Source organism: Bicyclus anynana, chromosome 4 (assembly GCF_947172395.1).
Source record: "Bicyclus anynana chromosome 4, ilBicAnyn1.1, whole genome shotgun sequence".
In the NCBI taxonomy this organism is placed as follows: Eukaryota; Metazoa; Arthropoda; class Insecta; order Lepidoptera; family Nymphalidae; genus Bicyclus; species Bicyclus anynana.
In genome coordinates, this window is record NC_069086.1 from 10,106,826 (window position 1) to 10,233,208 (window position 126,383).

General features: G+C 34.5%; 2 protein-coding genes and 1 long non-coding RNA gene across 6 annotated transcripts; 1 reads left to right on the plus strand and 2 right to left on the minus strand.

Moving 5' to 3' along the window:
- Window positions 1-455: 455 nt before the first annotated feature.
- Window positions 456-26,225, minus strand: LOC112043311 (serine/threonine-protein kinase mig-15). 3 transcript variants are annotated; one of them, XM_024078650.2, is made up of 22 exons: window positions 25,925-26,225; window positions 25,680-25,745; window positions 24,675-24,882; window positions 23,060-23,236; window positions 21,338-21,569; window positions 20,661-20,789; window positions 19,968-20,198; window positions 19,208-19,281; window positions 18,646-18,730; window positions 17,754-17,862; window positions 16,899-16,919; window positions 15,898-15,994; window positions 15,264-15,393; window positions 14,096-14,210; window positions 11,934-12,806; window positions 9,970-10,092; window positions 5,927-6,134; window positions 4,982-5,202; window positions 3,990-4,180; window positions 3,542-3,668; window positions 2,751-2,885; window positions 456-1,979 (listed from the first exon to the last, which is right to left on the minus strand). In XM_024078650.2, the coding sequence occupies exons 1-22, from the start codon at window positions 25,988-25,990 to the stop codon at window positions 1,731-1,733; spliced, it is 3,867 nt and encodes a 1,288-aa protein (XP_023934418.1). In that variant the 5' UTR covers window positions 25,991-26,225; the 3' UTR covers window positions 456-1,730. The 3 variants fall into 3 exon arrangements, with proteins under 3 accessions (XP_023934418.1, XP_023934416.1, XP_052737306.1); XM_024078648.2 differs by having other exon boundaries at window positions 5,927-6,335; XM_052881346.1 differs by lacking the exon at window positions 11,934-12,806 and having other exon boundaries at window positions 5,927-6,335; window positions 25,925-26,224.
- Window positions 26,226-33,156: 6,931 nt separating this feature from the next.
- On the plus strand, window positions 33,157-119,244 carry LOC112043312 (uncharacterized). Of its 2 annotated transcripts, XM_024078653.2 has the most exons (3): window positions 33,157-33,609; window positions 74,439-74,476; window positions 112,926-119,244. In XM_024078653.2, the coding sequence occupies exon 3, from the start codon at window positions 113,359-113,361 to the stop codon at window positions 115,078-115,080; it is 1,722 nt and encodes a 573-aa protein (XP_023934421.1). In that variant the 5' UTR covers window positions 33,157-33,609; window positions 74,439-74,476; window positions 112,926-113,358; the 3' UTR covers window positions 115,081-119,244. The 2 variants fall into 2 exon arrangements, with proteins under 2 accessions (XP_023934421.1, XP_023934422.1); XM_024078654.2 differs by lacking the exons at window positions 33,157-33,609; window positions 74,439-74,476 and adding an exon at window positions 86,784-86,929.
- Window positions 76,274-77,749, minus strand: LOC128198071 (uncharacterized). Its single transcript, XR_008250812.1, has 2 exons — window positions 77,703-77,749; window positions 76,274-76,950 (listed from the first exon to the last, which is right to left on the minus strand). It is a non-coding gene; the product is annotated as an uncharacterized LOC128198071 (long non-coding RNA).
- Window positions 119,245-126,383: the final 7,139 nt, after the last annotated feature.

The window sequence follows — 126,383 nt, forward strand, 5'->3', positions numbered from 1 at the left end:
GCACGCCCTTCATCGTTTATATATACGATTTAACTCATAGATTTACTAGTTGGTACAAGTATAAGCAACTCCACAGATTTTAAAAATTCTTTCCCCAATATAAAAGCTACAGTTTACAGGTACAATATATGTACTCCGTATTTACTCTTAAATCTATGGGTACAACACCATAATATATAACTATTATGTTTGATATTTTACCCCTGTATTCCCACGGGAAAGGTAGCGCGTCTGCTTCTACAATAAATTGGTATATACTACAATATGGTTCAGAGTAAATGGATTTGGAATATCATATCTTTCATCATCATTGACCACCAGTGTTTGTTCTACCTATTCACGTTGAAGTATAACTTGAACTATTGTACCTACTCACCCTATGATAAATTTAATACTTACTTTATGACTTAAAAGTACAACAGCAAAATCTGAAATGTGGTAACAAAATATATGCATTTAATAGTTTAATTTTTTTTATTGGGCTAAGGAATTTCAAATAAAATGTCATCAAATATATAATTTTCAATATGCACAGTTACATCTTTATACATGTAAATAATATAGTACATAACAAATAAATAATAAATAGTACCAAATTTTTAGGATTTATCCATTAATAAAATTATTGCAGTTTGGTGTGATTATTATCATACACGGTGACTTGACTAAAGTGCCAATTTCTTAACTTTATAGAGTCGTGTTTAATTTACAGTATCTAAATCGAATTGTATTCATTTGTTGATAATAATACAAATATGTCCAACATGGCATCGATTTTTGTGTAAATTAAATTAACAAAAAACGTCATTACGTATCCAATGGGAATCGTGACCAACTAGCTTAACATTACAAACAATATATGGCATAATATGAATCGATCGTCTGATTTTATGAATTACATTTTTTCTCTTACAGAAATTAACACCTGCAACATAAAACCTAAGCGGTATTTTAACTTACGAATAATTGTCAATATCAAAACATTTATCCTATAGGTTATTGCTTAATAATATAAAGGACATGTCCCAATTTTGTATGGAGGCTGGGCCTTTATTTCGAATGTCAATTAAGCAGAACAAATTATTTTTATCATAAAAGAACATAAAATATAGGGCTTACCCAAAATAAAAAAAATTTTGGAACCCGCATTATTTTCATTAATTAAATAAAATGTATTTTTTTCATTAGCTGACAACATTAATTAAGAATTTTAATCATGGAAAAATGCTTGTAACTCACACCCTGACAGATTGTCAGTGATTCGTTTATGGCAATTTTTAAGGAATTTGAGGATTATTTTGTTTAATGCTTCTCTGTCTACGATTTTATGTTTCTTTTTAACTTTTGTCTTATTGACATTTGATAATATTACATGACATTGACAGCTTACACCGGATATGAATTCAATTCCAGGTGTTTTTATTGGCTGTTAGCAAAACAAAAACAAAAAAAATATCTAATTAATGTGGGTTCCAAAAATTCTGTAAATTATTTTCTCAACAGAAATTTGTATCTCCTATCCGTAAAAAATACTATCGATCTGCTCATAAATTATAAATAATAAATTCCCATTTTGGGACATGTCCTTTCTCAGTAGCTCGTATTGAAATTACAGTATTCAGTACAAAACGCCACATTCGTTAAAAGGTAAATGGATCGTAATATTTGTGGATTGTCTTTTGAGCACATATCAACATCTGTCATTATCACAAGTGTTTGTATTCCGTTGGCTACCAGTTGGCCATGCCCGGCTTGTTGAGCGTCATGAAGTAGATCTGGCACGACGAGCCGCCCTTCGCCGACGAGAAGAACACCTTGTCGTTGCGCTCGCACAGGAACTTCAGCCGCTGCGCCTTCTTGTGCATGAACACGCCGTCCAGGTGGCCGCTCTCCACCGAGCGGATCTCGATCGCCTTGTTGCCCCAGCCCATGATCTGCCCCGTGCCGATGTACGCCACCGAGGTGGGCATCTCGCCCCACTGGAACCACATCAACCAATAAATAACATGCTACGGTAGAGGTACGGGTAGGATAGGGAAGTGGTAGGGTAGGGGTAGGATAGGTGTGAGATAGGAGTACGGGTGGGATAGGGGTAGGAAAGGGATAGGGTAGGGGTAGGATGGGGGTAGGGTATAGGTAAGATAGGGGTAGGGTAGGGGTAGGGTAGAGGTAGGGGTAGTAGTAAATTTGACATCGAATTTTACGCGGACGAAGTCGCGGGCGTCCGCTAGTACTTATAATAAATCCGTAGAGAAGCCAATTCTGTAAGCGAAATTCCCATCTCTTAACAAAAGAGACGGGACTGGGACTACAGCGCCATTGGTTGAAGTTTTATCTATTTCTTTTCACGAGAAGTCTTTGGTCGCATGTTAATGTTAGCACTACTGATACTGTTAGCAGTTACACTACAGTACAGTTAGCACTACATACTGACAAACGCATTAATAATATACCTTGAAAACTGTGACCAATTACCATAGGACCTGCCTCGCTAGACGTTACCGTAAATCAAAAGTATATGATCACGATCTTACGCTAACAAATTACATTTATAGAATCGATGTTTCATTCTGTTAAAATTCACACGTGTAGTATGTGTATTACAAATTAATTATAGTATTTAGTGTAAGGACACAAGATATATTTATTAATGGTAAATATTTTTGATGACTGGGATTGCCTCGTCCCCCTCAAAAATCACGCTATTTCTATGGCCTTGTTATAAGATATTTCTACGAGTTTGCACTTACCTGTAGGAGTATATTTTTGCTAACTCTGCCGTAAGTATTGACGTAGACACCTTCGTTGTCGTAGCACAATAATAGCTGCACCCCGTTGGAGTTAGGCAGTGGCACAATGCAGTGAGGAACTATCGCTCCTTGTGTCTGGAAACGAACATCTATATATACAGGGTGTTACCGTAATTAATTGATAAAACGCAAATGGTAGATACACGTAAATATCTAAAACTAATTTAAATAGTATTGAAAAAATCCCTAGGGTGACAAAGTTATATTATTTTTCGGATTTTTCAAAATTTTCTATCCTGAATCAGTTTTTGTTTCTATAATATTTTTAAGATCTCATTTTTCTTAAACATTACGTATTAAATTAGCAATGTATTATGATACTATTTTTGTAATTCAAGAACGTCCGCTACTTTGTCATATATTTAGCACTGCAAATATATTTATAAGGCAGTTTCACCCTCGGATTCCTGTGTTTGATTCGGATTGACGATTCTATTCAGACTATAATATATCTGTGTGCCCAATTCCACTCAATCCTTACATGCCATTGCCATTGAGCTATGAGTGAGAAACATTCCAAAAATAGTCACAAAATTTTCGAATAAAAAATCATTACTCTTCCTTTTGGCTGTGCCATAGTCTGGTAAAAATAGTCACTAATTACGTTGAGAAATTATGTCAACTTTTAAACTTTCAGCTTTTATAAAATAAAGATGGTCTGGCTGATTAGCTTTTACTGTAGAATTCAATAAATGTATGTGCTATTAGATTTTAAAGTAATATAAACTTACATGTTTTGGAATATAAATGTCATATACACTGGCAGTGTCGAGGTCGACGGCATGGAAGCCATCGGCTGATCCATAAATTACTTTCAGTCTTGTACCTTCTTCAATAGTTAAGTCGACTAATAATGGCCTGTAAGAAAAATATTTGCAAAAGTATTTTTGAATTTCAATCCATCAAAACTTATCATAGAATTAAGTTTAGGTAAACAAACGCTATCCTATACAAACACCTAAGAAAGTGCTAAAAGAGCATTCTCCCTGCGCACCTATTTTTCTTTAGATTGCTTCCACCCATTGTGTAATCTTAGAATAAATGTAAAGATAGATTTCAACCGACTTTAAAAAAGGGAAGTCCTTTATCGATCTGTATGTATGTGCTTAAAAAAATATTGATCATCCTTTCTGACTGTTCCCTTTTGGTAATACTGATAACATTCTGAAGGTTACATACCTATGTTGTAAGTCACCGAAACTTTTGAAGGCCATAAATTTGTGATATGGTTTAGGCGCCCACGCGTAAATCTCTATGGAATCCTTGAGAGCGATGACAAGGAACTTGATTCGCTCGTATTTGACTATGCGGAAGTGGACCGCTCCCTGCAACTCTCCCACGTTAATCCAACCATTCCTCCTTTCCACTTGCTGAAAAAACATAATAATCAGTATCTACCTATTTGAATGGCCCACTACAGGGCTAGGCCTCCAACCAATTAGTGGTTGTGACTTGCAACTACACCCCCGATCCTAACGCCAATTGTAGATCTAGACGCCCCGAAAAACGTCCTTTACGATCCTGACAATGACATAACCGACAATGCTTCTAAGGCAACACAAACACAAGCTCCACAACGTCTTCGCCGGCGAAGACGAGGACCTCGAATGTGACGTCACCAGGACGTGGGCTTTAAACTCACGACCTCGGGGGCGCCCGGACTGACAGGCCAAAACACCCTTCCCTCTAAGCTGAGCTCCGTGTCATAGAGGAGACGCCCTCTCGTCGGAAGGAGTGTCATTCCGTCTATCTCTTCTGTGGGCCCCATTAGACGGCTTGTGCGCTCGCCCAATCCCCTCTGTGACACCATTGAGATCCCATTAAGAAGTCTAGAACACAATCAGAAGAAAAAAAAAACAACTTCCCAACTCCTGGCCACCAATTTTTTTTGATGTCTGTGTTAAATATTTTGTATTTTCGTATTGGCCTTGGTTGCAGTAGTAAGATGTAAAATAAGGGCAACGGTTTTTTGTATATTCTCTCGTATACAAAAGACCGTTTTTTGTATACTCAAAAATCTAATTAACAAAACGATTGGTTACTGCTGTGCCGACGCTCATTTATATTACACACATAAACGAGTGTGTGCTTGTCACCATGCTTATGGCTAAGTTAAGCCGTCTTCCGAATATAAAATGTCTATGGTATAGTATAGTATTATAAGTACTAACATCATTGGCACCATCCGTACGCAAGATCTTTGACTTCAACCAACTCAAGTAGTAGACTCGTACACGATTCTTCTTCCCCGATACAGTTACAAGTATGTTTTGTCCTTCTAACACTTCCATCTGCTGGAAGCGGCGTCTAGAGATCAGCTGGTACACCTTCCCTTGGCCGGAGCGGTCCAATAACATGAGTCCATTCTCTGTTCCTATCAACAGGTTGACCCCTGGAAAACAAATACATCATTTGATATCTACAATTTAGTAGACAATCATTTTCATATACTCAAGTAAGAGTAAGGGTTTAAGGGTAGCTATTTTTAGCAGAGTTCATTTACTTCCACCTTGTATGCTCTGCTGCCAAACAGCATTACTGTGTTCCGGTTTACAGGAAGAAAGTTGGGTTTTTTTTTAAACAATTCCCCTCCAACTAGTCGGGAATTCTGAGCTAGGAGTGGGTACGACCAACGGGGTGAAGATTGAACCACCGCTCGTACCGTTGAGCTATTGAGGCTTAACTTTTCATTAACATCTATGGGACAGGGCAACATTTTGTTCGCCTTTCTTGTAGTTGTATTGATCTTCCTGGCGGTGGATTTCCACTTAACACTTTGTGGCACCTATCTGCTGTTATAAAAAAGTCTGGGAGTGAAACTGCCTTGTCGGACCAACTGTACTTTGGTAGATCACGAGGCCCTGGGTTTGGATCCTGGATAGGCTATTAAATATTGAGAGTTTCTCAATAACACCCCAGAATCTATGAGTTGGTGGTGCTATACCTCCGTGCTTCTGTGATCACGCTAAGTCATCGGTCTAGGTCATTAGTCAATCAGTGATTGTTACAGAGTCAAACAATAGCACCCTAAGCCCAGCAAGTTCTAAACTGATCATGAGGGCTCAAAGGGAATCATTATGAGGGAGGGCTAATGTAGACGAAGTGAACCAACTGACCCCACAGCGCCGCGCAGAGTATCTCCGAGTTGAACCTCTTCTTGTACTTGCGTATCTCCGGCGTGTCGGACGACAGGTCGTGTCCGGTGGGCGTCACGTTGACGTTGACGTGGCTCTCGCGCCGCGACGCGTTGCCGGAGCCGCCCGTGCCCGAGCCGCCGGTGCCCGCGCCCGCGCCGAAGCCGAACGTGAGGAACGAGCGCTGCTTCTGTTGCAAGGGGAGGAACTGTTGCGAGCCCACCGACGAGTTGGACGGCGAGTGCTGCAGCGCGTGCCCGTGCGGCGACCCCGCGCCCGCCACGAACGACTTGGAGGGGGTCGACTGGGCGGAGGACGGGGGCGGGTGGTGGTGGTGCAGGGGCGCGGGCGTGCCCCCGCCGATCGCGCCGCCCGCGATCGCTTGCCTATACTGGAACCGAGAACGAATATTATGGATTATGTTACAGCTGACACTTCTCACGTACACATACACGCCTCACTCCTTCGTCCTCAGATATCACGAATCGCGGTCGGAAATTTCACTGTAACTAAATCTAGCTAGGACCAGCCAGTTATCGGTCATTAGGTTTAGACGATAGTGAATAAAAAGAAATACATTTATTTATAATAGTTTATTAAAGCATTCTGGTTGCCGGCAACATATCTATGACTGTATTCTTTTATTCAGTAAATATAGGTTGGACTTGTTTTGCGAGCAAATTATATGCGAGAACTCAATAAGGGTCAATATTCCGACCACAATTACGCACCTATGAGGAGGAGTAGTGAGGATCCCCATATGGGACAGTAAATATGTAGTTTTGTTTCTATTGAACTGATTTATCCGACTACAGACCATGACCACATTTCGCCCCCATATATAGGAAATTAATTTTTCACAGAGGTACAGTATAAATGAGATCGATCTCGATCTATAGCAACTGTTAAAATAATCTATCGAGCTCGTAACACGCTGAAACCCAACTGCAACTAATAATTCTTAACATTTTTTGTTTAACTGGTTGATGTGAAAGGAAACTATTGACTGGGTGCTAAGTGACAGACAGCAGAAAGATCGTGATTACAGAATACGGTAGTAACAAGAGGTAGAGCAAAACTATAAGTAAATATTTTTTTTAAGTACCTTGTGCATTATGCAGGTTCGAACACTTATAATACAAAACTGCCCAACATATTCATGAAATGTTTGTTCTAAATATTGTGTCACTTAAAACTTAAATACTGTCATCTTTTGGAAAGTCTATCAATAATTGTCTACTACAACATCTTGAATATCAATTATCAATATTTAATTTATCGCTTTTGGGTTTCAAAGCATGCACTTGAGCTTTGTTAGTCATAATATATTGAAATCCATCTCCCAATTATTAGTTCTCATCACAAATATGATCGGAAAGTTATTTGCTGCGATGCTATTATCTACAAATTTAATTTGGCAAACCTGTATGGACGGAAAGTGGCAGGCAATGATTCATTTGGTGTATAATATCAATTGATAGTTATCGAATGAAAAAACAAAATGTTGGGTGCTATGATACATTCCATGATCATAGATGTTTGAAAATGTAAATGTTTGCTAATTTTTTGTCTCACAAAAGGTTTCCTAAATATAAAATAAAGAAGAATTTAATTTTGATTGGCACCTTTGTGTTTATTTTAGTTTCAATATTAAAATACATTGTGTTTCACTATTTTATCAACGTCTTTGCAACGCTGCAAATGACAAACCGTAAATGTGCGCACATTTAGAAACCATTGGACCTGAACGGTTACAGTAAAAAGCTGTTACGAATTAATTACGATTTCGTCGACCTCCTTCAACTGTTAGTCCAGTCATCTAAGGGTTTACCTCAGATTGGAACGGAAACAAGCGGAATTTTTGTAAAAACCTTTATTCTGATATCCTAAATGTCTAAAAAGGTTCTTTGTCTTAAGATCTATTAAGCATTTTAAATACAACCACTTTCGTAGGTTTTAAGATATATTCATTCTCATAAATATCTTAATCGCTAACATGAGAACACAGTTTTCTTAGCTTAAATTAATATTACTAATGAAGTGCACTTTTGATTTACGTGGACCTTGAAATATCTATGGACATTCACATAGACCTTATAAGCCATCTGATGAAACCAATAGAACCACAAAATAAAAGTCTATACAAAAATTTTGCTTATTACGTTTCATTCTCAGGTTGGACCCACATATTTTTAGCAAACAGGCTGGACTAGTTAATGTATATGGCTGAGCGGATGAATACACATTGAAGCTATTCAGACAATGCATACATAAGAAGAAGTGATATAACTATTACAACATTCTATATGTCGTATGAAGCATTCTTGTTGCGATACGATTCGTACTTACGTCGTGATAACAGCAGTCTGCAAACCGGTCGCACGGTGGCTCCAGGGCGTTTGCATGATTGACAACCATTATCACATTAATACTATAACTAGAAGCTTGGCACCATATGTTGCGATATTGAGGGCTCCTAACACATACTTCAACATTTATCGGTCTATCCATATACCAGTTGTTCTTAAAACCTAACCTTTTCAATTTTTTATACATACGTTGGTACATATTTAATTAAAGTTTTAACAATGAAGACATATTAATACAAAATAAGTAATAATTAAAAAAAAACAAATAAACTCATCAGTCATATTTTTCTATAAGAACTTAAACAATCTTTAAAATCTATATTGACTGACTAAGCCTGACATCACAAAACTTAGAAATGCAGATTTTGCATAATACGAATCATGTTCATATTATTATTTAAAATTTACGGTGTTTAACTCCTTAATTATTTTTTCATCCTTTGAAAAAGCAATGAATAATAATTACAAATGCAAATAATAAGGAAATATTAAAATCCGAGATGTAATGCAAATTTTTAATTTAGAGCCATTAACGCGGTAAAATGATTTATATTGTGTTTGTTTATGAGAGTAAATGATAGAGTGAATAGTAACAGTAGAATTACTGTGCAGTGTTATGAACTTGAAATTTTTATATTCGTTTGTTTGAAAATATACTGAAAAGTGAAAAAAAAATTCGTGATATTGTGAGAATAGTGGAACTTAACTGTAATATCTAGAAAAAATCTAAATAATTTAAATGAATGTGTTAGGAACCCAGTCGCATTATACATGAAAAGACGCGGAACGTTACACTAGTAAAACATTAAGCACTGGTTTTAGTGGAATGGATAAATAATTACTAAATTGTGATTTTGAAATGCCCGCGATATAATAATATGCCTTAATGATATATGAGATTATTTATAACGGCATTTAATTTTGTAAGGCTCCATCTGTTACATAGAGATGTACCATGCTGGGTCAAAGACATGTAAATGTATTTTCAACCATGTATGGTCAATGACATGTCAATGTAATTTCAACCATGTATGGTCAATGACATAAAAATGTATTCTTAACCATGTACGGACAATGGACATGTCAATGTATTTTTAACCATGCATGGCCAATGAAATGCCCATGTATTTTCAATTTTGTAAGTGATTATTCTGTAGCATTCTACTGATATTCGTATTCTGATAAACCTAAATTATAGGAACTATATATTTCAGGTAAATTTTGAAAACTAAAACACTGTGAATAACGTGTTTTATAAATCTAAAAAAAACTTCTCATTGACATTAAATAAATAGTATATAGTTAATAAGGTTCAAAGTACCATACATTAAACCAAAATATGGATTTATAACAATTTTATTAATAGAGAAATAAAAAGTAATTATGAATGAATTCGAACATGAAGTCATAGTGCTGACTGCGGAGAGGTTACAACTTGGGCTAGTCGCATGCTCGGTCTTTGCCAAAACTCAAGACACTGTAGACATAAAGTAGCCAAGTAAGATCCATGGTACACTACTACGTAATAGACGGAAAACACAAGGCGATAATCTTTATTATTAGGCTACATTTTGATGATTGGCTAGTAAAATATATATTCATGTGTACAAATATAGGCTGGTCGAATATGGATGGCTTGTGGAGTGATGAGTTTACCTCTTCGCTGGTCGACTTGTCGTGTCGCGGCGGAGTGGTAGGCTGGCCGGCCTGGCTGAGGAGATCCGGCAGTACAGAGCTCGTTCGGGAACCGCTACCTTCGTTGTTCCCACTCGATCGACCCTGCGTACATTTCGTTGAAAATCACAAAAAATTATGCACTGAAACACAAAACTGATGTAATGTTAATTTATCTTTAAAATAAAATGGCGTTATTTATTAATTCAATGTTGCAATTGACTGCGAACTCACCCGATAATAATGCAGAATAAAGTTGCCTACGTTACGTGATTTATCTCGGACGGGACGGGACAAGTTTTGGAAATATTGGAAATACACAAACAAAAGACATTCGAAAGTGAATACGTCACAAGGGTTCGGACGGAAAGGCGACGTGGTGTTTACGTAACACTTCGTCGCGACGTCGTAGTAGTGTCCACTAGTAATTTCGTTCCGTATGCAGAAACCCTTAAAGGCGCATCACTTATACGAAATCCGCGACACACGTATGATCGTCCATTGAAAGAAACGTCTAAGTGCGCTCAAACTCTGGTCAAATTAAAAGTTGACGAATTTTGGTTTCGTGCGCCGCGCATTTTGCATACGTGATACGTGCTCTTACAAACTATGATGGTAACTTCAAATTCGATGTTGGGTATGAATGTATGGGTCGAGAGCTGTCTGACATTCTTGGGTATGTATTTGAGGAAAGCAAACTTAGCGTGTACCTCACAGTTAGTAGGAGTAGTCTCGCTTTATTTTGTAAAAATATCCTTAAGATTTTTTTTTAAACATAAAACCATATATGATGATTTGATACAATAGTTTGACACAATATATCAAATTGAACAAACGTTTCAAGTTTAATATATTATTATGAAAAGTTTTATACGATATCTAATTAAAAAAAATACATGTCTAAATATAGATTTCATCAACAATACTCATACTTACCATAACATATCTTGCCGTGACAATAGATAATAATTTTAAAAATATACAGATTTATAAGATCGATAGAAGGAATAATGGAAGAAATTATTTAAATAATAGGTAGCCTGACCAGAAAAATAAAAAAAAAACCCTGGATTGATATCACAAGTTCTTTTTAGCAGCAAAACTTGGCAAGGGTTTTTATTTTCCTGGTAAGGTTATATTATTATTATTTATTATTGTCTAGTGTCACGGCATCGGTCAAATTCGGCTAGTTATTGTTTTAACGTTGCAACAGCATAGCGTGACAAACACAAACACGGCAGCGTAAAACATGCACAAGTAAAACACATTCACATAACAGATGATGAATGTTCTCGGCAGCTTCGGTGACAAGTCGTTAGGCGGTCATTCCTCGTGTTAAATGTATTGTCTGTGGCACAATATGTTCACCTCGGGGGGCACTTTTAATTCTGTGGCAGGAAGTCGGTACTCGCGCAGATGTGAAAGTTATTGTTAGTAAGTGTCCATGTTATGTTGTTCGGTTAGAAGAGACTAGCTACAAGATCTACTAAGAGTTAGTTATCTACATAATGTACCAATGCATTAGTACTACGCTCAATGTACCCTACATTGTCCCATAGTAATAAAAAAATACTACTGTATTATTAAATTCCATAAATATAAAAACATCAGTCACGCCAACATGTAAGACGCGTGAGCAAATATACTGTCATGACAAAACAATCGTAAAACTTTTACTTCAAAACTATATAAAAATGCACGAGGAAACTTTCAGTCATTATTAATTACAAATAAATGCTCAAAGCTCAACCATTCCCACACAGCTCACCCGCTCCACAATACGCCAAAACCACGAACGGGACGTTCAATGTATGCGTACAATACAGCATCGCCAATGTTAGTCATATACAACTATATATGTTAGGTAGTAATAGATTAGAACCCTCATACCAAACGTAAGTAAAAATATATATTAAATCAAACTATCCCGAGCAGTGAGCAATTACCTGTTCCTGTGCGATTACCGCTTCCTGCCCACTCGATATAAGCTCTGTGTGCCGATTAAAGAGAGAACTTCTCCGGAATACGATATCGGACTCGGTCTTTTCCCTGCGCGGGCGCGCGGGCGCGTCGGCGGTGAGGTCGGGCGAGCCCGCCTCGTAGCGGATGCTGCTCGCCGGCGAGTCGCCCGCGCTGTCGCGGCCCGGGCTGCTGTCCTGTCGCAGCAGCACTGCCACGTGCTTCAGAGCCTCGATGGGGTTATTAGCTGCCGACTTCTTCTCCGGGCTTTTCTTTTCCACTTTCTTAAATTCGTTCCTCTGTGCCATCTTTAAGCTATCGTTCATTTTAATGAAATCCGTGAGGATGGGCTCGCCCGATGTTTGCGGCTTGTTGGCTTGTTTGCGCGAGTGATTAAAGATCCCGCTGGACCTCAGCTGCTTCGCGCCCGCATGGTTGTCGTGTTTCGGGAAGTATATTGCGGAATGTCGAGTGCTCGACAGTGGAAACAGGTCGGAGTTCTCTCGCCTGAATCCCCTAAAGAATCTGTTGGAGGACGGCGTATCGGAGTCCTGCTCTTTTTTGTATTTTAAAATGTCTGTCAACTTTTCTTGCGTAGACTTTCCGCTGGGTTTTTGCAGTTGCTTGTGCCGCGCCGGCGGCGTCGCCGTAGCTTTGTACTTGGCCCACGCGTCCTCCATTTCGATTCGAGATTGACGTTGGACTTGGGTACGCTTGTGTTCCGATTCCTTAGATATATCTTGTTTTTCTTCTTTGGCATCAGTATTGTTCAAAGGGAAAAATCTGGCGAAGTCCCAATCCTTCAGTAGAACCGCTTCGTCAACGTCAGATTGTCTTTTATCATTTTGAGTCTCCCTCTGCTGTTATTCAAACATGTTCAGTACAAATAGTACATAATATGGATAAGCAATACCAAAATAATGTCATAATGGTTAAAATGTTCAAAGTGCTCACTAATCTTACTTTGGCGTGAAAATTAATGTATACTTAAATGACCCCCCGTATGTTATTCCATATTATAACTGTCAAAGATTAATTTATGACAATGATCAGAATTCAAATAGACCTAGCAATAAACATAACAGTATACTTTAGCAATTAAATTTACCCTAATAACAATCAGTTACATATAATATTATTAGACATATTACAAAAATAATTGTGGTAAATTACAAAGGTTATTGACAGGTCTATGTGACCGAATTGAAAATGTTTTCACATACAATTGTTTCCTGATTTTTTTCATATTATATTATTACAAAATTATTTATTTATTTTATAGATAAATAAATAATTCCATTTTCGTATTCGATCACAGTAATCTAGTGAGCAAACTGTTAACACAAAACAGGAATAGAATAAAATGTAATATACTAGCAATTATAATATGATGGGATGAAGTCAAGCAAATCATTTTTTTTTTCATTTCTTTAATGAAGTAAAAATATTGCTTTGCTCTATTCATAGCAAACCAAGTGCAGTATCTAAAGCGTATATTTTTGAATAAATAAGTGCTAATTCGTCAATCTACATGAATCTAGAAGGTATTCGAAGGTTTAAGGTCGATTTTTTAATAGAGACACTGCACTGGTAAGGGTTAATACACACTAGGCGTTTCGTACGCGCGATTAGATACTTAATTACGAGACAGTGGCGTGAAGAGTAGAAAGAGAATCGTCACGGCACTTAAAACGTCTGTGCGTAATAAGCAAAACTAATAATTGTGCATTTTTTTCTAATAAAATCTAGATTAAAAAACTATCCAATTAAAACTGAGAATAGGAGCGAAGGAGACGAATGTATGGTACATGTAAATGTTTTGCTTTCGGTGGTACTTTTATATCACGTAATACATAACTACATTTTCGTGATTTGAACAAAAACGTTGATATTAATATAGATGCAATATATTCCAGCATGTAAATGAAATTGGAAGTCGTAGACCTCTTTGTGACATTGCTGGTCCGTCGAAGTACCACCGACAAGCGGACTTGCAGTTTTTTGGACACTTATGTTTTAAAAATCAACCTTGCAAATTTTTGGTTTGTGTGATGATATATGCGATGTTTTCTAAGACAACAAAGTATCCAAACGCAACGCCGATCGGCCAGTGTGTCGTCCAAGGCGTTGTGGTGTGTGCCCCACTCACCCGTTTGACGAGCGTGCGGTCGGCGTGCGGGTCGTCGTCGTCAGGCGTGGGCGGCAGCGGGCGAGTGGGCGCGCACCCGCCGCAGCCGTCCTCCGACACCGCGCTGAGCCCCGGCCTATAGCAGAACTCGGGACTAACAAGCCGAAACCAAACAAAAACGACGAAACAAAAATAACCGGGTGCGGGGAACAGAAAATTAAGCATGCAGCAAATTAAAATGAAAAAGAAAAGAGAAAAAATGATTAGTTGTTTTTTTTTTTATAAAGTAAAAACAATGAATAAGATATACAGCTACACTATTAAAATATTATATTCATAACTGCAGGTTATGGCTTAATAACAAACATAAATAGAAGAATTTGAGAGAGATTGCCATCTTTACGTGTTTCTGTGATCAAGAAGCTCAGTCTAGTGGCCATAGTAAACTACTGACATATGACCCTTATCAAAAATGTTTGTGGGTTCGCTTACTCAGTATTTTTATAAATGAGCCTCGCATGTGGTTACATATTACTGGTAATTAAATATTTCTTTAATACTTCATCACTATCAGCCGATGGACGTCCACTGCTGGACATAGTCCTCTTGAATAGACTTCTAATCAAAACGGTCTCGAGCCACTAGCATCCAGCGGGCTCCCTGCAACCCGCTTGATGTCTTTAATACTTATAATCTACATAACAAACATAAAAACGGAACCGACTTCAAAAACGTATTTCAACCGAATAAATGAATGACATGAAAATCATGAGAATGGAAGGGACCGATCTGGATATACTCTTTCAAACAAAAAAATAATAATTTTCAAAATTACATACGCGTCGAATTGAGAACTTCCTCCTTTTTTTGAAGTTGGTTAGAAAATACTGAGAAATGCATTAATCGCGTGAGTAATCTGTATCATGCAAATAGTAGGGGTTTGAAAAACAAAGAACCGCAATTTCTCAAAAAGTGGATGTTTTTTAGATACAGTGTTTTGTTGTAGTCTGGCAAGTTCGTTGATAACACTCCCACGATATGCGGGCGACGGGGGATAGACTGCGCAGGTGTGATCTCGTGCGTGCGGGGATGTGACGTGCATCACGCCCCCCGGCCCGCGCGGAACATCGGGAGTGTTAGGAAGTTGCCAAGCTACAGTACGGCAGCGCTAGCACGGCTAGTGACTCACAGCGGCTTGGGCGGGTCGCTGGCGAGCAGCGTGCCGTCGTTGCGCACGCGGCCGCCGCTCTCCTCGGCCTCCGAGTCACTGTCAGACTCCTCGAAGGGCGGCTCGGGCGCGCTGCGCTCCACCGGCGGACCTGCAAACACAAACAATTTCTTTTTTGAAGGCTCACCGCTGAGCAAGAGAACAGACAACGCTAAAACCTAACGCTTTTAGCAATAGAAGTAGCAAGGGGGCGTGGCCCGCGTACACCCGGGTGTGCGGAACATCGCAAGCGTGTCTGCGCATGTACTAGCAGTCATGTTTTGTTCTGTGACAAAAGGAATAAATAATATTCAACTCTAAAGTAAGGGTGACATATTTCATTTTTCACTAAATATTAAACAGCCATTTAGGTCACGCCCCTGGGTACTCTGGTTTCAATACAAAGAATTGACACTTTATAAATTTAGTTACTTCTTATATCTGTGGAAATGCTGGAGGTGCATACCCCGGACCGGATTCGAACCTACGCCTTTCCGAATCGGAGGCTATGGCTATCCACTGGACTATGACGGTTCATTAACTATATATAACTTAACTTCGGAAGGGTAATCCTTTAATTACGGGACACCCTGTATACATATAACTACGTAAGCACCTTGTCCGTTGGTAGGAGCCCGCGGCGGTCGGTTCGGCGGCTCGTTCCCAGACACCACGGCAAACTCGTTGAGCTGCGCCGCTAGCTTGTCCAAGTCCTAATGAACCATACAATATAAATAAGTTTTCATTATTCTTGCTCAAAAACACTGTCATATTACCGCTCCACAGCGGGGCTAAACAAGCATTTCAGCCTTGTAAACTCGGTTTCTATTTAGCGGACCTCGCCTTAAGGCTCGTGCCCTAAAAATACCTCGTATATAATGGGTCTTTTTAGCCCCTTGTATAACAATCTACTATTGTTGTACTTTCTATACTAATACAGTTTACTTTTAAATTTCCTGCTCTCAAACTGTTTAGTACTTGGTTTGCTAACATATTAAAGCAATTTAAACATATAAAAAACAAAAAATATTAATTATATATAATGAGTTATAAAATAGATTTCATAGTTTTGTGAACATTAGATTATCATATCGTTTATTACTATAACTTAATTAAAAGTATTGTCGTAAGTCTCAGTGGACGCTAGCTAGCTATAGCTTGAAAATAAGGCTAAGTTCACACAGCAATGTCCTGCACTTCTTGGGGGATTTTGAACGCAAAATTAGCCAGGTGTTACCAATATAGGTTTTTATTTATATTAAATACAAATAACCGCAATTGCCACACAAAGTTGATGTCTACCATGTGCCACTACAAACCGAATACGTTAAAGTTCATTTGTTTGCTTGACAAGTCTGATGAGCATTCAACTATAAATTCACTTAAATTTGTACGTTTTGCAGTATTCACTACGTGTGAACACTACTATGTACAACATATATGACACTATTTATTCGTTAAGACGTATACTGTAAGAAAAAACGTGCAGGACAATGTGTGTGAACTTACCTTTAGTGTGTTTAGTGTCATCGGCTAACTTTTAAGTTGTAGGTAATGATGTTCGTAATCATGTATTGAAAAGAATAACATTAAGAAAACTTATAAAAAGCAACCTACCTCTGGCCTCCGCGGCGGAAGCTGCTCTCATTAATCGATGTGCAAAGAAAAACAGCGTGACATGAAAACAAAAATACAAGCTAATAAAAAAAAATCACATACACGTTGCAGAGACACATGCAAGAGAAACAAACTGAAAATATAAAATATAGTAGATGTAAGTTGATTTATCAATTAATATAACAAATTAATGCACGTTAAAGTGTTAGGATTTCTCACAAATTAATTTATTTAATGATTCATTTGTTTAATGAAAATAGGTAATTAAATCGACTGACTTTCCTTGTCCTTTAAAAACGTAACTTTTCATGAGCTTCTAGTCAAATGTCTATCAATATCAAGTATTTGGTTGCCTGTCCACCAAAGCGAGGCAGCGGATCAAAGTAACGGATTAATGCGGAGCGGAGTTGCGTACTGCGTCTGTCCACTGGAGGGGAGCGATGCTGCGGAGCGGAACGAAGCCAAGTTGCAGACGTGATTCCCCGCTCCGCTTTCCGTTTTTATATGAATTTTTAAACCAGCTCGCTAGCCCCTGTCCACTGCAGAGGAGTGGAGATTATGTGCAATCAATTGGTTAATATTTCTCTGCTGCCTCGTTCTGCTTTCAGATGGCAGCCTTAATATATACCGTTATATTACCAATCACTACCGGAGGGGAGCAGCACAAAAGGGCTATTCAGTTAAGTCGCTTTCAGAAAAGACACCAAAATCAAGGTACTTAATGGGTTTTCCGACAATGATAATATCCAATGATTGAAGTGGCTGGGTTGATTTTATTTTCTTAATAACACTGAGTTAGTGAATAACACAGCAGGTGTGTTATTAGAATGAGATCAAAAACGAGTTGTTGTGTACCATGGGCTTGAATATGTGGTGTGAGCCACGCTGCGGCGGCTGCGGCGTGCCGTTGTTGGAGCCCGAGCTGTTGGACGAGCCCGAGGACTTCGGCGTGGGCGGCAGAGGTCTGTGCCATCATACCAACAGTTCATTACATGTAAAGCTCATTGCTGCCGTACTATGACAAAACACTGTATCTATACTGCAGCCCTACTCGATGTGTACTGTTTACCAACAAATTATAAATTAAGGTAGAACTTATTTATTTAAAATCATATTGTATTGGTTATCTATAAAATTTTATTCAAAACATAGTAAGTAAACGGTACACATTGAGTAGGGCTGTAGTATAAAATTTATTGAGAAATCAGAGTTCTTTCGTTTTTAGTCCCCTTTTATATGCTAGCAGTGTATATTTGTTATGTATTTCTCAGTATTTTTAGTCTTAAAAAATATTCAAATACATACCAGTATATTATGTAACCGTGTGCGAGGAGCTCATTTATCATAACCCTCATACATACTACATAACACTGTATTTGAAGATACAGTGTAATGTCACAGCACGAGAATTGGTTTAAGAGCAAATTCTTTAATTTTTTCAAATAATTATTTAGCTTTTACAGTCAGTTGTTACGCTGAAAGTTAGAAACACGTTATTTCTGTCCTGTATTGGTAACTTTAAGCAAAGCTTCATATTATGCCAGTATTTATTCATGTACTACAATTTTTCGTCATTTCATAATTAACAGTCTAGCAATGGGTCTAAATAAACTATCAGAATCTACCACTTAACATCAAAATGAACAGACATTTTCTCCAAACTTATAGTAGTAGAGCTATTGACACAGTTTCAGTATTCCACAGTTTAGATCTCAATAAGAATAGTATAAAAAATGTGAATATTTACCTATATCTATTTGGCTGTTGCGCTTGCGGATCTGGCACTACAATCAGTCTTTGTGGAATGGACGGCCTGGCCGGTGGGCCGGGCTCTGTTGGAATAGAATTAACAAATTAGTAACATTGATTGATTGTTTATAATAAAAGGATGCACCATCATGTACAAAATTCCACTTAAAAACTGGCCAATTTTGCTTTGACAGTTTTAGAGTTCTTAGTAAAGAAAATTATACCTAAAGGCCTTTAAATATAGTCCAATATTCAATGAAATCCCAAATTCAGGGCAAATTCAACCTTAAGGATTGAGTTTAAGGTTGAATTTGCAAACACGACTACTTGAATTGAGTGCCAAGAAGTTGTGTTTGGCACTCATTAAGTGGGGACTTTTTTTGGTCGCTGATAGTGCATCCACTTTTTAATAGTAGATCGATGTTTAGAAAGTGTCTCATACAACTTCTATATTGTTGTTGAAACTAACAATATTTCTTTTTATGAAAAAAAATTGTGTAGATTACTGGATCAATTCAAATGATATTTTTTTTTATTGGTATAAAAATATATGAAATAACCTGGTATCTCCTCACGTTCTTCCCGTTTGCTGTTTCGCTTAGGCGGCGGTTGCGGCTGCTGTGCTTCAGCCGCCCTGGAAGTTATAAACATTGTGGTTTAGATTGGCCTTATAAGAACTTTAATGTTAATACTGATTTAAGTAAGTAGAATGTTACACCTATTCGCTCGACTTGGACGCTAGAAGTGATAAATTATATATACTTATAATAAATCTGTACAGAGGTAGGAGAGGAGGAATTTTTGTCTGTCTGTATGTTCGTTATAGAAACAAAAACTACTCGACGGATTTAAACGAAACTTAGTACAATTATTCTTCATATTCCTGGGCAGGTATAGTATACTTTTCATCACGCTACGATTAATAGGAGCAGAGCAGTGAAGGGAAATGTTGGAAAAAGGGCTAACGTAAGGGCTGGATTAATGAGGTTTAAGGGCAGACGAAGTCGCGGGTGTCCGCTAGTACGATAATAAATTGATACATCCAATATACTCTATAAAAACATATTGTTTATTTTGGTTTTGAGTCTGTATCAATGTGAATGGAGCCTAAAGGTCTGCTCAAACAGCGGACTTCGCGGGACGGCGACGCGCGGCAATCCATCGTTAGGTACTAGGTACATTATTACAGTTAAAAAAGAATAGTGTGGCGGTACCTCAAGATAACCCGCTTCCACCTTTGAATGCATCATCACTTACCATCAGGTGAAATTATAGTAACTCATACAGAATAAAAAAAACATCAAATGTCGGTCACATTACCTGCCCTCTTGTATCTGCTGGAAGTTCCTGCGCAGCGTGTCGCCGCCCTGGTGCGCGGCGGCGTTGTGCACGATGGAGGACGGCTCGCCGGCGACCGCGTTGTCCTCCTCCTCGCCCTCCGAGCCCGAGTACTTGTAGTCCTCCCGCACAGAGTTGTCCTGCTTTCTCTTCTTACACCTGTCTATGTGATCTTTGAGCTGTATCCGCACTTGTCTCTCCGTTGGCTGATCCCTGGAAGTTATATCAATGTTACTCATACAGTAAAATCTATATCTAAGTATCTCATCAACACCACCCAGACAATTAAAGTTTATGAATTCAGACCAAAACCAGAACAACCTCAAATGTTGACTCTATCATATTCTATACATATTTCATTATATTTAACAATATTAAAATAATAATAAAGTTTAATTGACCCTGTGTGCTGCCGTGATATGACATTTCACTGTATGTTCAGATACAGTGTTTAGTAGTAACACTCACAATAATGATGTCGCTGAACATAGTGACATGTTAAATATTTTTTTCAAGACTTAAAAATACTGCTGAATGCAATAATAGCAAATTGTAGGGGGGAATCAAATCAAAGAATTACAATCTCTCAAAAGTGGATGTTTTTAGATACAGTGTTTTGTCATGGTACAACAGAGTGTTGTAAACTTAAAAAATTTACACAAAGTTTATTCTTACCTAATGAACGGGTGCTTCAGGAGTTGCTCAGTGTACGGACGCTGGTGGTAGTCTTTCACAAGTACAGTCTCAATAAAGCCATGAAACTTTTTGGCCCATTTCTTAGATTTTAAGCGAGGAGGCGGATTTCTGAAGCATAAAACACACTGAAGAATTAAGTTGGGAATTTAAATTATTCGTCTTAACGAAAACTATTATGTATACAAAAGCCAAACTTAATGTGGAATGTTTATAAACAAACAAATATAAAAATGAAGGTAGAGAAAGGTTGTATAAAATAGCTGGCATTAGTTAGCACTTGTCTACAAACATGCCTGATAGAAAGCAATAATGAGGTCTCAGATGAAGCGCGTTTGCCTAGAAGATGCCTATTCACTCTTGCCTAATGACATTTAAAACTATAACTAATTGTTCTAAGTTTATTAATTTTGTCATTTAGGAACAAGGTTATATTGTAATATCCGCGTGAAATTTAGTTTTTCACTAATCCCTCGGGAACCATGGATTTTCCGGGATGAGAAGCAGACTATGTGTTAATCCAGAGAAAAATTTCCATTCAAGATTCCAGCCAAATTGGTTCAGTAGTTGCGGCGTTAAAGAGTAACAAACATCCAAATAAACATCCATACAAATTTTCGCGTTTACAATATTAGTAGGATTTTTAAGGTTAAGTTTACCTTGGAATGAGAAAAAGTGCTCTCATTGGATGCAGGTCGCACAGAGGTGGTTGACTCTCGGCCATCTCGAGTGCAGTGATACCGAGCGACCAGAGGTCAGAGCGATTATCGTACGTGGCCTCGGGGTTCTCATCGCACGCGATCACCTCGGGCGCCATCCAGTACGGAGTGCCGATGAACGTGTTCCTCCTGCCGATCGTGCGGTCAAGCTGCGCCGATACTCCAAAGTCAACTGTGAAAGTACATGTAATTTGTTTTTTTAAATAGATAAAGAGTATGCTAATAATGGAAGGAAAGAAGAGATTGTTGGAGTGTTTACGGAGTGGATGATGAGTTAACTAGTAATAGAATGGAGATTACAGCTTGGCAACTTCGTTCGTAACACTCCCGATAATCAGCGCGGGCCGGGGGGCGTGTAGCGATGAATGAAAAACCCACGGCTGATGCATCTCACTTCCCCGCACGCACGTTTTCACACCCGCGGCGTCTTTTCCCCCCGTTGCCCACATATCATTGCCAGACTATAACATATTTAGCTGGTCCCACTTAAGTGGGACAAGGTAAAGCTGATGATGATGAAAGATTATGATGGTAGAGCAATTTTGTAGAAGTGCTTCTTACTTTTAATTAGCACTTATTACTTTAAATTTTAGAAGATACAGGGACTTTGTAGTGCTGTCAGAAAAATTAAAAACCGCGAGATTTGTATGGAAGTTGCGGATTAATTCTAGTACAACTTGTTTATAGAATCAGTGATAGATTCCTAGTATTAAGTGCTTGCATTAAAACCTACTTGAAATAAATGAATTTGATTTGACTTAATTGAAGTAATACTCAATGACTGATACTGACTCACTGTGCAAAAAATATAACAAACTCAGATAAACTGCAATAAATAATTTTTGCACTGCTTATCTTTGTAGGCAGGCTAATGTTGATATAACTGAATACTTTAATAATAATAAATGTATTTTACAGCCAACAATACTGAATAATGTGATACTTTATGAGCCAAAAAATCTTAGCAAAGTTAAATATTATGGCAGAGAAAAAAAAACCAACCCATTGCATAACACTATCTAATTAGTGCTATTGTCCATGTAATTATGCCAGTAAGTGGAGCATGTATATCAGACTAGAGCACATACCAAAGTAAACTCTAGAAAATATAATAATTGTTATTTAATTGAGAGTAATTGCATTAATGATTATTTTATTTAAATACATTAAGTAAGTTTTACCACATATAATTTTTATTAAAGCTTCATTTAAATGTTGTTGTGTCCCAATTACTTTGTGACACAGTATACCTTTGGAATCATTTAAGACTCTCCAAGTAGTAGTAGGCTAGTAGTAATAGTAGAAAAATGTACTTTTAATAATTAAATAATATCTGAATTAGTCTCTGCCACCCAGGTGTTAATTTTCCCAAGTAGGTAAATTCTACACACCACTCTTCCATAACAATTTATAATTAAGTGAAGTGCAAAAAAAAACCATTTAAATTTGTCATGTTTTTATTGAAAATACAAAAATCACTTGATTATTTTGTATTTTCAAAAAAACATGACATGATCATATCGAAAATGATATTGTTTAATTGCAGCATTACATCACAACTAGAGATCAGCTGTGGATTTGTGAGGTTTAAAAAATACCAAATAAGTTACATAATTAGTTAATGCATAATTTATAAATGTATGGTATTAGTGCAAAACTTACCAAGTTTGACTTCTGCATTGTCAGTAAGAAGTACATTTTGTCCTTTTATGTCACGATGTATAACTTTATTGGAGTGCAAATAGCTTAGACCTCTTAAGATTTCTCTACAAATATAGGAAATCCATTCTTCTTTTAACGATTGGCCCTTGGTTGATTTCACCAAGTCTGTCACAGATCCTAAAACATACAGCTTTTTGAACATTCAAAGCTCAACATCTCTTACTAGAGACACAAACCTAGTTTCTAGTTATAATAATATTGAGAATTGAGATTTATTTTAAACCGCTGTTCCTTTCGGTTCCCACTCACATAGCATATAAGACATCACATAGAATGTTCCCAAAGGTAGTTATAGAGGTCTTTTAGACCAAAACCCATCACTGTGCTAAATCATTCAATTATAGATCTCTGAAGCCGTTCTGAAGATATAACTGAGACCAACAGTGTATGGTGCTCTGTGGGGTGACTGTGAATTCTTACTGAGATTTTCTTATAAGAAAGAAAAGCGTAAAATTTCATACAAGACCTCATAATCTAAAACCACATAGGCTAACCACTGGACCAAAATGGCAGATGCAATTGAAACATTATATCAACATAGTTATTTATGTCAATGAATGTTAAATATAAATATTAAAACAATATGTGATAGGGTTTTTACAGTTCATCAACTAACCTGTTGTAAATAAATAAGTGTACTTAGAATTTGTATGAGTAATGATAGAAATACAACAACATCCTTTGTTTATGTAAACCATAATATTGTGAATGTTTTATTGTAGACATGTTAAGTTTTTTTATCCCAACATCCCCAGCGACTGGCTTAAATGGTTTGTTTCAACAAAAAACAAGGATCAAGGTGTTAAATGACCTTCTATAATATCTTCCTAAGGTGCTGAGAAGACAAAATTATTTAATGTAAATTATTGAAAAACTGATTGTGTTTTATTACAATTTCTGTTTAGCAAAGTTACTTTCTATCAAAAGCATTTTCATACATTAACATGAGAATGAAAATCAAGTCATATTAATACATTAGTATAATACTGAATTTTACTTTTTTTCATTTGATTTACATTCATAGCTAAACAACATAATATGTTCTTGGCGGTGGTAGGCCACCATAATATGACAAAGGTTATTAGTTATTAAAGGATACATTTTGTCGCAAAAATTAAATCGGAGGAGTTGAAAGTTTGTATGGAAATTATTAAAATACTACAAGTAATGTCATTCAAGATTTTTCAAATTTTGTCCTATAAAGTGTAAAAAAGGGTTTTTTTTAAAACAAATTGTTCATGTTACAAGTATATTTTTGTAAAATGATTAGTGGACTATTTATTATGTATAAAACGCGAAAATATAAATAGAAGGGAATGAAATAGGGGTTAAAAGTTTACATTGATTACCAGGCGGGCGAAGTCGTGTGCATCCGCAAGTATACAATAAACTAGGTGTACCATTCTGCAATTTGTGTGTTGTAGGTGTCAAAAAACAGTATGTTGGTGTCTAAGAATCTACAAGTACTCAAAAGGGCCGGATTAAGGAGGTCAAAGGGCAGACAAAGTCGCGGGCAACCGCTAGTAGTTTATATTTATGGATAATGAATACACACCAGCACCACAATATTCCATAACCAACCAAAGTTGATCATCTTTGCCAGGCGGGCTCTTTTTAATAAAAGCACCATAATAAGTTGCTATGTTACGGTGAGTGGAATAGTTCTTTAGGACATTGATCTCTAGCTTTATCTCTTCCTCTTCATCCTGTGTGACGTCCATAACTTTGATGGCAGCAAGTTGGCCTGTTTTAGTGTGACGACCCTATAATTAATGTAAACTTATCAGACAAACCTACTATCACATCATTACATATGTAACTGGTATTCAAATAAGTAAAATAAATAATAAGATTGTTTGTTATTATGTACTGTTACACTAGACATATATAACTTATAACTATAGTAATATATAACTTACGATTGTATGGATACTATAAAAATTAATAAATATTATAAATTATAATATTTCAAGGATAGGGTCGCAGAAATTTACTGGATGCAGGCGGCTCAGGATTGTGATGTTTGGAAGTCCTTACAAAAGGCCTATGTCCTGCAGTGGATTTCCATCAGCTGATAAGATCATGTGATTATAAATTATACCTAGTTTTTATAAGCATTTCCAATCATTTATGAAGTAACATCAATGTATTTGGTTGTTTAATAACATAAGTACATGTACTTAAATTATTAATTAACTGATATACAATAAAATAAATACATTATTGTTACTTTATTCATTTTAAAATCATCAGAGGCTTAAATAAAGCCATTAACATCTATATAGTTAAAATGAATTATTAAGAGTTAAGTGTGTGTACATAATTAAAGAATAATAGGCCACCACTTTATTGGAGGTTGGCAGATGGAAATTAATTCTGTTCATTGACACTAATAGGCCCTCTTAAATTGTAAAGTTCACAGAGTAAATGTAACCATTTTTGTCATTAAGAGTCATTTTATAAATTACGTTCATGTATGAACAAATCAAAGATTACTTGTATGTAGATGGAATACAAGATATGCATGTAATTGTGCTACAAATTATTCCAATGTACATACCTTGTATACCTGTCCATAGGTGCCATTGCCCACTACTTCTATAAGTTCAAATATACCAGCCGGGTCCTGAAATCATGCATGCACAAGAAATGTATAGATAAAAGCTAATTATAATCCCTAGTGAACCTTAACTATGATTCACGCCCTGTGAGATCATTGCTCCCGGGGACTTTTTTCTAATGAACGGCCATTGTTTCTATAGATATTTAGAGGCGCAGTAAATAATGTTAAAGTTCGAAGTTTACCTTTAATGCACTGAGGTCAATGTCGTCCAATGAAGTATTTACAGACGGTGCCAGTTGATGCGCCATTTTGAGTATATTGTCACACACGAAGACAAAGCACGAGCACCTCACATCAATATAAAAAGCAAATAAACGCCCTTGAATTACAACATTGGCTTGATATTTAATACGATTTTATTCTTACACGTACGAATAAGCATGATTTATAAAATACATTGTTTACAATTAAAATTACAGTAAATTACAGATACACAATTTATTAGCCGCACACACCACCCGGCAGGGATGCCAGTTAATGAATAAAAAATCTACCAATACCATTTGTAATCAGGATTTCTACCAGCTACTACTTTCTACTAATACAGATTACATATTCACTTGTATAATTATCTAAGAATTAATCTAATATTAATAGAGGTCGGTATTATATAAAGCCTAGCTAAAAATGAATGCAAGGATCATGATTATGAAATATGGTAAGCTATCTAGTTTTGTTGCGGAAAGATTTGTCGATCGAAAGCAGTGTTGCCAGTTGGATCTTATGAGAAATTACCCGAAATATTAAAAAAAGTAACCTTTTTGTGTAAAAAGTAACCTTTTGACTACTACTACTCTTGCTTTTTGCGTTCCACAGCATGGCTAAACCACCATTTCAGCCTCTGGGGGCTAAAGTAATTTTGTTTTTTTTTTAATATCTGTCTGTTACGAATACTAGCCAAGTACCTACTAAATTACTACAAACCGAAGGAGATTTTACTCGTAAATAGAATCATCTTAAGTAAGGCCCTGATTGTTTGCCTTTTACTTATGGGATAAGAAAAATACAATAAAAGAGCAAGGATTTAAAAAACAATAGACGTTAATTTCTTAAATTCATACTTGATTTTTTTAAGAAATTCAATGTGACTGCAACTTGCTTATTTCGCAACGTCAATTGTAACGTCTTCATTTATAGTGAGATTGACACGGAAACATCGATGAGTTCTTGAGCATTTGTCCGCATTTCTTGATTTAACGACCGTTCTGTTTTAGATATACGAAATTGTAAGTTAATTCTAAAAATTCCGAAATATCACGTAAAAGTAACCTTTTTATTAATGTAACCTAAAAGTTACCAATGCAGTCCAAAAATCACCTAAAAGGTTACAAAAGTAACCTTCTGGCAACACTGATCGAAAGACTCATTGTCTTTTTAGTGTGGAAACACTCGCTAAGCACAGACATCATAAACTGAACAAAGCTGGTGGAAAAGTATATAATACAGATACAGAATAAGTAGATACAACGGCAGTTGGTATATAAAAGATGAATTCACGTCCACTTTGGATGTAGAATTGCGCTACTTTGAGGTTGTGGGTCTATCATAATTAATTTCTAATTTTCGTAGGTTTTTAAAGTAACGCTTTACATTTTTTCGACCAATATCGAGAAATAGTATTACCTATTTACTTTTTTTATTTGGTAGGTATTATAAGATGCATTGGTTAACCTGTTGATTTGATTGATTATTGTGCTGTAATGGCGGCCCCGCACTAGTTGCAGTGCAGTGTTGGTTGATCCCCACCAGGTGGGCTGACGACATCGGGCGAATCGTGGGTATTCGCTGGAAGCGGACAGCTCAGGATCGTGATTTTTGGAAGTCCCTGCAGAAGACCTATGTCCTGCACGTCAATCGGCTGTTATGATGATGATGATTATGATCCAATACCTATTAAAAAAAACCTTAGCGGACCGTATCGTCTTCGGAGAAGAAAGTCAGATAGAAATATTGAAAAATTTTCTACTCAAAATTTGGCATATTTGTCTTTGTCCTGATTACCCACCACAGCAGCGACCACTGCGTCAGTCTTCTGACCTCTGAGTCTGCGGTGCTCCTTTAGCCGCGGAAAGAGATAAAAACACTAGGAGCGAGGTACGATGAAGACGGTGGGTGCTCTATTAATTCAAAAGCCAGCATCTTCGATACATACTACCGCAATTTTGGACTTATGCGCGACGGTGTTATCTTGGTAAAATAACTTTTATTATAGTTTTCCACACTGTTTCTCGCGTATTTCATCACGCAACTTTTTTATTTGGTATGCATATAAAGACCCGTACTGACATTCTTGCGGGCTGCGGCCACAGAACATAAAGCACTTAATGCGGCGAATTCACTAATGTGTACGAACGTTTATGTTACAACAACTACCAACTTTCTTTTTAAACTTCGCTCTGCTACAAAATGTATCAATAAAAGAAATAAGGTAGCGTTACAGAACATTTTTACGAATGATGTGCGAATGATTTATTACTTTATTTGACTGGAAATTATATTCATTAGGTATAATGGCTTTCTGATATTCTATTCATAATAGCATTTACCGGCACGGAAAGTGGAATGACTAAGCTTCTATCTATATAAATAAACGGGTGGACTTCCGTGGCTTCGTAATACCATTTGTAAAATAAATACATCATCATTGACTTGGTTTTGTCTGACATAGATATAAAGGATCCCTCAATCAAGTTTTTACTTTATTCGTATTTTAAACCCCAACGCAAAAAGAGGGGTTTGACGTGTCTGTCTGTCTGTCAGTCTGTCTGTGGCACCATAACTCCCGAACGGATGAAGCGTTTTTAATTTAGTTTTTAAAAACATGCCTAAGAATACTACATGTATAAGAATACTCGCGCAAATTGATTTGCTCGAGTATTCTTAGACATGTTTGATGAAAATCGGTTGAGCCGTTTAAAAATTGTGGAGGGTGGAAGTGGGGAAGAATAACTGAATGTCTGCAAATATATTCTACTGGGGTCTCAAATTAAAGCGCTCTGAAAGAGACTTCAGCTTCGCGACTCGCTATGTCAGTGACTTTGGTTCGTCTGCGGATCTAAAATTATTAAATAAATTAAATTAAATAGAATTTAATACTAAAGATTAATTTCATGTATGAGGTACTAATATTACAAATCCGAAGTATACTGCGACAGTAGTTACATATTTATTTTACGGTTACGGTTGATTTTCTATAACCTTTTTAGTGTTTCCACTCGAACGAAGTCACAGGTGATTGTTAGTAAATAGGTAAAATAAATATATTAAAAAAGGTATAATATTGTATTTACTGATCAAGCAATACCTATAAGTAAGTCTTTAACAAAAAAGTCGATCAGAATGCGGCCAGCAATAACAAAAGAAATTCGGTATGTAGAGCATTCAAAAGAGCACGCAGGCTAAAGTATTCTGAGAAATATGCGTGCAGCCTTATCCAGATCCGCGAGAGAAAGATAAATCTGATGATAAATCATCATCAAATAAAAATAAATATAACCATAAATAGAATATGCTTATAAAGTTGTCTTGTAACCAGCTTTGGACCAATTTTAGAGTTCCGTGGTATACAAGGAATCCTTATAGTTTCGCCATGTCCGTCGGTCCGTCCGTCCGTCTGTCCGCGGGTTAGCGCATAGACTATTATGCAATTAAAATATATACGGTCGAATTGAGAAACCTCCTCCTTTTTTTTGAAGTCGGTTAAAAAAGCTGTATATTAGAATGAGTATGTACATTAAAAATGTGAACTATAGTAGCAAAATAAAATCTTAAAAAATATTTTTTTAGGGTAGGTACCTCTCCTACATATAAAGTGGGGATGCCAAAAATTTCATTCATAATTTCATTTTAACAGATGCTCAATTCGGCGTGTAGCAATGTCATTATGTCAGACCGGACTTAAAGTTTGGGCCATACCTATTTGACCTCATGACCGATGAACATCTTTAGAGGAATGAATACTCATTGACCGACTCTCTAGATGGATAGTTAGGTCAAACAAGTAACTGGAAGTCACAAAATTTCTAGATAGCTGAATGTGAAAGTCATTAGTAGAGTCTTACTTACGAGTATTCATAGTATATACGAGCTAAGAGTTATCTCGATCACATCAAATTTCATACAAAAACCTTTACAAAGATTGGCTGGTGGGAATATTCGGCCGTGGCTAGTTACCATCCTATAGCAGCAAAAACGTACCGTCAAAATACAAAGTACCCTATGTGTTAATCCAGAGTAAAATCTATTACTAATTTCAGACAAATCAGTTCAGTAATTGCGGCGTTAAAGAGTAACAAACATCCATACAAACTTTCGCGGTAGGACTAACTGACGTCCGTGACTTTGTCCGTGCGAATTTGGGTATTATACCGTGGGGACTCCTTTTAGGGCAAGAATTTTGGAAAATTTTGATATGATAATAGAGTCATAACTAACTATCTGCATATCAAATTTTAGCTAAATACATTCAGTGGTTTGAGCTAGGTACTTGTTGATAGATCAGGTTACATTTTATATTTGCAGTTATGTTCTACAATTTAATTTATATTAGCTCGCGACATTGACCGCGTGGAAATCAATGTAAATTTTCAACCCCAATTTCACCTGTTTCATGTCTTCTTTCTTCTTTCTATATCATCACATGTTTTACATATAATAAATAGTCAACTAAATAATCATTTTACAAAAATATAACTTAAAACAATATCTTAAAGAATTTTGAAAAAACTTGAATAACATTATTATTGGCTATCGATTAAATGCAATTCGCATGTTTTCTAAATGATAAAGTCCAATAATCATTTTACATGGACAATTCAAATATTAAAAAATTTTCAACTCCTTTTTAAAATTTTCATCATATCTTCATTGTACAGAATGTGCCCTGTTACAGTTGCAGAGACAGACACGCTACGTTATTTATTTAAAAGCTTCTGGAATATTTGATACAAAGGGTTAGGGGTGATCTATTTACAAAAAAAAAACATTAATATTTTTACTTGAAATATTAATACATAATTATTTATACAATACTAAAATTATACACTCACAAAACAAAAATAATAAATAGGAAATAGAAATTAAGATTCAATTATGTTATTTCTGGTAAAAGTACCCTCCCATGCATGCAAAAAAGAAATACCTACCTACTTATTTTAAAACTGATTAATGTAACTTATTTAATGATAACTTTTAGATGTGTCACTATCTATGTATTAAAGTATTTAGTAATAGGTATTAATTTATTTCAATTATAGGTACTAACTAGTGTCCGACCGAAAGTTCGGTTTCGGTTTCAAGTTTCGGCGGCAGTTTCGGTTTCGGCCAAAATCGGCTGAAACTTTCAACAGATTTCAGAAAAAGTCGTGTACGCTCGCCTAACTTCGTATGTCGCGGCAGCGATTTGGCGTACGCTGGTCCGCCTTTTTCCTTCGTCGTCGTCGTTCGAATAGCTCTGTATGTAGCAACAAAACTTAGTCAGTGCGTTATCGCCCGACACAAACATTCTTTAGAGTTTATGTTTTGATGGGACTGAATTTTATTTATTTTTCTAAGTACAAATACAAAACAAAGTATTAATTAATAAGATTTCAAAATACCTATCCTAACTACTACCTACTACTACTAATCCTTAGTATTTAATGAAACAGAAAGAATTAGTGATTTGATTATTAATTAATTTATTAATTAATTAAAAATTAAATTAATAACTCATAAAAATTTTGCTATAAGAACTTCATTTGAAAAACATATTAAACATATATACAAACTAAACTGGCAAATACCTGACAAACAAACAAATATGTAACCACGTTACGCACCAAACTTCAGTATTTTAAGAAATTTCATACTAGACTACGTGAGTTTCAGTTTCGGTTTCGGCCGAAGCTGAAGCCACGGCTGAATATCGGTTTCGGTTTCCGTTTCGGCCAGAAAACTAGTTTCGTTCGGACTCTACTTATAACCTACTATGCAGCACGTAGGTACGTAATAAAGTTAGTGGCGATACCTAAAAGAGTAGGTAATGGTTAATCTTTGGAACATATAAAATTTTCGTGTAGCAGTGTTTGTTAGCAAACTCCTCGGAAACGGCTTAATCGATTTTAAGAAGGTTTGTGTGTATTTCGGGTAGGACTGAGAATCTAAGTGATAATCATAGGTATGAATAATAATAATAATTGTTAATAATTGGTACACCCCAAAATTTCTTTATCCCTGGAAATCTATACTAATTATTTATAAATAGATAAAGCTAGGGGAAAATCTCTGGATCTTCTATACTGCCACGTTGTTGTGAGGCTGTATTTTATTCCCGTATACTCACGAGAGCGGGAAATAGTAATTTATAAGGCAAAACAAGTCAGCTAGTTAAATGTATAAAATCTTCAAAATAAACGAGATATCAGATATTTAATAAATTGTCACGTAACCTAGAATAAGTATTTTTTTATCCGCATTCTCCGTAATGTACTGACAACTTCTTTGGTGCAGTTGTACAGTTGATACCTACACTATTACAAAGTATAATGGAATATATACTATCAAGAGAGGGTATGTAACTAAAACTAAAGAGTAAAAAAAATGAAGAGTAAGAGAAACATGTATGTTTTTAGAAATTTTCGCCGTCTGATGTTTCGTGTTAACCTCCGAAACTTCTTAGCTGACCCTCATGCGGTTTTCAAAGATAAATTAAACTAGATCTGGAACAATATAATATATACTTTGTTCCATCGTTCATAAATAACATTCGTTAATCTAGCCCTCTTCATTAGGCTATGTCATTTACTGGCACGGAAAATTTATATTACTTCATTTTCTGTAATTTTGCGTAACCTTTCGGTCTTAAAAACTGACCTGTCCCATCCCATACCTAGGTCAGTCTACCCAAACTACCCTGAAATCAATTATGATTTGAATTTTTCTTGATTAATACCTACGTTCACATGGACCAAACTGCAATAGTCCTATTACCTATGACTTGCAAATCTGGGTCTATAGTATAACCTTAGTTGTCAATAAACTGTTAGTGAAAAGACTTAGCAGTTCATCAGAATGTTATATCATGAATCATGACCTTATTGGTATATCTGTGTACGTGATCTAATTTTGGTAGGTGAAGGTTGTTAGACTAAAGGTTACATTAAACAATGCACGAGGAATTTAATGCGCGATACAGAATAATGCTGAAAAGTTATAGTGATATACGCGCAGTTATATCTAAGTCTAGACCGGTTCTGGCCTAGTTGTACTCCGTGCAGCGAGACGTGTGCTGTTGCACAAACATCAAACTTAAATTATTGAGTTGATATTATAGAAGTGAAATAAAGCCTCGATGCTACGTGCGGCCGCTCGGCCGTGCATACCGAATCGTAAGATCAAAGCACGCATAGGTACGAGTAGGTACTTTACCAACTCCGACACCTACACGACTTCGGACGCTGTACCTGTGTTAGTGTAATAGAACACACAAGCGCAGGCGGCAACACTAATAAAAGTATAATAAAAGTTACCAAGACAGAAGTGCGGCGTACGGTACTATTTGTTTGGAGGGAGGTTGGAGGCACTCATACGAGCGAGGGAGAGGCTGTGTTGGCGCGGCGGGCGGCCTGCCAGTTTACCGTTGCAAGGCGCGTCGTGCGGCCGGACGCTCAACCCGCGCGCCGGCATCCGTAGCCCGGCCCTGCATCGCCAGCCCTGGCCCCGTCCGGGACTCCACGTGACGCACTGTGTACTCCGAGGGTGTTCCCGGACTGACCGCCACATATCGTGTTCTCTAAATCAGAGACGAAGTGCTACAACTCGTGCTTATTTCACTGAAGTGCTAATCCCAATTCTGGTTCTTTATTGGATCGCCTTTGTATCTACGAAGGTAAGTTTCACATTTAAACAACAACTTAATATGGTTTTCATTGGAATTTCTACATAAATTTGCGTTTTAAACGCAACTAAAGTTAGTCGTGACTAATCTCTATATTAATGTCACTGCATGATAATTAAGTAGGTATATATAAAAAAACATAAAAATTTATTAATTTCATAAATTTAAAGAATCTAATAAGAAATGACAAATAAACTTGTACAGTTGAAGCCTAAGTTGCTGACGTAGCAAACTAACAATTTTCTTTAAGTAACTTATTGTTTTTTAGCCAAAATTTTCTCTTTAAGGAAATTGATTTCACAGCAAGATACGTTTGCAAAATGGTAAACAAACTATAAATTATAATCTAAAGCGCGTGAGAGTGAATTAAGTAAAGATTTCTATTGAGACTGTATGGAAAATTTTACTGATCTAGTTGTTGAGTTCTACGTACACATTTTCTTTTATTCTGTCAATTTTCACTTTCATATTCTTTAGGAAATTATTTTAGTTTTCAACTACGTTTACATGAAATTTGGATAAACTATTTTTAGTTTTATTGATTGAGCTTTTGTGTTACAAGAGTTTTACATAAATTTATTTGGGTGCATACCTTTTGTGTGTATCAACTAATATTATTCGTACATTAACCATAGATACACTAAAATCATAGATATAATTTTCCAAGTGTGATAAAATCACGTTAGAACAAAAGCAGAACTAGTTTACGCCATGTGGCTCGCTGTTATCTCCACACATTGGAATTTTATGTAGCTATTAAATAAGTTGCAATGCTTGTTTTGCAATCCTCGTTCTTTCCGCGTTTTTGGCAATGATTTTGACATTCTAACGCATGCCTACCTGTATTATTTCTGTTTAATTTAACTTATTAATATTCTAGCAGACGCCCGCGACTTTGTCAGCGTGGAAATCAATGTAAACTTTTAACCCCTATATCACCACTTTTGGTTAAATAATTTATTCAATTTTAAATTCTTGAATCACATTATAATCCGTATTTTTATGAGTTATGAACAAATTTTTAACACTGTCACACTGTAAAAATAAAGGAATTTTTATACAAACTTTCAACTCTCATTTCACCCCATTTTAGGGTCAAAAGTACTCTATGTTTTGCTCCAAGGTCCCATTTACCATTATACCAAAATTCATCTTGATCGGTTCAGCCATTTAGCCGTGAAAAGGTAACAGACAGACAGACTTACTTTCGCATTTATAATATTAGTATAAATGTATGACTAATATTATTTTTATATTTTACTAGCGCACGCCGACTTCTTCGATATAGAACCTTAACTAGGAATTTCTTTTAACATGAGCTATCTGACGGCGATAGTTATATTAAAATAGGTTGAGGAGTTTTGGATATTAGTATTACTTTGACAATATTCTGTATAAATTAATGTCTTAATTTTATTTATTTAAGGACGGTTTACAGAATTATATCTATTTTTAGTCTTGTATCGCTTTGTGCCGGCGGATCGGGGATTCTATTTTCGATGTAATCAAATTTTAAATTTTATAGTTTTTAAGTTTAATTTGCGCTGTGATAGCCCAGTGGATATGACCTCTGCCTCCGATTCCGGAGGGTGTGGGTTCGAATCCGGTCCGGGGCATGCACCTCCAACTTTTCAGTTGTGTGCATTTTAAGAAATTAAATATCACGTGTCTCAATCGGTGAAGGAAAACATCGTGAGGAAACCTGCATACCAGAGAATTATCTTAACTCTCTGCGTGTGTGAAGTCTGCCAATCCGCATTGGGCCAGCGTGGTGGACTACTGGCCTAACCCCTCTCATTCTGAGAGGAGACTCGAGCTCAGCAGTGAGCCGAATATGGGTTGATGCCGTAAGTTTAATTTTAGCTTTATAGTGGAACATTATTCTGACGTCACGGCGCAAGTAATTCAGTATATTAGCACGTCGATGTTAAAAAAAATGAGATATTAAGAGAACGTACTTAATTTAAGTCTCATGTTTTTCTACGCACCTATACTAACTTTCGACTTCTTTTCTGTTTTTTATTGTTTGTACGACTAATGCTTACTCTATTGACCACTGTGCATGTCACTGCTTTTAGAGGTTTATCAAAGTTCCCTAAGTAAGCGTGCTTTTGTCATAGACTGCATCATTAATCATTATTATTACTGTTTGTGATTATCATGAAGTAAAATAATAAACAAGTTGTGAATGAATAAAAAGAGGACAATGGGTTTATTTAGCTAGGAAAACGCTGACCTTTTATTATGCACATAATACATAATAAATTATATTATGTTAATTTTAACATTTTTCGTTTTTTTACACAGATAAAGTTGGCAGTTTACTTAATTAAACTCACATTTTACAATTGTGTCAAATAATTTTACATAGAATAAGTATTTATTATTACTAAGTAACACTTCTATTTTCCACTCAAGTCACTCTCCCCGCCTATCCCAAGTAACGTGTAAAGAATTACACAACAAGAAAAGTAGACGGCTCGAACGCCAGAAGGATACGGAAGCCGACCATACGACGAGCGACTTATATCGGAAGCCGTTCCTAACTGACCTTTACCCCTCTCTAACTTCTTACTTTTTACGGTAACAAGTCGCGCCACCTAGCGTCAGCACAAGCCAACACGAGATCGAGGACGTCGTATCCATCTCAGACTACTATTTCCTACAAATACAATCACAATTTTTTTTGGAATAATTTTTAATTTTCAATAAATAAAATTTAATTTCCTTGAATTTTATCTTTATATCTGAGAATGGAACAATATAGTCATTTACTTCATTATGTAGTTGTAAGGCTGGTGTCTTATAACCTAATGTAGAAAAAAACGAAAAATCCAAAAGACTAGTTGTAACAAAAGTAAGTAGGTACTTACTTAATTATGATACTTGCAACAAAATAATTGAAGGAAATGATTCATGCCTCCTTTAAATCGATAATTATTTTTTACACTAAATGGATTCGGAAAATCGACTTAACAAAGAAACTTTTTTGTAGCCAAGTGATTACGCCTTACTTTATAAAAACTAGATAATCCGCTGCAAATTTCCTACTAAAAAAAGGAAAAATAATGTGATTGAATATACAGCCCTACATAACTATGAAAAAAATATTATGAGAAATAGCTCTACTAAATGTGTGCGCGTTGATGTCTTTTGTTCCCATATTTTGGTCACGAATAGTATGTTATGATATTATGTTTTATTATGTTTGCATAATAATGCATATGCATTTATATTATATTTTACCTAATACGAATTTAACGATTTTCAGTTTAATGGAAATTTATGTAATCCAATATCACGTGTCTCAAACGGTGAAGAAAAAACATTGTAAGGAGATCTGCATACCTGAATTTTCTTAATACTCTACGTGTGTGAAGTCTGCCAAACCGCATTGGGCCAGTGTGGTGGCCTAAGACACATTCCCTCTCATTCTGAGAGGAGGATCGTGCTCAATATGAATTGTTATAGAATATGAGTTGTTATTGAAGAAATGTAACTTTAGATATATTTTTGGTGGTAAATATTGATCGGGCTATTTATATTTTAATTTTAAAGAGTCACATAATTCTCCTGCGAATGTCAACTAACACAACGGTTGACCGATGACGCAGCGTAGTTATAAATTACCCGCACATTAACTACTTTATTACTTCCACGTACAGTGTAATATTGTATCTGTAATAATAATAAAAATGCTTGCGACCGACATGGAACATATTAAAATGCATAAATATGCAACAGTTCGCTACTCGGTTAATAGTTAACTTAAAGTCATGGAATCACTCAAGTACGTACTCCGCCTACAGGTCAGTTATCTCCGGTTTCCGTAGTAAATTGATTTTATTTACTACATCAACAGCAGCTAACGATTTTAGTGCAATAACTATAAAATGGGAAATTTTGAAAAACCCCCGAAGGTTGAAATTATAAATTACACTCTCGATCAAGTCATCAATATTCTCTTTCAGTGCATTTTCATTTGAGACCTCATTCGAGAATGTTTGCAGACATTCGGTTATTCTTCCTCACTTTCAACGCCCAGAAATTTTAAACGGCTCAACCGATTTTCATCAAACATATCTAAGAACACGCGCGCATGAGTCACCTTTCTTACAAAAAAACTAAATTAAAATTGCTTCATCCGTTCGGGAGCTATGATGCCACAGACATAAAAACAGACACGTCAAACTTATGATACCCCTGTTTATGCGTAGGGGGTTAAAACAGCCACTATTTACAGCAAATCACCATCAGCATTGTTAGCAGATAACCATCTAAAGCTGGACCTAGGAAAAATTCTCGTAATAACTTTCAATCACAGTGATCTCAGTGTAAATCTCTGGTTGAACAATTCCCCAGCGTGGCCGCTTTCGGGAAAATCTTTGTGGATATTAATTTAATACAGCAATATTATTAGAAAATTTGGAAAATTAATTGATAATACATACCTCAAAAAGAGAAACTAGGTTTTATAATTTTGTTGTCCGTCTGTTTACCTGTCTAGAAAGACTATACTTGAAGCTGTAAAATAGTAGACTTTTAATTCAACGCATTCAAAAGATTTGCCCGTTTTTGTCCATTTTTAGGGTTACGTCCTGTCAGTCTGTCCCTGTCCGTGTCCGTCTGTCAGTCAATCCGTCCACGGCTTAGCGCAGAGACTTTTACAAAAAAAGCTGTAAATTAGCATGAATATGTTCATTAAAAATGTTTACAAAGTCGTACAATAAAATCTTGAAAAATATATTTTTAGGGTACCTCCTCCCCTACAAGTAAAGAGGGGATGAATTTTTTTACTCGTTTATTTCATAGTGTGGGATATCGTTGGATTGTCTTTGAAAGATATGAGGGGTCTTCTACCAACATTTTTCGATTTAGGGATCCGTTTGTAAAATATAAACTTTTAGGAGCTAATTTTTTTAGAGTCAAGTATCCCCACCGGCCGGCGGGTAGCCTAACCGGCTAGATGGTTTGTAGATGGTTTGTAGATACGTAAAAAAAAACATAAAAGGACATATAATGAAATTACAATGAAATCTTGAACTACTAAGTAGCAATTGCTATTTAAAGAGTAATATTGGACCAACTTCAAAAACGTAATTATAACTCGAAAATTGCATACTAATTCCGATGTTAATTAAAAAGATAAAGTTGTTAGTAAGATAACTTAGTCTTCTAAAAGTAGAAAGCTGAAATTTGGCTAGATATTAATTTCGTCTATAAAGTGGTAAAAAGGAAATTAAAAAAATTTGGGGCTCATTTCTTACATGCAAAGTGAGGATGAATTTTGTATCGTCTATCCCATGGAGTGGGGTTTCGGTATCGGTATTTTTGTTCATTACAAAAATCATTAAAGTGCTATATTAATCTGCGGAACTCTACAAATACAATGTGCATGGCTCGACACTCACTTGGCCGGTTTTTGATATTGGCAGGGAATAATATGATTTTAGAGTACATACTTCCCAGTGAGTCGTAAAAAATAAAAGCGAAGCGAATATTATAATATTCTATAAATTGATAATTACGAGACTGTCTATATAACATACAAATACAGAAACTTTTCTTTAAGGCTACACTGCTGTATAATTAATCAAAATTTTATTTGTGATAAATAAGCTTAAAAGTTTGAATAAAGAGCACCTAGGTACGTACTATATAAACAGAAGACGCGATTGTCCTATAAATGATATCTCTATCCACGATAGGAGACAGAAATTACTTGCAGCTATTCTGAGCTTCTTTTGAAATTACTTTCTAGATATTATCTAAAAATACGCATTGAATGAACCTCTTTTTTCATTAAATTTGAAACGGATTTGGTAGGTAATATTGAGGTAGTTTAGATTGAGATATAGATCAAACTACCAACAATGGATAACCTATTAATAGCCTATTAATCTGTGACGACAGACAAGAAATCTGAGTACCATGAATCTCTAATAAACACTGCTTATAGACTCCAATTAATTTAAAAATACATTTTAACTGCATATTCATTTTTAGGTACATTTAATATAATACTAAACCTAATTACTGACAGATTGATAATGTTATATTTCGTTGTACAAAATCTGTGGAGTACATATATAAAGCCTCTATTTAAATCGACTACTAGAAGTAAATTTAATGTTTTGTAGTGGTAAAATTAAACAAGGTTGATATTGTTATTTAAATAATACGAGATAGCCTCTGCAAGTCAACAGTAGAAGGCTTGCTAGATCATTTCATGAAAACAAAGATCGCGTCTGACCATCTGACCCGTAAGACTATTGTTTCTATTCCTACTTTAAACACAAAGCTAATTTTGAGGTTTTCCTTTATTTGTACTGAATATACAATTTATGTTGAAATACGTACTGTTTATGTTTATAGTAAAATAATAATATAATATTATATATATTGACTACTCTAAAGTAGAACTGTAATAATCAGTCATAAATAGTTATAGACAAAGGAATAGGTGGAGGTTTTTAAATCGTGGTGTTGCAGAAATTCAGAAAAGAAACAAACTCTTTTGGCATTGTATCACATTATAGTCTTTTATGAGCTAGTTCATATTTAGCTTACTCATAATATATTCTAGAGTCAGACTCAGAAACAGTAGTGTCAACGTCATCGGCGTAACCGACTGCTTGAGTAATTATTTTTATTATATTAATTTGTTTCGGCAATATTTGCAATACTAATATCACACTAATAAAAGGCGAAAGTTTGTGTGAAAGTGTGTGTAAGTGTGTATGTTTGTTCCTCCTTTGCGCTGCGGCTAACAAAACGATTTGGCTCAAATTTGGAATGGAAACAGATTTTTCTCTGGATTAACACATACTAACTTTTCATCCCGGAAAAATCCATGTTTCCCGCGGGATTTGTGAAAAACTGAATTCCATTTGGACGAAGTCGCGGGCGTCCGCTAGTTATGTATAAGTGTTTACCTATATATGTTACTTTCTTATTTTAGATTTTAATAATAATAATTATTAATTTTATAATGAGGAATTTACAGTATTTTACTGTACAGTATTTTTTTTTTAATTGCCGAATTACGTTTAAGGTTTAAATTACCTACTAATAAGGGAGTAAGGGTTGCATGAACCAATAAGTTGAAACCAAATGAAAACCACAGAATCAATCGTGAGACACGGCTTGTTATCTAACACGCAGTATTGTGCATTTCAGCATTACCAAGAATTTGCCTATGGCGTAGAAAGATGCCATTAAAGTCGGCGGGCGCGGTGCAGGGCGTAGTTTGCATTGTTCATGCTGTGCAATAATATCTATTACCTTACGAGCATGAGCCGATGCGGCGGTCTAAGGTTGCCAGACAGATTTCTATTACGTTTATACATAATATGTGCCTATATTCTCGTAGTATGGTAATATTTATTTTTACGATAAATGAGATTCGATCTTCGAGACTTGCTATTGCTGTACTTGCTCCTAGAATAGGCTTTTCGTTTACTTTAAGAGAGCGAAATAATTATTTACATACGATTATATCTAATCATTCATTAAGTGGCTAATGGCTTATTACAAAATTAATAGTAAAATATCTTATTTAGAATTATTTCAATTCCAATTTTTTACAACTCTGATTTATCTATGTGTATATGAATTTTGAATTAAATTAAACTAGATCCTGTTTGAATCAGAATCTAGCAGCACATGAAAATACTTAATTTGGAAATTTAAATCAAATCTTATCTAGATATAGACACAAACAATGCGTTTTATTTTACAAACATTATGGTATATACAAATAAAATACACCTGGCTTTTAATAATTAATTTAATTATTTTAAAGTAAAATGTACCCTAACTTATTCATAATATCATGATTGCATATGAACGGTTAAAATATTAACGATTTTTGTATTGTAAGTGGAAATGAGTATGATATAGAAAATACATTTTTTTTTCGATTTACAGCCCTAGTAGGGCCTAAAGTTTACGTAACTTTACACAAAGGCTTCATGCTGTCCCACGGTCCTCACCTCATTGATATTCTTACAGCCCCTTCACACTAGCGTATCATCATCGTAGCCGCTAGTTAAACGCTATGACACTAGCGCAGCGTAAAGTCTGATCACCATGCTAACATAGCGTCGTTTAAAGTCACTAATCAGCCGTGATTCCAATTCCGGTTTTTGTATTTTACATTCATTGACGAGCCTAAATGGCTCGTCAATACAAAATACGTCTCATTCCAATTTTAACTTCATGTTTATAGGATGCTAAAATGTACTTATCCGTCACAATTTTAATTAAAAATACAACGAAGTTGCCATGAAAATACACAACACAGAGCTGTAACTTTACATAGTTGCTATGCAGTTTTTAGGCTGCCTTAGCATCGCGACATCACGATGTTTTCCTTGTACACACGATCAACAAACGTCTATGTTTTGAAACGCCAATGTGAAAGAGTTGTTAAAGTTGCAATAAAATACATTATATCTAGCTTATGATAACTTGATGTAGAATTAAATTGCTACTAGTTTTTCATGTGAACTTCCCGTTTAATCATTTTTTATCTATTAGTAATGTCGATAGCAGACATAATACTAGCTTCTGGATGATAAATAATGTTTATAGCATCATAAAAATATCAAATTTCTATTTCTTATCCTACATTATATAGTCACAAGATATTCTTGAAATATAATATAGTGAAATATTTACCTAAAGTTGAATTATACAGTATAATATAGTATAACGAAATCTAATAAATCATGTGGGACTTCAATGCACCCATTCAGATTACCGCATCCATCGTTACAAATCCAAGAATAAAATCGTTGCCTCGTTGAATCATTGATCTCAGTTTTTCAAATGAACAGAAAATTTTCCAGTGAGTAAAACTTTTTAGCGAAATCTAAAAAGTATAATTGGTAATAGATCAATTGGAGTGAAATGACCGACCGCCTTGACCCTTAGCGCTAAGCGGAAGGCTGGTGCTCGACGGAGCGTGGCGCACTCCTGCGTAGAAAATGTCCGTCCTTGTAGGAACAATGCTTATAACCTCTAGCCCTTGGAGAAAATTGATGCTAAAACTGTTGAATACAAATCCTCAGCTAAAGTAAATAATAGGTCTAATAATAGTGCATACTTTACGTGAAGCAAGAGATAAAAAGGGATGGCGCTACTTTGATTCCGTTCTAATGTTTCAATAATGTTAATTAGATAGTTCTACATTTATGTTCAATTTAATAATCATGTAAGTGTACTCAAGAAATTTAACTAAATAATATTACCTTTTAAACCTTTAAAACCTTTTAAATTGGGTTTTTCTTAGATTTCCAAGTTAAAAATTAGAACATGTACATACTACATACCTACTCGTTCGAGAGTAGAAATATAGTATAATATATTTTGATAGTTTTAAATAGTGACCCGGTCGTCTGATTTATCGACATACTTGTATTAGAACCAAGAACTTCAACCTCTAAATCATATTATAAATATTTCGCGATCCATAAATAACATTAAGAAAAATATGCGTAATCATTTGATTTTGATATACTAAAATAAGAAATTAGGATCAGAGTGTCTGTATACGTGTATTATATCCGTGACAGAGTCTGCACACATTTTTATAATATTTTGTCTGTGTTAAAATTCTTGTTCGTATTCTTCGAATTATAACTGAACTAAAACATGGGCAAACGGATTTTCATGCTGTTTCGATTAAATATTAAATATTATAAGCAAATTCTAGTAATATAGTAAAGAAAATATTTATTTAAAAACGGAATTCCATGCGGACGTAGTCGCGGGTATCTACGTGTTTAAAATAGTGAGCCTATAAATTAAATTTATATGAATTGGTAATTTGGCAGACTAGTTTCAAAACTCAATCTATATTTTAATATTTAACATAAAACTTCGTGGCGAATATTATAACTTAAGCTTTTCGTAAAACTTTATTTTAATAAAGTAATAGAATTCGATTTCATTAACCAGAAATGACTAATTACTAATTAAAATAACTAGTAATGACACTTTGACAGTCGATGGTGAAGCAAATCGTTTTTATGATATCCTGTCTTTAACTTTTTTCATAGGAAACATGATCCACTTCTTACTTCCTCTAAAAATGTTCACTTGCTCAAATTGTTTCCGTCCTCTTTTCTTTCTGCTGGTGAAATTCGTAGGTTTAATATCCGAATGTCTTTATGTGCATTTATTTATTATAGCAATACTACTGCTGATTTCAAGTAGAAATGAGGAATTTGCTGTGAAAACAGATATTAAGATGTTCGTGTTTAACGAGAATGTACTTATCTATACTAATATTATAAAGAGGTAAAGTTTGTAAGTTTGTAAGTTTGTCACATTTTTTAAATGGGGTAATCTTCGGAACTACTGGTCCGATTTTAAAAATTCTTTCACCAGTAGAATGTTACATTATCGGGGAGTGCTATAGGCTATATTTTATATTGATATCATATATATTAGCCGAGTTATCACAGTGTTTGTCATACTGGTCGGACTGAAAATCCTCTTAAACAGACTTATTTGCATGCGCTGCCTTAACTATTGTGTAAAATTGAAATTAATGTATGGAGACTTTATGGATCTTTAAAAGTTCTACAAAAAAGTCCGCGACACCATATATCTATCTTCTATATATTAGCAGATATAGTACCTTTTGTGTTTTAAAAATGATTAATTTTATATACTTAGGTTTACGTCATTATTTATACAACTAAACTTTAATCCTTATTAAAATAAATTATTTTATAATCACAAGGATATTATGGAGATAAGATTTGCCCTTTACAGTATGTTAATTACTTAAATAGTTTCGGAGATAATACAAAATTTCTAAAAGACGCAGAAATTCCGCCATATGACGCTCGGCGCTTTCATTTACGTAGTTCCCGTTCCCGTGTGAATATGGGGATCAAACATAGCCTATGACACTCGCAAATAACGTAGCTTTCTATTGGTAAAACAATTTTCCAAATTGGTCCAGTAGATCCAGAGATTACCTCCTACAACCACACGAACTTTACTTCTTTATATTATTAGCATAGAAGTCTCTATTTCTCTTGGTCATACCACTACTCTCGAAGGACTGGACCGATTTTGCTAAGGGTAGGAGTAAGATAGGGAAGTTACAGGGTAGGGTAGGCTACGGGTAGGGAAGCGTAAGGGTAGTGTAGGGGTAGGGTAGGTTTAGGGTCGAGTTTAGGGTACTGGCAGGGTAGGGGTAGAGGTAGGGTAGTGGTAGGGTAGAGGTACGGGTAGGATAGGGAAGTGGTAGGGTAGGGGTAGGATAGGCGTGAGATAGGGGTACGGGTGGGATAGGGGTAGGAAAGGGATAGGGTGTAGGTAAGGTAGGGGTAGGGTAGGGGTAGGTTTGGGGTAGGGTAGGGGTAGGGTGGGGGTAGGGCTAGGGCAGGGTAGGGGTAGGGTACATGTAGGGGTTGGGTAGGGTAGGGTTGGGGTAGTGGTAGGGTAGGGGTAGGGTAGGGTAGGGGTAGGGTAGGGTAGGGGTAGTAGTAAAGTTGACATCGAAATTTACGCGGACGAAGTCGCGGGCGTCCGCTAGTAATCTTATAATCTTATTATTTTTTTTTTTTTTTTTTTTTTAATACTTATAATCTTATTTTACAGTCCTAAAAATAATATAAGGTCTTATGTCGCATTAAAGTACCTATCTTACTTATTGAAAAGTGAAAGTTTGTAAAGATGTATGGATGCTTAGAGTGTATTAATCAGATCGATTGATCTGATTAATACATTGTCGTAAAGTGGGATATTATTTTTGTAATTTCTAACTATCCAGTTCTACGTATATATACCAACCTATAAATAGTGTACTAATTTCTCCTGTATACGATTACACCTGATACGTGAATAAATCGCAAATATTTTACAAGATAACAACTAAGTCATTAAAATATGAATAATAAATATATCTGGAACATAAAACCTCAAAATTTGTTAAAATGTGGCTTTGCTCGGGGGCGTGACTAATATCCACATTAGTTTATATGTTGAAACGTGCTCAGAGTAACGCGCAGACATTTTTTGGACATGCATACACACACACAGACACCGTCCGGTTGTTTTTGTCGAATATTAGAGGCAAAGAAACCGTCGAATACCGCTAGCACCGCAGTCGGTTATTGCTCTCGGATTCCGCAACAAATTAACATGTATTCGGTACAACTACATTTTATACTTAGTGTCTATAGGATAATTGTTTTTTTACTAGGCATGTACCTACTTATTTGGAAGCGCTTATGAAACGCTTTCTAACACATGTATTCTATTATCTTAATAACATGACCTATATACCTACAAATATCGCCAAACATACGTCACCTTTACTAATTGTATAAGCAACTTTCTGTGCAGTAATATTCTGTGCATTATATATGACTTTTAAGTCTATCTTAGAGTTGAACCCCGTATATTACTTTCATAAATAAAACGATTGGTTTCGTACATAATCAATAGTCATAAACAATAATGAACATCCGGCAATCAAAGGATTTGAAGTGTTTATGAATTTATCGTTATGGTTTCTGATTATGCTAAATTAATTAGTAGAAATTTTCGCTAAATTAAAGCTAGAACATACGGCATTATCATAAAAGTGTTATGACATGCAACTCGTTGGTGTTGGTTAACTTAACTTTTTGTAAACTGATCATGACATCGGGGTTAGGCTAAAAAGTTATTTCGAGTTTCTTTGAATAAATTCTTTGTTAATAAGTCCGGATTTGAGAAGTCGATAACGTCATTCTCAAAAGTAAATAAGATGGTTCGAGCTATATTTAATTAGGCCTAGCGATTGAAAGGAAAATAACTAAGAACATTTTATTTGTTACGCTTTTAGTTCGGATTCACTTGGGAAATGCTTTAGAAATTCATTTGCCAGTTTACAATTTATTACTCTAAGTATTACTCTATATCTTCCTCTTCTGTCTTCATTTTCATGATAATTTAGTAGATCAAGGCATCATCAAAACTAAATAAACTTAATTCAAACACTTTGGATACTGTCATCTAAGTAAATACATAATAATTTTCGTACATAGATGTTAGGTGACAGTAATAATATTTTCTTATGTGGTCACCATATGGTCAAGTAAAAATTACTAAGGCTATGAAAGTTTGGCTTCGGCCGTGGCTAGTTACCACCCAAAGACGTTACCGCCAAGCGATTTAGTGTTCCCGTATGATGTCGTGTAGAAACCGAAAGGGGTGTCATCTTCCTCCTAACAAGTTAGCCCGCTTCCATCTTAGATTGGATAATCACTTACCATCAGATGAGATGATGATTATGAGATTCCGTCAAGGGCTTGTAAAGAATAAAAAAAAGTTTCAGACTAGATAGGGTTCTGTAACAGTAGAACCCACTAGTTAATTAGAGGTAGGAAGATGTAATTGTTTTTGTAGCATTGTATAACGTGCAAATTTGACAACTTTATTAAAAAGCCACTTTCATTATTTACATATTATTATCATTATATCTTTGGATCCAATCAATATTGTATTGTATAAAGATAGAAGTATTATCGTTTCGTTGTTGTAGACATCCTAACTAGACGAGTTAAGAACTGGTTTATAGAAATATTCGATGATAGAGTGTAAGTGAAAGCTATGATCGACGTACATAATTATAAAAAAAACAGTTCCGTTTTATACTTCTATTATTATTAGCAAGTTTCTATTAGTAGTAGTAGTAGTAGAGCTTTTTGTGATAGCTTCACAGGGATGCTTGTTTCACCATCAAAGAGCTTTGCTGTTTCACTCAGCAAACTGTTTTGCTGTTACTATCTTAATGATAGGTATAGTGGCCGGGAAAGTCTTAAAATATTTTCGCCATTAAACAGCTTGCTGCCTTTTTAGAACTGAATGCTAAACTGAATGTAGAGTTGCCAAGAAAGTCTTACCACTGGGCTAATATCACCAATATCACCAATCATCAATTAGCTTGCTGTTTTTCACAGACCTGAACGGTAGATAAAGTTACTGGGGAAGTTCTACCACCGCCCTGCTTATTTCTGCTATCATAGTGCTTGCTGTTTTTTACTGACCTGAATATAATAAAACAACTTGCTTGTATTTCTCAATCCTGAATGGATGGTTTATTAGCCAGGGCACTGCCGCACTGATTTATGCCTTCAACTGCTTGCTGTTTTTTTAGACCCGAATGGTAATAGGTATGGTATGAGGTGTTGTCAATGAAATTGTATGTACATGAGGCTTATCACCTGCCTCATGTTGATAAGCAAAGTGCTACACTTTGTCGGACATGTTCCATGCATGCCCCGTGAAGGAAGGCCCGTGTAGGCGAAGGATTTCCACTTAACATCTAGTGGGCCGACTGTATTATTAGTTTATTGAATATGTATTACAATAATTGGAGTATATAATTACATAGGAACCAGTGTTTCTATAAAAATATACTACCCAGTTTACTAAATTAAAACTGACTGTTATTTTTATTGAAACTGTGAACATTAAATTGGTTATTATTATTAATTACTAAATATAAGCAGCTTGTAAACAAAAAGTTATTAAGGCTATATTTGAAATTATTCTTCTAAACAATGACAATAGTAATAACAGATAACACTGCACTAATACAGGATGTATTTTTAAGGTTTTAGCTTTAGTGTTTTAGAGTTTTATTCGAATTTATATAGATTAGAGAGCCGTGATAGCCCAGTGGATGTGACCTCTGCCTCCGATTCCGGAGGGCGTAGGTTCGAATCCGGTCCGCGGGTTAAGAAATTAAATATCACGTGTCTCAAATGGTGAAGGAAAAACATCGTGAGAAAACCTGTACACGGGATAATTTTTTTAATTTTCTGCGTGTGTGAAGTCTGCCAATCCGCATTGGGCCAGCGTGGTGGACTAATGGCCTAACCCCTCTCATTCTGAAAGGAGACTCGAGCTCAGCAGTGAGCCGAATATGGGTTGATAATGATGATGATGATATAGATTAATGAAAAATACTCTTAGAAATTAAGAAAGTAACGTTCGCAAAACATAAAACCGCAAAAATTCTATGGATACATAATAAATTTAGAGCAAGAAATTTCGAAAAAGAAACATCAACAAATAATTACGTTAGATAACATTAATAATGTGTTCCCGACTGTTTTAGTTTTTTTTTTTAAACTCTTTGAGTTATGTTTTCACCATTCCTTGTAGTTGAGCTGCGCACACTTTAAAAATCATCCTGTACATTGCAACTGCAAATAAATAAATTAAATTGTATTGAATAAAATCGCCTTCAATAAATACGTATCAGTAAATTGAATCAAATAATAATTTTCAACGGACGAAATTAGATTCTAACAATCGGCCGCAGGCGTCCTTCAACAATACTTCGACGCGGAAATTACTCGACAAATACTTACGTAGGTACAGTACAAGAAAAAATGGTGTCACATTGTTCCAGATATTATAATTAGGTTATTTAAATTAATTGCTAATTTCAAACATTAACATGAATTTTGCCAGCTATATAACATATTAAGCCTAATACATATTCAGTATGTTGAGCCTAGAACATGATTTTTATAGGTTGAAATTAATAAATTTAAGTGATTTTTTTGCCTACTAAGTAGCTTATGGTTTCAGTAGTTTGTATTCGGTTTATTCAAATCGATGGCGTCTATTTATTTATGTATTATGATATGATATGTATTTTCATCAAATCTCCTCTCTCTCTAATCTCGTAGTACGTTCGTTACTACCCTTCCAGAATGCAGATTCTGCTGAAGACAGTGTCCTGTCTTAGCTATATATAAGAATAAATACTTAATCTGTTATGGCTGTCTGTGATGTTATACTATATTCCAAAAGTTAATATGTTGCTATTTATGTAGGGTTACGACGCGTATAAATGACCGTTTTGAAAATGTATTGTCTGCTTGACAGTTTGTGCCGCATTGGTTCTTTTGCCATTTTATGAAACGGTTATACGAGCAATCATAGGCAATACGAGTATAACCTTAACCTCGCGAGAAATGACAAATTTAGAACCTTACTGGCACACAATATAGGTGTTAGGAATCAACATTAGTTACCGTATCTAATAGTTCTAGAGCATTGTATCAAACACAATGTTTACTTTACTTGAACAAAAACTCGATTAATTCTTTAATCAGTCTGTCGAGCGTGGGATTAGGATCGGAGATTTAGGTATAAACTTTGTTCACTACCTGCCTACTTTTCCAGCCGCCTGAGTGACCTTCACTTTAATGTAAAGCCGGAACATTTATCATGGAGACTTACTCAGAAAATATTTACTTTGGAAGTACAGATATGGGTATATTTTTATGATAATTACCTTATCTTTATTAATAATCAATTTATTGTAATATCTTCTAAAGCTCTAGGTAGGTTTTTGTTAAGACAGCATATCTTACCTCTTATGGTCATAAAATATAGGCGCATATCTGTATTAAGTATTAATAAAGCATGTGTTGACCTCATACAATAATACAGATTACCACTATGTGGGTAATAAACCAGGCTTAATGTATTGTATCAGAGTAAACGATAAGTGTGAATAGGTGGCTCGGAATACCGACGCACTGAATAATGTGCAGAAAAAGGTTGGCTCGTTGTCGTAGAACCAAAGGACTTATCCTAAGGTGTAGTATAAATGTGAGTCTGTATTGGAATACAGGCTCATATATCCTACACATTAACAAGCGTCACAAGATGATACATAGTTGTAGGACCAACGGACCGATCTCAGGTAGGTACAGGAATAGGGAGCATAAATAGAAAAGAGAGCCAAAGACTATCGTTCGTAGGACTGATAGACTAACGCATTTATTGCGCAAAAATAGTGAATACGCTACAAAAAGTGAGAAAAGGTGGTTTATAGGATCTTAATGCGCAAAAATGACGGTTACTTCATTTATTTTGAAAATCGACAGCCAACTTAATAATTTCATTTACTTTGAGTCATTATAATTTATTGGAGAAAAACCGCTAGTGTTGACATGAGCGAATGAAGCTAACCTTGCCACAAATCAGAGCATCATTTGCAAACAGATTGATCCATAGAAAAGATAAATTCTTATAGGGACGTAATCTTAATAAAGATAACATCTCAAATAGGCATTTACGAGATCGAACTATTTACATCAAGGAGATAGAGTTCCTAATCGAGTATGCATCAGTTTTTCTAAGATTATTGAACGTTTCCTACTAAACATGAATGGCAATCATTATTTGAGATATGTATATTGAAGCGCTGATACATATTCCTTATCATCAGTTCAAAACTAAAAAAATGTAAATACATACTATATGGATGTTTAATATACTTGATAGTACCTCAAGATTTTAGGTATAACTGGGACGAAAAGAGATGCCGTTAGGTGACAATTTGAAATAAACAAAATATCAAGTATTGAGTTGAACTAATCAGTTAAATAATCATAATGTAACCATTTTTTAAAACAATTGATAAAATTATTGAAATCCTATTAGCATGATCATCATCATCATTAACAGCCGATGGACGTCCACTGCTGGACATAGGCCTCTTGCAAGGACTTCCAAACAAAACGGTCTCGAGCCGCGAGCATCCAGCGGCTCCCTGCAACCCGCTTGATGTCCTCGCTCCACCTAGTGACGTTCGACCAACACTGCGCTTTTCTATATGCATAAAGCACTTTAATTATAAGTTTTTGTACCGAAACCTAAAAATTCTGAAATGTGGCGTATCAATTTAATGCTAATAAATAAACGATTTTTAATTATTATTGTAAGTGTTCAGGGTTAAACACCAGGAAATCTCAATAGCATTCTCGTACTCAATATATTTTTTATTGTTTATAGAGGTCTATGTACCTACCTGCTCACGGCAATTAAAAAATATCTATACAATTATTATAATAAAACTTTTCATATTTTTGAATAAACTACTTTTGTGATTTTTTCAAATAATTTAAATATCAATATATTTTTACTATCAGTAGAGGTTGTTGCTGTGTAGTTACTCTAAAACTAAAAAAAAGGTTTTTGTCTTGGAAAAAATAAATTAACAATTAAGTATACAATAATTTCAACTAACCAAAAAGTAACTTATGACAAAGAACAAGTTACAATTAGTATCAATATAATGATCTGAAAATTACTGTTGCAAAATTTAATTTAATTGTCATTCAAGGGTATTATTAAGTGTCGTTAAGCAGTTAAAAACAATAATACATAGCACTACACTCTCTAATCCGGTTTGTGCACTAAGACCTGGGTTTGTTAATATATAAATACTAACCAATTTACTTAATTGCTTGAACAATTAATTTGTAACAGTTTTTGCCTGAGATTTCATCGGCGTGAAATTTCTTTTTTTTATTGCAATTAAACTGTTTAACTGCCTCTTTGATCCAGTGGCTAATATAATATATATGTGATGGTGTTCAACTATATACACATGATTCCTTTCTTTCAATAAGTTCTATGTTGAGTTTATAGGTTCTGGAGAAGCCCTGTGATTCGGAAAGCACATTTATTTTATTTATCATTAATACCTTGAGTAATCGTTATGGAATCAAACATTATTATCACCGAATCCTAGCAACCACTGGATCATCTTTAAAGGCTGCTTATCTATCTATGTTAAAGAGGATTCATATCTATGCCAGCGTATGTATGCTTGAGTTTACTTGATAAGGTACAAAAGATAAGGCAATACTAGTTAACATTGTTTTATATCTTATTAATTTTTTCATCACTCCGACGGCACTTAATACATTTTTTTTGTCATAAGAAATTGATGGTAATAACGAGATAATTAATTTTTAGATTTTATCTAATAAGAATATATTAACATTTTAACAAACACATTTAAAGTTTTCATGTTAATTTAAAATTTAATTGCATATTTTAGTAATGGAGTTCTATTAAATATAATATAATAAAGATGTTATCCGACGTAATGCACTACCAAAATACGGCTGAGATGAATTTGCGGAATGAATAAAACCGCAACAGTGGTATCCAATTAAGTAGATTGCTAATAAAAGTGAAATCGAAGTGAGTGCAGTGGCCGCTAGCGCCCGCGAAGACGCGAGCGCGCGCGGTGACGCGCTGCGATGTCGCTTCCAGGGTGGCCGAAACGCTTCCTTCTTCTTATACTCCTATGGAATTTTATTTTATCATCATCATTATCATCATTATCAACTCATATTCGGCTCACTGCTGAGCTCGAGTCTCCTCTCAGAATGAGAGGGGTTAGGCCAATAGTCCACCACGCTGGCTCAATGCGGATTATTGATTGAAAAATTTAAATTGATTGAAAGTGCATGCCCCGGACCGGATTCGAACCCACGCCCTCCGGAATCGGAGGCAGAGGTCCTATCCACTGGGATATTACGGCTTGCCTATCCACTGGGCTATCACGGCATTTTATTTTATACTACGTACTAACTAGGCCTTGCTTCAGTACCATCAGATGGCCAGCGAAAATGTAAAATGGTGTGTGGTGGAAATTCTAAATGGTGGTGTTAAAAACGGGAAGTTCCCCACCATTTAGAATATGACCAGGTTAGAATATGAGGTTTAAATTCGGTCATATAATTTTTTTATAAAATTTTTGTAGGCTGTGTCACCCGCGCTATTATTACAAATCTTTTGACACCTCATTCATTGAAATCGGTTCAGTAGTTTAGGCGCTACGGTGGAACATATATACATACATACATACATAGACTGACATAGACAAAATCATTACCCTTCCTTTTGGCTTCGCTGTAGACGAGTAAAAAGGTTCATTGCTTGAGTGTTTGCAAATACATACGCTCCCAAAATTCCAATGGTTAAATAAGTAATATGTATTGCATGTAGTCTACTAATGGAGCACAAGTAAAATATAATCTTCTAAAATTAAATTCAAGCATACTATCTGTTGTATGACGTTTGTTTGTTGGCTTAACATTGTTGTTAATTTAAGCACGATATCACGGCCACATATTCATTTAAAAACTTGCTCGAACAAGTCTTGCAACTCTTTACATGACCAATATGGCCAATACCTAGCTTATTATGCTATTAAACTGTTCATCATTCATCAAACGGACTATAATTGTTTCTATGCGATTTTAAGATATAGGAAGATTTTATTAAATTGTATAGGTACATAGAATTCTAGTTTTCGTTTGCATAACCCGAGAACTACAATTATGAATTGAATATTAATACATTTTGATTTCACACTGTGTATTCAAAATGTGCTATAAACTTCTTTATGATCGAAGGATTAACGAAATTGATTATTAAATAGTTTCATTAATTTATTCATATTTTACACCTACACCTTGTGTATTAGAAATTGAATAACAATCAGGCTCGTTATCTCTCTCGGACAACATCTTTTATGATTACGGCAATTTGTGATTCAACTTTGCTTAAATTTTGTTATTATACCGGTTGTTAGTTTTCGATATATTAATGATATCTCCTTATACAATATCTATAAATCGGTCTTCATTACTATGAATATACTTAATTAAATATTTCTTATTGTCCTTGAAACTTTATAACTAAACCTTTTTTAATTAGATAGATTATGTATAAGTTATAAATGATTCTATTCAATGAACACAGAGGTTCTTATTTAGACAGATATTGTAATCAGGTGGTCCGGGGTAGGTATAATAAATAACGTCAACATGGAAACAATTGAAAAAAAATGATTAAGTTATTACGTCTTGGCTCATGACACCATGACAGGTTATATACAGTTTATATAAAGAAATTTTTTTTATTAAATAAAAATTATACAGTAGCAAATTTCATAGTATTTTCTACATCATCAGCTGCCTTCTGCAGGGCCAGGCCTTTTCCTCCGCATAGGCGGGTATTAAGAGCTAAAACCTACCACACTCCAATGTTCTAGCTAGTGCTGGATTTAGGGTGATAATGTTCGACTATGTTAGGATGATTGTCAGGATATCAATGATAAACATAATACGAGTCAGATGGCCTAACGTAACTCCGAGGCACAGTGAATACCCAAAAAATAATCACAATTACGAATAAGAAAGTTAAACTCAATATAATAGCTCATAGTTCGACGCGGGGTGTAAACCCAGGAACTTATAATCCAAAGTGGCATATGCCAATCTTTGTATCAATAAATGCCTCAATAGCTCAACGGTAAGAGCGGTTGGACTCATCACCGAAGGGCGGTGGTTCAATCCTCACCCCGTTGGTCTATTGTCGTACCCACTCCAAGCACAGTCTTTCCCGACTAGTTGGAGGGGAATGGAAAAAAATAAAATAAAATAAATAAATATGTATTCACATTCGAGTCACATTTTTTATCTGTTTAAATGTGTGCATGGCTATACCTATACCTATTAAGTGAGTCAGCCCACTTAGAAAAGCCCACCGTTTAATATGAAGATTCACATACTTGGTTTTAACGTGGTTAGAATATCCTTGTCGTTATTCCTATCCATGTTAGAGTCAATTATGAACATTTTCTAATAAATTCATTCATAGGGAAAATAATTATGTTCAAGTGGCAGACAAAACTAATTTAGACATACTATTCGTATTCTCTTTGTTATGATATCCACGTGTATCATTTTATATGAATTTGCTACACAGAAATCAAGCAGAACAATGACGCTATTCATATTCACTGTGCATCGCATAACTTAGCAAGACGAGACCGTAGATTGCGGCCACATCTCATCGTGATTGGGCCGTACATGTAATAATATGTAACAAACGATCCAGATATCCAAATTTGAGGAAATAGGACAACCTTTTTGGATCGGCGGTATTTGTGATGATTATGTAGGTAGGCATTTCTTTAATGTGAAATGTGCCTTGTTTCTTGAGCGAGATAAGCTTAACAAGATTGGATTTCAATGTACTTGTATTCGTACTTTATTGCTAACAATTTCCACTGCACAAATGAGATAAATTATCAATTACAACAATTTGATTGTGTTGCCTGACCCGCAATAGTGTTCTGTGTATTTTGTGAGTCAGTGCTTGTTTGTTGTTAGGGTCTTTAACTAGTTTTCTTAAGCGCAGTATCACGAGGAGTAAAGGAAAACGTGTAAGAGGTCCGAGCGGTGAGCTCGTTTCGCTCCGGACATGATTTATCTCCGGCTTAGATCCGGTTGGTACGGAGGCAGCACCCACGCCTGCCTTGCTGTATTATCATGCTAAAACGATCGGTCGATACATAACAATTAAACGCTAGCTTTGTTATACATTAGAGTGATCACTGAGCCGTGATAGCCCAGTGGATATGATCTCTGCCTCCGATTCCGGAGCGTAGGTGAAGTCTGCCAATCCGCATTGGGCCAGCGTGGCGGACTGTTGGCCTAACCCCTCTCATTCTGAGAGGAGACTCGTGCTCATCAGTGAGCCGAATATGGGTTGAGAATGATGATGATGAACAGTGATATCAGTTTGGTTTTTGATTTTTGATATAATATAAAAAGGAATATTAAAAATAGATGAAATCACAAGTATATTTCCGCAACGACGTTTCAACAAGAACTGCGAAGATGTGCAATGTCCTTTCGGCTTCTGTGTTCCTAACACGTCTTGTGCACCTTTAAGACAAGAGTGAATAGGCATTTTCTAGGCAAGCGCGCTCCAACCTAGACCTCATGATTGCTTTCCACCAGGCATGATTGTAGTCAAGCGCAAGTCTATTTTGAATTAAAAAAATACCTACTCGTACTAAAAGTAGGAAAAATGTGCAGAAAACAAACACCCCGGAAGTTTGTTATAAGCCTTAGTGTGACCATCAAAAATTAGGAATGTGTGTCTAATCCCATTTTGCTGCGCAATAGAAATCTCTCCGTGCAGTTACCTACTTGCCGGACATACCTACATGCATCACGTGAAGTATTTTTAAATGTCAATAATTTTAGTTCACATCGAGTGTGATGTGCCATTACGAGTTAATGGTTAAAAGTGATTCGTTTTGCCTCGCCATTGAACGTATATTTGATTTGATCTTTCGGAGAATGTTGGTCAAGTGCCTATTTGTTGCGATGCTCACTTCTACAGTTATACGCCATGATTTTATTGGGTCATTTTTAATGTATTCTGAAATCATATTACATATTAGTCAATATTTGTTTAACGCCTATGACTCGAGTGTTTCCTCTACGCTTAATCCATAAAACGGTCATGCAATTTGTTGTTTTTTGAAAATATGTAATCTTAAGATAAATAGTACCATTTTCAATAGCCAATAGGTTTTTTTAAAGTAGTACGCAATAAGAGTACCTTTCAAAAAGGCGAAAGTTCTTTATTCGGTTTTCTCTAGTAAGTCCATTTTAGTTCTATTTTTAGTACAGTATGTAAATATTTAAGTGAATTGTGACTGTTACTGTTATTGGTTTTATTAATATTTTTTATTTTAATCGATTATTAGTTCGATGTCATTTGGAAAATGTTCCAAATATAATTATGTAAAATGATGATTATGATTTTAAAATCGTATTTTATGGTAAAAATTATATGACAAACAAAGGTAATAAGAAGTAAGGCTAATACAGGCAGGCCTTAGATTTTTGATTTTCTAATTTATAAATAAAAGCCTTAACAGCTCAGTAAAAGGCCCGGACTCATCACCTAGAGGTGGCGATTTGATTTTCTTTCAACTAATTAGGAAATTAGGAGAAGAACGTGAATGTCGGTCACATTTTAAAGATATGGCAAATATTATTTTCTTTAAAAAAAGGAAATAATTTTAAGAATTTTCTAATAATCTCATTATTCTTGTAACCAATGGATAACCTTGTGTTAGCGGTAGGCCTGTAGGCACGACAGTAGCCCAACGTGTGGTTAACGATGTTCGGTTCAGTCCACTGAACCGTTCAATGGAGTGCGCAGCTATTGAAGCTTTGCGCTTGACCTGCGAGGTATTCGAGAAAACAGCCGACGTCAATGAAAAGGAAAGTCTGCAAGACACATGACAAATCAACATGATTGCTCATAGATCATGCAAATGGAGCACCGCTTGTGCTATTATCTAGACACATCACGAACGTTTGACGTGGCTCGGCCGCACTCTCGTGACTCAGCGAGGCTGCGGCGTGCCATCAGCGCCGTGTTACGGTGCCTGCATCACACGTAGTACGAGGACCTATATAACTGACAATAAATTGTCTTTGTTCAAATGTTTTATCCTTTTTGGGTTTAATAATACTGAAAGATTCTGTAAAATTAACTTTTTTTTTAAATTCTTTACATCCTTACATCTTTACATCTAGTCTAGTCTAGTAGTTACACATACATTTTTTACATCTAGTCAAGGCCTAGACTACAATCTCACATGATGGTAAGTGATGATGCAATCTAAGATGGAACCGGACTAACTTGTTAGGAGGAGGATGAAAATCCACACCCCTTTCGATTTCTACACGACATCGTACCGGTAGGATGGTAACTAGACACGGTCGAAGCCTTCCGATTTATAAATCCACCACGCATACCACTGCGCCACGGAGGCCGTCAAAATGACTTATGACATTAAATGAGAAAACTCCTAAAAAAAATCATAAGTAGCGTGGCTTTTTTGTGGTAAGGTTTCTCGTAAGGTACCGTCATATTGCCGGGGTACGATAAGCCATAATACTGCTACTATTTTTTTTATATAAAAATATCCAACCCAGTACTCGATCCCAGGACCTTGCGTAACCTTGGTAGAATAAATGGCCGCTATTTAGACTAAAGAGGAAGAAGAACTATGTAATTATTGAATTAAAGTCTTTGCGTGACTTTAACTTCTCTGACTCTGGATAACAATACACTAACTTAAATTCAAGCAATTAAATCGCGCTCTAAAATATATGTACACGTATATTTTTCAAAGTCAAACTAATATATCTGTACATTTCATTTTTTGTACACGGCAATTGAGCGCGGGCTGATTTGTGCGCACTTTCATCGCTGCCCGTCGCTTGTCAAAGCATCATCATTACTGATTGACCGTTTGACCTCAACTCGTATTTTGTTTTCTTTTCGTAATGTGACTTCGATAACGTATAAAATATTATTTACACCTGTTCCGTTGTATTCATTTTGAAAGAGTATTAATTATTTTATAGCATCAAATACATTCAATTCGACTTGTCAAACATATTAATAAACGATGGTGAGTATCAAAATATTTTATTTTGATAATTGAGAAAAATATAATTGACTTTATAATTGATGAACTTGCCAAAGTGTGCAAGGTAATCGGTTCTTCTTAGAAGCGATTGCGTTACTTTGATGCAAGTAGCTGTATATTTACTGTATTTAATAGACCTGTTATTAATTACGCAAGTAAAATATCAGATTTTGTTTTTGCTTATTCTTGTTTAAATCAAAATGTTTATTATAATTATAACGTTAAATTGTTTCAGAGTGTATTCAAGAAAAAAGACAGAGAATTTTAAAAACACTGTTTATTTATTATTGGACATTGGATAAATTGCAATTACACTTATTTTAGCCTGCACTTTAAAACACAAAGATGTACTTAAACAATTTAATACCAGTCTATAAGTAGAATAAAAATAAACCGAGATAAGTACTCCTAACAAGTTAGCAAGATTTCAATAATTTATAGACTGTATACAACTCTCTATATTCGTAAACTTAGCACGTTGTAGTAAAATAATAATATAATATGGCATTAAACGACCGATTATTCAGACTGTATAGCGAAGTACGTTTACGTACGTAATTAATTTTCGAAAAGTGGTTACACAAGTATTTATGGAGATGCGGAACTGGGATTAGATAAATTACGTCTAAGCTATAATTAAGTGAAGATTCTCACTGGAATAAATTAGTTTTTTAACGACGTAAAAAATCAAAGCTTGAACCGTCCGCAACGCTTTAGGCGGTTTACGAAGCTCTGGGTCAGTTGGAGCGACGCGCAAAACTACTTTCATCCACACTGCTCACGACTTGTATTATCGGTGCATCATTCCATTAGCCGTACCCGTAATCATAACCGCAATCTATACAAATTTTACCCTAATGGTATTAAACAACATATCTACACAATATCATAAAAGCTTTATTCCAAATAATGCAGGTAGGCTTCTCTGTTTCCCGTTGAATCTCAATGGAATCCTTAATTAAAGATGTAATGTTAAACAAATTTTCTTTTACTATTTATTTATTTATTTAGATCGACATACTAACGGCTCTAATTATTACTTAAACAAAGACAAAAAAGGTCCAACATATTTTGCTTAATAGCAAAATATTCATTCAGTTGTGGAAGTACTCTGTCTACACATTTAATATCCTGATTTTTTTTTTAAACAAACGTAGATGCCTAAATCAATTTATAACGTACTGCAAAAACTGTATGAAAATTAAGCAATTAAGTTATGTTTGCATTTACAGAAAGAGGTAGAAACTTGATTGCAATATAGACAAACATAGAGATTTATTTAGAAATCTTTTAAATTTTATACATACTTTAATTTTATTGTTTACAAATAGGTAGGAGATTATTGTTTCTTTTTTTATTAACGTGTTGTGCAGTAGGCGTTAAAAATAACATTATTATAATATTATTGTCCCCGGAAATAATACCAATATGATCATAAACACGTTAAAGGTTCCCATAAAGTATATGACGGTATAATTAATGTATTTATTGTTGAGGTAACATTAAGTAATTGTTGATACAATTGGTGCCATAAATGACAAATGTTAAAGTTAAAGTAAGCATTAGAACTTATGAACATAACATTATCATGTTATTTCTGTATTTTATACTCGTATATGTCATATCACTCATATCTGTGGAATGTTTAATAGTAATACTTACTTGGATAATATGTAAAAGTACACACATGAGTTGGTATACCATTTGGACGCTCTAGACTACCTGTTTGGATGTATTTAATTTGGAAAAGCTTATAATGGCTTTTAATACCGCATAAAAATTTGATGAATAGTTACGGAAATTAACGCAAATCGACGTAAACGCAAACATATAGTATTTAAAGTATTTAGATTTATATTTTTTGTTATTTTGCCCGCTTTTTATTTTTAGGTTGGAAGTCGCTACAAGAAGCCTATGTCCTGCAATGGACATTCATCGGCTGATATGATGATGACGATGATATAAAATGATTACAGGCTGGCTAACTGATATCAATGTTCGCCTAAAACTATTATAGCTAAGCTGAAGTTTCACAGTGGTAGAAAGTGGTAGTGGTAATTTCCTTCTGTAGAAAATTAAGAAAGAGAATTTTGCTAAATTCAACTTAAAAACTTTGAAGGAAAGAGGAATATTGTAAATTGTGTGATCTGTAAAGTAAAGAAAGACCAATGCTTTTCACGCGGATATTACGGGTGCCTGCTATTTATAGATTTGTCATTATTAAAATAATATGTGTGTGCTGTGCTATAAATTCAAATTTTATGCTCATATTTGTAAATCGGGATGTAGTTATGGAACCGATGTAAGACATATTAATCGTAGGTACGAACTATTATTATAAGCTCCAATACCATTTAGATTTCTAAATTAGACATAAAATTTCGAGGATATTGCGATTTTAACGACCGCAACACGTCTGTTTACTACAAGAGAGATCTTTGACGAGATTTCACATAGGTTTATAACTAAGGTAAGACATTTATGACTTCAGCAATGTCTACTTGGTATTAATATATTTTGTAATAGACAACAGCTTATGGATTACTGAAGTATCGGGCATCAACTTGTAAAGGTCAACTTTCTACGTTGCATGTTGCATGTTTCCTGGTGATGAACCTATTTATCATTATAAGTTTTTATAATTATTATTATTTTAATAGCATTAATGATCAACAGTAAATACATTTTAAGATGGTATTGGCTAGTTTTTGCAAGCAAATACAACCCTTAAAACAATATAAAGAATTTGACACGATATGAATTAATAATAAAGATACTTTTATGCAAAAATTAGGCTAGTCAAATATTGAGCTTCAATGTATTCTAAGTTCTATAATCTATATAATTTGGCACTCACTTAGATGTAATTTTGTTATTGGCAAATTCGATAACGATTTGTAATATTGAATTTGGTTCCCATTTTCGCATTTAAGTTTTGATAGGAATACATATTTTCCACAAATAATTGCGTATAACTGAACAATCTGCATGTTACTTTACCGAATATAAGAACCGTAAGAATTTTAATTTATTTGTAACAGACAATGTCTAATCATCTTTAGTTGTACATTCGCATAATTAACAGGTAAGAAGAAAAATGGGAAAAAAAGAACTTTTCCAATTAGAATTGAAATGTGTCATTAGTGCATTCGTTAATTAAGTACGAGATGGCAGACAGCGTCTGTCTGTCCGTCGGAAACTAATTACTAGCTGGCATTTGTAGGCTCAGTAATAACTCGACGCGCGGAGGTCGACGGTGCGTTCAGCATTACCTCAAATTACCGCGCTAAAAGAAAAAGTGTACCGATTGAACGGCGCAAGAGTTAGACGTAAATCAAATTGAAGATGCCCGATAAAGTGGATAATAATTAGCGGAAGATGTGAAAGCGTTGGGAGAAAAATTCGTGAGAGTTTGTGTTAGTGTGATTGTGAGTGCCTACATCTGGCGAGGGATATCCGGTTGCGGTTAGCGCAAACCTCCGCTAATAAAAATGTAGGTATTCTATTTTATTTTTGACAGCCGAGGTCGTTGTATGTACATCTGTTTTGTGTTAAGATGCTTATTAGAATAATAATAATATCTGTGTCTCATTTTTTAGTGATGTAAAATTATACGACAAGTAGTATTTATTACTACTATTATAAATTTTATTAGTATCATTTAAGTATTTTAGTATTTTATTAGTAACAAGTTACTAATTAAATACTGAAATAAATAAAAAATAATTGGAATACGCTCGTAATATTACACAAAAACATTATTTTATCAATATTGTTCAAATGCTACTGGCCAATATAGCGATAATGTTGGAAAAGTAAAAAGTTAAGGTAACTGGGAGCTTCCATAGAAAACGCTGCTAGGTGCTAACCCCTTAGAGATATAACAGTTAATCATGCATTGTGGATTATTTTTCCTTTTATTGATCTAAAGTAAAGCCTCAATAGCTCAACGGTAAAGCGGGGGAACTTATCACAGAGGGATGGTGATTCGATCCCCGCTCGCATGACTGTATGTATTGTCGTACCCACTCATATTATAATCTTTCCTAACTAGCGACTAGTTGAAGAGGAATAGAATTTTGCTCATATTTAAAAAAAGACATAGCAAATATACTTTTTAAAAAATAAGATTCTCAATTATCATTTTTTTAAGGAAAATTGACTATCCATTTTATCTCCTACAAAATGGACGCCGCGTTTGCCGCAGACTAAGTCACGAGTGTGTGCTAGTATTTATATAAACAGTATTGTACCTAGTAGCTCTTAGTAGTGTACCTACGGTTATAAACAAAATACCTACCTATGTTTTTATAATCAAGTAGCAATACAGTTACCTTCTCGTAGCTCGGTTTCTACAACGCTTACATTTGCTCTATGATTACATGTATTAATTGCTGCATTGGCCATTTAGCTGGAATGTGGTGTTATAAACTGCCTCGAGATATGAGTTATGATGCCAAAGAGCAAACCAGAGTTAATATTGCTCGCATGTCGCTCGAAATCAGGAAGTATCTCTCAGGTATAATAATATTATTTAGGTATACGCATTATATAAATTGTGCATGTAATTAGCTACATCATGGGTGATCAATTAATGATGCCTCTGGCAATACCGAAAAGATGATTACTTAAGTTTCCGCTAAAATATTAAAAAGCAATTAGTTTTTTTTTAATTATTACTTTCGCACATCGGTTTAATTTTAGTTTATATCTTTTTCTTAATCTACTCGTTAGGTGATTCCTTCATAGATATTAGTTATCTTGAGATATACGTATTTCTACAAAATTCTTTCTAAATAAATATATTTTTTGTTTTAATATTAATTTATTTATATTCTACAGAGATGAGTACAGACAGAATATATTATTATTAAATTAAAAAATAATATACTTGCATAATGTTAATGGCGATATATATGTATACTCCGATTTACTTTAGTTATATAAATAAAAAAAATTAATGTACATAAATTATTTCCGTTTTAGGATATACTAGTACTCTTACAAACCACTAGATATAAATTGGCTAAAATGAATCATGAATAGACAGCGACAAGCGATTGTATGTAGTTATGTCTTAAATGTATTTATGAACGTACTCGGCAAAAAAATCGTATCGCGCAGCCAAATGTGTCTACTGTTTTCATTATGGAAGCAATTATTGATTTAACTATTTTCCACAGAAACTTTGTCGTTGGTATTTAATATTAGAATCGCGAAAATTTTGTACAATCGATACCCTTATATAAAAACTGGAAAACATACCATGCCTTGAATTCTTGTCCGGTAAACCTGGCAAACAAGTTATTTTAAAGCTTAAATTCATTTTAAAATGTATATCAAAATAGTTTTTGCGTATAATAGGAATCTAAATGAATAATTCTATATAATTAAAGTCACAGTAGTACCGAGAAATACTATGTAATGACAGGTACCGGTAGCGATTATGCAACGAGCCGGACCCGGGACAATGTTAAGAATATTTACCGCACGAGCTCCGTGACCAGATCTAGTTCTCATTCCACTTGATGCTAGTCGTGTCGTTGTCGCTATAAATTTTATATCGAAGCAACCTTTGTCATCGCGAAATTTATAGACTGTTTATATCTTTAAATATCTTTTAGCGTAACTCTTGGCTTGTCTTACAACGATCGAAATATTACACTACACTGGCGAGAAGTAGGCATCTTTAATATCTATCTTACTACATTTTATAGCCATTCGTATTATACAATTATTAGGCAACGTTAAAGCGTGCACCTTTTAACAAGATCATCATACATCATTCGCTTCTTGACTCGCAAGTGTACAAAAAATGTGCAACGAAAACAGCACAGTCAAAATCATAAGGTGCCGAGTTTCACTTCTATTGAAATAGCTAGACTAGACTTATACAAAAGGTCGGTACTTTCAGTTTGACAAACACTTCTTTCTGCTTAAAAAACTTTTTAAAGAAGCAACTATGTTTGCGTAGAGCAAATGACGTAAGCACTTGAATATAAGTGCGAATAAGATGACATTCGATTCTTTGACGACTGAATCGATTTGAAACTTGGGCCATTGGAGTGGAACTTAAAATGCTTTATTACTGTTGCGTTGGCCCTTGTTAGTTATGCGATGTCTTATTAAATATTTAAACCACTTGTTAAATGCTGAGTACACTTAGGATAAACTGAACCTTAGTAACATACACCGAACAAAGATAACGAAGTTTTTGTTTTAAATATCCCATTCCATACAGTTATGAGGAACTTGTGGCATAATATGTTATGCGACGTATAGAAATATTATTTGTTAGAGTACCAAGTAGGTTCTCAAGTACTCAATTATCATTGTGTTAATCCTATCATAAAGTCATGATTGTTTTATAGTTTGAAATCTGAAGTAACAAGAACTCGTAAGTATTAACATCTATTGGCTCACTGGTTTCAGAGTTTTATCACATGGCAAACTGCATTGTAATAATAATTAATGACTGTTTATTTTCATATATGTGACTGTTATAGAATGTAGATTGATATTACGGATTAATTATGAGAATGTAGAGCTCGCCTATCGACATTCTACTATCATCGCAGGACTAAGCTCCAAATTGGCTCTCATATAAGGCCTGTATGTACATATTGGCCTAGCCCTACAGTGGGTGATTAAAATAGGCTGTTGGTAATTGAAACTATTATATGATGAGTACATTTTCGTGTTCTTACGAGTGAATGGCAAGTTCTGTAGCATTTCAGTAGTAGTGTAAGTCTTTGTTTTTCTATAATAGATATTGTTTATCAAAGAAAACAGATGTTTTGCATTGTAAATAGAGAATTTACATTGTGTGCTGGCAATCAGCCTTACTTCTACCTACGTGCAAGTGTGAATCATCCCGTAATGACTTAATGAGACATCGCAATTGGCAGTGATGTATCAGCTAGTTACAGCGTTTACTCTCTCTCATATGGGGGTGACAGTATGTAAACAGATTCTATGATGTCTAAGTTTTAGTACATACATGCATAATTTTAATGGTATCGTTATATTATATGTAGGTACGATGCATCGCTTTAGTGTTTACCCAATCATTTTGCGTTGATTTGTATGGACCCCGGACATACTTAAATTATTAAATTCAGATATTAATAATTTTATAAGCATCTATCTAGGTATTTATATCAGTGTTGTATTATTTATGAGAGAGTTCGGGTTCTGAGGTAGTGTGAGTTATTTCTGCAGCAAAAAATAATTTGTGGTATTATTTGAAGATTTATAATCTTTGTAAAATTATAAAAGTAGCATGATTTTTATACCACTTTTAGTTTCTTCTTCATTACGGGCTGGAATTCAACACAGTAAAAACTGTAAAAGTTGCTAATTCAAGCTTAAGTGAAGTTACTATACGAGTTAAGCTATGAAGCGAAACTTTATTTATGTATGAGAAAGTGAAATTAATAAATAAAAAGTGAGTTGAGTGCATCGTTTCACCACATGATGAACATGAAAACTTGATCTAACTGCTTTGAGAATTGCCGCAATCCTTGATGTATGAGTATAATATACGAAAGGTCTTTTCTACTTTTTGTCTATAAAACACCAATGAAATGAAAGAAAATTAAAAGCTGTGTTTATTGTTAATGTCTATGTTTTTTGATTTCATTTAATAATGCTAGGTTTACAAAATGTAACATTAATACATGCAGTCTCAAAAATATTTTTACAAAGCAAAAGCTACGTTTTTATTGTTAGAGGTTATAAAATTATACATTTGTATACGTAATATGATTTAATGATTTACGTGTTTATTATATTTATTTCTCTTCGAAGTCATAAATTAAACTTCTGCTTTAAATCAAACATCAAGTTTAGAATTATATGGTTATTTTATTGAGAGATTAAGAAATTTTCAATCTTTGATGAAATTTTACACTTAACGTTAGATTATAATATGGGATTACATTCTTGTTAATACTAGCTCTTAGGCGAGAGTACTAACGGTCATCAGGGCCATCTTGGCTTACCTTTTATTGCTTGCTATTTACTAATAATATGTTACGTCTCTTGGAAATGCTTAGCGTGGATTTCGCACATATCGTAAACATTTGTAACAGAAGAAGCTGCAAGCTTATTACATACCTACTTACAATTTATGGGCTGTGAAAGATGCATCCTCGTTTTATGCCATTGATTGGATAACAAAAGAGGTTGATGTGAAAATTTAGCTACACGATGTTTATACTAAAAATTTCTTTTTTTTAATTGTATGAAAATGCAACCTACAGTGAAACGAACTTACCTAGAAGATTACCTTGACTGGATGTTAGCGACGTTGTCGACGGTAGGGAAAACGGTAGCTTAAGGTAATTCCATAACTTAAGTAAACTTATAATTCCATAACAGGATCAAAGAACCAAAACGTTATGTAGAAAGACATCAACTACACACGTAAGTGTACGTACGCAGAATAGTTAAAAACAATAAGACCGCCTTTGCACAATCATGTATACTATATTTTCTTGTATTTTTTTGTAATTATTTTATTTGTGTTTGTGTAATATATACGTAGGAATGCAGATTAGGTACTGTGAAGTCTAGATGTAAAAAAAGTGAAGTGAACGAACTGAAATGAAATTGAAAAATTCCTTGTCATACAATATGTAATTATAAAATAATACAGAATAAAACTTAAGGAACTGAAACTATTCGCAGGTAGAGCTAAATCATTATAATACGAGTACGATGTAGTAGGGTCACAAGTCATTATCACTTTCTAATATTCAATTGCACTTTTTATATCCAAATTAGAACAGCTGCTATCGTTTGGATCGGTGAGAAGTCATTTGTAGATGCTGATGCTATCTTTATTCGGACCATCGAGTAGATTTGCATCATTTTCTTTCATTCAATTTGAAATTGTTTGTTACGTAAGTCGTAGCCGGAACTTGAATATGTTTTTTATTCTTTCCAACCCATTATTATTCTAATATGTAGTAACTTAATGATGAATTACAATGCAAAATAATATCAGTTTTTCATTCGAACAGATTTTAATGTGTGAATCATGTTAATAACCTACTTCGCATGTCGTGTCGAGTTTATAAAACAGTCATCTGACAAGACGGAATCTGAATTGTCCCGTCAGTATTTTTGAAGATTACGTACCATAAGCTTGAATGATGGGTGGACATTGGGGTCCCAAAGTGCTGGAATGGCGACCCCGCACGAGTAAGTGCAGTGTTGATGATATAAAGCGAGTCGCATGGATTAGCTGGATACAGGTAGCTCAGTATCATCATGTTTGGAAGTCCCAACAAAAGGCCTATGTCCTGCAGTCGTCAACTGCAGTCAGACGTCCATCGGCTGATATGATGATGATGACGATGTTGAATATCTGAAAACTCGGATACAATACGTCAAAAAATGTGGCGGGGTGCGTTGCTATAGCTACAAGTTACGACGCTTACTACTCGATACTAACTGCTGGAATGTTAGTTAATGTTATTTGTGACTTACCCTGCTACAGAGCTTTTATTATTTTTTATTTCAATTACCTACGAATAATTTAGTATTTTCTGTAACACGTTACTGTATATAGGATATACAAATTTAAAGTATGAGCTATAATATATTGAAATGAATATATATAACAAAAGAACAATGACCCTTGCCTATAACTGAACAATTCAAACAAATTGTTGATCACCTTAATGTAGGTCATGTGAACGGCAAGTAGGTACCTAAGGGATATCATTGATTGTTTTAATCATTTCAATTTACAGCCTACTATAAAAGTGCGAATAAAAAGTAATTCTCAAATATAATTGAGGTGGATACATTTCTGTTGGAAATCATTTTTATGGACCATTACGTTGTATTGCTCTCGTAAGTCGGTAAATCATAAAATTTATTCAGACATTAAACGCTAGAAAGGACTCGCGAGGTGAAAGGCAGCGACGCTTTTTGATTTTGGTTAATTTTGCGCTCACGGCGTGTATTACTCTGAAATATCAGTTTTTCTGTTAATATTCTTAGATTAAGTTAAATAAGTTTTGCAATTTATACTCGTAAAAGTTAAAAAGTCTAGGTGATTTTCGATAATGATATTGTAATTTATCATCGGACATAAATTAACAGAGTGATTTCCATTTAGCCAGGCGGCGGCATCGATGGAATGTCGTGCATGGTGTTATTTACATAGCAAATGCGCGTGCGGATCTCGTGACTCGCAGCGATGATTGCAGAGCCGCTTTTATCGTGCCGATAATGCGATGCCGGAGCTGCGTAATGTTCAGACAATGGCTCATTTTCAGTGAAAACACAGGTAGACATTAGCGAGGAAAAGAAAAAACCTAACGCTCTAACATTAGAGGTGTTTGCATTTTCCGATAGCACAGTGCGTCCCGAGAAATTATCTACGTGCACCGACACTGGCGCATACGATCGGTAATTACCTATAGCTGCAGAGCATTATAGTGTAACATGTCCACAATCGAAAGCACGCAGTCGTGAGGCTGCGCAGTGCGCATGTAGTAGTCTGAGGCTATTGCGGTCGGTTTCTCTTCACACTTGTATCTCAACATCTCGCCGCGGAGGCGTTTCGTGCACCTTTTTTGGAATAACTCGAGCAAATTTCGACGGAAACTTTTATTTCGCTCCGCGCGAGTTGCACTCTCAAATCGGATTTTTATTTTAATGAGCCAGTTTCGCGGCTCCGTCTCGCTCGCACCCGCCGCTGCACTGAATAAATAAATGACTTGTTCTACTTTCTATGAGATCGTTTCTTTGGGCCCGATGAGACTCGCAGCTCGCCTGTGACGCAGGCTTTGTTCGGCTGTCGGCCGCTATCGTGCTTCCCGACCGCGTGCTCTTTGCCAACATTGTTCTTTTGCTCTCTATACTACAACAAATTCGCTTTATGTTTCTATCTAGATATGCTTTAGTCACGATTTCATTGTAAGAAATACCACCTCATAAAGGATCTTACACACCGCATTCACTACTAATAGCACGTTCGTCGGTAGTCGGAGCTGTAAATACAATTGATAATAATAAATTGGTCTATAAATACTCGTAAGTGAGTACTCAGTTAATTTCTAGGAAATGCAAACGTTAATAACGTGTCCGCAGGCATACATACGTAATAAGAAGCATTCGAACAAACTTTATTTATAATCAACCTAGGTAGATATTTTCTAGACCGGTACATTCATTTTATATTAAAACTCTGTAAAATTTAGGAATGTATAAACAATATAGTATGAGAAAAGAAGCGGACGATTTCTTTATCAACCCATATTCGGCTCACTGCTGGGTTCGAGCCTCTTCTCAGAATGAGAGGGGTTAGATAGGCCAATATTCCACCACGCTGGCCCAATACGGATTGCCAGACTTCACCCACGCAGAGAATTAAAAAAATTCTCTGGTATGCAGGTTTCTTCACGATGTTTTCCTTCACCATTTGAGACACGTGTTTACATTGATTTCCAAGCGGACGAAGTCGCGGGCGTTCGCTAGTAGATCATAAGTGCTAATTTTCAAGATAGCTAGATAGCTATAAGTTTCTTCAATATTTCTAAAATTAATTAACACAATCATATACCACATTTGCTTCTTTAATTTCATTATTCTAGAAGAAAAATGTCTAATAAGATACACCTATCTAGCGTGGAACAAAATAAAGCTCGTTCACGATACAATGTTAGTTCAGACCTACCTAATAAATAAGCGAGGTTGTCTATCTAAGCGTTAGCGGTCCCAAGGGTGGTGATTGATGATGATTCTGCGATAAAACATAAGTAACTGGTATTTTAACATGTTAAACTAGTATATAATCGGTGATTTTGCATAGCTACTGCATAACTTATTGGGTGTTGTATGTTTGTGGTAACATACTTTAATGGGGATTCGAAAGTTTGGTGGCTCAGGATTTAACTTAAAATCAAAAACTTTCATTATTTTGTATAGATGATCCTGTGGTCTGAAGTTAAATGAAGTTCATCAAATTTGATTGAAAAATCTAAGATATGTAGATGCTGCTGCTGGTGCAAAATAACTTTCATAATCTAAAATTATTACCCGAAATTCTCGCGATTGTAACCGAGTGCAAGAGCTATTCATAAATATATTTGTTACCGGACATGAAACCGACTTATTATTAGTGCAATGCACTTGTATGCGTCACGAGAGTGACACGAAGGACACGCTTTGTCTGGATCAGGTGGCCCCGCGGCGGCTGCTCGTAGAGCGGCGGGGCGGCGCGGGGCGGGCGGGGCGCGCGGGGCGGGCGGGGACGCGGGACGGCGGGCCTCGAGGCCGCTTCCTGCCGCAGGACTGGTTCTGCGGTTTGCACCACTTCGATTTGCACCAGTTTTCATCAAGTGCGCAAACAGCCTTCTTAACATTTAGATATTTACTTAACTTAACCCACACATCTACAAGTTAAAGCGAGCTTTATTATTATATCTTTAAATTAAACAATAGGGTTTAAAGTCAGTGAGACTTAGATGATATTATCGTTCGAATTTGACTTCCTCGTTGACATAGGCTAACCTAGTGGTTAGTCTATGTGGTTTTGAATCTCGGGTCGGGCTATGCAGTACTGGCATTTTTTCTTCTAAGGAATTTTTAGTAAAAATTCGTAGTGTGTTTGGAAAAGTCGCTGGTGATACAACCCTGTGCCTCAAAGAGCACGTTAAGTTTTCTGTCCCAGCCATTATTATTGACTTCTGATGATGATCGTAAAAATAACGATATCATCTTATGCCCTCCCAGAGCAGCGTTGTGTGTAAATGCTCCATATTAGTCCTTTTACTATGAGGAGGGACGTGAACCATGTTTAAAAGGATAAATAGTCTTAAAATGATAATGATCGCTTGAACTATTGCACTGGCGTAAATACGCAGTAATACTCTTTTAAGCATATTTACCTACATCAATCATCTATTTTACTAAGGCGTAAAATTACGTCATTTGATAAAATAGTATGCTTCACCAGTCACCAATGAATGACTTACAAATTCAGATCAGCATGCTATGCTAGTGTCAACATCCATATGACATCAGTGACTTAGTGTATATCATAAAAATACTTACTAAAATAAAGATACATTTTTAAATGGAATTTTCCTGACCCAGAAAGGTTTCCATTGATTGGATTGAATGATTGGATGTTTGTTACTCTTTAACGCCGCAACTACTGAACCGATTTGGCTCAAATTTGGAATGAAAATACATTTTACTCTAGATTAACATGAAGGTTTACTCTTTGTCCCAAGAAAAAATCTATGGTTTCCCGAGATTTGCTGATCTGAGATTTGATGATTTTGATGGTTTGAATGTTTGTTACTCAAAATCATAGTTCCCGCGGGATTTGTGAAAAACTGAATTCCATGCGGACAAATTCGCGGGCGTCCGCTAGTCTATTAATATAGAACGTAATTTTTTAGAACCAATTAGCAAGATTTCCTCCTGCTTTTCATTTCCCTATGCTAATTGATTAATGTATGCATCAGCTGCAATACTGCATCTACTATTTGTAGCCATTATCCGTGAACTAACGTCGCGTCGTGACGATTACGTCCACGTATGAAAGCGATCATTAAAATTGCTTCTTGCTTCGATATTACTGTAAACTATTTTTAATTGCCGAGAACGTACGAGCAAATTTATATTTTTAAATCATCGGCTTAATTGCTTTGAATGAGACTTTTTATTTTTTATTTTGTATCACCGCGTGTTATTAATGCCGGAGAACATTAAACACAATTTTAAAGGTCAGCAACACTGAACTGCAACAAATATAATGTTAAAATAGAACACCTAACTTTTTTGAAAGGGCAGTTCCTATTAATTATGTATAAGCTATTAGTTTTTATTAGTTATGATTTGTTAGTAATTGTATAAGGAACTTTGTTTAATATTACAAAGTCTCTTTCCTTTTTGAATATAGAGAACTTGATTGTTAAATATATATCTTTTCATTAATATTATATTTTTTATTGAATCCAGAAGTCTTTCTAATTTCTAACATCGTAATTAAACAAAGGAGTTATAAAATAAATATCTAATACTGTTGAGGAAGAAAAATAAATGCATTTATTTTTAGTATCTACCTATCAATGCTTTGCTTATCTTATAATATCATTATGATGATATTAAAATGTGAAAAAAATTCGTAGCATATGTTAACAGTGATAAAATAACAGATGTGTAGATCTACGTATATTGTAGTATTGTTCGCAGTTATAATGATAATATTATTGGTAAAAAACAGCTTCATATCGGAAATTTACCTAGAGAAATCGAGCTAATGTGATTATGTAAAGTGAAACAAAAAGAAAAGTAGCCAGAGTGGTTCGTTACTCGAGTGATTGACACTACCATGGATGATAGGCCACCCATGCTTTCAGTTAAGGTGCATTTTAATGGCGCAAAAAGCTATTTACTAGTGCGTTTCATAATCAATCAGTATGCTCAATCGAAAAATAACCTTTATTATATCTGCAACACGAATTAAGATGTAGGTTTAAGTTACGTTTTTTTATTTCAAATGGTATTTTAAGACGAAAAACTTTTTTTTTCTATTACCGCTTTCTAATACGTTTGTATTGCTTTTATTTAAGTGTGTCTTTTAATATTGAAGGTGAATGATTTCCAATACGAATATGTACTTCTATTTGCCATTATTATTTAATATTCCCAAACGTTTGTTACTTTTGATTACAAAACGAAAAAATAAATACATTTTAAATTGTGATGCCTACAATCATATTATTAATTTAAATAAAATAAATTATAAGGAACATAGAGCAATACGGTATACATATTATATTGCTGTTAAATCTGTGGAAAAAAAGATTTAAAGGCGTTCTCAATCAGCAACAATCAATAGGTATCTTGCAATCACACTATAATATTATAAAAGCGATAGTTTCTGTGTAAGTGTGTATGTTTGTTCACACTACCGTTTGTTTGTACCGTTTGTTGTGTTTGTTTGTTTGTTGCCGCTACTAAGGCGATTTGGCTGAAATATGGAATAAAAATAAATTTTACTTTGGCTACATAAGCTACTTGTCATTCCGGAAAAATGCATGGTTCTCGCGGGATTTGTGAAAAACTGTATTCCACGCAGACGAAGTCGCAGGCGTCCGCTAGTTTAATAAGTTTATTGGTATTAATAATTAATAAATAAATATTTCCACTATAATTGCATTTTTTAATTTTAAAGTCGTCTTTTGACTCTCAATCATGCAGGCAATATTCACCTCTCTGCATTTTGTAAGCATGTTCAGTGCCAAATAATTAGTTTCATGGCACAGCTTTCACTAACACATAATCTTTTAAAAGATTGAATGAGGAACGCATCATTATCACCTTAACCACACCGTCTATTACTTTTGAAACTTTGTTAAATAAGCATTATATGCTACATTGACTATCCAAAACAACTTTTTTGTGTCACCACTTGTTCCTAATACTTTCATTTTAAAGAAATGTTACGAAGTACGTTAATTTAGAATGTACTGAGCACATAACGTGTATTTGTATTTACTCGTAAATTAAAAGATGAATTGCCCGCCTACTAAGTTTATTTCTAAATAGTCATTACAATAAAAAAATACTTCAAATATTTATTTAATATTTTCTGTAACTGTGCAATAAAGAGTAAAAAAAATATTATTTGTTTCAGATACATGAGTCTACAGCCTCCATATAAAATACAATAAGGTAATTTCTATTTTCTCCAGTGCATCTTATTTGGTAAAAGTAATTTCTCGTTGCAATGCTTCAATTGGCTGAAAATCATTTGATAATAACTGTCAGAGTATACTCCGACTAGTTTTCGAACCCATACTGGGCCCTGACTCATAAGCTTTTTCATACACCGCGGCGTGAGCCAAAAAGTTTGGTTGATATTGGTCCCGTGTTGACCCATGGATTGAGGTGGCAAGTTATCGTTATGCTTCATAAAAATATTATGTATTAGTTAATTGATTGTATAATTAGATCAAACAATATTTCTACGTCCAGCTGTGGACGTCCATCGGCCGATAATGATGATGATAATTAGTGTTATTTTCCTAAAAGATTTTTCAAGGCGCACAAGCCAAACGATACGTCTTACGTTATTTCAAGTATCAATACGACCTTAGCAAAAATCTGTGCGGTATAAATATCGTGCAATTAATATTAAATACTTTTAAAATAAATGGGCACAATGGTAGAAACAATGTTTCATTTAGTTCTCTAATATTCAAGCAAGTATGCATTTCGACCGTGATTTAAATCATGAACATTTAGGAGCCAAGGGCATTTGGCGGTTTTTAGTCATCAACATTTTCTGCGAGGTGGAAAGGCTAGATCAAGTTTGTGTTCACTTCTAGTTCGAGCATGTAATAATAGCCTATAATATAATAATCATATCAAATTATTGTCCATTTTCGACAAGGAAGGTCGGTTAAGGTAGAATTTCATTTCCTTAAAATAAGAGCTTATTTGAATTCGCGAATAAGAAAATGTAGTGGAAGTATAAATATTATTTTTGAATAGCGTGCATCTGGCTAGTAGGTGTACTTATGCATACAAATTTTATGTTGTAGTTAGAAGGAAAAGGTTTAACATTTAAATTCCTATGCTTATCTTGGTGACAATGTAAATATGGTTTAATAATTTACGAGTGTAATATAAAAACACTCATCATCATCATCATCATCATCATATCAGCCGATGGACGTCCACTGCAGGACATAGGCCTTTTGTAGGGACTTCCAAACATCTCGATACTGAGCCACCTGCATCCAGCGAATCCCTGCGACTCGCTTGATGTCGTCAGTCCACCTGGTGGGGGGTCGGCCAACACTGCGCTTACTAGTGCGGGGTCGCCATTCCAGCACTTTGGGACCCCAACGTCCATCGGCTCTTCGCACTATGTGCCCCGCCCATTGCCACTTCAGCTTCGCAACCGACCGACGAATGGCGGTATATCCATTCCCAAAGGCTAGATTATGAAATGCCTCAGGCCGGTGTCGGGCAGCAGCGACATCGGCGCGAATAATCTAGCACTGCGCTGACCAACCCGCATGCCCAGCGTGGTCAGTATCGGGCAAAACTTTGTAGATGGACCAACAAACAAAAACACTCAACTAGCAAAATATTGTGTGAAAAAATATAATATAGGTAAAATCTATACCTACAATAGTATGATATCGTAAATCTTGACCATGCAAATAATTGCCTGCGTATCGAATTGATTAACTTTTATATCGGTTATGCGTAAAATGACCATTTTAGTAGAAAAAAATGTTCATCAAAATTATCTTATATCAATAAATTACGAGTTGAATTCAGCAAAGAAACTGGTTCGCCGCACTTCCGTGTCGCACTCAACAACACGACTTAAACCCATTGTACACATGATTTCTTACACACATAAACATGGATCAATCTAGAATATAGATAGACTTAGCGGGCAAAACTGAATAAAATCTCCAAATATAAAATGGGCTTTTTAAATTACTTTTACACATGTAATATTTTTATTTGCTACTTTTTACATTACAATTTTCACATATTTTGAATAGATAACATTAGCTTTCATATTTATCAAATTATGGTCACCACAGGACGAATTGTAACTGACTCGTTGTTCCAGGGTGTAGCTATGTGGTTTCGTATCAATTAAGTGCAAGATATATGGTAAGCTATCAAATATTCAGCTTTTTATCCAAGAGATTCTCAGTAGCAATCCAAGGTTGTGTTGAAGTTGGTAGTACAGCCTTGTGAGTTAGAGAGCATGTTGAGCACCCGGTCTTTATCGTCAAAATCTGATAAGTGATGTTTACAGAGATAAACATTATCACACTTAGCCCGCCAACACGCATTGTAGCAGCGTTGTGGTTTTAAGCTTCATTGCCCTTCTTGCATAAGGAGAGCCGCTTGATCAACAAATAGTCTGACAATGGTAAATGAAAAAAAAGTTGACGGTAAATGCTTTAATTGCCTTCAATGTACACGTGGGTTTAACATAATATTAAACATGTTATTATGGTTTATGTGTCTTTTATCGTCCTTTGCCTCACAAGTCTTGGTATTATATATCTCTCAAGTGAGACACCCACGAGAATAAGTTGTTGATTTTTTATGTACATTTATGGCGCCGACATTCCGTGCTGGCGGGGTTTTCTTCTCCACGTAATGCCACACTGAAAGGAGTTTGTTTGATTTAATCGATTTGTCACCATTTCAATACAGAAAGTGCTTATCCAATAATTATTATTCGTTGAAATCATATATTAAGTGACTAAATACATTTTCCGGTTTCTTAGGATTATTCAGTGTATTTATCATCTTAACTCCCTGAGCTTCATTTTAATGAACTTTTAGGCGTCAAGTAACATTAATAAAACATCCGAATAAGTTAAAATACAATTATTCAAATCAAATTCAGAATTTTAATTTGCACCTAACTAGTTCTCAGATATTTTATTGATCGGATACATTAATCACAAGATAGGCCTCAATGTACGGCAGTCGGCAGATATAATAGCTACAGAAAACTAATTTGTAATCCCCTATAAACATACTTAGCGTGAGATCTCACTATACGTTAATATTGACCTAGATGACTTTATTTTTCAAGCTTTTTTTTGTTCTGGTAACAATAATTGTACGTTACGGAATATTTAATTATCACTTATACTAATAAAAAAACAGCCAATAAAACTTAAGAAGTCGGACGCCCAAGATCGGGCAAAGTGGGCGAGATTATGCCGGAAAGCGGACCCCACATAGTGGGACCACGCTAAAAAGAAGAAGAAAAAGACTAATAACAAAAACAAAAAAAATACATTTGTAAAGTTTTAACACTAATACTTATGAAAAAAAATCAATGAAAAAATCTGTGGATGCAAGTGGATATTTTATTGAAAACTTATAACGAAAATTAAGAACTTACAATGATTTGCACTCAAACCGTCAATACGACCTTTATTAACTTGATTTAATATAATATTAAAACAAAATTATATTTACCATTTAAGAGATTTATCTACAAGGAACTAAATTAATAAAAACAACCAGACAGTGAATAAAAAATGTAAAATTTAACAAATAAAATATGTAACTTAAAGTTGACATATACCAAATCGGCAATTACGCGTATAATTTTTAATTTATTTTTTATGTTTTTATTTTTACATGCAACGGGACAAAACAAAACTTCACGGAACGATTTGTCTTTCACTGACTGTGAATGCATATATTAGAAAAGTCTATTTAAAAAGCAGCGGTGCCCTTTAATAAATAATATGACAGTTTTGGGGCATCCGGCATTACGAGTGTAATTTTGACAGATACTATTACTTATACGAGTACATAACGTAGTATGTCTGTGATGTTTTTTTTTAATATTAACTTGGATTATAAATAGAAAGCGCTTTATCATTACTCCATGAAACATTTTTTTTTTATATTTTTCATAATCCATTTGGCACGTCTTCAACCGCCGTTTAATTTTAAAAGAAACTATATAACGTTTAATAGCCTTCCTACTATCGCCCTCCGGTAGTGGTTAAAAATTTTGTAATCTGACTGAAATTATTACAGAGGGAGTGGAAGGAGAGATTACTACTCAAATAAACAAAGAAGAGTTTAAGTTTTAATAAATTAGTAATGATAGTTTTCTACATAATATACAAATAAGTTTTTATAGAAAATTTATAGGTAGGTGTAGGTTAAAGGCAATAATAGGCATTTTTTAATTAAATTTAAATAACGACAACTTTAATATCTGCATAGTTTTTAAATTTTAAAGTAAATGTGTGAGTGACTTCATATAGAGTAATTAAATTACATTTACCATGGTGGTCGAACAAGCTCAACAAGCATTTTTATAACAGGAACTGATAAAATCCCCGACGGGTGACATTTATTTTTATGGTGAGTAGAATCTTTACAAATAGTCAACTTACGTATCAAAAGTGTTTGTAAACTGAGCCTACTTGAAATAAATGAATTTTTAATTTTTTTTTTGAAAAATTATTTTGTTCATTTTTGATTTTAGTACCTAGTTTTAAGTTTAATTTATGTCATAATATACATGCCATGAAACGTTAAATTTATAATAAGTAAGGTGTTGAATTGCAGCAGAGATAAGCACGATGTGCGCGCGTTGATGTCTTTTGTACTGCGGACTTTGAGATAACATATTTCGCTATTTACAGTTCACACTGTATGTACGGTATAAGAAGAACATTTGCATTTATCAATGACTATTACGACAATATTCCTTAATAGCAAGGCAGCAGGTAGGTAAAATATTGGAATCTTAGCAAACTAAAAAAAAATCAATGAAAAATATCATCATGATAAATAATAAATAAATATTATAAATTTAAATTACTAAACGAATATATCCATTCTTTAAAGTCAAAAAACTTTCAATATGTCTATTAAAGCTATTAAGTTCAGGCGTTCATTACCTTTTTACTATTAACTATGATATTAAAAGTTTGGGCTGGACTTTGTTAGCCACTATGAAAAGTCTTTGTTACCTTACTACTTACAGCTGTACTTACCTAAGCCGAGAGAGCGTTCACTTACATACTTTCAGCATAAATAAAATGAAGAAGATTTGTAACTAAATTCACTTCCTCATATAGGGAATACTCGTATGTTCTACTAAAATGGAAAAACGGCTAAAACTTATGGTACTGTAATAGACGGAATATGCCAGACGAGTTACCAGCTCACCTCGTGATCATTTGAAAAAATGTTAAGTACGTTATTTTCAAACTTTGAGGTCTAAAACATCAGCAAATTAACCGAATGACAAACTGAGTGGCTAACTTCTTATGTTCCTAATGAATTATGACGGTTACAAGTCTGTGTCATTGAATGGACATGCGCCCTTTAACCTTTACTGAGGCATATTGTTAATGCCTGTGTACTTTATGTTTGCAGTTGCCAGTTATTGTTCCTTGTGTAAACTGATTAATACAACAAGTATGACTTTAGCTGTATCATTATATTTACTAAATGTCGCGCAAGCGTTTCGTTTAAAACTATGGACAGAATTTTCATTTAAAATTTAGAAAATTCCTGAATTTCAAAATACCTGGATCAATTCTTTAAAACGATCTAGGATGCCATGATTTTGAATCGAATTCCCTATCGTGCGTTGATACTATCTTTGCCATTGAAAAAAAACTATTTTTAATAATTTGTAAGTCTTTAAAATGTTCATTTACTTTTCTATCTTAAATATATTATAATTTAGAGACAAAAAACAGGCATTAGGTATATTTATTTTTAAAGTTTATTTTGCAAACAATACCTGCAAAGCATTATCATTAGCAATAAAACCTAATGTTTTGTTGTAGTTACATATACATCGGTATAATATCCAAATGTTATGTTATTATTCTTTGTTTCGAAGTTGATAATGATAGTCAAGAATAAGGAGATATGTAATTATTAAAATAGATTTTAAACATTTTTTTCCTAATTCGGAAACTTTGATAATAACACTCCGTAAAGTGGAACGAGGAACTCGTGGAGTGGCAACTAGTACGTTGAACCGCCATTACCTGTGTGAGTGCACGCACACAATTACACAACAAGACAGCAACATACGCCCGTGCTCTGTGTGCGTGTGCAACACAAACCTACTGAAGTAATCTGATTCACGAGTATACGGTTGGGTTAGGCAAGACGTTTGGGATTGAATTTTAAATATCTGTTATCGCTTATCATTTGCAACAGTTAATTGCACATTAATATATTAATTTTGCAACATAGTTTTGAGTTATTAGTGTGCAATCAGTGATTGGCTTTTAATGTCTCCAATTTAAAACAAAACGTAAGACTAACAAACAAACTCACAACATTACTGTAATATTACTATTTATTCAATACGTATTTCCAAAATTGACATAAATTTATAACATATAAATTAATAATAATTAATTTTATTAAATATATTAATGATGGTTACCAACATTTTTAAATGTACATAAAGTTTACCTTAAGCATCGAGATAAAAAGACAGATTAGTAATTGAAGTAGGTACAACATTAATAAGTTACTATATCGTTTTGCCTCATTAATTTTTTTATTCACTTTTATGTAAAATAAATAAAAATAATGTTTTTTTCCGTAAACAGTAAACATGTATTTAACATTAATAAAACTATGTTTTGTTAATGTTAAATACATGTTTTTGTAAGTTTCATACGAAATTAATACAGCTCTTTTTGACAGGCTTTATAGAGAAACATTTGCACCATGCTTATTTTATTGCCGTCTAATAATGTGTTATGTTCTGATAGGTTAACCTATGGTTGCTGGTAAAATTAAAGGTGCTGACAGGGCGTAGGGTAGTGCATTCCTATACGTACCATAACAGTATGGCAAGCTTTAGCTCTGGTATTAGGGATCGTTTTTCTAGTCACACTCCTTATCTAACAATTTTTACTGTAGAATAAATTCAATTCAAGAATTCAAATGCTTCATGTTTCTAGTATAAAATAAGTTGATAATTTTTCTTTTATTTTGTATTCTCCACAATATTTAACAATTGTTTGCACTTCATTTATTACCATTTATATTATTAGGTTTTAAGTCATACAGTTTCAAGTCATAATTCAATCACAATTGTATATAAAAGACGTGACGTGGTTACACAAATTGCATTTTCAATGGCTTTTTTCATTGGTAATGTTCTAGCAGTTACACGTAGATATCTTGTAAGTCACTAATTCATAAAAGCACGTATACCTGATTGCAACACGCCAATCAGCGTACGTCCTTGCCGCTTGCGACACCGATAATGCACCGCTAATACGCATCGCATTAAAGCCTTCAAAATAAAAACAAAACGCGGCGGCTAATTAAATGCTTTTTTTCTGGCGCCCAATTTTTTTCTGACCTCAGTTACAATTTCGCAATTGCGATACGTGTTGTACACGTGAACCGATTGTTAAAGATCTAAGTCGCAAGGTCGCACCAAATGTCATTACAGACTCGATAAGTAATAAGTGAATTAAATAACAATCTACATTATACACTTTTGATATAATTCAGTCGAATACCAACGGGATTGTAAAGTTAATGCAATAAATGCATTGAAGTAGTACTTGTATATTGTACATAATTAATTAAAAACAGTCAAAAGTAACATTTTAAAATATTATTATCACAATCTCCGCGTGCTGGTATCAACAACAATTTTTTTTCGCAAACCGAGAATTATCAAAAGTGCACGAATACGGAAGCTGTAGATGTTTTTTTAAATTTTGTTGTTATTTTAATTGATATATGTATAGGAATATTTAGTAGTTTAAACACTTTTTGTGATATAATTAAGAATTTGTAAATGTTGAAATCAATAGAGTAGGAAATCATTTTTTGTTTTGCGTTGCTTTTACGAGTCGAAACGAATTTTATTTATGTGCTTAACTAAAATAAATTTTATTTATATAAACAAATCATCTATCTATATATATGTGTGTGTGTGTTTGTTATTGTCAAGAGAAGGTTCTTATGACAGAAAAAATAAAATAAATTGAAGGGGTAGGGTAGGGGTAGAGGTAGGGTAGGGGTAGGGTAGGGGTAGGATAGGGGTAGTTGATAGTTTACATCGAGTTTCACGCGGACGAAATCACGGGCGTCCGCTAGTAATATATAAAACAAAGTCAGTTTAATTACGCGATTTACAACTGAACTGAACAGCTGAACTGATTTTGAAGATCTTTAATTTTTTGGATTAGTCTTTTCTCTGAATATCAGAATAACAATTTAAACATCGAAAAAATAAGTAGAGTATAATCCAAACATAATTTTCTCATCCATTTTGTAAGAAATCTCTGTTGAAGATATCTTAAGAATTTTCATTGTATAATAGCAAGTTGTTCCGAATGGGACAACGTCTATTGGAGACGCTAATCAAATATAATGTTATTTAAATAAACATATTATGTATTATAAATACATATAATATAAAATAATAAAAAAACAAATAGATACGAACACGACATTGTATTAAAAAATTTACATGTTCACTAAAAATACCTCCAGATCTCCTTCATTTGTCAGTTGGAAAACTAAGTTACTACAAATAAAACTACAATAAACAGTATTGGAGTGTATAGATAATATTCAATATTATCTGTTATATCACCGATTAAAATAGCATAAATGATAGTAATATGAAAATAATGCAAACATAATATCCAGAATAATTGACGATAAACTATATGCACTAATAAATTATCTCAATTTCTGTCACCCGCAAAGTAATGAAGCAATGAAAATGCAATCGATTCTCGTATTTGGCTTTGCCACGGAAATTATGACAAATTTATGGGTCTGGCTTAAGTTTAAAACATATTTGCTTACTTTCCATTTTGTTATAAACATTTCTTGACAAGTTATCTTTTGAGTTATCTAAGTTGTTTTCGTTAAATACATAATTACAATTATACCTTCGCTTGAGTATTTTATAATAATTACAGATAGCTTCTCTTGTTGCGAAGCAGTATTTATACATACATACATACATATCATCACGCTTCGTTCCCATAGGGGTAAGCAGAGACCACGTCCCTCTACTTGCTACGATCCTTGCATAACCCTACCCTAGCTTCATCCATACTCATCAATCCTTTCATACAAGTAGTATTTGTAACTGCCTCATTGGTCCTGTAGTAAGCTGGTTCTGCTACGGATAATGAGGTCCAGGGTTCGAATCCTGGGTCAAGCCAACAAAAAAAATACATTATTTTGATTTTTCTTACTAGAACTATGAATTACTTTATATTTTACTTTTAACATTGTTTTATTAAAAAAGTTGCTATTCAACCCATTACCGGCGTACGTATTTCTGGCTAGTCTATATTTGCGGCATTTATCTAACAAAATTCCGTAATATCCGTTAGGACTAATTCAATGCACGCACACAAGCTCAGCATATAGCGCGCGTGAGTTGCACACATCTGTTATTCGTTAGGGCTATCAAATTCTTATCTTTAGACGTGCTTTTGTGATGTCATAATCTACTGTTCAAGTATTTTGTACTACCTATCCATCAGAGGATCAGTAGATTTATGTTTGACATAAAACGTATTACACCATAATAAAGTTGTTTATGGTATAGTTTATAACGTAAAGATAGTAGACCATGTAGAGCAGGACGTTATAATATTAAGGAAATTTTGTAGAACATATATTTTTATATTTTATTTATTTTTTAAAAAGCAAGGAGGGTTCAGTATACTTTGTTATCCTAATAATCTTGTTTAAAAATTTTAACACAAGCGTGTTAAATATTAAAATAACCGCAATTTTAAAATAAGATAGATATAGACACATCAATATTTTTTTACGATAAGCTTGTAGATTAAGGATTACATTGATATTTATCTTTATACGCCTTCTTTAGTTATACCATCTTTTATCGGAAGCTACATACTATTTTAATATTCAATTAATTACTTCCTCGTCAGCATTTAACCGTTATTTATTTAATATCAATTGATACTTTATAATTGATTGTGGTTTAATATTTTAATAATATAATGGAAAATCGAATACCTATTTGGGGTCCGATTTACATTCTGATATGCCCATGATATAACCATGGTCAGACATGCAACTAATAAATAGTTAACTCATACATGAAGTATAATGAAGACACACATATTAGCCATAAATAACTTAGGTAATTTTATTTATACTCGTAAATTTATACTACCTGCTTAAACATAGTCATATCTCACACTCAAGCATAATATAAATTCTAAAAAAAAAATCTATTTACAAATTACTACAAAGATTATCGTGCGCGCAGTTGTATTGCGCAAAAACAATACAATATATCGTATTAATATAAAGATTATTCAACCCTACATATAAGACGGACACGAAATACGAGCACACGTGCACAGCAGCATGGCGGGCGGCGGGCGGCAGCGGCGCGGAACGGGTCGAGAACGACCTGCCGCGGCCCGATGAAAGAACTCAGCCAAGGACGCCTGCGTAACGGTCCCGCGCCCGGGCGGCCCGCCGTCCCGCTACGTCAGCACCGGGATACTGGGTTAGGTCGGTTTCACACGTTACGTTCGTTTCATAATCGATACTTTGGAATTTATTTGGATATTCTTAATGAATAGACACAGACGCATTTTCAAAATTTCCTGATTTACACTGAATAAAAAATTTTCGCAAAATCTTGATAAGTCTGTTATCTATATTATTAAAATACGTTTAGTTTATTAAAAAGACTGAAAAACACTTTCACCTTACAAAGTATTGTTTATATTAAAGTTACAATTCATTTTACAATTTTTCACTAATTGTAAATGTTAAGTGGTGTTATTTTTTTATATCATAAGTAGAACCTACCGAATTTGAAAGCTATTATTGTTTTTGCAATAATATTATATAATTATTTATCAATATTACTAGGCCGTTTCATATGAGTACATTCAAAATAAGCGTATAATAAACTCTGCCGAGGAAATCCGTAAGAGACACCCCATGGATTATAAACATAAAATACATGAAAATTAACATAAATATCTAGCTTTCCGCTTATTCACCAAGATACATTAGGTATAAACGTATATATGTTCATAATAGCTACTGCCCTTATGACATACATACACGCATCCATCGCAATGAAATAGTACGGTGGAGACGGCAGATACGCATAACCTGCACTTACGGCTTCATTCATTTAAATGTTTTAGAAGTTTTATCAGCTTTCCTATGAACAGGTATGGGTAAACAGGTTTTGACTCTATGCCATGTGGGATAGGTATGTGTACTTTGCAGCCATATTGATACATTACACATCCATGTTAAGTTCAATTAGAGGAAAACTGTCACATATTTATTATAAATACTTCACTTTACGAAATCATTAAATAGATTAATGTGAAATATGTTACGAGTAAAATTGCGTTGTGGCTATCAATTAAATTAAAAAAAAATATTATAATATACTGTCTGTCATGATGAAAAAATATTATATATAATAAATCTTTATTTTTATAAAAAAATAAATATATACCTTAACATACTCATATTTACTTATGTACAAAAGGACTTTGAAAAAATATTATTTTTAATAAAAAGTGCAAACGCAGCCTAATAGTTTTATGGGGAGTGGGCTTCCTTTTACCAAAACTTGAAATGAAGACGCGCGTAAAGGACACTGACCCCGGGAACGTAATATGTATCTTCAACACAAAAGTTTATTCAAGGAAGTCAAATGTAGGACATTGCTTTAAATATTTTGTAGGTTCGGGTTGATACTAAATTATTGTTGATATTTACTGTCAAGAACAAATCCGAAGATAATATGAAGAATGAAGATAACGGTATAGAAATAAAACGGTTCGTTAAAAAATTATAAGCAAGTAAGAAAGTATAAGTGCAAATTAGATATTATAATAAACTTATACGGATTCTGAAGTTCATAAGTAAAAAATTCTCTAACAAAACACAAAATAAGCAAAATATGAGGTTCTGTTGATTGACATGTACTAAATACAGCGTTATTCTTCAGAAATACAAATTTTAAGTTCCTTCGTCCGGACATCGACCCAAAAACCTTAAACACTGTCCCGCTCGCACGCCTCTATCTCGATAGTTTTGTCTCTCCATCACGAATACCGCTGCTCTGTCTTTATTTTGTTCCATTACGATCAAGAACAATGACTATTCGTTGATAGGAGTGAGCTCCTATATCTATTTCTCTCTCGCCGCTGGGATACGCAGAGCAACGAGCGAGACAGGTATATTATCAATGCGGCCGACAAACGTCGAATGTTTCGAATTCTTATTGGGCCGTCGTGAGTTTAAAGATGGCCACTCGAAGACCGTATTCTTGGTACGATAACCTAATTTTATTCCATTACATCGGTGCTTGTTGTGCTTAAATTTCAATAAGGCAACTCCATTAAGATCGAATGTCAGGAGGTAATGCGAGTAAAAAGACAGCGACCTCGCGGCACGCGGCGCGCGAACACGCCGCCGCCTCCCCCCGCACCCTTGCTGTACACCCTCTCCCCCGCCCCGCTGCTCCGCGGCAGCTAGTTTCTACTGTTTTGCTCGGAAATGTCGAAGGTTTGCCGGACGTCAACTGACACGGAACTACCTTCAACTCACGCGTGTTTCCAGGTATTATTTGTATAATTAATATGGCCGATCAGTTAACTGGAGCACCAATATTAATTGTAAAAGCTATTGTTCATTTGTTGCTAATTGATTTTTTTGTTACCAAATTTTTTTTATTACATATTCATATCCATTTACATAAAAACGTAGGTTAACGAATATGTAATAATACAATTTTTTAGCATAGCGTGGTCGTTTTTTATTATAATATACAGTTGAATAATATTATGCCTAGTGCATGCTACGTGTAGCTGCGTAGAACACATACAAAAGACTTCAACGAGCTACCAATTTATAACATGTATTGTTAAATTTGAATTTCCATTCAGATAATCTGGTAAATGGAATGTGGATGGCAAATATATTTAAAAACCGAGTTATTTAAAAAAACTATTAATGAGTATTAGTTATTACTTATTAGTAGATATTTTAAAAGTCCGGTTATATACAAAAATAAATATGTTATTGTTACTGCAAACTGCTTTAGTTATGTTTAACAATATACCTACTAACTATTCATAATGAAATTAACTATTTAAATATACTTAACTCGGAAGTTATTTTATATCCGTAAGATAAAATCAGTCGATATTTATTATTAACTAGCGGACGCCCGCGACTTCGTCCGCGTGACACTCGATGTAAACTTTCAACTACCACTACCCAACGCTACCCCTACCCTACCCCCTACCCTACCTTACCTTACCTTACCCTACCATACCTTACCCTACCCTACCCCTACCCTACCCTACCCTACCCTACCCTACCCTACCCTACCCCTACCCTACCCCTACCCTACCCCTACCCTACCCCTACCCTACCCCTACCTTTTCCTGAATTTTCTTTGCTATAAACCTCACGGAGCCCGAGATCTTTCCAACGAATGCAAAACCGTGGAAGTCGGTTCGTGCGTTCTAGAGTTATAGCATCAGGAAAGAAAACCCGACTTATTTTTATTATTATTAATTAATATATATAATAACATTTATTTAGAACCTTTTTGAGATAGGCATTACAAAATATAGAAGGATTATAATAAAGGTTACACTGCAAAATATAATAAGAACAAATAAAAAAATTAACACGTTCCAACATTAAAGTAAAATCTATTCTGTATAATTTAGTTCGCATTTACATATTTGAATGATTTATGTCCATTTTTAAATATTTTGTTGGTATAGACCTACATATATTATATGTAGGTATTATAAAGTTATAGATCACAATAGAGTACAGGGACATACCTATAGTTATTACGACAAAAAATAGCAAAAAAAATAACTTTTGTAAAAAATTTAATAAAAGTATCCCTAAACTTACCATGGACAATAAAATAGATAACGAAACTAAATAGCTACCAATAAGAATTCATGTTATACACCAGTTTCATAGGCGATCAGTGGAATGTTCAGGTTTACAATTATCTTTTTATTTTCTTATATCAATAGTTGACGGGACAAACAGTTGCTACCGGATGGTAAATGGAAATACCTTCATTTATAATAAAACAACTTACTTATACTTCGTCGGGGATACAAATAACGCAATCAACAATACGTTAGCCTGTTGCCCTGTTTCCCTCTGTCTCAGGGACATTTTAAACCACATGTGCTTGTAATTTAATAGGCAACCATGCCCATTAAACAGGAACAGCATTTATGCTACTTGACAGATGAAATAAGTATAGCAATAACACTTCTTCCCTGGATAAGTTCTGTCGTATAAAACTCTGCTACTACTAAATATTATGTACAAGTAAATATGTATACGTTTATTTTACAGATTGTTTAAAGACAGAGCACGTTTTGTATCACCAAAAGGATGTGGTTAATAAAATGCCATGACTTACATTAAAAAAAAATCTCGCATCACCAATAACAGGACAGTGCTTGTTCGATTCAATTATGGTTGATTGCGTTATAGGCACACAATATTAAATAAATAATGAGCACATAGTTTGCTACAATGTACGGAGACCTTACCACTAGGGCCAGCATTCGTCCCGAGACCGGACGCACGCGAGTCCAATGACAACGACACAATAGTTTTTGCGCGCAAACTTGACTTTGAACCGCGTCCCTATGTCATTGTTATGCGGATTTACTATAAAATCCTGTTCAACTTTTTGCACAGACTCATATCTATTAATCGGTAGTGACCTTAAAAAGCTTTTTTTGTCATCTAATTTCGTGTAAAAAAGTAAGTGAGATTGATTTTCCAGTTAAGTGGCCAGCTTACGGATTCCCCGCAGATTGCGTGCGCGCACCGAATTCAATTCTCTTTCATTTGCTGCCCGCGGGTTGAATCGGAGTTTATTTTTAAATTAGATATCGTGACAACTTTAATTGAATATTTATAAGTGTATATTTTTTATTAACACGTTTCGTAAGATATAAATATTTATATGGAGTTATGACCTTTGAATCATTCAAGAAATTTTGTGGCCAAGTTCTGCTTAGTTTTTTTCTGTGTTGCTAGTTGTTCATGAATTATAAATAGCATATAAAGTATGTAAAACAGTAAGTGTTTTTTAATTTTATAACACTATTCAATTAGTTACCCTTTCTTCTTCCTTCTTGCTTTCTTTCTTTAATCATATGTACTCGTATAATTTAATCAATCCCATCATTTTCAATGCATATTTTATCATGTGTGAAAATGATGGGATTGATTAAAATAATTTGGGAGGCTTGTCTAAAACTACTTTTTGTAAGCAAGGAATATATTATAATGTTGAATACATACCGTTCAATCTTTGTATTCGTTCCCTTCCCTGTTCCCTGCTGACATTTCATTAAGTAATTAATGAAATGTCAGCAGGGAACGCATTTTACGAGGTTTGCTCAGGCCGATAAAAAATCTTGTCTCGTATTGCAATCTATCATTTGTTGGAAGATTATTTATCGTACTACTTACCATGTCCCCCTGTAAGGTGGATTTACGAGATAAACAAAAAACTAACTTTTCTTATAGTCACTTCACTTGCTACAGACATTGTCGTAATTTGAACATCTAATAAGATTCTGATAAGAATATTACAAGATAAAACTAAAAAAAATATTAGATACAATTAAGCAAATACATTTTTAAGATAAAATATTTAGACGAGATATATAATAGAGATAAGTATTATCTACATATTTATCTATATACATATTTTAAAGAGGAAAGATTTGATTGTTTGAGTATTTGTATGTAATGAATAGGCTCCGAAATTATTAAACCAATTTTAAAAAATCTTTTACTGTTGGGAAGCTACACTATCCCTGAGTGCTATAGGCTGTATGATATTAAAAAAAAAATAGGGATCCTTCCTAAAACTCCAATAATGTAACCCAAGGTGTAAAAATTTTACCTAAAATATTCTTTACATCGCATGCGCTGCACAAATTATTGATGTTAGAATAAAATAATGCACTACAACTTTGCAGAACATATTATTTTCTACGAAAAATGTCGCGACAGCATATGTCTAACTATTAATAGTCATGACACAATAAGTGTTATTTTATTTTAAAATAGTAATGGAGATGCCGTCGGTAATAATGATAAACACATACATCACATCACTTTTACGAAAATGTAATAGGATAGGGGTATGGTAGGGTAGGGATAGGGAAGAAGTGCACATAACTCAAAGCGAGCTTGAACGGGTCCGCTAGTATTGTAATATAAGTAAACAAACTTTCGCATGTAATTGTTTGCTCAACCAGTTTGAAACCTATCACGGGTTCTTTATACAAGCAAGTTCGTCATTTATTTGTTTCATGAAAATGGAAACCACCCAAGTTTCTTAAAATTGAAGGAATTGAATCTGTCAATAATACATTTAAAATGTGTTATGTAAATTTAGATTAGATTAAATTAGTTTGTGACGCTATCACAAACAAACAAACTTACTAAATCTTACGGCTATATCACTCCATCAAATGGAAAGTTCCGTTATCAGTGAGTAACATTGTATATATTGTGTCCCTGCATTAACACGGGAACAGAAACTACGCGAATAAAACTTTGAGACATCCGCTAGTAAATTATAAATGGTGAAATTCTTACATGCCGTTCGACGATGCGACGATTTTATAAGAATTGACGGAAGATTAAAAGGAGGCCACCATTTGTGTTCAGCTAATAGCACTATAGCAATTTACTATAAAAGCACGTGATTATTATGAACTTTCACGTTACCTACAAGACTCGGCGGCAGCGATGAAGGCGTGCGGAGATATTTGGCGCAGACTAACGCTATAACGACTCGAGAGGGTCGAGGGACGAGGCGTTTCGTAAAGCCGATTAGGTACGGGACGAGATTGGTTCTAGACCCGTATCTAATTTACTGAGATACATCATCGTAACGTAACTATCATTCAGTGTGGTATCGATTTTTTTGTTTACATACTTAGGATATTAAAACCACTCCGGCTCAGTTTTCAACTCGTTGCTTTATATTAGTCCTAAGGGTTCAATTCACAAGTCAAGTAAACTTTGGAATTTGGAAACTGTCTCACATCTGGTGTGGGTTGGCTTTTGCTACCGGGAAAAATTACTTGCTTAACTGAAGATAGACTGAGTTAAGAAAAAACAAAAGGTATAAGATTTTTATTTTATATCGTTATCAGCCGATTTTAACTCCTCACGGAACTAGTTATCCCTCCTCCCTTCTCCTCCCACCACGATGCTCTAAAGCCAGTTAGCGGACTATTAAAATGATATAAACTAAATTAACATATATATGTTACTACTTACTATTTCTCATTGTAAACTATTTGTCAACAGTTCGAAAAATTCTATCTTCCACATCTGAAAGTTTCATGTTATATTCATTAATGAAATAGGAAACAATAAAGATAATAATATAATATTTTATGGCAAACTGCCATTTATATATACTTTTATATAATAATTTTGGTTTAAAGTGAAATCTTATGTCGTTGGAATATACTTAGCAGAAAATAATTATCTTCGAGTACCAGGATTCCATAAATCATGAAATATATTGGCTCGGGGTTGTTAATGTTAATTCGAAGCGTTTGTAACCGACGTGTCGTATAGCTCTTCGACCTCGCACGCATCGCATCGACTCGACTTCCAGCGAAAGCATCGTTATTTTACATTGAATTATCATAATATACGCTGTTGCGAGTACACTTAAATGTACATTAGAAATTCATTATTTTTAATCGTCTTCTTAAAGGTGGAAGGTTTTATAATGCGACTTACTGCTTACATACTTTGTATTTTACAAGATGTCTTGGATCGGAACGTTAGATTAAGAAAATACAAAATATTTACACTGCTTATTATGTTACGATGATGAGATGATATTTTATTTGTCGTACAAATTGAATATTATTATCTATTAATTTCACCTAAATATATAGATTTAGGTGAAATTAATTCTTATATTCTAGAAGTGTAGAAGAAGTATTTATTTGAGAATTAGTAAATACAAACTAGACTAATCTAAAGACAATATAAACACAAAAGACGTTTAAACTTCCTTCCCAGTAAATAGATACTGGGTATATTTAATGGGATCGGAGTAAGTAAATGTCATTAGTTTTATATTTAACAAAATTATATAGAACTATAGCTTTCGTTAGTTAATTTGATTTAAATATAATAAAAAGACACGGGTGTGGGATTAAGGGATAGGTACTGAGTTTGTCAGGACAATCACATTATACAGCCAAAGAGAGATCAGGCGTATGATCGACGGCTTTACGTACTCTCTGATATACGGAAGCGTACCAATACCGTCGCAAGTACAGACTACTATTGAGATTTCCTTAAAGTTCTAATAACCTTGTTACCCTAGGTATAAGTTGCATGACCTATAATTGAACATACTGACCATTAGATCAACTAAGTAGTAAGGTTCAATAATTACTTACAACATTTAAATTTATAGAAATCACGTCGCTAATGGTGATGACCGCATAAGGGCTGTCATGGCCTTCAGTGGATAAAAAATAAACAAGTTCGAAAAACCTATCTTGATTGGATAAAGCTACCTACTTTAAAATATCAGCGTCAATCCGATACGCACCAGTTGAAATTAAATGTCAATATTTGGAGCGACCAAAGGAAAGTTTATAAATAAACTGTTTTCACTTTAAGCTTGTTGCAATTACCTTCAAAAAGTTTTAAACCTTCAATTAATACATAAGATTCCGGTTTCTCAATATCGGCGCTCTTGTATTAATTGTAATTTAAAATACTACTACTGGAGTTAATTTTATGAAATCAGTAATTATCAAGCGTAGGTATAATTAAGGATTACCTATTACAGAGTTAATATACTGTGTCTATACCTACTTGGAAATAACTACAATCCGCATACAAAGTCAAAGCCTCACCTTTTAAATGAGACTAAAGTTTTCTTTCTCGGTGACCTGCTTGCTTATTGTTGTATGATTTTTAATCCGTACAGATTATGTGAATTAATTTAAATAAATGCTTCTCTAAATACCTACATGATCAGTAAGAGCTGGAAAATCTGACAATAAACAGCAACTCGTAATTATTATTACGACAATGATGGCTGCTTATTCTAAATAATAAAATGAAATTTTAAATCAGGCCAACATAATTTGCTATCCTCATTATAAAATAAAAGACTCGATTTATTTATATAAATCAGGAAAACATTAAATGCTCAAGTATGGGTGACCAAAATGATATAGTACTTTATATCCTTCGCGATAATGCTTGAGCTTGATACATTATCTGACTTTTACAACACCAACGAACTCTACAAATTGCTTTAAAATGCAACATAAAATCGTATTTATTGTATTCACAGTCCACTTGCAGTTCAAGGGAGATAAACGGATTCCAGAAATTAATTGCAATATTGACAATGAAAATAACGATCATGATGATTCGGGTTACCATCAATAGTAATGACTACACAATATATTGCGGCAAGGTACAAGGAATGAGTAACGATTTATTTTCTTGACAACTCATAAGATGTTAAGTAGTCATATAGCCCAAGATAGATTCCGCTTAAATGTATTATAATCTGTAATATATGTAATTGTAATAAATGTATATTTAGTAATCACATATTTAGTATTCACATAACAAATGTGTAAGACGAAGATCCTTGGATCAGATTTCAGTTTCACGTAAAAAGCATATATAGATTTTAACATTTCTTTCAACAGAAGAAATAAAGCTGTAAATGATTTACTGATATTGTAAATAAAGCCTAATAAATGGCTTTCCCCGAGCAATTTTAATTAACTTAAAACAATTATGTTAATTTGCAATATACCTGTAGTTACAGCAGTTGGATTTTCCTTACCATAAACATTTTTTTTATAACTGACGAGAAATTATCTTTGAAACTTGAAGCCCTAGAGGTAAATAATCGAAAGTGCGCCTGTAGGTTTTCCACAAGGACAAATGAAACGTTTTTTTAAAACTAAAAGTTTATCTTAATCTTTAAGGAAGCTAAACACCAATATTTAGGTACACTTAACATAAGAATAAAGAGTATGGGATATAATAGTAAGCATAGATATATTTAATATGGGTTGACGTAGAGGCGTTTTGACGGCCTCCGTGGCGCAGTGGTATGCGCGGTGGATTTACAAAACGGAGGTCCTGGGCTCGATCCCCGGCTGGGCATATTGAGATTTTCTTAATTTGTCCAGGTCTGGCTGGTGGGAGGCTTCGGCCGTGGCTAGTTACCACCCTACCGGCAAAGACGTACCGCCAAGCGATTTAGCGTTCCGGTACGATGCCGTGTAGAAACCGGATGGGGTATGGATTTCCATCCTCCTCCTAACAAGTTAGCCCGCTTCCATCTTAGACTGCATCATCACTTAGCATCAGATGAGATTGTAGTCAAGGGCTAACTTGTAAAGAATAAAAAAAAAAAAAAAAAATCACGTCTCTATGTCAGCTCATATTAGCCCAGTGGATATGACCTCTGCCTTTGATTCGGAGGGCGTAGGTTCGAATCCAATCTGGGGCATGCATCTCTAACTTTTCAATTATGTGCATTTTTCGAAATTAAATATTACGGGTCTCAAATGGTCAAGGAAAAACATCCAAGAGGATACCTGCATTCCTAAGAATTTTCTTAATTCTCTACGTGTGTGAAGTCGGCCAATCCGCATTGGGCCAGCGTGGTAAACTATTGGCCTAACCCCTGTCATTCTGAGAGGAGACTCGTGCTCAACAGTGAGCCTAAAATGGGTTGCTAATGATGATGAAGTAGACAACATATCACACATTCTGCTTTTGTAGAGTTTACGAATAAGCGCAAGGCATCGTAGCGCTGTCAAATGTATCTGGTTGGTTACACGTAGTCGTTTCCTTCCATCTTCCTTAAGTGTTGCTCTCGTGAACTTGAAAAAGTTATTGATTAATTATAAAATAATTTTTAAAATCGGTTATCCCGAACTAACAACAACGAACATACAACCTCACAAACTTTAGTTCTTTGTTATAATATAGTATAGATTAAAACATCAATGACCAAAAATTGTTTATTAAAAAAAATTAAAGCTACATAGATTACAAAATAATATACTACTTTGTATTTACTTTATTAGGTAATGAAGATAATTAATTCATGATGAAAATTAGGATTTACAATTTGACATTCATTTACAAGTTAATTTTGACGAATGTACCTAAAGTTTGGAAAACTTTAGGTACATTCGTCAAAATTAACTTAACAGTACAATTCTATAGTAGACATTTAAATTTTTACTTGTTTTACAACTTAAGTAATTTATAATTAGTACGCTATTAGTAAGAGAGCTGTATACTCTGAAAAATTGTAAATATAGAGCAACATAGTGCAAAATTCTTTAATTATCAACCTATTTAAGAAAAAAGCTCAACACTCCATAACCCGACTTAGGACTCGAACCCAGGATCTCGTCATTCGAGGTAATAAGCTAACCACTGGACCAACAAGGTATTCAAACCCAGCCTAATACTACATACAGTGTGAACTGCATGTATCGTCACTCGATTTAACGACAAACTCGCTAAAGCGTCGACATCACATGCCTTTGATTGGTTTAGCTTGACTTCCATATAATCATACACTCTATACAGCATTACACCCACTCTTAATAGCGACAACAATCAAGCGAAATTGGTTCTTTTGTTTTAGTTCTTTTCATTGCTAACAAACTTTCAAACTATAAACATAGCAGTAAAAGAAACACACTGTGTTTTGACGAAAAAGTTTTACTCATACATTTTTCTTCCTTCCATTTAACAATAACTGTCTATAACGTCATCCGTTTAATGTCGTTATATCGAGTTTACAATGTATTAAATGCATAAAACTTACAAAAACAAGTAAGTATTACTAAATTGTAACTCGTATAAACACCGAGAACAATATAAATAAAAAGCAACGCGAACACTGTATTTATTGTCTGAAACTTCGCCTTGAGTGAGCGCAATAAACTGACCAGCGAACGAAATAATGACTACACGCGAACGTAACTACTTACGACGCTATTATTTTTAATTTCCCGTAACTAGTGCTATTGTCTATTCTACTTGCAAAGAAGTAGTTTATACACACAACTTAAATAAAGATCCACTTTATAGCTTAAGCTTACCTAAGGAAATGATTTTTGTATGAACTATTGCCTCCGGCTTCACACATAAAATGGAAGAAATCGCTACTTAGCGATAAGGCCGCCTTTTGTATGCTGATCTCTTCTTAATTTGTTTTTTATTTCACTTGTTTTTGTCTTTGTGGTGTGCAAATAAAGTATATTTATTTATCTTATAAAATGAATGAACCGAAATACGGGAATATTGCATTGCTGTATGGATTTGAACAATATTGAATATAATTAAATTATAAATGATTATTTATAGAATTAATTAATTTATTTAATCGTAATAAACATTGTAAATAATGATGATTACAACTGTTCTTTATATGGCCGGCTCTTCACAGAAGAACTTGCCATCCAAACTGGTGGTAGAGTGTTTAGAATTAATCAAACTTGACGTTACAAAAGTGTTTGTAAACCAAGCCTATTTGAAGTAAGTAAATAAGTTTTTGGTTTTAGATTTTTTACAAAAGTAATAAAAAACTTGTGGTTGTGTGTAGTTTTTGATACCAAAAAACCGTTTCTGGGAACTTACGTTTATGTTTAGGTAAATAATAATAGGATTAATAAACATTATTCTTGCGATAATTATAACAAAATATTTAAAACGAACAAAATAATAGTGTTGTGATTATAGAAGATAGTTGTTTTATCGTTTACAGCAACATAAAAACATGTAAAGCTTATTAGATGCATATTTTGCATGCATGAATATTTCATTGTTATATCAAAAATAAAAATAAAACTGTTCACTAAATTAGACAACTTTTTAAACTATCGCTTTTATAAAATCTCGTTGTGCAATTATTAACTTTCTATCCAACCGTGATTGTCTTAAACAAAGCTAGGTTCGTGAAACAAAATCATTTATTTTAAAGCTGCAGAGCGTTTTCTAGCAACTAACTGTGATAATAAATCTCAACTGTTCCACTAGCGTCGAACGGAAAATATTAGGAATATAATACGTTTTAACGCTCACAAATCTTAATTAATAGTGTCCCTAAATGTGTCACATAATTCAAACTATGTAAAGATAGCCACATAATTCAAACATGTAATTTTACATTTAGTGAACAATGGAGCTCCAGTTTCGTTCCCCCATCACGTAAATCGTACGAATTATAACACAAATTTACAAATAGAATGTAAATACAGGGGAATAAAATACAATCAGATCTCGAGATGCCGGTTGAATGCTGTATATCTTTCGGTACCGATCTATGTTAATAGTTTAGGTAGGACATTTACATTGGTGCATCGGTAATGGCCAGTGGCCGCAGCATTTGCTTCAAGGCCTTCGGTGAAAGGATACATGAATCTGGATCATCCCAGCCTCCGATGCTATGAAAATTATTGGATCATAAACGCGTTCGCAATGTTCCAATATTAATAAAGTAATGCATAAACGCGGTAATAACGATATCTTACGACACTGCACAAACAATTTAATTTCTTAGAAAAAATCAGTAACATACTTGTATGTAGTCCTCATGCAAATTCATCGATATATATATGATTTTATTCAAGACTGTTATACAAAACAATAAAGGCTTTAGCTATATTTTTAGCATCCTAGTGATAATGGTTATATGCATAAAAGCACTACTGTTCGCTGTTAATGCCTAACAGATTAAGTTCACATTGTTTTTTATTCACCTATTCTAAGGAGTAATCTGCAGGATTACATCGATCTTTAATTCCTTAGATCATAAATCTGAGTTATTTTTTTCCACTTATCTAGTTACTTCTATGAAGGCCAATGATTGTAACCTATTAATGCTTTATCAAACGTACCATATAATTTAGAAAAAGCAAGTGTTTCATTAAATGTAACCTACTTTCAGAAAATTTGAAACGCGTAAACTTTATACAACGATATCCTATAAAATATTAATTATTTACACGATCTACAAAGGTATAAATATTGATCTAAATGAAAAACCAAATGCAACTAATTGGACACACTTAATTGTACAAGGATTCTATTTTGATCATAATAACTTCATAAATTATTAAAAATAAAATCGATTACTGTAAGATAGATGGTCTTTAGCATATACGTAGGTAGAAATATTTATGACGATAGGTAGGCCTGTGTAAATTATACAGTTTCATAGAAGGAACATTACTTTAATGTATATCATCAACGTTAATAAACTATGCGTTCGAAATCATACGGAGCATCAACTTTTTTCTACTTTCCATAAATGCGCCTATTATCATAGTCATAAACCTTTTACAAATTTCCTTACTGATAATGAAAATGGATCCAAAATTAGTAGTTTAATCTAAATTACTTTACCTATATACTTACACAAGGAGTCGCATCACAGAATACATTGGTTGCATGCAAAAAGCGGTTTGCTATTTTAAATATTAGTACAGAATAAACACACTATTTAGAGAAAAGCAAAATATTGCTGCGGCTTCCATGTTCGATTGAAACATTCTGTGGGTGTCACCAAGCATCCAACACCGTATTTAAGGCATAATTTGCTGATGGGGTATGCAGTTTGTTCCTATAAGGCCGGCTAGCTTCGACACCATCACGGAATATGCAAATGATGCTAAACTGCCGCGTTACGAAATATAACCGACCGATAGACGAGATAATACCTATAAATAAGGACAAACTCTAATGGCGAAATACACTGATGGTGTGAGATCACGACTTGGAAATTATTAGACGATGCATTTTCATCGCAAAAGTAGGTACTCGTACTGTATTAGATTAGTTATTATGATCGTATAAAATAATGGACCGTGTTGCCTTCGTACGGGTATTAACGAAGTTTAGTGAACGTTTATAACAAAAGGCTGAAATTGTCGTTTTCAAAATTATGTAATGCAAATATGTACCCGTATATCTTATTAACTATTGTGCAACAAAAATATTTGAATACAGCTAAATTAACTCTTGCAACTATTAAAAAGTTAATTACGTATATTCGTATCTATGAAGTCGTTTGGAGTGTATAATAATTGTCCTAGACGCGCTCTTAGACTCTAGTGTGCAGACATCCACACGAGATTTACGAGTATTGTAATTATAACTAACAAATACATAATCTTTAAAGAAACTGATATGAACACTATAAACATGCCGGGATTCTTTTAAGCGAATCTGATGAATCTAAATCTGCGATGTCACTATCCAAAATCAATACTTAATTTCTGTGTTCTAAAAATGTAAAGGTATAAAATATTGATAATTATGTATATTGGTATTAAATAAACATCAAAATTAGATCATCTGTTTATCATCGTTGTATTCTCGTATGTCTAGTTTTTAGCAGTGATGGACAGTGTAATACCCGACCACAGTGAAACCAAAAGGAAGGGTAATGATTTTGTGCTGTGTAAGTATGCATCCCCCACACCACAAAGCGCAAGCGCTGGTCGACTCCCCACCAGGTGGACTGACGACATCTAGCAAGTTGCAGGTATTCGCTGGATGCAGGCGGCTCAGTATCGTGAAGTTTGGAAATCCCTGTGTGAAATTTCCTGCAGTGTACGTCCATCACGTCGGCTGACATGATTATGATGATGATGAAGTATGCATATATGTATGTATGCGGTTGTGTTCTACCGTGCCGCTTAAACTACTGAACTGATTTTTATGCAGAGTTTTACAATACTGTTTCCTGCCGCATGTCTAACTTTATTGCTATTTTTAGAAGTGTTAACAGTTCCCCTACACTATTATTATTGACTGGTAGACTTTGTAGGTTATTAGAGTTCCATTACTACCACCTGGTCATTTAATTTTTAGAGTAGGTACTTCTAGGGAGTTACTGTAAAAGTTGTAAATTAAATATTAAATCATGCATATTCAAATTACTGTGAAAAGTAGCATCTTACTACTTTTTCTTTTACGTTACAGAAGGTAATTAATCATAGTCTGCTATAATTATTATCTCCATTAGTTGGTAGATACAGAGCAAGATATCACGTGTACCTATAATCACACGACACGCTTGTTACCCGCCTGTCATTGCTTAATGTATTCATAATTTTTATTAGGTGTCTGAGTATGCTAAACTTACTTCCTGAACTGTATGGTCCAACTACTTTGTCCAGAATTTTTTTATTGCTCTGATTTTTAATCGTCAAGCCAGTTTTTTTTTCTCCTTGCATGTACAACATACTTACTCGTACAATTCTTGAGAAATATATTTAAAACGTTAAATGCGTTTTAAACAATTTAAATCCTTTTATGGTCATATTGCTATAAAAAAACACATATCACGTTATGAAAATCGTTATCATCTCATTAAAACATGAAACGGCTACCGGCTTTCGTATACGTTGTGCGATCTTATTTTCTTACTGATATTTTCAATTAATATTTAATAAGTATTTAGTCTACTACCAGTAGCGATCCGCAATACGCTTTAATTTTTTATTTTAGGCGTATTAAATGGCTTTTTGATTTTCACGGTAATGTTTAACATTTCTACAGTTTTACATGACTAACGTAATGTGAAGTAGAAGTCATAAAAATAGGTTGACGGTTAATCGAGAAATAAAATATTGATCTGAGGGCCTAGTGGCAGTTTGATACTGTTACTATCGCGTTAACGTAAACGCGAATTTCTAAGGAATTGAAACAGCAGTGGTGGCACTACAGCACAACTGTTTAAATTCCATATAAATTCGCGTTTACGTCAACGCGATAGTAACAGTATGAAAATATTGAAAACTCCCACTAGGCACACTGAGAACTCGGGATTTCTCAAACAACACAAGCGCAATTTCGAGGATAACATTACTCACAACTTTGACTTGCATTTTAATATTGTAACAGCAATGATAGACAATTATTATAATGTTATGTATTCTACATCTCAGCTGTCAATACTTCGTAACGATTTGCTTCTGTATTTTTTTTTGCTTAGCGTTGAATCACTTTCATTATATAACTATCAATTAGTTGTTTCTATTATAACAAATAAACTCTCATCAAGCTTGTCACAGCGTCTTCTTTAATACCTATTCTTTATTTGATCGTGTCAAGTCATCAATAATGTGATAATCGGATTTTTTTCTCTTGGCCATTGAATATACGATTTGTCCAATGACTGTAAATTGTAATTGACTGGTAAAGTGAATTTTGAATGGCTATTGAAAAGTTTTAGTTATAATATTTGATATTTTGATTGTTGAATATGCTTATTGTGTTATTGTAATCGATGTTTTTAAGATCTTTGTTCAGATTATATTTTTGTTTTCACGTGTACTTAGGAACAAACTTTTTCGGTTTGGCACTTAGTAGCTACAGTGTATGTTTGGTTATAATTTTAAATAGCCTATAACCAAATCAAGGAATGGCTCATTCCATCAAATGCAAAAGTAAAATCTAATCTGAAAGAGTAGTAAAATTATTATTTATGAATAGTGTGATGATTGATTGAGATGCACTCTTAAGGATTTTTATTTTGTGTATGACATCGAACAGTCATACTCGTAATTTCAAATGTGTATGTATTAAATCATCCCAGTTTCTCCGCTGTCCAAACATTCATCTAAGCAAATACATCCCACGCTTTCGCATCACTTGAAATGTTCAAAACTTGACTTGTATTTTTAAACTGTAAAGAATGCAATTAAATTATTTCAATATTTATTCTGTGTAGCCTGTGACCCAAAATTGTGAACATAGTATCTTCGTTAGTAACTAACTAAAAATTCAGTAGTTACTAACTAAAAATAAACAGGTGTGTCTAGTACCTAAAATAAACTACTAAATTAAAAACTTACCGTAATTATTACCTTCTACGGAAGCCTTAGATGTAAATGACATGAGCTTTTTATTAACTAGCTTTTGTTCACGATTTCGTTCGACCGATCGATAAAAAGTCGATCGGTGAAACCAATCGACTTTTAAGTGGGTAGCAGTTATCGGATATTTTGCACTGAATTAAATTTTATGTCTGGCGCCCACAGCTTAGCATGCGTGATATTTATTTTATTTTGAATAACTTTTTTTTCTTTACGTTCGGTTTCAATGATACAAGCCATAAATACATGATGTTTGTTGCCTTAAGCTATGCTATGTTTAGTCTAACTACAACTGTGAAAATCGCTTGAAAATCCTTTCTGGAGATTTGGCGATTATACACCAGGTTCCTAGTGTTTTCATCATGGATTTAATGACAGCAAACTTTATTTTTTTATATCTTAATAATTTCCTTATATCTTGAATAATATAACAGTAACTGAGATTAAATAAATTAAACCATACTTTTATACAACAACTTACTTTTTTCTTCAAACTGCAAAATAAAAAAAATATTATATTGTATTTTGAACAAAGATAATAAATTTGATGAAAAATATAAGCTATTTCTATAAATAATAATAGAATATCACTTAAGTGGAAGAGTGACGGTTACGATGTTTTTATTAGCAAGAAAGCTTTTAAATTGAGTTTTCAGTTTAGTACATACTCGCGTATATTTTAACACAGTACCAGTATCATAAAACTAAATACATGAACAAAATGATTATCGTAAGTGTCATTATTTATAGGACATTTTGTATGCGTTGCATAACGTTGACAATCTATGATATAATAAACATCTATAAAGCCGCACGTCACCCAGTAAGTGATCTAAAGTAAGCAGAGTAGCGTGTCAACTTCGTGCAAGTCACAAGTGAAACTCTAAAAACTTATGAAAACCTTCATACACATTACCGTATCCGATTTCAAGTCGATATTCGGAGGAGTACGCTGAATAACAGTGATTAAACGCTTTAAACAGTGAAGGTAGGTTCACACGAAACAAGAGCAAACCGGATCCAAATCGGGGGAGCGTTTTCTGTAACTGGAGCAGCCGGCCGGCTCGAATATCGCCCCTTATGTCGATAATAAGATTTTCTTTAACACCGCAATACCGCAGTTTCTCTTTTTTGCGAGTGCACCTGCGATGTAGGACAATCTTGACTTATTTCGACACAGCATCGTGATTGATGCTTATCAGGCAAATCATATTTTAAAGCACTTTGACGCGTTCCTCGTTCGATGTAATTTGTTTCAATGTCTATCGCTGCTTTTGTAGCGTTGGGTTTAAAGAAAGTAACTGCATTTTATTTTATAATAAATAGTAGGTATTTTTTGATCAAGAAGAATTTAGGTCTTACTTACAAATTTTCAAATGGCGGCAATAACATACGTACATTATTTCATCACGTATTACAAGTGTAGGTGGGCGGTAGTAAACACTTAACATCTAGGTGATCCTCCATTGCTATAATTAAAATAATAATGTAATTTTAATATAAAACCGATTATCGTAATCTAGATTTGTGATCGCATAAGTTAAGATTACCATAATCCATGGGATAATTTAAATTTTCTTTAGTCATCTACTTGATGATAATGGTTTGTTATATTTTGTATAGGTTTGTTAAAAGTAGGTAATTATGCAATGTAACTAATCTAAAAATGTCAACCTTCAATTCTTTAGCACTTTAGAATACATTCATAACTAACAAGCCTCCTTAGGGGTGACTGCGTTTCCTTTAAACCACAACTTCTACGGATATTGCAAAATAAAGGTTAAAGATCAGGAAAGAAATAACCTGACAAAGTAGTTATGTAGGTGCATGTAATAATAGCCAGCACATAAATATCAAAAGGATATTTCTACACTCGTAGTAAGCACGGTATTCATTTATGTAGATACATACAGTGTACACTGCGCAGTCATTGAATGCCAGCAGACAAGCCGCTAGCCGCGTGGGAAACTCGAGCAGCTATACTGTTAACGTACTCTACCATATTTTACGTCAGATTCGACGCACTCCAGTTACCGAACGAACGCGTAAGTAATCTACTCTATTAGCCACGATTCGATTGTACATCCTTGCAAATTTATCGCCTAGAGCCTCGGGCTACTCTCACATTTAAATGGATAAATGATACGCAAAGGTTAGTGCCCTAATTAGATACTTACGTACCGAATATTCAAATCTTGCTCTAGTTACACGCAGCATTTCTGTGTATACGGATTGACTGTTGAGCAGTTAGGCCGACTACTGTTCGTTTACCGAGTTCTGAAGTATCACAGAGTTCTTTTTGACTGTGTAAGTATATCACTCGCTAAACAAGAGCGAAATTAAACTTTATAAACAATGTAATCTTTTCTACCACATTTAATGAACAGTGTGTTTTGTTATAGATATTACTGGAAGACAGCCAGAGTATCAAAAATTCTTTTATTTCTTTTGAAAGTCAAAGACGATTTGTAGAGACTATACTACGTAGGCAGCTTCTGTTGAAGTATTGAGAAGAGCCGGAATATCAATTGTTATAAAGTAATTAATATTGTATAAAAGCTGGTAATTTAAAAGATGAAAAAGAAATGGCGTTTGATGATTTGTCAAATAGTTAGTTGTAGCTTAAATTGAACTTTTTAAAAAGAAAAGACGAATTTAGAAGACAGTGATGAAATAATGAAAATTATAAGTAATAAAAACTATTAATCAGTTATACTTATGTTTTATATTCCCAACGTAGCTATGCAAAGATTTACATTCCTACATGATAAATATACTGGACCACATATTGCGAAATTAAAGTAGGTATCGTTTCTTTAACTGATTTCAAAAGATATCGATTTCGATAAGTTGGTCTTACAAAAAAACCTTATAACATAGCAGGTATCTATAAAAATATTAAGAATGAGGACGAGCAAAATTGATTCGACTTAAAAGTCTCATTAGTTCCATCGGGTATCTTATTTGTCGAGTTCTTCACTTTTGTTCATTACATTTTTATTGGAATATCGAGAATCGAAGGCAACTACCCAATTTCACTTTTACTGTTATTGAACTTAAAATTGTTAAGAATTTGACACCGAATCATATGAAACACGGGTACGAGAAAGATCAAAGTTTGGCACGCAAACGATCTTCTTCACTGAAATGTCAGAGGTGAGCCAATCATCCGACTGGCTGACTGCGAATGACGTGATGACGACCCGGTATGCGCTAACGTTATTTTTTGTTCAACGAACACTTTTTTATGGATCAATCAACACGAATTTTCTACTTTAAATATAGAGCGCTAAGAATTTATAACACATAAATTCTTTATAGCTTACGATATTAGTATTTCACGTAGTTTACCGCTAGTAAAATCAATATTTCCCGCATTCGCAATTGGTGCTTAATAACTCAAATAAGCGCAAGTAGACTGCGAGTTACATAAATTACAATGACAACTGAAAATTTAGTTGCCAATCACGAGCGTCGTGCACCTGCGCGTTGTACGTCGTCCCGTTTTCGAAAACGAACAGAGTTCCGAGTCGGTGACATGTCTATGTAAGAGCACCAATTAAAAGCGTAGCATTGTCGTCGAGCTCGTATCGCGGTAGGAAATCGTACGGCGGGAGACCACGACCGCGCGCAGGCGACGCTATCGTTCCCATCGAGATTATACCATTAATTGTAGCTTATTTTTGCAGTAAATAAACACAATACAATTTGTAGACATCATTCGATCGAGGGAAGATAAATTGGAACATTGTACGTCCTATTGAGGTCATTCGGCTCCATGTTAATTAAGATAACGAGATACCCAGCACTCCTAAATTACCAATAGTTAGTCAAGTATTTTGTTTATAGTGTGATTGCAAGATAAGTTATTGCGGACTGGATTGTCAGAGTTGTAGTTGAAACGCACAAGACACGCCGGAGTCATGTTACTCGTTTACGGTTTCGATTACGATTAACAGCACGCATAAAGTGATACAGTGAAATAGATTTATGTTTTTTTACATAAATTTTATTAGTTTTAACGGAATTGGAAAATAATTTAGAAATTAAATCTTACCTGTGTGTAATAACGGTAAAATATTGTTTCCTTCCGAACCAGTAGTTAGTAGTTGGTATACTTTAATTAAAAGAATATGAATTTATTAATGACAAAGATACTTGTAGGTAGTTTGGAGCTGACGGCCTCCGTGGCGCAGTGGTATACGCAGTGGACTTACAAGACGGAGGTCCTGGGTTCGATGATCTGCTGGGGCGGTGGTAGACTTCGGCCGTAGCTAGTTACCAACCTACCGACAAAGACGTACCGTCAAGCGATTTAGCGTTCCGGTACGATGTCGTGTAGAAGCCGAAAAGGTTGTAGATTTTCATCCTCCTCCTAACAAAGTTTGCATCATCACTTACCATCAGGTGAGATTGTAGTCAAGGGCTAACTTGTAAAGAATAAAAAAAAAATGGATCTGCTTTAGATCAGTCTTTGACTGCGATCTCACCTAATGTTTTTTTCTTTCAATTTGTTTTGGGCCCAGCTAAAAGTAAAATTGCTTATGATAAGTCTTTATATCCATTAAATCTGTGTTATATCGATTAATGTCTGTCAAACCAAAAAAAGATACATCTATTTTTAACTGTTTTGCTTAATAAAGGTCAAGTGGAAGTAAATAGCTTGGCACCGGCTATTTTGTTTGTGTCGCTCTTTGTGTTTGTTTTATATTTTTAAATCGTCTATCAAGCTCTTCGCAGATGACTACCTCCATGAAACATGACTTCGTGTTACCAAACGAAATGTGAAGGACATCAGTAAAAATAACATAATGTTGAGTTAGGCTATATTTATGTACCTGCTTTTGTTGTTTGTATTTGTTTAGATGGATTTGTATTTTGTTTATTAACATTTTGTTTATTTGTGATTTTATTTTCATTGACAAGTAAGCTATTGTTACTCGATGTCAAATGAAAACCCAGTGACGTAGTGACGTAGGTGTAGATCCTGGTCGTATAGAAGTATACCAAGAAAAAGTACAATCTTGTCAACCCATACCTTAATATCCTCCCAGATTGCGAAATAGCTTGGCTGTGACGCAAAATAAACTGCTTGGTTATGACGCAAAAGAAGTTAATTAAATTAAACAAAAATAAACAAATGTAATAAAATCTGCAAAATGCGTGTAAGAAATATCCCACTCGTTATATTTTTGTGTAAGTTCATATAGACACCGAGACAAGATTATCTTAGGTATCTACTTATAGTAATAATAAACCCACGAAACTTAATCACACTTGCTTTGTACAAATCTACATTTGGAATTTTCTAGACTTATGAATGGCGTTCGTACCTATTTTAGTCGGCCCAGGAGTCAAACTTAGTGTCTCGTGATCCGAATCAGCATTGGCTAACTTGCCTTATTAATTTCTTAAATTAATTACGAAAATAATTAAAATAAATTAACATTTTAAATTTCTTTGTTATATCCGTTTCATAATATATATATGCATATAATTAGCGGCGGCTAAAATCGTAAAATGTAAACGAGGGTTATAACGATTATGGTGATATTTTCATCGATTGTGGCATAACGATTGTGTCGTGATCCAATTGCTTGTGTCGGAGGACGGAGCGCTGGCGGCGGCGGGCGCTGTGCGGTGCGGTGGCGCAACGAGAGCTGCTCGTTAACCCACATCACTGTGAACAAATTATTACTCTGTGTGGACGATCTTAGCCACCCGTTGATACACCTTCCATGTTTACGTGCATCCTAAACGTTGTTCTATTATATAAATAAGTAAAGACCATTTTATTCGCTAAAAACAAAGCTGTAAATAACATCACTGTACATAAGTTTTTTACTCTATATGGACGATCTTAGCCTCCCGTTGATATACCTTTTACGTTTATGTGCAGGTACCCTAAATGTTGTCGTATTAAATAAATAAGCAAAGAACATTTATTCGCTAAAAACAAAGCTGTAACTCACATCACTGTAAACAAATTTATTACTCTGTGTAGACGATCTTAGCCTCCCGTTAATAGACCTTTTACGTTTATGTGGATGTAGTGTCGGTTCGAATCCAGACGGGCTATGCACCTCCAACTTCTCAGTTGTGTGCATTTAAAGAAAGTAAATATCATGACTCACGTGTCTCATATTGTGAAGGAAAAACATCGTGAGGAAACCTGCATACCTGAGAATTTTCTCAATTTTCTGCGTCTGTGAAGTCTGCTAACACCAAGCGAAAGGAGACTCGAGCTCAGCAGTGAGCCGAATATGGGTTGATAATGATGATGACCCTAAATATTGTCTTAAAAAATAAATAAGTAAAGATTCGCTTTAAAAAAGCTGTAACATACATCACAATATTACTCTGTGTGGACGATCTTAGCCGCCCGTGGATACTCTTGTCCACGTTTATAAACATGTACTCGAGACCCTATTAATAAATAAGCATTTGAACAAAAAGCTAATCCTTGAAACGGCGGGTATTGTGAGAATAACTGGAGTTAATCTGGAGCGCTGACATTTAGTTGCTAAAGAGCACTGCAACAGGAGGCGATTTTTTAAGTGTTTTTTTTTTCAAGAATTTTAATAGAAAAACCGATAAATCCAAGCTATAACATCACCCAGATCTGAAAGAAAAGCTTCTACGCACGTTTCATTCCTAGAGACACTATGCTTCTATGTTATGCACGGCTTAAGATGGCACGGCGTACATCCTTTCTTTTTAAGAGTTACAGACAGACATGCTGTCATTAGGGTAGGGTACATTACATTGAAATAAATTTATTTTCTTTCTTCTTTCAACTCTTCAACTTCGCATCAAAATGAGGTGAAACGTAGAGTATTGGATGACGTTGTCGCTTGGATTTCTCAAATTTTCACGGATAATAGCCAGAAATTCCAGTCTATAATTTATGTCGCTATTTTCATTTCCATTAAAAATCAATAAATCCAAGCGAAAACGCCATCCAAGACAAGACAAACTGTGTTTCTTCCCGTAACCGGGAGCTACCTTAGCGGATGTTGACTCTTTACAATGCTCTGTTTTAAAGTTTATAAGAAGTAATGTTATTTTTACTGTCATATTTTATTTCCCTCTCTATTCTGCAGGCAATTATTTTAAGAAAAAAATGTATTTTAAATTCTGCTATAAATATATCTGTGGTTTATAAGTATTGAATAGTGTAAATAGTGGCAATTACTTGAATAGATGTTAATGATACATACCAAGAGTTACCACTAATGTATCTAAATACTAATATGTATGCGTTTTCCCATAATTGTATCCGTATATCGCTGTAATAGGTTTTGTAGTTGATATGATACACAATCTGAAACTTTTACATTCAAGTTACGTATAAAAGTAACTTATAAGTAATCTAACTCCAGCAGTTAAGCAAATTACTGTAATAAGCTTATAATATTTTTGTAACACTGACGCAATGACGCAAACTATTGATTAAATTTAGAATTTTACGATCCTAAGTCGCAGGTTACTTGCCAAAGTAAATAGACTAATTTATTATCCCCTAGTACATAAAACTTAATTCACTTCTAACTATGTAGCAAGCTTAGATGATAACAAAAATATATTAGGTAGGTATTAGTAGTAAATTGACGTTGCCGCAACATCAGTGATAATAATTAACCGTGGATAGTAATTTCATATAGTAAAGAGCAGGAGGTCAAATGATAAATAATAATATATTCCACCGCCGCGCCGGCTCTCATAAGTATGACAAATTTTAATTGAAATATTATGTATTTATACTTAAAAAGTTGCAGAAGTTACAAACTAAACTAATGATCATTTTTTATAGCCTTCTCTTTCTTTCTATAATAAAAGTTGACAAAACAAGAAGAGCTCATTATGTGCTTCATAATTAACAACCCATAATCGGCTCATTGTTGAGCACGAGTCTCTTCTCAGAATGAGAGGGGTAGGCATAGAACACCACGCTGGCCTAATGCGGATTGGCAGACTTTACACACGCAACGAATTGAGCAAATTCTTAGGTATGCAGGTTTCCTCGCGATGTTTTTCCTTCACCGTTTGAGATACGTGATATTTAATTCTTAAAATGCACATTACTGAAAAGTTGGAAGTGCATGCCCCGGACCGGCTTCATATACACTAGGCTATCACGTCACATTTTGCTTTAGTGTCAAGATATTTTTTTAAACGCGTGACATGCTAGTATGACTTTTATATCAGAAATTATTTTCTCCAACGCTGTTACCTTTGGATCATATCTACGTCGTATTCAGCATTTAATCGAAAACAATCTGGTCATTATTGGTTTTTAGAGTTTTATGGTAAACCATTATTTTAGAAGCTACGATGCTTCAGAGAGATACACAGACTTGCCAAACTTATAATACCTCTTTCTATGTCGGGGATTAATAAATGAAAAAAGATTGGTCAAGCTCTTTATCAAAATGTCTACAATTTTCGATTCGTAGCACCCAAATAGTAAAATCACGTAAAAGTATTTATAGATCAGAAAAAGACTAGACGTACCGTAAGATTTTTTGTACAAAATCTGCAAAGTATAAATATCAATAATCTATATAGGTATGTTTATATACTTCTTTCTTAGAAACATAACATGTTATAGTTGTATCAGTTAACAGATGAAATATTATACGATGTGTTTCGGTCGGCCAGCTTGCTCCAATTCGTCGTGTCGTTTGACATACCTTTCTCATTTTACGTGTAATAATACGCAAAATGAAAACACCGAATTATTTTACAAAGCAAAGTTATTTACTTAATGAAAACCGTTTTATTATATGGTACCATTAGGTTTCCTATTAAGTAAATAAATGATATTCCATATACATTATACGAGACGAATAATTTAAAATAAATATTGTTACTTTTACTACACTCATATTTTTAGATGATGTAGATATTTAGATGACTCTTGTTTTTATTTTTATTTAATAAGGATATACGTTTTTTTTAAATGCATTTTAAGACGGTGCTGCGTTTATGAGCGTCAATTTTTAGTAGGTATTGAAAGATAATACTTCGCTCAATAGAAATTATAAAATAGAAATGTAAGTTATTTTTCGACTCAAGTTACGTAAGAAGGTTAACACTCAGTCGCTACGAGGAAAAGTCAAACGTAGTGAAGAATGTAACGAATTCTTAGATAACAATAATTAGAATAACAAACCGCAGCGTGTGTTCGTTTTATTCAACTCATTCTAATAAAGTTATATGGCTAACATTTCTTTTTATATTTTGAAAGATCTGGAGACAGTTTCTATTTTTTTTTATAATTTACAAGCGCTTGACTAAAATCTCATCTGATGGTAAGTGATGATGCAATCTAAGGAGATTTTTTTTTACAAAAACCTCAATTGGCCCGGCCGGAAATTGAACCCAAGACCTCCGTCTTTTAAATGCACCGCGCTACGCGCCTCCGTGTTCCTTTTCATGGTCGAATTTCGTTTCATTTTTTACAAAATTTTATATTATTTATTTACCTTTGAAAAATGTATTATCATGAAATGTTTAAGTTACACAAGAAACAAAAAGCAAAAATTTATTTTGAAAAACAAAACAGTTTCGAGGTCAGTTTTCTAAAAAGAATTTCACCTGAGGGCTTAATACATTTTGTTTTGTGCAGGCAATTTAAAAATAAATAGGCTTAGATATCTAAATCAATTAATAAGCCGTGGCGGTCGTGTTTTAGATCCTGCACAGAACCAGGGCGAGCAAGTCACGAAGCGCGCCTACCAGCGAACAGGCGTCACCTCACTGGCGGTCTAACTCGTAGTCTCCATTTTAAAAGAAATATAGAAAATAAACAAAAATACTTTTTTCAAATGCTACGTATCTCTGAGTACAACGAGTAACGAACAAACTTTTGTGTTCTAAATTAAATATAACTTTTTTATTGAGAAAGAATACAATAAGGAACTTAAGCTAACTTATCCTAATAACTATACAAATCATGCCCACGTGGAATGGTGGCAAGAATACTAGCTGCATTTCCGCGCTGGACAGCCAGGCTGATCCTTTGCGCAAAAAATGAGCCAGCCCTTCTGTCACCAGTCGAGGCAACAAGCCGCGGTGAAATGGTACGGAAAAATTTTTTGGCACTGCGACTCCATGGCCCAAGGGTCTCCACGGCAAAAGGTACAAATATGAAACTCTCTATCAGAGAGGCATACTTGAGCCACTTACCGGTTTCAGCTTTTTCTGCTGCGGCTCCCGGTCTTGATTCTGTCTCCCTGATATGACACGGTGCTAATGTGTCGACGCATGTAGCGTCCCACATTAGGGCCCGCCCCATTTTCCAGGGAACCAGCGTCAATCCATCAGGTCTCTTACCATCATCCCGACTGATTCCTAAACGGCTCGATTAGCGCAGGAATATTTATGGTGGCAAGAGCCCTTTTTATTATGTCATTAAGAGAGCCATGCCGAAATAGCCTACCGCCACTTCTTTGGCATGAAAGCCCGTGGATTCAAAATATAACTTAAATCAAATCGCACTTATTTAATTTATTTTAAATATGTTTCGAAATAAGTACTTTATCGTATAGCCATAGTGTGTTATGTTTCATTATCATAATAGTAACATACATTTTTTTCTTTTATTTCAGATCTTAAGGAAGACCATCTTCGTGCGGTTCAGTCACCATCTTAATTATATAATGGAATATAGCAATGCTCACCGTGCAGTAAATGTAAAGAACTAAGTTCCTTCGTAAGCAACGCACAGCATTGGGGTGAATAATGGGAAAAAGGAACGCTCGGATCAGATTTGCACAGTATTCGATCGGTCCGCCTATCAGTTTGGATACGCTGGGCACTTCCGAATAGCGCCAAGCTCCCCACACTATCAGTTACCGACGCTCAAGCGACAGCCAATAAAAGTACAAGTCATACCGGGTTATAAAAGTAACTCATTTTTACTTAGATTTACTTACTTTAGTACAAAAATAATTGAACACGGCTCAGGATTGTTTGATGTGACTGTATCGATAGAGCCATTGCCGAGTCGTCGTCCTCGGTTGAGTTATATAAACGGTAGTCATGACGGCCACTGCACCAGAGTTGTCAAAGTCGGATTTTTTTGAATTCGTGACCTCAAATGAAGTAACAGACGCACAGTATAAACAGCAAATGCGATCTGTCAATGTGTTCATGGAATCACCTGATTCGAGATCGAACCCCTTGCTGTCGGAAGAACCTAAGGAACAGAACAATAATAGTTTGATAAGTGTTACCGGCGCACAGTCATCCACTACAAACAGTATGACTGCCGCCACTAGCTCCAATCCGTTGCAAAGTTTCGATTCTATTTGGAACGTCGACCGAGATAGAGATCGGATAGAGTCGGCTATGTTAGAAGATCTCAACAAATATTACTGGAGTCAAGACAACGAAATGAGCACACATTCCTGCACTGATACTACTATTTCGAATAAATTAATAAGTAATAACACAGACGGACAAATTTATACACTAACAGTTCTAAACCAAGACATAAATGAAACGAACACCAATCGCTATTGGGTGAAAGAAGAAGATGTTTCCATGTCTAGTCCGACAGATATGGAACAAAATCCATCCTTAGACCTTGAAACTATATTGAATATGAACGGTTTTCCTAACGATTTCAGTCAAGACTCACTCAACACGTTACCTAAAGTAGAAAATTTCAATTACGAAGATGGAGACTCAGAAAACCCGAGCACGGAACTCAGTACAAGCAATTTAGTTAAAATAGAACCTTTCGCCTATGATGAAAATGAATATCAGAGCAATGATAAAAAAGACGAGTCTACACATAGTCCAATTATTGTCACACCTACCATGTTGGAAGTCGAATATAATAACAACAACAACGATTGGAAACTATCAGATCAAAACACTGAATCAAATGAATCTTTATTACGGAGCGCTTTGCAAGGAAAAGCCTTTGTTAGGTATAGTACAATGCTCAAAAACGCTGTAAGTAAATTGGACGCTGAGACAGAACTAAAAAGGGTCATCATAAACAATAACAATAAAGCTGATGTACCGTCAATGTACCAGGATAGTAAGGACACAGATAATGAGTTGCTAATGGCAATAGGTCCACCAAACGGCAATGTTAATATATCAATACTACTAGAAGAGCCTACTGCCACTGTCGTAACTAACTGCGAAAATCCAACTTCAACTCAAAGCGTGGATGACATAATACTATCTCAGCTAGATTCCAGTTATCCAGATGATTACGAAAAGTTGAAACGGATAGCAACAGAATTAGGAGAATCAGTTCAACCTTTCTGTACTGTGGAGCCAATAGATCCCATTCGCAGTATATACAATATTCACCACGTCAACGGTGAGCTGGTTACTATGATCCCTGCCAGTGAAGGTCAGCTACCACACCTACAAATCGTAACCGCTTCACCTACGGTTTCGAGTACGAAAGTTGGTAAAAAGCATAGACGACCACCTAGCAAAACTTCGCCGCCAACATCTCAAACACCTTCAGGGACAGCAGTCCAGCCCGCAACATCTACATCGAACGGTGTTAGGAAAGAGAGATCCTTACATTATTGTTCGATTTGTTCGAAGGGTTTCAAGGATAAGTACTCAGTAAACGTGCACGTGAGGACGCATACCGGCGAGAAGCCCTTCACGTGTTCCTTGTGTGGCAAGAGTTTCAGACAAAAGGCTCACCTCGCGAAGCATTATCAGACTCACATAGCACAGAAGACCGCAGCCGCGAACGGTGCCTCCAAACCCACCAAACAGAGGTAACCGCTCTTATCCAAATCCCCGTTCACATTCATAGTCAAAAATTGAACTGAATGACTGAGAGCGAGTGTATTTTATAATCTAATACATAAAGGCTGAAATATCACAGAAGAATTTGGTAAGGTGCTAAATAAATTAGTAATTTAGACAGTTAAGGAAAGTGTAAAAGAGAATGTGTCAGAAAATTCTCGACCGTTATCATGCTTGTTAATTTGTATGTAACTCCGCCCGTTACCGATTATATTTAGCTTTAGCTAGTTTTAGCTATAAACAGGTACAATTAAGTGTTTTAATTATGAAATTATTCAAACTCTTCCATTCTTCATAATTAGTCATGTCAAATACACACATCACAAAATGTCTTAGTAATGTCTATATATAATATGCTATGACAATGTATACGACAGTTTAAATCTTTACAAACTAATCATACAATATACATGTAATTTTAGTAAGCACGTTTGCATTGAAGATTCTTATAGAATTAGTTATTCCTTTTCTCATTGAGCTTTGTTAAAAAGCACGTCACGTCACTACTGTAGAGTTACAACCATTTTTTGTATGACAGATCGGCAACATTAGCTATGTAGTAATCAGATAAATGACCAACAATGATGAACAAATTTAGGATTATCAATAGTTTGGCCGCACTGTAATTTCTCGCGCGGCGCGGCCAAACTTTCTAAAAAATAATAAAAACAAAACAGAGTAAAAGAACGAGCATTCAGTACCAACTATCTTTCACCGCTCGACTATCGTATCTACGTATATATACTGTTTGCTACCAGTTTCGTATTTTTTTCTAATGAAGACATGACTCTCGAGATTAATTTTTTAAATTTGACAACTAAAAGACTATTTTCAATTAATGATTATAATATAATGGTTTAGAATTTTTAATATTTATATACGATTATGATCCTTTTTGTGTTTATTAGCACTAGGGTCCCCTATACATTTACCGTAATAAGTACTACTATCTAATCGACTATTGCATGGTTCACTATATTGAAGAGACCGGTGAAGACAAACTCGCTCTTAAAATTTAATCTTTCGCCTGATATTGGGAGAGGCCTGATTGCACCCAGATTGCTATAAATTTCAAATACGAGTACCTACTTCTAATAGCTGTGTTTAAAATGGAGCTCCCTTTCTCATCGAACAAATTGGCCTTTCTTTGTTCCTTTCTTATATTATTTACTGCACCGCGCCCTACTGTGTATCAGTACCTATTATAACTAAAAGAAATACTTGAATGCCAAGACTAAACTTTAAAATCATATCTAGGAATTAATTTCACTCATTTTTTTTTACATTATCAGATTCCAATTAATAATAAAATAATAAATTTTTAATAGCTGCTCAATATAATAAAAAAACAACTTTCTCAATACTTACAAATACTTATTTCTAATTAATTTCCTACCAATGATAATATTATAAAATTCATTTTATTAATAGTTCATTAGAAGATTACGAAGCATATTAAACTTAAGAAAATAAAATAAAATTGATCTGAACGACCTCTTTAGCAGGAAATGTTTTATAATAGGTATCGAATCGTGACACAGCCTTAATTGTGTATCGGCGTGGCGTCAAACGTAGCCTTATCATATTACCCAGATTTGTTATTTAATTATAATGTTCTATTTTTCTATCTATCTAGGTATCTCTCTCTTTAGTAGCAACGCATTGAAATAAAAATTCTTTTAAAATATTTGTAAAACCTGTAGGTACTCAAGCTATTGGAATTCGTTTTATCTAAAAATCTTAAGTTTCTGAATTGTTTTGTTTAGCAATAAAAAGAGATATTGGGTTAATTTGGCGGCCACTGTCGTTTAGGTGTAGCTGGCGTCGCGGAAACTGAATATTGGGCCTCGTACGATATTAGAGCATTTAAACTTATTAATATTTTATGAATTAATTTGTGATGATTTTTAATAAATTTATATTTATGTTCAGTCACAATAATGTTCAAAAATAAACTACTCGTAATAAATAGAGAAAATACATTTTCTATATAATACATATAATACTCAGATACATCTACCTAAGTACCGACACTTTTTAATATCACTTCAAGTGCTAAAATAGAATGATACTCATACTTAAACCTAAGGCATTAAGCATGCTAATACGTAAATCAGTCTGTTGCTCTTGCCAAGAACGTTTGTATTATAATTTTACGTACTTATGTTTAGTTACTGAACACTGCCTGTAAAAGTTTCTATATGACTGAAAGACTAAAAACAACAAAATAATGTAAGATTTATATTAAGAAGTACCTAATACTGTTTAATTACGTAATGAATATACATGATACATACATGTATACCTATACTCGTATTATAAATATAATATTGTTTTTAAAACTGTTTAAATAAATGAGATTATTATTTTAAAATAATCATGTCTACTAAGAGTTCGTTCGACTACTTAAAAAGACTCTTGTACATTGTAAAAGGGTTTACCACTAATAAACAAAATATTTTTTTAATGAAAAGTTTTAAATGGAAATTGATTCCTTAAATTACGTACGTTACGTAATACACTTTGAGAAATTATTGATGAGACTTGTGAGTGCTTGTAATTGTCTTGTTTACATTATGACATAAAATAGTTTTAAGAACTTTAGGAAATTCCTTTAACAATACTCATTATTTTGTAAATATATGTAACAGATTGAAGACGAAAACCAATTTGTGGCGTAAATTTATTCTCTTGTATCTCATTAGATGGTATTTGAAATGTTAGCGAATTTATAGATATTATATTGTAAGCATTAAGAAACTTTTGAGAGATTTACCAATTAGATTTAAGAAACTATGGCTACCTTAATATAATGTTATGCGGTTGCATAAATGGTTGTTAATATATTCATGTAATATATTAAATTATGTTGGTTTTATGAGTAGGTGTCTATACTTATTCAAAATGGATTTTTTTTCAATTTGATCGATTATTAATGCATTTGTTCCTGAGTTGATTATTAGATTTTATTAATAATTTCTTTGTTATAAGAATTCTATTATTAATTGATGTAAGAATAATTTAATTTTGTGTAGAAATTTAGATATGAGGACGTCGTGGAGGTCTAATGATATCGTTTCCGAGAGTTTCTCAGAGGGATGATCTAGCACCTTGTAAATATAATTATTTATTTGGAATTTTCATTTTGCTCAATACGTGGATCGCAAAATTTACACTACCAACGTCCACCTTATCGTTAAACTGAAGCCGTCCTGTACAATACTTTTATTATTTATTTATAGAATTACGAATAAGACGAAAATGGAAAAATGAAAAGGTAATTTTATTTTGATTAACCCGAGCTGTGATTTTTGCTAATGTATGTCTATTGATACAGTTGCAGTTTGCGAGATTATGCAGTAAGTTGTTCGATAAACTTTATGTAGAGTGTCCCTGTGTTGCTAAACGGTGATCTAATCAGCGCGGCTGTAAAAACGTGATACGATTGTGTTATTGATGCTAAATTGGACATGACATTTGCTAAAATTCGCAGAACATTATATATTTTTTGCCAACAATATATCAAAGTTTTGTAATACAGGGCCTACATCGATCAATAAAAACAAATGTTTCTACTACGGCAGTTGAAGCGGTTAATGGTTTCACTGAAACGTACAACTTCTTCAACTACCAACTGTTTCGGTGGTACGGCTTGAATATACACTGTACAAAAGTGTGATCGTCTTCCAAATGCACAATTTCTTTAATCATATACATCTTTTGCATTATACTACTATGTCTTTTGTATTAAATTACTGAATTGTTATTCATAATAGTAATTTAAAAAAATATCTACAGATAAACAACTTATTACGCATACTAATAATAATTCACAATTTAATATACATTACATACGTTATTCTCATATTCTGAGACTATATTTTGATATCTTATTTGTATACGTAAATAAAAACACTTATACTAAATTCAAAATAGCTGAAATGCAAAAGATATTATGATATTAAACATGTCTAATTGTCCTCTTGATCTGGTCTTATCAATATCATCTAGGCACATTGTATAAACGAATTATGTAGCTACCATAATTTTTACACATTTACACATTGTAATAAATTTCTTATATTTTTTACTTTCCTACTTAAGTTTGCTAATAAAATGTTTTTATAATATGAATAATATTCACCTTTTATTTATTTCATTTAAGATGCAACGCCTTCGCAACCTAGGTTTGAGACTAAATCATTTATTAAGCAAGTAATTACTTATTTACACATATCTACTTATATAAAAAAGTGTTTTCCCTAAAATTTTTCATAACTTAAAGTGACAACATGATTTGCTTACGAAAACTTACTCCTCGAGTCTCATATATACCTAACAAAAAAAATAGACATGATAATTAAAAAAAAATACAACCAGCTTCAAAATATTAATGTACCCACGAAACTAAAAAGTTAGAAATAACATTATAATATTTTCTACCTATTGATCTAGGAGGTGCCAAGCCAGTAAGTGCGTTACTATACTAATAATATAAAGAGGTAAAGTTTGTGGTATTGTAGGGGGTAATCTCTGGATCTACTGAATCGATTGAGAAAATTCTTTTACCACTTAAAAGCCACATTATTTGTGAGGGTTATTTTATATCCTCGTTTTCTCACGGAAACGGGAACAACGCGGGTGAAACCACGGGACGTCGGCTAGTATTTTAAAGTATTATTATAGATGTTCTGTTTCGATAAAGAGTGCTGTTTGATTATTATCAACCCATATTCGGCTCACTGTTGTGCTCTCGGAATGAGAGAGGTTGGGGTAATAGTCCACTGCGGGCCCAATGAGGATTGGCAGACTTCACACAAGTATGCAGGTTTTCTTATGATGTTTTTTGACGTTAAACACGTGATATTTAATTTCTTAAAATGCACACAATTGAAAAGTTGGAGGCATGCCCCGGAGCGGAGTCGAACCTACACCCTCCGGAATAGGAAGCAGAAGTCATATCCACTGTGCTATCATTTTGTGCTGCTTATGATTACGGAATTTAGTGTAAGTAACGCATCCTTTGGACCATTTTAATTACTTACCGTGAAACTTGCAGATTTTTGAACTTAATCAGTTACTTTTATTACAAACCTTATAACATGTAGGCCGACTTAACAAAACGTCAAAAAACTGACAAGCGTTTAACTGTAGTAAAAAAAAAACACAAAGTAACCAAGATTGTTGGGAGTTCTTATCTTGACATTTAAGCCAACCGGAACTCTGTTATTTACAGACGGACCTCCGCCATAAGACACATAAGTGTAGGTACCGTTGATCAAACACGTTTTTCCCCGACATTTTCTATAGATAGGCAATTGTCTAGACTCTAGGTACTCTAACTACATAGCTATTTCTCGGTTAGTTTATTGCTTCTAAGTATTAATCATACAATATTCGGATCTAAGTATAAGTCTATTAAATAACTGGTTTGGATAATAACTGGTCAGTGGTTAAACACGAATGAGGTAGTTTGTCGTGCCAATATAAAAACACATTCTTAACGTATTTACGGTACACTAAACCATATTGTATTGATTAGAAATAAAGGTAACAGATCTTAAAGAACCATATCTAGTGTCCTCCTGACAACTATATTCCATCGGTATTCCGTTGGTAAGTCTTCAGGTAGGTTTCGAATCATGAGGTCCTGAGTTCGAATCCTGGGTCATGAAACACCTACTGAGCTTTTCTTTCATCACAGATACTTTCAGTGTGTTTTTTAGCCTGGAAGTTACACCCCCGTACCTCGGAGAGCTCGTTGAGCGGCCGGTTCCAGTTATTATCATTTACATGTAAGAGTAGCCGTTTCTTTAACACTAGCGAACGCCCGCGACTTCATTCGCCCTTAGACCTCTTTAATCCAGCCCTTACAGTAGTATCGCTGTAAAAATGGAGTAAATTCTCCCGTTTTCCGAACATTTCCCTTCACTGCTCTGCTTCTATTGATCGTAGCGTGATAAAACTATACTATAACTACTATGCTATAACTTGCCCAGGAGTATGAAGAATAATTCTACCAAGTTTCGTTAAAATCCGTTGAGAAGTTTTTGTTTCTATAACGAACATACAGATGGGCAAAAATTTTACTGATTGCATTATTGGCATCAGTATCGGTCACTAATAACCCCCTGATAGTTATTCTGGAATATATTTCATGTACAGAATTGACCTCTCTACAGATTTATTATAATTTTAAGTATAGATTTGCGCAGATTTCTCATGTTAAATAGCGATATCTCGTCATCAGGTAAAAACATTAGCTACCTACTTACAGTCTACACACATCTTCATTAGCAACCCATATTCGGCTCACTGCTGAGCACGAGTCTCCTTTCAGAATGAGAGGGGTTAAGCCATTAATAGTCCATCACGCATGTGAGAATTGTCTGGTATGCAGGTTTCCTAACGATGTTTCACCTTCAACACGACACGTGATATTTAATGTCTTAAAATGCACACAAATAAAAAGTTGGAGGTGCATGTCTCGGACCGGCTTCAAACCAACACCCTCCGAAATCGGAGGCAGCGGTCATAACCACTAGGCTATCACGGTCGTACACACATAACCGTTCGTTTTCATACTTGAGCTTTTTATATGTCAGTGTGTCACAGCGCGGCATACCTCAGCAGAATCATAGAGCGAATCACTACTATAAATCAAAAGTTCGTATATGGATGATATAAATAATTCGCTTAATTCCATTGTGATAAAAGTAAGACAAGTGAACAAAAGGCACATATAAAAACAGATAGCAGGTCTCGGGCATTGTTTCGCCGTGTTCCGGCCGCGGCGGCCACACGTCGTAATTAGCTCCATTGTGGCCAGAACGATCCTATCGACAACGCTTCCGATGGATTTACCTACGTAAGTAACCGCTTTCCACTCATTGTTTATGCCGACTTCATTCTATAAAAGCGTTGGCACCTATAAAATATATTCGGGATTCAATTGAATAAAGTTAAACCACCAAATAAGCAAGATATCGATTATTATGCCTGTTTTTTATATACAAATAGCTGACGCTGCGCGGTTTTATTCGCTTGCTTCCCATTCCCGTAGGAATACGGGGATAATATATAGCCTATAGCTTTTCTCGATAAATGGGCTATCTAACACTGAAAGAATTTTTCAAATCGGACCTGTAGTTCCTGAGAGTAGCGCTTTCAATCAAACAAAAAACTCTTCAGCTTTATAATATTAAATTTAAAATTCATTTATTTCAAGTATGCTCAGTTTACAAGCAACTTTGATACGTCAGTTGACTATTTGTAAAGATTCTATCACCGGTTCGGAAGGCAGATTCTGCTGAGAAGAAACCGGCAAGTAACTCAACAGTTGCTCTTTAAAAAAAATCTTACAATATATAATATACAATTGATGACAACATTACAATTTCTTATAGTTTTACTTCCTGTGTGAAGGAGGAAGCTGATCCGACAACATCCAATTAGTATAACATGCATTAATTTTTTTGTCAACTAACTTCTTTTGAACGGCTGAACTGATTTGGATTAAATAGAAAATAAAGACCGGAAAACGTTTGGCGTACCGTAACGTAACGTATTGAATATGTCTGTTTGCCTAACATACAACTGATTCTGGTACTACCATTTGTTTAAGTGGGTACCTACGTGTACCTTTTACAGAGTAATAGGTATCTAGTAGTTGGCGCTATAAAAGGTTATGATGGTCCTTACATACTGCTCATACTATTTATATTTTGTAGATATTTTCAGATAATCTTTCATTCCCATTCATTATGATACGACGCTCCGCGGTTTCTCCCGTGTAGTTTCCGTTCTACTGAGAATAGGGGAATAAAACATAGCCTATGACACTCACAATCAACGTGGCTTTCTAGCAGTAAAAGAATTTTTAAAATCGGTTCAATAGATCCAGAGATTACCCTCCACAATACCACAAAGTTTACCTCTTTAAAATATTACTATAGATTTATAGATTGTATGAAAATAAGCTTCCACGTGAACAAAGTCGAGAACTTCCGCTAGTAGGTATGCAATAATATATTGAGACGAAACTGAAAACTGACGATAAAATATAATACGTATATTTAATATTCCACATGCCTAATATTTAAATCTAGATCAGGATCTATATCCGTATCAGATTTATTTAATTACTGAACCAGATGAACTGGTTTTGTAAATGATAAATTATTGTGGCAGTAGGTAGGCAAGTACTCGTACGTAAGGTGTCTCAACACTATTTTAATTTTATGAACTACTTTTTTTACACTTTTCATGTAACCAAGATTAGGTTTCCAAAATAATTTTGGCCTATTAAAGCTCGGTGCATACGTAACTTGTTCTATCTTGAACAGCGATAAGTTTTGAAAATAACGTTTCATCTATAGGTACTAATATTAAAGGGGTAAAAAAATTGTGTGGTTAAAGGGAATATAATAAATATAATCTACTGAACTAATTTTGAAAATTCTTTTACCAGTAGCACTAATACGAAACAATGTAGGTAAATACGTGTTCACCGAGTAGCATAGGCTATATTTTAGCTACGTATTCACAAGGGAGCGTATTCACGAGTGATATCTCAGAGCGTATAATATAAATAACATTACTTAACTTTTTATATCTGGCAACCCCACAGTTGCAGTGTGAAAGCAGGTTTTCAATTCTGTTGGTTATATTCTTATAACTAGTGCACAATTTTTTTTTAATTGACCAATGAGGGAAGTAGATTAAATAAGTTTAAAGAAAAATTGAATAAATTAATACTATCGGGCCGCAATTATACTAGGCAACCAATATTCTACGTGTCAATATGATTATTTTCTATCTTTTTTTACAGAGGAGGTATTTAATTGTGTAAAAATTCCTTTACTGTTAGAAAGCTACACTATCCCCGGGAGTGCTATAAGGGGTGATATAGTGCATTTTATATCCGTATTCCTACGGCATCGGGAACCACTCTGGTGAAACCGCGCGGCTTCTACTATTCCCAAATAAATACCTGATGAGGGTATATAATATTTATTCAGCCGGACGTTATATGTCACGGAGGTATGGACGGTGGTGTTTACTCGTACTATGAGTACGTCCCGTCGCCACTCCATGTTCTTACTCCGTATACATCGACTTTTAGTAGCTTGTTTTTAAAAAGAATATTTGCCATATTTTTAAATATAAACAATATTCCCATTCCCGTCCAACTAGTCGGGAAAGACTGTATTAGGAGTGGGTACAACAATAGACCAACGGGGCGGGGATCGAACCACCACCCCTCGGTAATGAGTCCGACCGCTCTTACCGTTGAGCTATTGAGCTGTTTTAATAATATATTATATTAGTATGCCATTGTATTATAATGTTGCTGATTTATTAACATTTACAAGCAAATAACCTGGATATAATAAATGGTTTCGTCTCTGACAGTGCATTATACTTAAAACGGATAAAGACTAAATAAAAGTTATCTTTTTAACATGTATTCTAATGGCTACACGTTAAATGTAAATTAACTTTCGTCCGAATTGTATGACTAGATTTAAAAATTTCACAACCGGTTTCTTTTGTTCAATTAAAATTGAAACACTCTGGCTAGAAATAAATAGGTTTAACATATTAATTTGACACCTCAATGATCATAATTTAGTATAACGAACGCATCTCTACACACGATGCGCGAATCTTGCCCCATTCAGGATGTTCACAGTAATAGTAAATATCGATTTCCTGGTAACGGCTCAAGAGTCTGGATTGGCCAGACCTACAGCGTTCTATAAAAGTGAAAAGCTCGTCGGTCCGTGAATTTGTCAGAGTTAAAAATTTTACCTTAAGTTTAAAAATGTTTGAGATGTTCTTAGAGCATTTGCAAAGAACATATCTGGCAATATGATATTTCTTATCACGAAGAAAATATTAAAAAATACGCTTTACTCTTGACCGAGGATTTGAGTTTTATCGGATGTCCTATCGTTAGCGCTGCTGACACGTGGACTTATTGGATGGTGAGTGGCTAGCTTTAGCTGAGACATTCCACAGTACCACCAAATGAAGCTAAAATAAATATTCGATGACGTTACGATAATGTAAACCACGTTAAATGTGGTATATACCAAGGAGATTCATAACTACCCTGGGCCTGTAGCCATGTGGTACAATGATTCTTTTTCTAGAAACGCTTTGAAAATTAAAAAAAATATGGGAATGACATTTGCTAACGACAGGTCAATTAATCAAGTTGTCGATTGGATCTGTCATTCCAGTAGGTACATTTTGTTAGTTTTCAAAGCATTAGCGTTTGTAGAAACAGAATCAACACATAGCTACAGACTGTGAAAGTCTTAACTCCATATTATCCACTGTATCTACCTACTTGCGACCCTTACGACCATAAACATAGTCTGAAAAAAGATTTTATAAAATAACATACGTAGGTACAGCCGAATGTAGAACTTCCACCTTATTGGAATTCGGTTAAAAATTACAAATATCTGTCCATCACAGGCTTTCGCTCTTTAACTGCAGTGTGTTGTAACTAATCTATAATTGATCACTTACTGATGATCGGGTCGCGAACGCTGTGATAATCATCTTAGCAATGCTAATAATTCATTTTGCGGCCAACGCAACACATTAGGCTTTAATCAACTCTGCTAAGGTGCTAACGAATATACCATTACTTGCTTATCATTACGGGAACGAAATCATTAAGATGCATACCCACTATTCGGTTCTTTGTTCATAGGTGTGAATTTTAAACAATACCTACTAAGTAGATGGGTGCTGGTTTAACTATTAACACTTATGCGTTTCAAGTTAAACGACCATTAATCAAAATAATTAAACCTAAAAATAATAAATTAAAGTAGAAAATATATCAAAGTGCATTAATATATTTTAACCTGCATTTTATATTTGTAATGAAATATTATTTTATTCAATACTAGCTTTACCCCGCGATTTCACCCGCGTAGTTTCCGTTCCCGAGAGAATAAGATAATAAAATATAGCCTATCACACTCGCAAATCTCTTTGTTCACTGAACATACTAAACCGATTTTGAAAGTTGGGGAACTATGCGGGTAAACTGCGGATAGTTTTTTTTTATAACTACTTTTTCTTTTGGAAAGAGCAGTATAAAATTTCGTTATTAGTTTCTAAGATACAAAAACAAACAAATACATACTTACAAATGCAGCTCGGCAACCTTTATTTATAATATTAAGTAAGTAGCGACAGGTACCGAAGTAAGCATTTAAATAGAATAGAAATTTAAACAAATGATCCATGTG

Excerpts from the sequence above, each read along its gene's own strand:
- LOC112043311 (XM_024078648.2), bottom strand. The coding sequence starts at position 25,990 with ATGGCGCATCAACTGGCACCGTCTGTAAATACTTCATTGGACGACATT. Across the intron at positions 17,863-18,645 it reads CAACAGCCAAATAGATATAG|ACCTCTGCCGCCCACGCCGA; the intron begins GTAAATATTCAC and ends ATGATGGCACAG. Across the intron at positions 12,807-14,095 it reads ACCGCACGCTCGTCAAACGG|CAGAGGGAGACTCAAAATGA; the intron begins GTGAGTGGGGCA and ends TTTGAATAACAG.
- LOC112043312 (XM_024078653.2), top strand. The coding sequence starts at position 113,359 with ATGACGGCCACTGCACCAGAGTTGTCAAAGTCGGATTTTTTTGAATTC.